Raw genomic sequence first — 144179 nt, forward strand, 5'->3', positions numbered from 1 at the left:
GAGTTTCAGTTTTGTAAGATGAAAAAGTTCTGGAGTGTGGTTGCACAACAATATAAATACACTTAACACTACTGAACTGTACACACTTGCAAATGTTTAAGATGGGAAATTTTATGTGTATTTCACACAATTTAAAAAATGATTTCTGGCATTGAACACAAATTCAAAAACTTTCCCCCTTAGTTACTCTGTATCATTTTTTTACATAGCAGTTAACACTAGATGAAATTATTTATTTATACATGTATTGTTAGTCTCTTGCCACTAGAGTATAAGCTCCACAAGGCCAGGTGTCTGGCTTGGTTACTGCTGTATCTCTGGCACCTATTACAGAGTTTGACATATACTAGCTGCTCAATTAAATAACTGCTGACTGAAGGAGTATGGCCAATCCTGCCACCTATGCCTTGGATTCTCTCCTGTAACTTGGAAAATTGATGACTGCTCTTCTCTTGTATATTCAATGTCTTTCTCAACTGGATTTCCCCCATCAATTTCCCCACACCACTCTTTAGCGACTATCCTGCCCTGTTCCCCTTCTGAGCAAAATAAAAGCCTAAGAAACTGATTAGATTCACTGTCTTCATATTCTGCCCTTTCCTCAGTCCTGCCTACTCTAGTTTCCACCCTCATTACTGCAGTGATAACAGCTCTCACTAAGGGGACCAGTGACCTCCGCATCACTAACCAAAGGACATTTCCTGTCCTTACCTTACTTGACCTCTCAACAGCATCACTGGGCACTGAAATCTCTTTTCCCTCAGTTTTCTGAGAAAACACACAGCTTTTCTTCCCCCCTTCCTAACCATACCTTCTGTTTGCTTTGCAAGCTCATCCTCCTCTACATGCCCCTTGAATGCTGGAACTTCAGTCCTAAGCCCTGTTCTCACTCCAAATGCTGAACCCAGGCAGTCTCACCCTCACTTCCTGCTTTACTAATCACCAAAATAGGGGAGTCAAATCTCTAGCCCGGCCCCCTCCTCTGAGCCCCAGACCAGTATTTCCAGTTGCCCTCCTTGACCGTCATTTGGATGTCTCCACTCAACACAATCCAAACTGAATTCATCACCCTCTACTCCCTATGTCTGAGTCTCTCTCAGTGTTGCTTATCTTTTTCCTTTTTCTTTTTGTATTTTGGCTTCACCTCAAGGCTTGCAGTGTCTTAGTTCCCCGACCAGGGATTGAACCCAGGCCATGGCAGTGAAAGCACCAAGTCCTAACCACTGGACCACCAGGGAACTCCCCCTCAGTGTTGCTTATCTTACTCTATTTACATTCATCAGTTACAGCAACCCAGAAACACAGAAATCATCCTTGATACTTCCCTCTCCCCAAACTCCGGATCTAAGAATCACCTACTCCTGTCTGTTTTAGCTGCCAAGTATCTCTTGATCCACCCACTGTTCACCATCTCTTACTTCAGGGCTTCACACTACTTCGACCTGACACATCACTAAACCCAAAGTATATTTCCTGTCCTTACCTTACCAGCCAATGATTGTTACTGAACACAATTCTCCTGTCATCACTCTTGCCTAATAATGATTTACCATTGCTCTTAGAACACCAAAGTTTCTTTCCATGACTTACAGGCGTGTGGTCTAGCACCTGCCTCTCTCTTCAGCCCCTCCCCTGCCCTGGTAGTCCTCCTCCCCACTATCATCTTGGCTCCAGCTGTACTTTCTTTCCCTCCCTGGACTCCCATGCTGCTTCCTACTTTGTATGTACTGTTTCTTCTGCCAGAAAAGTTTCCAGTGAATCTGCTCTATTAACTCTGCTTTTCCTTCACCACTATAAGCTATGTAATTTTTGGGAAACTTAACTTTCCTCTGCCTGATAATAGAACCTTCATCACAGAGTTGTTGAGGGCCGAGTTGGTACTTCTCAAGCACTCAAGCCAGTGGCTGGCACGTAGTAAGAACTCACTGCCAGCCTGATTATCACCTTCCTAACGAGGCTGATTCCCTCTATTATGGATCATTGTGTATCTCTTTTTTCTAACATTTGTCATAACTTTTTTACTATTATTCATGTGTGCGGACCCTGCGCCCTAGCACAGTACCTGGCTGGAGATAGGATGCTCAAGAAATATTTGAATGTTCCTAAAGGCTTAGTCAAAATTCTTACTTATAAAAGACTGAAGACATGGAAAGGATACATATAGATATGGAATCTTTTCTTATTATGAAAAAAACTGGGCTGAAATCAATAAAATGAAATGTATAAATTCTTCTATTTAGGTTTGAAAAATGTAAATGCCTAACTACTGGGAAGAAGAGAGCTGAAGACAAAGGGAACTGAGGCTGTTACTTGATCACAAATCTAATTGTGATGAAGCTTGTAAAATAATTGAAACAATCTCCTCCACATTAACAATATTAAATGGCCAGATAATGGAATGTTCCCGTTCCATTGTACCCAGAAACTAGCCACACCACACTCTATTCGTGGGGTCCTTGGAAGTCGCGAAGCCGACAGGAACCAGGTCCAGGAAGGACTTTATAAGCAGGTTGGCTAAAATGCATGGAGTGTTCAGGTTGAGGAAGGAAGCTGATAAAAACAGATCTGTGTCTTCTGCTATTTGGGAATAACTAGAAGTCTACTCAGAATCGAGAACAGTTCATTTATAATGATGGTCATTTAAGAGTGGTTGGGCTTCCCTGGTGGCGCAGTGGTTGAGAGTCCACCTGCCGATGCAGGGGACACGGGTTCGTGCCCTGGTCCGGGAAGATCCCACATGCCGCGGAGCGGCTGGGCCCATGAGCCATGGCCGCCGAGCCTGTGCGTCCGGAGCCTGTGCTCCGCAACGGGAGAGGCCACAGCAGTGAGAGGCCTGCGTACCGCAAAAAAAAAAAAAAAAAAAGAGTGGTGACTTCTATTCAATATTAAGAAAAGACCTGGTCACAACTGAAGCTATTCCACAAGTAGAACTGGCCCACTTGGAGTGAGTGCCTCACCATTTACTTCTCAAACTCTTCTGACTCCTAGTCCTGTAGGAATGTGTCCATAAAAATGGCCTGCCTCAAAAAAAATCTGATTTTATCTTTAAGACATTATGCAAAATGTGTCCTTTACTCTCTAACACTTAGGCTTACAGTATCATAAAACTGTCTTCCTTACCATCAAGTAAAATGGCTGTCCTGTGAAGATGGCCGGTTTCTCTTGCGGCTTCACACATTACTTGGCACAAGGTCCCATTTTTCTTCCAGGGACCACAGTTTTAAAAAAGGGAATTACTCAAGAAGGTGGATGGCAGGCAGTTCTTCAGAGTTGGGAAGAGGGATGTTGTAGAAGAAATTCCCTGCAGGGAACACATCCTTTATAGCTCTGCTCAGCCATTGATCCCCTGCTTTTAATCATTTTTTATAAACTTGTAAGTCTCCTGATGAGGCCATTCTCTCATAATGCTTCAAAGAGGTGTTTTTCAAACTATGCTGTGATTTTTCTGCTCCAACCCCAGCTTTCTCAGAGAACTTCAAGATCTTCAACTAAAAATGTTTGAAAAACACTGCTACAGGGCAGTGCTGAGAAGACAAAGGGCAATCAACACATTTGGTTGTTTCACACTTCTTTTAGCCACAGGATACATTTAAGAGGGTAACTTGTCCACATTCCCATTCCCATCCAAGTCCTTTGCAAAAGATGGGCTCAGCACTGCCCACAGGGGATTTGGGAAATGTGGTTAGGTATAGCTCTGCTTTCTCCTAAAACTGAGAATGAAGAAAAGGCACATTTTTGTCTCATTTTTTAATCTTATGTATCTGAAAAAAAGCCTGGCACTATTCATAGAACAAAAAGGCATGATTTAGGCTCTCTCCTTTGGAGAAGTTTTCTACCTGAATTGATTTAGGCCAACGGTTCACACCTTGGGGCAGTTCTGGCCCCCAGGAAACATCTGGCAGTGTCTTGAGACATTTTTGGTTGTCCTGCCTTGGAGAGTGGAGACGTACTACCCACAGCTAGTGGGCAGAGCCTAAGGATGCCACTAAACACCCTACAATACACAGGACAGCCTCCCACAACAAAGAATTATCCAGCCTAAAATGTCAATTTTTTTTTTTGGCTGCACTGTGCAACTGCGGTATCTCAGTTCACTGACCAGGGATCAAACCTGGGCCCACAGCAGTGAAAATGCGGAGTCCTAACCACTGGACTTCCAGGGAATTCCCTAAAATGTCAATATTGAAGGGTTTGAAAAACCCCAACTTACGTTAAAGTTAGTTGAGGAATTTCATGGGCAAATGAAGAGGCTAAGGATGTGAACAGGCTGCATTCCCACATCCCTTTTCCTAAACACTTTCTCTTTATAGAGTACTGAGCCCACCTATACAGTTGACCTTTGAACATCGCAGGGGTTAGAGGTGCTGACCCTCTACATATTCGAAAATCCCGCCTGTAAGTTATAGTCAGCGCTCCATATACGCAGTTTCTCCATACAGCAGTTCCTTTGTGTAAGTGGTTCCACATCCGAGGATTCAACCAACTGCCGATCGTGTAGTACTACAGTATTTACTATTGAAAAAAATCCACACATATGTGGACCCATGCAGTTCAAACCCATGTTGTTCCAGGGTCAACTGTATATAGGTATGTACAGATAGAACCTCATCTATATACTGTGCTTTTGAGAAGCATTCTACCACTGTTTTTCAGTTATTTAACTAAGTACAACATTTATATGAAGAGTTCCTTTTACACTTTAGACAAATGACTGGTGGGTAAAAGAGAGAACTCCTTGGCCTATATGCCTTAAGACTTACAGCTTAATGTACAGAAATTATACTCCCTTTCTCCAAACAGATTTAATTAAAACCCCCAGTTCAACTAGGGCTAAGAAAATTCATAACCATCACTGTAAGACAACTGACATTCACAAATTTTTACTTGCAATAATTAATTAATCTCCTCAGAAGGACAACGCTTCTGAAGTAAATTATGGCAAGATTAAATAGGAGTATTGTAACTTATTTACTTATATACTGAGTTCTTTCAAAAATACTTTGAAGTGTCATTATATGAAAGTAAAAATACCTGTATACTAAAAAGTTTGGCTGCTCCTTTGTTCTTTCAATTAATCCAAGATTTCATTTAGAGCCTCAACCTTACTTCAATAACTATCTTCCAAAGTTCTTGTTTTCAAGGATTAGACAGGCCTTAAATAAAGCTTGAATTTTTGTTTTATGAAAGTCATAATTACACTATCATCTCAAATGGCCTTTCTATGAGTTGTGGTATTTAAACCTGAGATACATAGAGAGAACACCATGTGATGAATGAAGGCAGAAGGAAATTAAGATACTTTCAAAGATAAGTTCTTCAATGTTTTACCATATTTGATAGCAGCTTTTTTATTGGTTACAAAACCTAAGCCCATATACAAAATTAGGAACACATTTAGATGCCTCTTTTGAAAGAATGTTTTAGTCTTTTTTAACCGAGTTAAAAAAAAATAAAAACAATGCAATTTTTCAACACTGTTTTGAAAACTTAAAAGTGCAGCAATATACTTAGTTTCCTTTACCTACGAAATTTTGCATTTCCATTTCCAAACTGATAAGGTCACAACAAATTGGATCAAGCCAATGCATACGTAAGTCTGCACTACTTGATGCTAATGTTCACTTATGTTAGTTTGCACTTAAAACACAAGAGGAAATAGGAATCGGCACAGTAGAGGCCCAATTTAATCTTAATGTGTGCAAAATTTAAAAGGTAACTGTCAGTAAGTATGGAGAGTCCAGAAGAAAGTAAACTGGAAGGGGTACAATTCACAATATTGAGAAGATTTGGACTTCAAGGGTTTCACCGAAGTTTGTGACCTTAATTAGCTTTGACTTTGTTATTCCTACTTTTAGTGAACACCACACAGTTTCAAAAATTTAGACTACTGAACAGGATGCAGTTACCATATGAAGCTTTAACTCAAAATTTGGATAAAGAAAAAAAGGCACAATGAACTTCAACTCAATTTTATGTGCACAAGAGTTGAAAAATCTGAGCCACCTTAAAGAGAAATTGATTCTAAAATTTATAAAACCTATAAATAATCAGAGGCCAAACCACTATATTAAAACAGATTCTCTAGCAAGTAAAAATCTTGCAGTTTAAACATACTCTTGTATCCACTTTAGATACAAGACAAAACTCACTCTTTAAAGTGGCTCCACCTTGGCAGATACATATATTTGTAATGAATGCACACCTGCTATGTGTTGTTTATCAGTGAAAACACCCCCGCTGATTCACAAAGCTCTGATGGCATCTGTCTCATCTTCATCACAGTAAATACACACCCCCCCCATCGGATAACTAAATTAGTTTAGATTTTCTATCCCTTCACATCAATTCATTGGGAAATTATACCCAGTAAACAATAGCAATAAAACCATTCCTGTGACAGCACAAATTATTCAGTTTAAAAAATTTCAAATTCTTTCATGAATAGCTGGGTCAGACAATTTACCAAAAGCAATGACTTTACACAGTAATACCAGATTTTGCAGAATTACTTAAAGATCACTGCAAATCAGGTTTATGTTAAATAACTGCAGATTATTCCTCTATGCAGATCCTTGTCTGAATCTTTTTATATGTGAATATGCTTTTAGAGTAGGATCTGAATGAACTTTCCAATAATCAACGAATGAAGTTTTATGATACTTCTAAATAGTTGTTGTTTTGTTGCCAACCACATTATCAAAAGCACTGGTTACTAAGAAAAAATATTTTAAGACTAAATTACAGTAAACATGAAAGCTCCACAGTTTAAACCCAATATAAATCAACCATACCCAATTATCAATTTAAAACGAAAAATATTAACTCCTGAAAGCTGAAAGCAAGATTTTCTTTTTTAATATCACCAATGGGTACTTTAGAATTTTGTGTTTTTGTTTTTATTTATTTTTTTCTTTATAGTCAGGGACTCTTGCTTTCAACTTAAACAGAAGTTCAAGTCCGTAACAGGTTGCAGCTCAGGTAAAATACCATGCACAGCATTTGATTACTTCAAAACAGCAGGAACACACAGGCTGAAGTGAGTGGTCAAATAGGGCTTGCTGTTCTCAAAAATTAGGTATAATGGCGAAAGCATTACCATCCATAGCTAAAGTTCTTCCTCCAACCCTGGCTTCTGAGGCAGATAATAAACACATCAATTACTGGTAGATGAAGTACAGTTTTTTAAAACTTATCTGTTTAATCAATAACCAAGTTTCTTTTTTTTAAGTTACTTTTTGTTTGTGTCAGTTCCACCAATGAAAATCATTTGGCTTGTACTTTAAAATCTATTCTTCCACATAAAGAGTATGAAAATATGTTTGTGGAGGACAATGATGGAGGCTCAGATCAGACTGCACCTCTTTAAAGTCTTCCAACATGTGTATGTGTCATACCAAAGTGTCTTGATCCATAGCGCACCATTTTCCAAAGGAATATCAAGTGGGCAGCTGACATGCCACCACTACAGAATATTCTAAACTGGAGACTGCGGTTGTCAGCGTGTGGCACCAGGGAACAGGGAAAAATAGGGTAGTTGAGATTGTTAAGGAGAATTCTAAAACAGTTTAGGAAATCATGCATATGCATTTACAGTCCATGTGGATAGTGACTTTTGGCAACTGCAAAGTGACTGAGACACGGCTTGCTTTAGAAGCATCAAAACAAAGAGGCATGTATGTTTTGGAGCCTTTTGTACTTGTTGTTCTTGTCATTTGGCAGCCATCTGGTGGTGCTTCATATTGAATGTGGGAAAGATGCTGCACTCAATTGAACTTAAAAATTAAATTCTTTTGTTTGAAGGTTGGCTGTTGGGTCAAAGTTGTAAGTACCTCCTTGTGTTGCTTCAGGAATGAGGCTAGGATCTTCATCAATCTATAATAAACAAGAAAAAAAATCTTTATTATGTTAAGATACTACACATTACAGTGTAAGCGGAATTGATTTACTTCTTAGGAGAGAATTCCATATGAATGTTTTTGTCACCTAAAAAATATTTTAAGTAAATCAACAATGTTATTAAGAAATCTAACAATTAAAAATTGAACACACATTTAAAAATTGCCCCATGCTTTAGTTCCTGTATCTGTAGATTTACTCTACCTATCTGAACATACATCATTTCTATAATTACCATTTCTTCCCATTTAACAAACCACAAAAGCAACAAGGTGACAGAAATACAGTATAAATTTAGTCATGGAAAACTCTTAGAAAACTTACTTTATGTATAGATTTTAATGTACACGTAGACATATCATACTTTAATACATACTTACATCATCACCAGAGAAATACTGATCTATGATTTCAAATGCTAATTTATATATGTCTTCATTTTCATGCTGCTGTAAAACTTCAATTTTCTCCAAACCTGATAAAAATAAAAGTCAAAATAATTAGGTACATACTAATAAAAACTGTGCTCATTGTAATCATGGAAAATCCTAAAGAACTCAGAACACCCTCCCACCACCCTCCAAAGATGACAGTTCATCTAAAATACAGATAAAACCCTGAGCTGCTCTGGTTAGAGGGCCAGCATCCCACTAATTTCTTCCTCTTTCGAAGCCCTAGAGGTATCCTGGTCCCTGAGGCAGGCAGCTTAAAAAACACCTAAATACCCCATTTGACAGATGAGGAAGCTGTGGCACAGAGATGTAAAGGGATTTATTTCAGGTTACATGGCAAGTTAGTGACAGAACTAGAATCAAGATCTCTGCCACCACCCTGCCCCAGGACTCCTTTAATATAAACATACTGTTGCATACAGTAATTTTTATCCTTCTCTTTGTTTTCCAAATGTTACTTAATGATTGATATAAATATAAGATAAAGCTTTAAATTTTGAAGTAAAATTTTTTTTTTTTTGGCTGCATCATGGGGCATGTGGAACTTCCCCAACCAGGGATCGAACCCATGACCCTTGCAGTGGAAGCACAGTGTCTTAACCACTGGACCACCAGGGAAGTCCCTGAAATAATTTCTTAAAAAAAAAAAAAAGAATGAACAGGGTGCTTACGTCCTATAGCTACAGTGAATCTGGGAAATATTTTTTCAGAAAAGTAACTATAGAATGCCTTTATTTATTTTCCCAATATATTTACTCCATGTATCATGTACATGTCTATTAAATCCTTAGTAATAAATATTCTTCCTTGAAATGTCTTTTTAGCTAAGTTATTTTGAAATAGTTTCAGTTTTTATATAGTAATATTCAAACCAGAAAAATGGGAAAATAGGTGTCAAAGATAATGGATGTGGAGTACCTTATAAAATCATAAAATGCTAAGTAAATACGTATCCTAATTATAAGTATTTATCTCATAGACAGAAGCAACTATCTTGATAAAAAGCTGGAGTAACAAGCTCAAACTCTCTGGGTTAAGTTGTTCTGAACCAGACTACAATGTTCATTTCAAATTATTTAAAAAGTAAAACATCTTAAAACAAAATAAACAGTGAATTAACAGTAGTACAGTAAGAAAATCTGGCTTTTAATTATGCTCCTATCACTAACTACTTCCCTGACCACGGACAAAACTCCTTAACATCTCCAGAATATTTTCTTCTTGTTATTAAGAAAATACTTCCAGTCTGAACATTCTATGATGCTATCACATTTGTTTTCTCTTAAAAAAATAAACTCGGTAGTATAATCGAACAAATTAGTCAACGAAACGTATAAAATAAAACATGACATTAAGATAAGTTAATTTAAGGTTTGAGCAATTTAGTACACATTGAACAGGCACCTTTAAAAACAGAATTTTAAAATATATGCTTCATATGTCATTACCAGAGAAAATAATTATATAGTATTTCAAATCACAGTTCTTTCTTATTAAAATTTCAAAGTAATTTCTGTAGTAATAACCCTAGCATGGAGTTCTAGCAATCATAAGACTGAAACAAAATATCTAGATGACTGTGAAATCACTGACCTTTTCCATAACCTATTCCAATATATGGAACAGTATTTCACAAAGTGAGGTCCACAGAATCACATGATAATAGGTGTAACATGAAAACAAGTGTTTTACTGTCAAGGAGTTTGAGAAATGCCAAATTAAACAAAGCCTGTAAGTTTCTCTATTATAGCGGTTTTCAGAGCTTTTAATTTGCTCTTATGCAATATGACTTCAGGAGGAGTATTTGTGTTTCCTGAAAAGCATTGTCAATCTCTAGGAATGTTATGGCGTAACTTTCACAACCGGTTGTTTTCTGGAAAATCTTCTTGGACTACTAATATAGCAAACAAAGAATAGCAACATCCTCGGATGATGTTAATATTAATAGCAATATATCCTAAGTTTTCTTTCTAATTAGCTGTCTGTAAAGGAACTAATGTTTCAGAGTTCCAGTGCTCAACTATTTTTCTTTAATCAACCCTCTTACCTCCGCATTCTTCTATTATTTCAGCTATTGTGCTTGCTTCATCACCAGCCATTATCAGAATGTTTTTCAGACCATCTAGAACCACCTGAACAACTTGAGAATCTTTTACTGACAGTAAATTACAGAATGGTGGTATTACATTCTGCTGTACAAGGTACTCAACCTAGACAACAGAAGAGAAGAGATACTCTTATTTATATAATTATCTTTTCCCCCAAAAGAACACAGTACGGGGCTAATAAACAATCAACAACTCCTAAACCTAAGAGAGTAGTATGCTTTCCAGTATTAACAACTAGTAACAGTTTTTTTCCAAACTCACTTGATCTTTTCTGCCACTTATCGTTAAGTTGCTAATTGCCCAAGCAGCTTCTTTTTGTGTTCCAAAGTCCCCCTGAAGGTTAAAAAAGAAATGTTAAAATGAATTTTTTGGTCAAACAGTCTTGGTTATAATATATTAACAGACACGATGAACTCATAACAATGACTGACCTTGGCAAGTTGATGAATAATCATAGGGATCAATCCAGCATCTATTACAGCTTGAACTTGTTGCTGGTTGCCTGCTGTAATGTTGGAAAGGAACCACACTGCTTCCTATAATTGAACAAAATAAAGGGCAACTTTATTTGAAAAACTGTATCTTTAATGTGTTTATATTTTTATTTTAATATAGTTTATATACACAGTAACAAGTCACCTCAGCTGCATTAAGGGAAACACACCTAAGAGTGATTAGGTTATATAGAATCTCCCATTTTTAAACATATAAGGAAACTTCTATCCATAATATCTGGACCCATTAACCTAGCATAACCTTCAATAATATAGATACCTAGGACTATACAGGAGGCACTATTTTAGACAATGGTGATACGGCGGTGAAAAAAAACAGACAAAAGACTTTACTCGTGGATCTTGTATTTTTTGTGCATGAGCTCCCTCTAAAAGACGGATGATAGAAATAAATAGAAGACGGACTTTCCTAATAGTTTGTGTTAAAACTACTTCTAAGAAAGGTGAATTGTTTTATTGTAAAAAATATTTACTTGCAGGGACTTCCCTGGTGGTCCAGTGGTAAAGAATCTGCCTTCCAATGCAGGGGACGTGGGTCCGATCCCTGGTCTGGGAAGATCCCAAATGCCATGGGGCAGTAACTAAGCCCACACACCACAACTACTGAGCTTGCGCGCCTCAACAAGAGAGCACGCGTGCCACAAAACTATAGAGCCCACATGCTCTGGAGTCCGCACGCCACAACTAGACAGAGAAAACCCGCACGCCACAACTAGAGAGAAGCCAGAGCGCCCCAACGGAAGATCCCGCATGCCTCAACAAAGATCTCACGTGCCACAACTAACACCCAGTGCAGCCAAAAATATAAAGAAAATAATTTAAAAAAATTTTACTTGCAAGATATATTTACAACTTAAGCTTCTAACTAGTCTAGGATGGTCTATATAACAAATTTTATTGTAACCTTAAATGATTTATGTCACGAACAAATAGGTTTATTATAAGTTTAGTGTCAAATGTGTATCTTCTTCCTCCTCTACAATGAAAAGATTGTAGGAGAGTACCCTGGTGGCCTAGTGATTAGGATTCAGTGCTTTCACTGCCGTGGCCTGGGTTCAATCCCTGGTCAGGAAACTCAGATTCCACATACCACAACTGGGACCCGGAGCAGACAAAATGAATGAATGAATGAATGAATAAATAAATAAATAAATATTAAAAAAGAATCCAACTGTCAAATTATAGTCATGCAACTATATAAATATAATTATGACAAAGAAAAAATCAGTTTTGTTAGTTTGAGGGATAGTGGCATTTCAGGCAGATAAAACTGTATTAAATTAAATGCAAATCAAAATCACGAGACCCCACTTCACAGTACTGGGTGGCTATAATAATAATTAAAAAAAGGAACTGGATCTCTTATAACATTTTTTGTAGGAATGTAAAATGGTGCAGCTCCTATGGAAAAGAGCGTGGTGGTTCCTCAAAAACTTGAACATGCAATTACCCTATGACTTGACAATTCTACTCATAGATATATACCCAAAGGAACTAAAAGCAGGGACTCAAACCAATGTTCCTAGCAGCATTACTATTCATAGTAGCCAAAAGGTAGAAACAATCCAAGTATCCATCAACAAATGGACGAATAAACAAAATATGGTATATAGGCACAATGGAGTATTTATTCAGCCATAAAAAGGAATGAAGTTTTGATACATGCTCCAACATGGATGAACCTTGAAAACATGCAATATGAAATAAGCCAGACATGAAGACTGAAGTACTTAAGCACATATTTATCAGTAAGATTGTATCTTAAGCTTAAAATCTTTTTTTAAAAAAAACCAATTTTAATGATCCTTTAATTTAGGCACTGCAGTTTTTCGTTCAATCTCATTTCATAGGGAGATTAAACTATGATCTATTTGTTTATAAAACGCACCAGCAAAAAAAAAAAAAAAAAAAAAAAATACCGGCCACCCAATGGAAAATTTCATATGTACTCTCACCTAGTGGCTACTAATTTGCTACTGCTCAATCTACTGAAATAAAAACATTGGTTAATATACAAATAATTTTATTCTGTGATGATCATGACAGCACTTAATAGCAAGCAATTAACAACGGAAACAAAATAACTGCAGAGGTGTTTTGAAATAATTCTCATCTTTAACTAGAGTGGTTTTGAAGAGAATCACAAGCAAACAGGAATAGAAACAGAAACAAGAAGGCAGTCAAAATTGAGATATACAAAAAGAAAGAAATGCACTTACAAGGCTGTTATACGCCTTACCTTATTTATCTTCTCTTTTGGGTGTGATAAGAGATTTGGGAAGTGTGACAGGACATCACAGTTGAGAACAACCTGGGTCTGCTCGTCGGTACCTGTCACTATGTTGCCAACCGCTCTGAGTGCTGCTGTCTGGGGTGGGGATAAAATGTTTTCTATAAATTTGTTTATGATGAAACTGATAATATGCTTTTTATAATCCTGAGAAAATGTAAAAATGCGAAGGGTGAATGATTAAAATTTACTGCATTCTTACACAAATCATTTCACTGAACTGGAAAGTAGTTTTGAACTTTAAACAATAGTTTTATGAAAACTGGAACTATATAGAAAAATTGTGTGGAAAATAGTTGGAAAAATATTAAAATAAAAATTATAAAGGTCCTTCTTTAACAGCTATTTTTACCTATTAGTAAATTGGTACCACAGATTTTAATAAAGGCCTCTAACGGGCACACATTTGTATCTAGAAAGTCACTTTGGCAGAAGTGGGATGAATAGATCTATCAGCCATGTACCCCTAATTAGAGTGAGGAGAAACGAGAGGGAGAGGAGAAAATGCAGTTTGGAAGCTTTTGCAATTATCCAGAGGAAAGAAAATAAATCTTGAACTAAATCAGTGGCTCTAGATACAAGGAGAAAACAGATTTGAAAGCTATATAATAAGGATTGACAGGGTTTTGTAATGGAGGGGAGACAAGAGGAGGAATATCAAGGTTTCTAGCTTGGACTATGCTGTCCACTGAAAGGGGATATAGAAAGAGGAACAGGTTTGTGGGAGAAGATGGTATGTTCACTTCTGTCTGGTTGAAATGACAATGGAGTTCTTAGAGGATATGTCTAAGGACGCAAGGACAATTGGCTACATGAGTCTGCAACTCAGCAAAGAATCCGGTTGAGATGAAGATTTAGAAATCAACAAAAGCAGATTCAGTAAAATAGCACGAGAAATACTGAAGAAATGTGCATATAGACAGAACTGAAGCCTGGTTGTACAAGTTAACTGGTTATAGCAAATACAAACTTTACACAAGTAAGAAAAAATGTTTAAGTACTTACTTGAACTTTCACTTCCTGGTGGCTCAGAAGGGGCACAAGAAATGGCACAACCCCTGAATCAATAACCATCTGTATCTGCTCATTACCTCCATCTGTCAGGTATGACAGTGCCCAAACAGTATCCACAAGAATCTTCAGGAAATAAAAAAGAATTACCATTTAATGTATTTGTTTGAATGTTTGAGATACATAATACACTTATGGAATGGTGACATAAAAAGTAACTGAATTTTTTTAGCTTGGTAGCAAAAATATCTGCTAAGCTGATACATCTACTACGTAGTAGATAAAACTCTCTCAATGGCTATCTCAGGCCACTCTTCACAAAAGTGAGACAAAGAAGTCTGGGACAACTTCTACCCCAACTTCCATATCTATCTATTAGGTAGATAAATTTAAAAATAGGCAGAAAAGTAATTCTCCCTGCCCCCACAAACTAAATACCCAATAATCACAAGGAAACACTTTATACATAGAATGAGACCAATATATCACGCTGCTTCCAGTTTAGAAGAGCCCAAAGAGATCATTTATCCATATTAGTAGTTTTTGAACATGTTTAGCAACGTAATTTTTCAGACTATTAAAGTAAACATAAAAGAAATGACTTGGCATTTTAACTTTGGGGAAAAAAATAATTATTTGTAAATCTCTTGAAAAATGTCCCAATTGAAGAGCATACAGTATCAACCTTGCCTTACACCCATCTAATTTTGCAAATAATAAAAAAACAAAAATCAGGCTCAGGTTTGTTGACTCATTCAAAGTCAAAGAGCTTATATGTAGTTTTCCTTGGTGTCTTCACAGAGGAATGTAAGCACAGGCCTGATCTCATGTGAAATCCAGAGATGTTTCCTATTAGAATATTCAAATTAAAGACATTTGTTGCTCTAAAATAACAGCAGCCACCTGAATTCAAATCTCTCCATGTAACCTTCAGAAAAGTATATGGATTAACAAGAGCAAATAAAACCACACATAGCCTGCACCTTCAACATTACTAGGAGTCTGAGAATGCTACAAATTTCAAATTACCTGTAAGAAGAGAAAAAACTAAATTCTACCTTTTGTCTGGACCTCCTGCCCTAAGGCTATGTGAGACTTCAGAGAAGAGCAGTGAAGAGCTTAAAGGTAACATATCCTAGTAAAACGACTCCACTTTAGTGGGGCAGAGACCATGTGGCTCAAAAAGCCTACAAGATTTACTATCTGTCTTCTACAGAAAAATCTGCTGACACCTTTACCAGAAGATGAGCTTCATTCAACTAAGAGATAACCGAAGAAATATTTCACTGTAGATCAAAAACTAACACAAATGTGAGGATAAGAGTGGAAGAATAATTTAAATGTTATATGTTCCAGAAAAATTGAAATATTGCACTTGACAAATGGGAGGACAGAAGGTATGCCTGAGAACTCCATCCATGTACCATCCTACCCCCACAAGGAAAGCCTCCTTGCTGGAAGGTGTCTACAGATGCTGTGTGTGTGAGTGAAGCTTGTCTACTACCAAGTCTGGCAGTAACAGGTAGCGAGATTTAAACAGAAATCAGAGTCTCATAACATAACACTCAAAATGCAGGCTACAGCTGAAAATAACTCATAATATCAAGAACCAGGATCACCTCAACTGAGAAACGAAAAGAAAGTCAACAGATGCCAACACTGAGATGACGCAGATATTGGAATTATCTGACAGGATTTTAAAGTAACTGTCATTAAAATACTTCAGCACACAATTATGAACACATTTGAAACAAATGAAATATAGTAAGTCTCAGCAAAGAAATAGGAAAAATAAAGAAGAACCAAATGGATTTTAAAACTAATAAACTCAGTAACCAAAATTTAAAACTCACTGGAAGGACTCAATAGTAGAAGGGAAAGAAAAAACAAAATCAACTAACTCAAAGACAGATCAATACAAATCATCCAATTGGGTGAGAAAAAAAAAGACTGCAAAGAATGAACAGAGCTTTAGGGAATTGTAGGATGATAACAAAAGATATAATAACATTTATGTCAGTAGAGTCCCAGAAAGAGAGGTGAAGCTGAAAAAAATATCTGAAGAAATAATGATGGAAAACTTCCCAAAATGGGCAAAAGACACAAACCTAGATTCAAAAATGGGAGAATGAGGTGAGAGAAAAGAGAAAATAGAAATAAGCTCATCACTTGCTGTATGGGTAAAGATAGGAGTCAAAAAATACCATTTAAACCTATCAAAACAGACAATAAAAAAACAAAAGGCATTATAAAAGGTATAAGTATAAAGGTAACATTAGAACAAAAACAAACATTCCTAAATACCAAAAGAAATTTTTAAAAGAGAGAAGAAAGAACACTAAGTAGAAAATAAAACACACAGAAATTATAACACAAAATAACAGGACAGAATTGAAACCAAACATATCAAACAATATGAAACAGGCTTAACTCACCTGTAACAATAAAAAGATTTTCAAATTGGCTCCTAAAACAAAACCCAATTCTATGTTGTATACAAGAGACACACCTAAAACAGTCATTTAAAAAGGCTAAAAGTAAAAGGACAAGCAAAGGTACACCAAGTAAATGATAACAAAGCAGAGACTACAATCCTGTTAGCAGACCAGTAGAATTCATTCTACAAAGTATTACAAAGAATAAAGAAGGCTACTTTGTAAAGCTATATCTCACAATTTATAATGAATATGTAACTGTTAAAAACATCTATTCACCAAGTAACCCTGTAAATACCACTACAAAGGAGAAAATAAAAAGACGCAAGAAAAAAATAAAAATATACTGAAAAAAGATTTTTCATACACTGTTGTCAGTATGAGAAGTCAAGTAGATAAAAAGTGAGGATACAGATTTTATAAATATACATCAAAATTTAAACCTGATAACAGATAATAAACTTGCAAATGGAGCACAAAAATATTATTAGGTCCAAAGAAAACATCAATTACATAAAGCAGAAATATTATAAAACTATTACAAGGCAATAAAATTAGATATTAATAAATACCAAAATACCACATGGAAATTTAAGAGCCTTATATTAAACAACTCTTGGATTAAAAAAAAAAAAACAAAACAGAAAAAAAATTTCTAGAAAATTATAATGAAAACACCACGTATCAGAATCTATGGGATTTACCTAAAGCAGTGTTCAAAGGCAAGTTCATAGCCTTAAAAATGTATACAACAGAACTTAAAAGAATGAAAATAGATCACAAATAAAAAGCTAGAGAAAGAACAGAGCAGGGACTTCCCTGGTGGCACAGTGCAGGGGACATGGGTTCAAGCCCTGGGCTGGAAAGATCCCACATGCCACAGAACAACTAAGCCCGTGCACCACAACAACTGAGACTGAGCCCTAGAGCCCCCGAGCCACAGCTACTGAGCCTGCAAGCCACAACTACTGAGGCCCGTGTGCCTAGAGACCGTGCTCCACAACAAGAGAATTCACTGCAATGAGAAGCCCACGCACCACAAGGAAGAGTAGCCCCCCTCACTGCAACTAGAGAAAGCCCATGCGCAGCAATGAAGACCCAACGCAGCCAAAAATAAATAAATTAAAAAAAAAGAACAGAGCAAACCAAAAGAAAGCAAAAAGAAACAGTAAGTACAAAAGTAGAAAGTAATGAAGTAAAGAACAGAAAAACCACAGATCTAATTAAAAATCAGAATCCTAGTTCTTTGAAAAAATTGAAAAAAAGTCCTAGTTAATTTAATTAGAGAAGTGGTAGGAGGAGCACAAGTGTACAAAATAAGAAATAATGAAGAAAATAACTCTTGAAACAGTAAATTAAAACAAAAAAATCATAAAGAGATTACTTTGCATACTTAAATGCCAGCAAAATTGAAAACCTAGATGAAATGAATAATTTCCTAGGACAGTAGTTTACAAAAAACTAACCTCACTAGAAATTGAGAGCTTAAACAAGCCAATTTCAATAGCAAAAATAGAGAAAATTATCAGGGAACTAATCACACAAGTATCAAGACCCAAAAGGTTTCAAGAGGGAAACTACCAAATCTTCAAAGATCAGATAGACCTCAGGCTATATAAATTGTTCCAGAGCATAGAAAACGAATGAAGCATAATGTTAATACCTAAACTTTTAAAATGCAATGAAAATACAATATTAATACCGAATAAAGATAGCATAAAAAAACTGTAGACCAGTATCTCTTATGTGAATAGAGATGTAAAAATTCTGAATAAAATATTAGTGAAAAGGATCCCATACTACATTAAGAAAATAATATATGATAATCAAGTGAGATTTCTCAAGGAATGCAAGGATGTTTCAATTTTAGGAATATCAATGTATGTCATATTAATAGACTTACGGAGAAAATCATATAATCCTCTCCATAGACACTGAAAAATTCCAACACGCATTCTTGATGTCAACACTCAAAATGGGATTTTACGGATATTTCCTTAACATAATAAAACATCTATAGGGCTTCCCTGGTGGCGCAGTGGTTGAGAGTTTGCCTGCCAATGCAGGGGACGCGGGTTCATGCCCCAGTCCAGGAGGATCCCACATGCCGCAGAGTGGCTGGGCCCGTGAGCCATGGCCGCTGAGCCTGCACATCCGGAGCCTGTGCTCCGCAACGGGAGAGGCCACAACAGTGAGAGAGGCCCACGTACCGCAAAAAAAAAAGAGATACAGTTTCTCATAGAGTGGCAAAAATTTTAAAATGACAACACATGGACAAGGCCATGAAGAAAGTCACTTTTGTATGTTGCTGCTGGGAATGCAAATGGCACAGCCCCTAAGGCAGGGAATTTGGCAGTGTATAACAAAAATTATAATGCATTCACTCTTTGACCTAGCAATCTGCTTCTAGGAATTTACCCTGAAATATTATCTCCAGTAATATGAAAACACACAGGATTACTACCTGCTACATTATTCATATTTGCAAAATTCAAGAAATGGTCTAAATGCCTACCCAAAATAGTGTGTTTGAATAAACCATAGCCACAAAATGGAATACTGTGCAGAACAATACTTGGTTGCCTTGGCCTGTGATGTTTTAGGAAGCTGCTAAATGAAAGGTAACATTTTTCCATTATAGCTCCCTACTATTAGCAGAAAACCATTCTTTTCTAATATACAGTAGCCTAGAAAAATGAAATATTTAAGATTTCTAAGCTCAGATCAATTAATGGTTTTTGGTTAGATCTTCATGACACCACCTCAAAGGCTGGGGGAAAGTAAGCTATAGCTAGGTCTCAGGCCCCCCTGAAGCTGTAAAGACTCTTCTAGTCTCTCTTTAATTTTGTTTTATAATATATTGGGCCTTCACCGAAAATCTCGTTTTAAAAATGCTTTAAAACTTTGAAATTCACAGCACAAGATTATCAGGCTATTCTAGTTTTTTCTATTTTCATCAGTTTGCTTTCCTCATCTCCATAATCAGGCTAACAGCTGCTCAATGTCTCTGACATTTGTAATTTTACCTTTTGCTGCCTTTTCCCATCTGAGCTGCTTCTGCTATTTTACACCTCCTCCAATATTCTTTTTTCTTGGTTTTTCCCTTTTTCTGGATTTCTATGGTAAAATGCCTGGCTTTTACAGTCACTAATAGTCAATGAGTGTACTCTTTTCCTTCCAGCTAATAGTCAGATTAATCATGTGCCAATGAAGTCTTTGGCAATCCTGAGCTACTTTATTTTTCACTATGTCTGTTTTTCTGGGCTAGAAACATTTAAAATTTTTTTACTTCAGCAATATTTCATGTACTTGAAGACTGCTAGAAAGCTGATCTCTAGACACACAGTATGAGACACATATATACACGGAAAAGATAGGCAACTCAAAGGATCAATGTATTGAACAAACTTCTTGAAAACTGGTATCTTATGAACCAAAGGAAAATCTCTAGCAATCCAAAGTCTCCAAAGAATAATATAGTCAGCTCAAAGAGCTTTACCAATTTTTACCACCTCCAGTAAATATGCTAACAAATAATGTCCTGTTAGGCAGGCACCCTTACCGAAAACTGCTATTAACATGTACACCATTTCCTAGTAGGTGTCTGTAGAATGTCTATGGAATGTTAACATCACACATGCTTTAGAGACAACTAGAGCTGAACCAAGTTAAAACTGTATACTTATCCTTATATGCAGTAAAGGGTAACTGAGTAAAGCTCAGGGTGCTCAAATCCTATACATTCCAAAGAAAGGACTGGTCCTTGATCAGCTCCTTCAAGATAACCTCTGAGCCCTGGGATTATCCTGCTTAATAACATTGCATTCCTGAGACCCTGGGCCACACTGTATCAGTCTGACTCCTGGGAGGGGATAGAGACTGAGTAGTTAAGGTCAGTCAGCCTATGTGACTGACTCCCCAGTAAAAACCCTGGACACATCAAAGTTCAGGAGCTTCCTGGTTGGTAATACTTGATATGTGTCGCCACACATGGTTGATGGGAGAATAAAGCATTGTCCTTACCAATCTACTGGGAAAGGACAACTGGAAACTTGCACCTGGGTCCTCCTAAACTCTGCCCTATGTACCTTTTTAGCCTTTGTTGATTTTAATCTTGTGAAATGGTAAGAAATATACTAGTCTCTGCCCCCAGTTTCTAGCACAGGGCTCTAAAACCTTATAAATTCCTAAGTGATAAGAACATTAAGAGCATCTCTTGTTCCAATATCTGGTCTTTGACCCCATCCTTGACACCCCTGTAATGTCCTAAGCAATATGAGCACTAGGAGCATCTCTTGCTCTAATGAGGTAACTCTGGACGGCCTCCTGGAGGGCTCCTGGACGAAGGCTGGTCACCGGAAAGACCGAGCCATGATTAGAAGCCTGGAAATTTCAGCCCTGCTCCTCACTCTCCAGAGAGTGGAGAGGGGCTAGAAGCAGAGTTAACAACCGATCATGCCTACCTTTGGAAACCTCCATAAAATCCCAACAGTAGGGGGTTTGGAAAGCTTCCTGGCTGGCGAACACACCCACACCAGGAGGCTGACATACCCCAACTTCACGGGGATAGGACCCTCCCAGATCCCGCCCTATGTATCTCTTCATCTGGCTGTTCATCTGTATCTTTTATCATATCCTTTAACGAACTAGTAAATGTAACTGTTTCCCTGAGTTCTTTAAGCTGCTCTAGCAAATTAATAGAACCCAAGGAGGGGGTCTTTGAAACCTCTAATCTATAGCTGGGTGGTCAGAAGCACAGGGCTTGTGACTTTGTGATTGGCATCTGAAGTGTGCCTGTGGGCTGGGGGAAGAGGTGGCCATCACATGGGACTGAGTCCTTAACCTGTGGGATCTGACACTATTTCTGGGTAGTGTTGGAACTGAATTAAATTGTAGGACACCTAGTGGGTCACAGAGACTTGCTTGTTGTTGTGGGGAACCCTCCCGCCCAGCCCTGCTCAACACATTTGGTGACAAGAAGTATGAGCAGTGAAGTGTTCTGTACAAGTAGTGAAGGAGACACATAGGAGAGATATGCACCGTAGGGAAGAACTGGGTTTTTCCCTACACAGGAAGGAAAAGACTGAGTTTTCCCTAGACAAATCAGTACCCTTTTGCTATAAATTACAAGCATGAGTGTAAAAGCTTCTCAGTGATTCCTTCTAGCCAATCACTGAGCCTGAAGGTGGTCTCGGGGACCCCTGACATATCATCAAGCGTCACTAGCCATCAAGTCTCAGCACATAACCAATCTGCTACAACTGATTAACTTCATTTGTAACAGCAGTAGATTTGTATCAAAAGTTAGATAATACTCAAAATTATCTGTGCATGTCAAGCCATGGATGAACAACTTCAAAAAGGACAGGAAAACCAAATGCTACAGAATCACTGCAATTGCACCTTAACTTTTCTAAGAAGCACAATAACTAGAAAGCAAATGAACACAGACTGACCTGAATCAGTCCAGATTTCTTCTCTAGTCCTCGGGGGTCAATATTTAGTGATTCTTCTAATGTCACAAAGGCATACGAATGTCCATAAACCACCTAATTCTCTCCACACCCTAACGCAGCTTCTCCAGCAGTCTCACTAGTGACTGTCTCATAAATGAAGTCTGTCCTGTTTTTTTTTTTTTTGCGGTACACGGGCCTCTCACTGCCGTGGCCTCTTCCGTTGCAGAGCACAGGCTCCGGACGCACAGGCTCAGCGGCCATGGCTCACGGGCCCAGCTGCTCCGTGGCATGTGGGATCTTCCCGAACCGGGCCACGAACCCATGTCCCCTGCATCGGCAGGCGGACTCTCAACCACTGCGCCACCAGGGAAGCCCATGTCCTGCTGTTTTATACCTCTCCTTGCTGCTATTCTTCTTTTCTGTTGTGTCCTACCCTAAGACCCAAGTTAGATATTTGGGTACTATCCCTGACTCCTCTCTTCTCTCACCACCCATATCAAAACCAGCAAATTTATCATCTAAACATTTCTACAGTCCTCCCTTGTCTTTTTATTGCTAATGTCTAAGCTCTGGTTCTGGTCCTCATTTTCTCTCATTCACACCACAAAATCAACACCGATCTGTCTTTTCAACTCCACTTTCCTCTAAAATCTACACTCCACTCATAATTGGTATAAATTATCAATCCATAATGTAGCTCCCTCTCAGCTACATAAAGAGGATACATGAATCCTAAGGTGGTACACAAGACTCTGTATGATCTAGAACCTGCTGAATCTCTGCCTTATTTTTTTCCCCACTCTTTGCTTCACAATTTATATTTCCATCTCTCTACTTTAAAAAACTCCTTGGCTGGTTCCTTTTCCCTTCTTACCACTGCTCAAATGCAGAGAATTCCTCAGAATTCAATTTTTAGCCCTTTTTCTAAATCTTACTCCATGTCCATATTTTCATGAATTTCTTAAGTACTGATAAATCTCAAAGATGTATGGCCTTTTCCTTCCTGGAAACATTACTACAGAGGAACAATAAATAAATCAGAATGAATGTGTCTGTCCTACAATAAACCCATCATCTCCCTCTACCAGTCTCATCCGTTTGCTTGACTCCTGATGGTCCATGGCATTATTATCCATTTAGATTGCCAAATTAGAAACCAAAGTAATTTTTACTTCTCCTTCTCTTTGATCCTTTCCTCTTGAAGTTCTAACTCACTTTCTCTCTCCTAACCATCAGCTTCGGGCTCATACCTTCATCAACTTCCTTAAACGTATTATGATAGTAAAATAGGACAGGCTACACTCAAACTTTCCCCATTCCAGACCCTCCTTGCCTCTTCCAAGTTATCTGACTATAACGGACATGAGCATATCACTCCTCTATTTGAAAATCTTCAATGACTCTGCACTGATTACAAGATAAGCCCAAATTCCTTAAAACAGCATTCAAAACCCTGAAACTTAACGCCCCAGCAACCGTGTTGGTTTATTAACCACCTGTATTCTCCACACCCTCCATGTGTTCTCTTGATTCCTTATTATTGCTCCTCATGTACCTGAAATGACCTTTTCAACTTGACAAAATCCTTCTTATCCTAGTTGTATGACTTTAGACAAATTACTTATCTGTTTTCTTTTTACCTTGTTTGTAAGATGGAGATAATTATAGTAACCAATCACATAGGATTTTTTATAAGGAATAAATGAGTAAACATATGAAAAGAACTTAAAACAGTGCCTGGCACACTTTAAAACCCTTAATAAATGCCAACTATTAACATAATCATCTTCTTCACTTCTATCACCACTTCCACCACCATCTCCTTATAATGCTTATTTCAAATGTTACTTCCTCAATGAAGCTTTCTGGTTGCCAGAGAGAATATGTGCTTTCATAATTCTAGCATTTTGGTCATGCCTCTATTTTACTTTTCTTTTCTTGTTTGTTTGCACACATATTGTGTGCTTATGTGATCATGGTATGAAAGAGCATAGGCTTTGGACTTGCCTTCAATTCTCAGCCATGGCTTTTATTCACTGTATGACCTTAGTTAGGTTATTTTACTTGACTAAGTTTCAGTCTCCTTACTTGTAAAATAAGAGAACAAAACTTATCTCATAAGGGTGCTGGTAAGATAAAAGGAGATTATAGAAACAGATTTAGTATAGCAAGTAACTGACAAAAGTTCATTCCATTCACTCTTTTTACCTGCTACTAATGTTGAGGTCTTAGAGAGCAGGGCCTCTATGTCTTCTTCATCTCTGTGCCTATAATTCTCTGTGCAATTCTGGCTTAAGTGGAACAACCTGTGTTTGTTAAACTCAATAAATATACTTATAACTACAGTACTTCATCACTTTAATACCTCTAGCTTTCAAATAAATAAGACCAATAGGTGATGGAAGCTTTTATTTGCCTATAATCAATTCCATAATGTCCTAGGGTAAATGTCTTGATGGAAATATCAGATATTTTGCTTATTTGCCTTTTAATTTTGGCTTTCAGAAAGCTTAGGACTAAATTTAGCATTCGTAACAACAAATACATTTATAAAAAGAATTTTACCTCCTCCCCCTTTCTTTTAAGATATTTATTATCTTATGTCTGTTGCTAAGTCACTTTTACATCCATTTTGAAAACAGGACAGTATATAACTGAACAGTTTTCACTTAATTTTTATGACAGTTCAGGCTAACACTTCACAAATAAAAAGTTACTTTAGTTGCCTTTAAAAGATACCCTCCTAAGAACTTAAAGTCCTAAAATTAACTAGCAAAACGTGTAGTTCAATATTTATACAGGAACTATACATTGCCTCTTGAGAAATGTTAGCAAAGATGCATTTTCTTCATCCCAATGATAAATCACACATAATTCTGACACCCACATACATACATATTATGTGTGTGTGTATAAACAAAGATAGGATTATAAAAACAAACATACAACAAATCAGAAAGAGATCTTAGTTGGAACATCAGAAGCCAAATTAATGCTAGATCAACGCTAGAATCAGTTCTAAATTCACTGAAATTTAGCCTTTTTTTTTTTTTTTTGCGGTACGCGGGCCTCACACTGTTGTGGCCTCTCCCGTTGCGGAGCACAGGCTCCGGACGCACAGGCTCAGCGGCCATGGCTCACGGGCCCAGCGGCTCCGCAGCATGTGGAATCTTCCCGGACCGGGGCACGAACCCGTGTCCCCTGCATTGGCAGGCGGACCCTCAACCACTGTGCCACCAGGGAAGCCCTATCCATTGTTTTACTCTGTGGAAGAATTTAACTTTTAGCCTTGCTACATTCAGGAGAATTTTCAGACTACCTGATAAAAAATTTGCCAGCATATATATAGTAATTGCTTAACTAAATCTCATGTAATGGACAAATCATGTAAAGATGCCTTTGCATTTAAAACTATACTTGAGTCCTCACTTCAGCAGCACATATACTAAAATTGGAATGATACAGAGAAGATTAGCATGGCCCCTGCACAAGGGTGACATGCAAATTCATGAAGCATTCCATATTTTTACGAAGTGAGAGAGTGGCATAGACATATATACAATACCAAATGTAAAACAGATAGTGAGTGGAAAGCAGCCACAAAGCACAGGGAGATCAGCTTGGTGCTTTGTGACCACCTAGAGGGGTGGGATAGGGAGGGGTGGGAGGGAGACGCAAGAGGGAGGAGATATGGGGACATATGTATAGGTATAGCTGATTCACTTTGTTATAAAGCAGAAATTAACACACCACTGTAAAGCAATTATACTCCAATAAAGATGTTAAAAAAATAAAAATAAAAGTATACTTGATATCCTTCAATACTGTATCTCAAAAGGTTGTAGCATGGGCGTTCGTGTGGTTTCATAGAAAGTAAACACGATCTGTCATCAGAAGATCTCAGTTTTAAATACCGACTGTGACCCTTACAAGCTCTGCAACTTTGGATAAGTCACTTAATGTTTCCCTGAGGCCCAGTTTCTTACTCTGTAAAATGGGGACAACAGCATCTAGCCTACTTATTTTAAGAATCAAATGAGATTTTAAAAAAATATGAAGAAGCTTTATAAAGCTTTTACCACTTTATAAATATTAATACTTTAAAACACTATTATGATACAAATAACTAAATTAACTATATATGTGATCATTTGTCTAAAGTTAGCATTTTTGCTATCTGAATGATGTAAGATACAAACTTAATTTAACTTTAATCCTGTTTCTGAAAACCACATACATTGTGAAAGCTTGACAAGTTAATAAGATATATGCTGACACTTATTAAAAGCATAAGAATAAATAACCCTTTAAAAAATAATAATAAAAACGCTTCCAGTCCCATCCAGAGCAAAATCCCAAATCTAAGCTTCTGCTTTACTTACGTTTATGTCCGTATGGTATATGAGGACACATAATGCTGGCAAAATCTGAGGAAAGAAGACAAACAATAAATAATACTAGACTTGATGAAGACGTCTTTGTAAAAATGAATAACTGTGATTTAAAAAAGCAGTAAATACTATTTGCAGGGCAAGAAAAACAACATTAAGTTTGTTTGAATCTCTGTTAGGAAAATAAAAATATGATAAATTCAATCTGAAAAACCAAAAAAGTATTTCAGATGTCTAATTGAAATATTCAATTAAGTCTGGCAGAGATTAATGTACCTTAAAGGAAAAACATTTGTTTTCAATAACCTTCTTCATGACATATGTCAACTGGAAAGAATGGAGATGCAAGTATGTAGTATAGCTATTTTAAGAATCCACCTTCCAATGCAGGGGACGTGGGTTCAATCCTCGGTCAAGGAACTAAGATCCCACATGCCACAGGGCAACTAAGCCCGCACGCTGCAACTACTGAGCCCGTGTGCCACAACTACAGAGCCCACGTGCTGCAACGAAGAGCCCGCATGCCACAACTAAGACCTGACACAGCCATAAATAAATAAAATATTAAAAAGAAAAACTAGTGCATTATTTAAAAAAATTAAAAAGCTATTCTTAAAACTGCTGTCATTGTCTCACTTACCTGCTTAAAGTAAAAATAAGATTTTATTTAGCTACTTGAGTCAAATTAAAGTTTTCAACCTCAGATTTAGTCAAGAAAATTATGACCAGTATAAAGTATAAAGTTTGTTGAATTCAGGCATTACAGATCTTCTTTTAAACCTGGGCGGGAGGGGGCAGTAGCAGGGAGAATCACTAAGTACCCCTTCCATAAGGGCAAGAGGTGGCAGAAGATTGTGAAGGATATCAATTATGAAGATTAAAGATTCACAGTCAACATTTCTCTGCACAGTCAAGTGATTAAAGGTTACATAGGATTTTTTAAAACTTAAAATACTCAGATTCATTTACAAATTATATGTAAATAGCAAAGATTTTACTCTGCTTTAATCAGCAGATTTAACACAAAGCATGCCACATATTAAGAGTATTATTTTGTCAGGAATCAAGGGAAATTTCAATTGGACTTAATACAAATTCACTCAAGAACATTTGCATATAAGTAGACCAGTTTTATCTGTAGCAATCCCTTATTTTTTTAGTGTTAACCAACAATGCAATGTAGTAATAAAAGTGAGACTTTTTCTTCTTTTGTATTTTTCTGCTTGAATTAGGGAGGACTGACATTCACTCAGCTGCCATAGAGTCTCAACTTTTATTTCACAGGAGTCAAAATTAAGTATGATACGTTACTTAAATATCTCATACCTGCCATGAAATCAGTATATACATTATTTCATTCCCTGTGCATGAAAATCTAAGGCATAAACATAGGGAAAATATACCATCTGGCCTTTGCATTTCTTCATTTACCTCCTGAACTGTCTCCATAGGCGGTGGGGGATCCTTATTCCTGCAGAGATTGACAATGACCCATGTGACGTTCCGAAGGAAGGTGATGGGAATGGAGGGATTGATGAAGGACAGAAGAGGTTTGACAACTCCCAGTGATATGACATAATCTCTACATTGAGGACCATCACCTACAGAAATGAAAATTGTATTTAAAAAAAAAAATTACATTCAGGATGAGAAAGTCTGAAATGTATGCAATGGCTTATGTTGGGACACTGATGTTCTATGTTTCCTCACCATTAGTCAAGGGCATCAAGTGTTGCTATCTCTCCAGATTTTGATTGGGGAACACAAATTTAACCTACCAATCCTCATAGCAAATTGCATATCCATTTCAAAGAGGTACAATCTTAAGTTAGTATTTATGAAACAAGAAGGTAGTCAACCCACATTAAAATTAGAGGAAACATAGTGTGTAATGGCTATGCCAATGTAGGAGAAAAGTTAATTAAGATACTTAATTGGAGTCTTTTCAAACCTAAATTCAACTTACCTATAATGTTTCCCAAAGCCCATACTGCTTGTTCACAAACATTCTGATGTGGTGAATGGAGAAGTCTTAGAAAAAGAGGTACGGCATCTATAATAAAGAAAAACTAATATTTACACTGCAAAATGTTGAAGAGTCATAGATTTCAGCCTGTATACAGAGTCTGGCACACTGTAGTTGCCCAGTGATAATTCACTGAATGAATAAATGTGGCAAATACCTTTACCCTAAATATAATAAATTTTAGTGTTTTCCCCTAGTAGTATTCAAGTAACAGACCTATTGACAGTGTCTAGAAGTTGCTATTATATTATTAATTAAAAGAAAACAACAGCATAAAATTTTTCCTATAATTCATTAAAAAAAATTTCTACCCTGAACATGTAACCTTAGAATATAATATTTTAGTCAATATGATCCAATTGCTGACATGGGATTAACTAAAGAAATGATTATCCCCATATCAGGCCTACCCTATATTTCAAGATAATTTATCATTATAATCCTTACTCTTTACATAACTTATGTGTTAACTCACATTCCAAAACACTGGTATCATATTCATTACCTGTAGAAACTAAGCATAAGCTAGATCACTTTTTCTTAAATTTCAGTCAATTGTGCACTACCTCTAGGATTTTTAGCTGTATCTCTGTACTACCTGTATTATTTATTTAACATTTAAATTAAAACTGACTCACACTTTTAATAGCTTTATTGAGATATAATTTATATGCAATATAATTTATCTGTTTAAGTGTACAATTCAATGGTTTTAGTATTTATACAGAGTTGTGTTGTCATCACCACAATCTAATTTTACAACATTTCTATCACCCCCAAATCCCATACCCAGAGAAGTCCTACTACCCTCTCCCCAAGTCCTAAGCAACCATTTACTGTTTTCTGTCTCTACAGACTTTCCTTTTCTGGACACGTCACATAAATGAACTTGTATAATATGTAGTTTTTTTGTTTGGATTCTTTCATTTAGAATAATGTTTTTGAGGTTTGTCCATCTTATAGCATGTATAAGTACTTCATTTTTTCTTATTGCTGAATAGTATTCAATGGTATATCACATTTTGTTTATCTACTCATCAGCTAATGGATACTGGGGTTATTTCCATTTGGGGGCTATTATGAATAATATGAGTAATGCTGCTGCAAACATTTCTGTACAAGTCTTTCTGTGCACATGGTTTCATATCTCTTGGTTCCATGTAGTAGGGGAACTGCTGGGCCATATGGTAACTCTATGATTAACCTTTTAATAAACTGTTTTCCAAAGAGGCTGCACTATTTTACATTCTCACCAGCAATGTATGAGGGTTTGAACTGACTCACATTTGTATTTTAACTAATTTTATTCATCACTTCTGTAAATAGAATACCAGTATCAATCACCACACATAGAAGATAACCAAAAAATTAAAAATGAAAACAAAACACTGTTATTTAATTGTACCTACTCGTCTCTATTGAAAGCCCTAGTCTAAAATCTGCTGTTCCCTTTGTGTTACATCTAGCATCTACCTAGAAATCTTCTTTGACATTACTGAAATATCTAAAACAAAAGTGAAAGAAAATAGTATTCTCACTACTTGATTCAATGTAACTTATTGCTGTATCATTTACTACTTAGAATCACCTTAAGTACCACCTGAAGTCAGTTAAGTGTGCCACACTTTAAGACTACCTGGTGACATCCAGTTTTTTTCAAAGAGCTTTTGACAGTTTGGGTCAACATGCTAATAACAGTTAGCCCATCTTGAGGTAAGCAAAATTTAAAAAATATATGTTACAAGCTAAAAGATATAAGTTACTCAGCACCTTGGAGACATTAGGAATAGAAAATTTAAACCCTATTACTAGGAGATGGTCTTGACCCAAAAAGATAAAACTCTTATTCACTTTTTAGTAACCACAATTAAAATTATTCAATGATAGATTAATGACAGCTATAGTAAAGATATCAACTATCATAAGTAACTTATAATATTCATAATTTTTAAATAAAACTGTCTTTACAATAAAACACCACTTCCTTCCCTTTAAAAAAAAAAAGGGTCCAGCAAGTAAGGAATTAAATTAACTAATTTACTTACTAGACTGTACAACAGCTTGAGTCTGTGCAGAAGTTCCTGATGCTATATTGGTTAATGCCCACGCAGCTTCAAACTGTAATGAAGGACTGTAAAAAACAATAAAAAATCTTTAGACACATAACTACTATTTACATTTATGACCTGCAGATTATATGGTTATCCTTTACCTTGTCCTTGAATTTTGTCTTATTATGTCCAACTGCCTGTTGGCTATCTCCACCTGAATGTCTCATTTGCTCTCAAAGTCAGTCAATATAAACTTACTTCTTTACGTCCATTGGTAGTTGCAACATTTTTTTTTTAATTTATTTATTTTTGGCTGCGTTGGGTCTTCGTTGTTGTGCAGTGCATGGGCTCTCTCTAGTTGCAGTGAGCGGGGGCTGCTCTTTGCTGTGGTGCGCAGGCTTCTCATTGCTGTGGCTTCTCTTGTTATGGAGCACAGGCTCTAGGTGCTCGGGCTTCAGCTGTTGTGGCACTCAGGCTCAGTAGTTGTGGCTCGCGGGCTCTAGAGCGCAGGCTCAGTAGTTGTGGTGCATGGGCTTAGTTGCTCCGCAGCATGTGGGATCTTCCAGGGCTCGAACCCGTGTCCCCTGCATTGGCAGGCGGATTCTTAACCACTGCACCACCAGGGAAGTCCGACAGTTGCAACTTTTAGCCAGTCATTATTTTCCTTGACTCCTTCCTCTCCCACAGACATCTAATCAATAGGGTCATGTCAATTTTACCTCTTAAATATTTCTTATATTTATAGCACCATCCCTAATATCACTGTGTTAGCTGAAGCCCTCATCATCTCAGATGAATCACTGCCACAACCTCTAGACAGGTCTTAAAGCTCTTATTCCACTACACCATCTGCTTTACATACCAGAGATATTACAAGGCTACATAATTTTGCTGAAAGGATGAGATCATTATAATTTGGAATGGTGATGGAAGACCTCACAAAGAAAGGGAAAACTGAACTAGATTTTCAAAGAGGGATAAAGAAAGAAAGGCAATGACAGCTGGAAATACAAATAAAAGTATCATGGGTGGGATGATCATGATGTGTACAGATGACTATGAAGGGATCAAGAGAGCTAAAGCCAAGAAGGTATGAAAAAATATAACATGGGATGAAACTGGAAGGGTAGGTTACCTAAGTTTGTGTGTGTGGTATGGGGAGTAGGACTCAAATCTCAGGCTTCAGAACTTGAAATTTATTCTACAGACATACTAAGTATAGAGTGTTACTGAAAAGTGAAGTAAAAAAAACACTGTTGGAGTCCATGCAGAATAGATAAAAAAGGTTCAAGGCCAATGTAGGAAAAATCTGGTAAGAAATTATCTACATTAAGTTAGGATAGATAGCTGAAAAACACACATTCTTTTAAACAGAATACCAAGGTAGGAGGGGGTGGTAGTGAGCAAAAGCCAAGGGGAGCCAAAGGTTAGGGACTTAGGAGAAACTCTGTAAATATCAAAGAAAGAGAGTGAGGTTGTTAATATCAAAAGGGTAGAGAGATCCGAGAAGGAAAAGGTTTTAAGGAGAATAAATGTCAGCGATATAGAAAGTGGTGAGGTTAAAAAGATGGAACAGATGAGAAAATGAAGGAGCAGACAAGAACTACATGACGAACTTTGGCAAAAGGCAAGAAATAAGACGGTATCGAGGCTGAGGAGAAATAAAGGGATGATAAGATCAAAGATGATGAGACAGTTTATGTTGTCTCAGACTAGAAAAAGAAAGGGTTATTAAACTAGGCTAGGTTGTTTGGCAAAATACTGACAATGAGGGCCTTAAATGAGAAAACATAAAGACGTAAAAAATACAATTACAAAGCTACAGAAAGTCTTCTAAGATGTCATTTGAAAAAAAGAGAAGACAGAGAAAAAATAAATAATGAGTGCAATAAGTAAATAATAAATGAAAACGTATTATATGCTTGATATTGTATAGTGTTTTGTTTATATTATTTTCATTCCTCACAACCACCTAAATTTTATTGATGAGGTATCTGAGGCTCAAATGCTACTTGGGTTTTGGTTAGCAACAAACTCTGGATTTAAACCAAGGTCTGTTTGGCTCCAAAGTCTATGGGGCTTTTAGATTATGACACAATTTCCCATGACAAATTCATCAAGTCAGATCGAGACCACCGACTAGTGGTAGTTTTCTATTTTTACTTTGGGTGGTAGTTACACAGGTCTGCATACATTTTAGCATATTCTTCTGTATATATGCTGTATTTCACAGATACACCCACACAAATGAGCCCATGCCAAAGACCAAAAAGTAAAAAAAAAGGAGAGGAAGGAGAAGGAGAAGAAGAAGAAAGAAAAGCAAATCAAGAACAAAAAGAGGGCCTTAAAAGTAGAGGTAAATAGAATTTTTGTTTAACAATTGAAATAAAACTTATTTTTACTTAAATAAATCTTGTTATAGAAAATATATATGATAGTATTAAAAAAGTGTTAAGGGCTTTTGGAGGGATGGTTGTGGCACATAATCAAAGCAGAAGGAAGTATTTTTAAATAATGCAAACCCTTAGTAGAAACATTTATATATCACCATTTTATCTAGTCACCTGAAAATCTCACAGACAACACTTAACAAAATATCTGAAGTCTAAACGCCCCTTAAATGCAAAATTAGCCTTTGTTTTAATGTATTTTGGAGTTGAAACTTACATTCTCCCCACTTACCTCAAACTGATGAAGTTTAAGATATAGCACACCGAGATCTCTCTAAACACTAACAGAAATGGGACCAGTACCTCAAAAGATACCAAGTGGTGTTTTTCCCTTTCTATTCTGGAAAATTATAATCTGCCCTCTTATTTTTAATTTACCACAAATAAAAACCATGATGATAGACAACTACTCATGGTTGGAGTTCTGTTAAAGACTTCTCAGAGTATCAGCAGATCAGCTGGAATATTCCCAGGGTAAGAAAGAGCTACTCAGTTCTGGAAGCCATTCATGTTGACTCAAGTCATGAGGTTAATCTATATATAGACTCATAAGGAAAGAGTGACTCAAACACTATTTGGGTTGTTTTAAAATATTACTTAAAAAAAACCAACTAACAAATAAAGACTAAATATTTGAGATAAGTTAGAATAGACAATAAACAGACGCTAAAATTTTCCTAGAAAATATACACACACTTCATAAACTAAAAAGAGAAGAACTTTAGGTCTACTGAGTATGATCACAGAATAAGAAAATTACATTAAAATACATGACAAATGACAAATATGATAAATGCAAAACCAAATGGAACCACTGGTTAAATAATAATCACAAATTTTCAGTTAGCTGAAAAAAGTGAACAGGGAGTTAAATCCATACTTACTTATCATCCCTTTCTAGACATTTCACTAGAATTGGTAAAATTCCAGATTTTATTAGGTCATCAATTGGTGGATTTCTGTCACTGGATAATAGTTTTCTAGAAAAAGAAATATAAGAAATTAACTGCTATAATTTTCAAACTATGAACAGAAATATAACAATGTACTACTTCTAGACTATGAGCTAAGACACCCTAGGCATGACACCTAATTCTCTCTCTGGACAAATCAGTACTTACCTTGCAGCCTGGACAGCACTCAACTGGACCACTGGGTTATCACTTGTGGCATTCTACAACACCAAATGTAAATTTCAGAAATTAAAAAAAAATCAATTTCAAAATACTTCAAAATGAAAATATTAAATTAATAACATACCTGCAATATAGCTTCTAGTGTTACATTTTGCTTAAAAAGAAAAAAAGATAGTTCAGCAAAGAGTTTAATAGCAAAATTACATTTATTGAATAATCTACTTACTAAAGATAAGAGTTAATATACCTTAATTATCATTGTAAAACTGGTCTTAGATTGAGAATGAAGTTCTCTGGTTATTATAAAAATTATTTTTAAAACACCTTATAAGAACAAGGTAACTTACTGCTTTAAAATCAGCATCAACATCTGAATCTTCTAAACTTTCTTCTTGGGGAACATTTCTTTTTTTCAGTAAGTGTTCATCTCTTTTGTTCTGAAAGACAACCAATAAATAGCTAAGAAGTCGTGAAGGCTGCTGTTAATGAAAAATCCACTAAAATTATTTCAACTTTATCAGGCAACTATGAAACAAACACAAAATCTCTACATAAGGATAATATGAATTAAATGTGTATACTGCAAACCCATGACAGGCCACATTCTGGATTTGATAACAAAATTAACTGCTTTAAAGGCCAGCATTCATACACAGACACCAAATTTATTAAGCACCAACTCTTTTGACCAATACTGTGCCTCCTAATCTGGAATGAAGATTTAAATTTTTAAATTTAAATTATTATTATAAAAGTCTAGCAAATATATTTCAACGAAGTATGCAAGCTTTCTTCAACTTCCTGCTAATGGTTGCCTGAAGCAATTTATTCAGAAGTCAGCTTAATGAAAAAGTTTACTTCTCAAATGTTAAGGTTTGTATGTTTGTTGGGAGTGGGGGGAATGGGAATTCATTAGCATAAATGCTATCTATTTGCTATAATCTCAGATTTTAACTCTTGTTATCTGGCTTTTCTTTTTTGTTTTTTTAATCATCTTAACCTTTTCTTTTTTTTTTCTGGCTGCACAGCACAGCATGTGGGATCTTAGTTCCCCAGTCAGGGATTGAACCTGTGCCCCCTGCCGTGGAAGCGCAGTGTTAACCATTGGACCGCCAGGGAAGTCCCCTATCTGGCTTTTTCAACAGCATGATACTTCTACATTTTATGGGATTTCAACTGTTTGTAATGGCAACCTGTGCCATTTTACATAATATATAGATTAAACCAAAATTTCCTCTAAGATTTTAGTTTGTCTACAGGATTAAGTCAAAATAAATTAGATAAAAGACTAAATGATATCTAAGATTCTTTTCAATTTAAAATTTCAAGACCTTCTAGTCTTCAAAACAATATTTACAGAAGTGTTTGATTACAATAGAAAGCTACTGATGAGATACTGAGGTTAAAATTCAGATCAAATAGGAAAATTAAAACTAGAAATAGACATCTGAAGCTTACTGGCTTATCTGCATGACATCTACTTGTGTGCTATGTACAAGTAAGCATGTTTAAACAGATGCTTATGTATATGTTAATCCTTAAGAGATTACCAACTTCAAATTATATCACAGCATACTTATTTAGTAACTACTCAAATAATTCTACATTATTTAAAAATTAATGCAACTCACAAATATGAAAATCCATGAATTCACATTTTATAGTCCCAAGTGGCTCCCCACAAAATACTTATTAATTTATAGAGGAAAAACTTGGCAGACAGCATCTTGACCAAGTGGCAAAGGTTATCATCAAGAGAAAAGGAAGAGGTCTTCCCTGGTGGTGCAGTGGTTAAGAATCCGCCTGCCAATGCAGGGGACACGCGTTCAAGCCCTGGTCCGGGAAGATCCCACATGCCGCGGAGCAACTAAGCCCATGTGCCACAACTACTGAGCCTGCGAGCTACAACTGCTAAGCCCGCGTTCTACAACTACTGAAGCCCATGCACCTAGAGCCCGTGTTCCACAACAAGAGAAGCCACTGCAACGAGAAGCCCGCGCACCGCAACAAAGACCCAATGCAGCCAAACAATAAATAAAATAAATAAATATATTTTTTAAAGGTGACAAAAAAAAAAGAGTAAAGGAAGAATCTGTATAACACAGGGAACTCTACTCAATACCCTGTAATGGCCTATGGGAAAGAATCTAAAAGAGTGGATATATGTGTATGTTTATGTATAGCTGATTCACTCTGCTGTACAACTGAAACTAACACAACATTGTAAATCAACGACACTCCAATAAAAATTAAAAAGAAAAAAATTTTCAAATACATTAAAAAAAAAAGAGTAAAGGAAAAATCAACATGGTATGCCTTCTGGTCTGATATACCAAGAAAACAATATCATCTTGGTGGTACTCCTGACCAAAATAATAACAATAATAGTAGTGATAGTAGTAGTAATAACAACCACCTGAGAAAAGTCGAACAAACCCAAATCTGCCATTCTATTAAAAAGCCAGTCTGTACTCTTCAAATACACAGTCATAAAAGATAAAGACTGGGGCTTCCCTGGTGGCGCAGTGGTTGAGAGTCCGCGTGCTGATGCAGGGGACACGGGTTCATGCCCCAGTCCGGGATGATCCCACATGCCGCGGAGCGGCTGGGCCTGTGAGCCATGGCCGTTGAGCCTGCGCTCCGCAACGGGAGCGGCCACAACAGTGAGAGGCCCGCGTACCGCAAAAAAAAAAAAAAAAAAAAAAAGAGATAAAGACTGAAGAACTGGATCAAACAAGACTTAAGAAACATGACAACTAACTGCAATGTCTAATCCTGGACTGGATCTTTTTATAAAGGACATTATTGGGAAAAAACTAGCAAACTATGAGTGGGGGCCTAAGGACTGGATAGTAGAAATTTATCTACGTGACCTTGACAAACACACTGTGGTTACGTTGAAAGGTGTATGAACTGATGTATTAATGATGTATTAAGGGTGTAAGGGAGCACCACACCACTATATATATATATACATATATATACATACACACACACACACACACACACACACACACAGATCAGAGAGAAAGTGAGAATAAGGCAAATATCGGAAAATGCTAAGAATCAAGGAAGCTGGGTGCTGAGTGATGGGTGTACTTTTTTTAAAAAATTATTTATTTATTTTTGGCTGCGTTGGGTCTTTGTTGCTGTGTGTGGGCTTTCTCTAGTTGTGTCAAGCGGAGGCTACTCTTCATTGCAGTGGGTGGGCTTCTCATTGCAGTGGCTTCTCTTGTTGCGGAGCACAGGCTCTAGGCGCACGGGCTTCAGCAGCTGTAGCACACAGGCTCAATAGCTGTGGCACATGGGCTTAGTTGCTCTGTGGCATGTGGGATCTTCCCAGACCAGGGCTCGAACCTGTATCCCCTGCACTGGCAGGCAGATTCTTAACCACTGCACCACCAGGGAAGTCCCTTAAATTCCGATTTTTTTATTCTCTACTTGCTATAAACTTCTCTTGTAAAGTTAACACTTCAACTGTATTGCACAGGTTCTGACATGTAGCATCTTCCTATTGTTCCTATCTTGGTATTAACTAATTTCCATTAGGATTTCTTGATGCCCAAGGTATTTAGAAGTGCTTACTTTTTTCCCACAATTATGAGGTTTTTGTAACTATCTCATTCACTGATTTCTCATTTAATTGTTTTGTGATCAGAGAACGAAGTCTGAACAACACTGAAATTAGCTGACATTTACTTTATACCAGAGTTTCCTGAAGTTTCTCAGTCTATAGGCCTAAGTGTAGGCCAAAGGAAGTACCCCCCAGTTTCCTTTATCAGGTGGTTAGGTCCAAACAACTTAATAGTAATTTGGGGGGAAAAACACAGAAGTTAAAAGAAAATAATTTTATTTCACTCAGACAAAATATGTGATTGAAAAAAACTGTGCAATCTAATGTTTAAATTGTGAACTATTTCAAGATCTAATGATTCTGTGGTATCTGAAATGTTAAGTGTCACTGTGTTTCTCACAAAAATTTAGAATATCCCAAGGTATTCCTTTGATTCACTATGGAGCCCCATGGTACCTCACTGCACAGGGTAGCAACTATGGCTTTATACTATCACAAAACCAATTTTCAAATATGCATGGGGTTTATATGTGTTTATTAGATAATATTCACATATTAAGCTATTTACACCTTTCTATCTCCTGTTAACTAGTGTGTTTACTGTTGACAAAAGTTCTCCCACAATGATTATGTCTTTTGACAAATTTCTCCTTGTAATTTTGTCGATTTTGGCTTACATATATTTGGGCATACACAAGTTTAGTATTATTATACCTTCTTAGTAAGTTGTTTCTTTTATCAAAAATTAAGTAACAACCTTCATATTTGAACTGAAAACATCCTAACATAGTCCATTTGGGGCACCCTAGGGCACGAAAATCATACTTCACTCTCAGCAAAAAAATATGTACAACCCAAGTTAAGATAATCAGTCTCTGGGCAGGTTTCTGGTGATGTGATTTAACCATTAAAGGAGGCGTCACCAAAACCAGGAACTTAAACTGTCCTTCTGCTTGTCACCTAGAGATTTTTACCCTCTTAGAGATTGTACTATAAATTCAGCACCTATAAAAGGTATCTTTTTCTTTTGTCAAGTGGGAGGGGAGCTCAGAGGATATGGAAACTGGCTTAGTTTCAACACCTACCTTATCTCCAAACACATACACACACATTACATCCATTTTAAAGTTCCTTTAGAAATCCATTATTAATCTATTATCCCATGTATGTATTTAATACTTTTTAGATCTTCTGTTTTCTGACATTTGGTTGAACCACATGGAATTGCCACTTCGTAGATCAAAAAGCTTAATTACAGGCAATTTCTTATGACTTGATCTAATATTTTTTGACTTAACAAATTCTGTTATTAATCTCTATATAAAGTTCTTCTTTTTCATTCCATCTTGAAAAAGTGGCTTGCAATCCCATACCTAAATATGTGGAACAAGTCAGCAGTCACTTCTTACATATGTGATGAAGGACAGATAATTATTTACCAGCCACACTTCAAACTTAAATAAGTAATTAAATTTGTTTTTATCCAGCAATACCCTCATTGTTTTAAATCTTTATCTAGTGCTAGTCCTGTAAAACTTAAATCTTTATTTTACAGATGAATAAATGGGGACACAGAGAACCTGGCTAAACTAAATTATATACCTGGGAAATATCAGTTAAGATTTGAACCCAGAGACTGCAGAGCTGAGACTGTGGTGGCTACAGAGACTGTTTCTTAAATATATTCTACTGCTTGCTTTTTTAAAGATGTAGTCCAACTCTGGTTGCATCTAAAGAGGTAGAAAAAAAATGCTCACAAGACAGATTTTCCCCTCAATATAAACATTTATGAAGTGACACTACTGCTGGGTGGTTACATGAATATTCACCCAGGAGTTTTATATATTATCTTTACATTTTGGGCACTCTGCTCAATGTGTTATACCTCAACTGAAAATTGGAGGGAAAAAAATATTACTTGTTCATCAATCAGGTAAAAATCTGACAACCTAACACAAATTATTGTTCCTGAAGAATCACTTAACTGATCTTAACAAATGGCTGCTTTTCTTCTTTTCAAATGGATTCTAATTTACTAATTCAGGGTTTTTTAATTAAAACTTCTATTGAGATAATTGTAAATCTGCATGCAGTTGTAAGAAATAATGCAGAAATCCCTCGTACACTTTGCCCAGGTTTCCACAATAGTAACACTTTGCAAAACTATAGTAAAACGTCACAACCAGGACACTGACATTGATACAATCCACTGATTTTATTCAGATTTTCTGTCTTACTTGCATTCACTGTTATGTGTGTTTATGTGTATTTAGTTCTATACAACTTTATCACCTGTATATGTTCTTGTATCCACCATTATAGTCAAGATACTGAACAGTTCCAAAACCAGAAAATGCCCTCTCACCTCCCAGCCCCTACCAACCCCCAGTAACCACTAATCTGTCCTCCATTTCCAAAATTTTATCATTTGAAAAATATTCTATGACTGTAATCGTACAGTATATAATCTTTTTGTGATGGGCTTTTTTTGCCCAGCATAATTCTCTGGAAATTCATGCAAGCTGCTGCTTCTATCAGTAGTTTGCGTGTTTTCCAGAGTGTCTGTACCATTTTACATTCCCACCAGCAATGTATGAGTGATCCAGCTTCTCTGTATCCCCACCAGCATCTGTTATTACCACTGTTTTGTTATTTTGGCCACTCTGATACATGCTTTTAGCTTGTCTTAGTCCGTATTTCCCTGATGGCTAATGATGCATTAATCAGCAGCAGCAGCAGCAGCATGACTGCTGTTGGTATATCTCCTTTAATGAAATGTCTCTTAATATCTTTTACCCATTTTCTAATTGGATTGTTTGGGTTTTTTTTTTTTTTACTACTGAGCTTTAAGAGTTCATTACATATGCTAGATGCCAGTCCTGTAATGGATATGTGGTTTTCTTCCAGTCTCTAGCTTGTATTTTCATCCTATTCACATGGGCTTTCACAGAGCAAAATTTTTAAATTTGTTAACATCTGATTTTCCTTTTATGGATTATGATTTTGTGGTGAAGTATAAGAACTCTTTGCCTGGTTCTAGATCCTGATGATTTTCCTCCAATTTTTTGTTTCTAAAAGCCTTATGCTTTACTTTTACATCTAGGATCCATTTTGTGTTTTTGTATAAGGTGTGAGATTTAGGTTGAGGTTCTTTTTCTTTTCTTTTTGCCTATGGATGTCCAATTGTTCTAGTACTGTACCATTTGTTTAAAACGCTATCCTTCGTCCATTAAATTAGTTGGGTGTTTTTGTATGGGCTGATCTCTGGGTTCTATCTCTGTTCCACTGATGTCTATCCTTCTGCCAGTACCACACAGTGTTCATCACTGTAGCTATTCTAGCAGCCTTAATATTGCGTAGAGCAACTTCTCCTATTTTACTCTTTATCAGGATTATTTTAGCTCTTCTAGAGCTTGTGTCTTTCCATGTACTTTTTAGGATAAGCTTGTCTATGTCTACAAAAAAACCCTGGAGAGAGTCTGAAAACAGATAAACTTGAGAACAGGCATCTTTACTAAGTCAATGACCACAGTATACGCCTCTCCATTTACTTAAGTCTTATTTGATTTCTTTCCTCAGCATTTTATAATATTCAGCATACAGATCCTATACATGTTTTCTTAATGTATATCAAGGTATTTTATGTTCTTTGGAGTGCTTATAAATGGCGCTGTGCTTTTAATTTTGGTTTCTGCAAGCTCATTGTTAGCATATATAAGTGATTAACTTTTATGTGTGATCTTGTTTTCTGTGACCTTGCCAAACTCACTTATTAGTTCTAGAAACTTTTTTCTAGATTCTTCAGCATTTTTTTTAACATCTTTATTGGGGTATAATTGCTTTACAATGGTGTGTTAGTTTCTGCTCTATAACAAAGTGAATCAGTTATACATATATATATGTTCCCATATCTCTTCCCTCTTGCGTCTCCTTCCCTCCCACCCTCCCTATCCCACCCCTCCAGGCGGTCACAAAGCACCAAGCTTCTTCAGCATTTTTTACATAGATAATCATGTCATCTAGAAATAGGGAGAGTTTTATTTCTTCTGTTCCAAATTACGTCTTTTTATTTCTTTTTCTTGACTTACAGCACTGGCTAGAACTTCCAGCACTACAATAAATAAGAGTGGTGAGAATGGACATCCATGTCTTGTTCCCAGATCTTAGGGGGAAAGCATTTAGTCTTTCACCATTAAGTATGATGTTAGCTATGAGGTTTTTTGTAGATGCTGTTTATCAAGTCCAGGTAATCCCCTTCTATGTCTTATTTGTTGAGTTTTATCAGGAATGGGGTGTCAAGTGCTTTTTCAGCATCAATTGATATGATCATATGACGCTTCCTCTTTAGCTTGTTAATATGGGGAATTTAGGCTTTTTTTGTTTTTAGGCTATTTTTAAAAAGAGATATTTTATTTAAGTCAGACAGCTAAAACAAGTACTGGATCTGATCAGTCCAATGGGCATTTTAGTGGTGTTTTTCTTTATGTAAGAACTCAACCTGCCCCAATCCCAGATCTAATGACAGTAAAGTACTATGGCATATCTGACTGATCAATCACCAAGAGAAGATGATATCAAGTTTAATACAATGTGCCAAAGTTATGAATGCCAGTGACAGGTTTTGGATCAATTTTCAATTTATAAGGCATTATTCACTTAAACATTTACACTGAGAGGCATTATAGCATAACGGTTAAAAGCTCAGCTCTGCCATTTTTCAGCTGTGTGACTTTATGCAAGTTATTTAATTCCTATGTAATTCTGTTTTCAAAATGATATAAAACAGAAATACAGACTTCTGTGTAAGTGTTGATGCATAAGGGCCTAATTAAATAAGAAAGCAAGAGATCAAGGAGACAAAAGAAAAGAGTTCAAACAAAAAGAGTCTGAGGCCAGTAAAGCACTACATATTAATAACTAGATTTCACCCTCAATTTTTATAGATCAGTATCAGTGTTATTCAAAGTATGGTCACTGGCTAAATGTCCTCGAACAAATTATTTGTTGTAGGTTTGCTACAAGATAAGGAACTTGTGTTAGTAATCAACTGTGAAAATAAACACACCATTTAGTTCCATTATTCATTTATTTAGGCAGAAAGACTTTGGTGGTAAAGGAAGCAGTGTCTTGTTTAACATTTTGACACAAGCTCCCTGACTTGTCACAGATCAGTGCTTCTGAGCACTGTTCTATATCTAAAGTGTTTTTCTTAAAGCTTCAATAAATGATTTAAATTTAAGTAAAAATTTAAGATATCATAATTCAATTAAATTCTTGAACATGAGCATGTAATGAGTACCAACTACATGTCCAGAATTTGACTGGGCATTTTGGGATGGGCTAGGAGAGAGACCTGGGAGTACTGGGGTTGAGGGTCAGGGCTGGGTCAGGGAGTGTGGTTACTACCTTCACTTTAGAAGCTTACCATCTAACAGAAGTGTGTAGAGCTCATCTAAGAAACTGGGAACTAGTTCTCTTTCTTGTATTTTCAAGAATCTCAATGTCAGTAATAACAATGCTGTGACTGTCTCCTCAATGGAGCAATAGAGACAGCAAGGCTGAAATCAGAGGCAGACACTCTGACCATAAAGAGTGGAGGAATCTTCTTTTGAAGGGCTCTACACACCTCCAGAGAATTATATCAAAATCAATTAAGCTTTGAAGTATAGGCTTTGTTTCAGGAAAGGGTCACTTTCTGCTGCTTACTTAGGGAATTCTGAAATGTGAAATAAGGAACTGCTTGAGATTTCTTCAGTTAATTTTATTTTGATCCTCCTACAAGGATTTTTCAGGAATTAATCATAGTAATTGAAAAGGAAATAATGTTATCCAGAAGGAAAAAAAAGAGGAGATAAGAAAGCGGTCTCTAAAGAAACCAAGGTGAATATTTAAAAAGATGTATGTACTCTTGGGGCTTCCCTGGTGGCGCAGTGGTTGAGAGTCCGCCTGCTGATGCAGGGGACACGGGTTCGTGCCCCGGTCCGGGAAGATCCCACATGCCGCGGAGCGGCTGGGCCCGTGAGCCGTGGCCGCTGAGTCTGCGCGTCAGCGGGAGAGGCCACAACGGTGAGAGGCCCGCGTACCGCAAAAAAAAAAAGATGTACTCTGATAAGCAAGAAATTTTAATTCTATTAATTAAATACAGAGGGCAGCACAAGTATAAAAGGAACAAATCACCAAATATAAATATAAGTGAATAGCTTAGATTTATAAGCATATCAGAAGGGCGAAAAAGCTTAAAACAGGAGAGGATTCTGAGTAATACTAAGACCAATACAAAAGTTTCAGAATTGTATTCCAAGCATGAAAAGTTAAGGGAAAGTGAAGGTTCACATCTGGGGAGAGCTGGTGTAATGTGAAGAGATAACAACAAATGAATAATTACTTAATTCCAATTTTATTCCTATCAGCTCTATTACAGAGAATGATCTTTACATGATGAATGAAAAACCAGATACAAAAAGATACACACCATTCTATTTATATAAAGTTCAAAATATGCAAAATATGTAAAATAATCTATAATGTTAGAAATCAGGATAATGGTTGCCTTTGGGGGAAAGCAGAAACTGTGAAGGGGCCTTGGGATACAGGTAGTGTTTCTTTCTTGATCTAGGAGCTGGTTACACAAATGTGTTCACTTTGTGAAAATTCATCAAGCTGTACACTTAAGTTGTGTTGACTTTTCTGTAGGTGTGTTATATGTTAATAAAAAGTTAAAAAGAAAAGAAAAAGAAGCTAAGTCCAAAGTGTTACGACTGGCAAGGAGCTCACCTTACTTTATTAAGCTAAGGTTTAGTTCACTTCTCTGGTCCAAATGACCCAAGGAGCTGAAAAAACTTGCACTGATGTTAATCTGTAAGTATCCATGAAGTTAAGGAGTTGAAAGAACATGGGATTAGCAAGTATTTTTCGAATTTAATAAAAAATGGAGCAGAGGGGGTACAGGAGAATGGATCTCAGGAACTATATACTATACCAAGGAGCATAACATCGATGCTGAGTAAAAATTAATAACACAAAGTGGGTATGATAATACTTATTGAGTAAATAAATGCACAGGTCCATTTGATTCTAGTGACTCACTGAGAGAGTGTGTACTCTCAGAATCAAGACCTTCTTTCTCTCTAAAACTGAAAAGTTTCAAGATGATAATTTAATATATGAGTTTTAGGAGTGAATTAGATCAAGAAAATCTAATCTAAGACAAACACAAAGATTTAGAAATAAGTTTCAAATCTATTTTTTTAAATGTACATGTATATAGACAGAATTTATTATGTGTACTTTGTTAACTGGTAATTAAAATTTGCTTAAAATAAAATCTGATTGCATGAAAATACAATCTAATGAAGGTAATTCAAAAATAATGGAAGAAAAGAAATTTTAACAGTAGTTGCATTCAATTGGTAAGATATAAGATTATTCTACTTTATTTTTCTAAAGTGTCTTTAACAAGCACATTTAACTTTTTTTTTTTTTTTTCCACATTTAACTTTTACATGAGGAAGGTGGAGGAATTCTGTCTAGCACATAGCCCACACAGAAAGAGGTTATTAAGAAAAAACAATGGTAACTTCATCAGATGTTGTGAGAATTTCAATGACAGTGGTAAAGTACTTCACACAGTGCCTGGTAACTCAATAAATGGAAGTTTCTATAAATGTATACCATTATAAATTATTTAATGATATATTTTTATGCTGTGTAGTTTTAGGGATGCCTACTAATTTGCCATAGTATTTTCATTATTCAAGTTATAAAAAATTTTAGCATCAGAAAAAGTCTAATTATTTTTTATTAAACACAAATCACTCTTACCTTTCGCAGTTCAACTGTCACTTCATTTCTGTGTCTTCGCATTGTCTAAAAAGAAAAACAAAAATTTCATAAGTATCTAAATATTGATACTGCTAGTACATAAATTAAGGTCTCTGGCATTTAAGATTTAAATTTGTTTAAGATTCTATTTTTAAGGATTAATCAGTTTAGACTTTAAATGATGAACTACAGGAGGTTAAAAAGCCAAAACTCCTGTCTATTTTACTGGATGTCTGTTGGTTAGTTTTGTGGGGAGTGGGAGGTAGAGCTTGGCTGCCTAGGATCCATCCCCGTTTCCTAACTGCACCCAGGTTTCTATGGGGAATTATATACTCTCCATTGTGTACAGTCTTGATGGAACCATCTATTAAAGCATCTCACTTTCTCCTAGCAAAAACAGGGCATGAGCTTAAACTCAGCCAGCAGAACTCTCCCCTATAACTCTAAACCTAGAGCAAAATGGAAAGAAAAAAAAAAGCACATTAATTTCCAAAGGAAGCATTTGGACAAGGTAGTGAACCACGCCTATATCCTGAACTTGCTGTGTTCCTAGTTACCTGGTTTCCGTAACTCATTCTTTGAACCACCTCATATTCTTTTATTTTACTTTTCTACTTTTTTCATCTTTTTATTATGGAAATAGAAAAGTTGAAGAGTAGTGGGCACAGAGAACACCCAGAGAGTAATTCAAACAATGGGACCCCAAGTGGTGAGTGCACAGGGGCAGGGCCCCAGGACAGAGCCAGAGGAGGTGGAAGAGGCAGCCGGGCTGGGGGTGGAGCACAGGAGACCCGAAGAAGGCGTGTCCCAGAGGCCAGGTGCCGACGGGCGGACGAGCCACAAGGAAGCCTCCAGAAACCCTGACAAGTGCTTGGGTGGAACGCTGGTGGGAAGGCCGCCATAGTTTCTAAAAAGCACCCAGCAAAGGTAACAGACGCTGAGTACTGGCAATCCTTGATTTCAAGGAGTCTTGCTCCAGGCCAGCAGTTTGGGAACCTCAGAGTCCACACTGGTGAGGAAGCAGGGTTCTCGGGGGCACAGCAGTCCAGGACACCTTTTGAGCACTTCTCAAGCATCATGGCAGGCCCTTCTCACAGCAGCCCTGCTGGGTCGTCCTCATCGTCCCTGGTCCTCAGGTAAGAAAGCCTGTAGGGGTCCCCCGACTTTAAGGAGCGGCTCCTGGCCTCTCCTGGGGATGGAGCCCCAGGGCCCTGTGGGCAGGCACCACCTTGCTCCATCTGCAGGTGCACCGTCTCTAGAGGCTTCTTCTTTCTCTGAGTCGGCAGGGTCTGCCCGGAACCCCCACCTCATATTCTTCTAATAAATTATGGTTTTGCTCTTAAGTCAGCCAGAGCTGATTTTTGATGCTTGCAACTAATGTATTCTATTGCAAACGATTCATGTTTAAAAAAAGTAAATGCCTCATTGTCATGGCCTTAAAATCACATAAAAATGAAAATAAATTTGGGATAGATATTTTGTATCAAAAGATAAAGAAGTATCCTTCTACAATTTACTAAGAGGCTCTATCAGGAATGTCTTAACAGGAATTAGTGAAATGACTAGATATCCCTTCTCCCCTTGACATAGTGATATAATGCATTACTTTATTACACATACAAATATGATAAATGGTTACATTTTCAGAATAAAGGCTACATGTTATGGTATATTATTATTTTAATATACTGCTAGATTCAGTATGTTATTATTTTATTTAATGATTCTTTTGTTATGGTACCTCTGTCAAGTTTTCTTAAACTGCAGTGATAAATTAATCTCTTTGCAGGGAAAAAATATCCCATGGAACCCAAATTACAAACTTTGTTAAATATATTGAAATATTAACCTAGATATAAACTCGTGCTTAAATATAGATATATATTAAATATAAACAAAACTACCAAACAAAATTCAACTTAGTAACATTTATTTAATGTGATGGAATGATGCACTGATAAAACTATTATCACTAATAGGGTTCAAAAGTACAAAGAAAGAGCCCTGAATCTAATTCTATATTTAATATGTTTCTGCATTTAGGCTTCAACACTATCAATACAGAGAATGCTTTATGTATAAATCAATCATACAAACTGTAATAAATATTGAGCAATCAAATACCAATATTAATGAAGTGTTATTTGATCACTCTGTAAAGAAAGCTGTCTTTATTCACTTGAAGATTAGAATTGCACCAATTGTCAAAATTTGCCTGTATAAACATCTAATCCAATTGTTACTAGAGCTGAGAAGAAAAAGTATTTTCATTGCAATAACTATTACATTTAATTGTTTACAAATTGTTATAAGATAGTACACAACAAAAAGACCCAGGCAGCCTATCTCCTCCAAAATATGATCAAGTTACTGCTACACTGTAATTTCCATTAAAGTGCTACTTCAGCTTGGATAGAAGTGATGAGTTAACTTCTGAAGTACTCTAAATTAGGAATCCACACTTCACAGGGGGTTAGTTAGCATGTGAAGTGCCCAAATCAGAGGTTAGCTCCCAATTAGTAAGTGTTTTGAATATCAACATCTGAATTTAGACATGTGTTTGTTAATTAGCATAAAAGATGTTGGAAATAATTTTATATTGCTGAACTGGAATTCTTCAAGATATACGGATTAACTAGAAACACTGTACAAGTGTCTTGATTCTTACCTGTTTGCGGTTTAAGAATCTGACAAGCCCTGCAATTTGTCTTCAGAGAAGTTTCTGAGTCTAAGTTTCCTTTTGATCCTGTGTCCCACCCCATCTTCGAGGATTCTGTCTGCTAATCCTAGTCAGATCTTTCTGGTATCTGCTGAGGGTTGAAGTTTTATTACAAGGTAGTAGAGTCTAAAAGAGCTAAACCCATAAAACAAGCTATATGACTTTTTGTGACTGCTTGCTAATACATGTTTGTATGGGTAGCAAATTCTGTCTAAGGCTTGTTTTATTATTTTATTATATATAACTCACTGGGAATTCCCTGGCGGTCCAGTGGTTAGGACTCAGCACTTTCACTACCAAGGGCCTGGATTCAATCCCTAGTTGGGGAATTGAGATCCCACAAGCCGCACAGAGTGGCCAAAAAGAAAGAAAAAAAAGAAAAAAGAAGAAAAATAACGTAACTCACTGATAGTAAAATTTCTAAGGAAAACCACCTATTGCCCTCACCTATCTATATAAAGGCCTCCTATTCATCTAAAAGAACCTATGAGTGTAAATGGCCAAATGGCTTAGGTCAGTTAACAACAGGTACTGACTACTATCTATGATACAAGTACCTTTGAGTTAGTCATCACTCATTCTCCTCTCTGTTTAAGTTACAGAAAAAGGCTTCTTCTTAGGGCCTCTCCTCCCTTACATTCTTCCCAAGTGAGCTCATCTACTCTTAAGTCTTCGATTACTGTTTGAAGACCACTCCCAAATATCTATCTTTATTCAGCTCTCTTGCCTGGGCTTCAAATCTGTAAGTATAATATTCATTCATTTGATAAAAATTTACTAAATTCAACCAAAATGCTCCAGGGCAATATGCCTGCAACTAGGAGGCAAGTATAGCAATTACAGTCTAGTACAGTGGTGAGCAAACTGCAGCCTATGGGCCAATTCTGGCAAGCTGTCTATTTTTGCAGGACCCCACAGGAATAGTTCGTATATTTTTAAGTGGTTACATTATAAATGATATTGTGTCTACATTAACTTAATTTTTGTCTCTTGGCCCACAAAGCCTACAATATTTACTATCTCTCCTTTTAAGAAAAAGTTTGCCAGCAGCTGTTCTAGGGAAAAAGATGGTAGTAATAAGCAGTAACACGAGTCTGTTAAATGTTAAGATAGGAAAGTAAATAATAAAGTTCTATACCAGAAGGAGACATGATCAGAGGGTCAGGAAAAGGCTCGCTGAAGAATTAAAATATGTGTGCATGTGTATATGTTTAGGATTAGAGGACAGATAATTTTAAGGCCTCAAACTCAGCTGCTTAAATATCACACCTGCTCCCCCATCTTCCCCTCCCAAAAAAACACCCCCTACGATTCCATGAATATTCCCAATATTAGGAAACAGTGCAATCATCCAAACCGTTGCACGAACCCCCATCCTGGGAGATCATCCATGTCTACTCACTCTCTCATTCTCTGACATCCAATGGAGTCACCAAAATAGGATTCAAACCTTCTAGCTTTATTGCCACTATCCTAGACTAAGCCACCATCATGTCACATGTCACCCGGATCACTACTAGTCTCCTAGTCTCCTTCTACGCACTGAATCAGTTTTCCACAATGCAGCCAGATCATTCTTTTTTTTAATGCAAACCTGTGTTGCCATTCTCTTGAATAAAACCTCTCGATGGGACTTCCCTGGCGGTCTAGCGGTTAAGACTCTGTGCTTCCAATGCAGGGAGTGCAGGTTCAATCCCTGGTAGGGGAAATAAGATCCCACATGCCACACGGCCGAAAAAAAAGTTACCAAGACAGCCAAACCAAAACCCCATGGATAAAATCTACAAGATTGGGTGACAAGGTAACCCCACGAATTCTCAAATACAAGAAGGATCTGGTTAAATCACCAACTATAGGACTCACATGGGCTCAGCATATCTGCAGAAGGAAACACAAGAGCAGAAGTTACTGGGTAACTGAAGGACTTGAGGGGAGGAGAACCCCAAATCATGAATCGTTAGAGTTTAGAAAGGCAATTTGAGAATAGCTGCAAATGGAAGGGATCTTCTGCACATGCTAACGTTGTAAAATATGACGAGAGTAGACTCAAAAACAAGGGGCTGAAGTCCCCCTACCTGGAAAAAGCCCTATAACTGAAAATAAATTTCCGGGAAAAGAATTCCAAGTGATCTGGGCTTCCCTGGTGGTGCAGGGGTAAAGAATCTGCCTGCCAATGCAGGGCACATGGGTTCGAGCCCTGGTCCTGGAAGATCCCACATGCCGCGGAGCAAGTAAGCCCGTGCACCACAACTACTGAGCCTGCGCTGTAGCACCCACGAGCCACAACTACTGAAGCCTGCGCACCTAGAGCCCGTGCTCCGCAACAAGAGAAGCCGCCGCAAAGAAAAGCCCGCTCACCGCAACAAAGAGTAGCCCCCGCTCTCAGCAACTAGAGAAAACCCGCGTGCAGCAGCGAAGACCCAATGCAGCCAAAAATTAAATAAATGAATAAATAAATTTATAAACAAACAAACAAAGAATTCCAAGTGATCAAGACATGCTCAATTGGGGCAAAGTAAAGAGAGGATCCAGATCAAAGTGGGTTAGTGAAACAAGAGCCAGATCTCAGAAAATAGGAAGATATATAAATAAATATATATATATATATTTTATTTAATCACTTAAAAAAAACAGAAGGGGGTCTAGAGTGGTAAAGCTAGAAAAGCTATTCTGACCCCCCACTCACTCCGAAGAGTTCAGGAAAACCTATTATAAAGTATACAATATAAAAGGGTTGGGGTCAAATTCTATGCCATAAGACACAAGGAGCAGAATGATGCAATAAAAGACTACCAAAAAGCTGTACCAACAAAACATGTAAAAATTATATCCTAGAGAATGATAGAAGATGTGAAAGAACATTATAATCAGAATTAGAAACACTCAGTAATGAGGTACTAGAAATCAGGAAAGAATCTGAAATAAAAGAAAAAAATATTTCAGAAAGGAAACCTAACCAAGAACAATAACACAACAGGTAATGCTTAAGAGATATAGAATGTGCAAAGAACTAAAATTTTAATAAAAAAGAAATGAAGGTGAAAATTATTAGAATTAAAGTGACAATAAAGATAATAATTAAAGGGAAAAATATCCTGAAACTAAAAGACTTGAAATAAAATGCTGAAAAAGCACACAATGTACCTGGGAAATCAACCCAGAAAAACCAATACCATAATATATTAGAAAGACTAATGGATTTTAAAAAAAAGAAAAAGAAAAAAAGAAAGAAAAGAGAAGAGAAAAGACAAGACAGATGCCTCTGGATTTCAGATATGTATACACACACACATATGGCAGATCTGATAAGTGAGTCCAACAAGGTCACAGGATACAAGATAAAAATATAAAAATCTATTTGTATGTCTATATACTAGCAATGAACACATGGGCATCAAAATTAAAAATACAGAGAATATTCTAATTTCATTCTTTTATATGTAGCTGTCCAGTTTTCCCAGCACCACTTTTTTTTTTAAATATTTATTTATTTATTTTGGCTGTGCTGAGTCTTAGCTGCAGCACACAGCATCTTCGTTGTGGCGTGCAGAATCTTTAGTTGTGGCATGCGGACTTCTTAGTTGCGGCATGCAGACTCTTAGTTGCGGCATGCATGAGGGATCTAGTTCCTGACCAGGGATCAAAACCGGGCCCTCTGCATTGGGAGAGCGGAGACTTACCCACAGGACCACCAGGGAAGTCCTAGCATCACTTATTGAAGAGACTGTCTTTACTCCATTGTATATTTTTGCCTCCTTTGTCATAGATTAATTGACCATAGGTGTGTGGGTTCATTTCTGGGCTTTCTATCCTGTTCATTGATCTATATTTCTATTTTTGTGCCAGTACCATACCATTTTGATTACTTTAGCTTTGTAGTATAGTCTGAAGGCAGAGAGTCTGATTCCTCCAGCAATATACTAGCAATGAACACATGGGCATCAAAATTAAAAATACAAACAATATCATTAATAATCTCTCAAAAAAATAAATACTTAGGTACGAACCTAACAATACATGTACAAGATATAGATGTTGAAAATGATACAACACTGATGAAGGAATTCAAGAATCTAAAAAAAAATAGAGAGACACACTGTGTTCATGGACTGGTAGACTCAATTTGATGTCAATTCTCCTCACAATGATATATAGACTTAGCATAACTGCTTTCAAATCCCAGTAATACTGAAGTTTATACAGAAAGCCAAAGTAATTAGAATAGCTAAAATAATTTTGAGGAAAAAAAAAGTGGGAGGAATCAGTCTATCTAACTTCAAGATTTATTATATAGCTATAGTAATAAACACTTGTGTGATATTGGTGAAGACATACATACACTGATCAATGGAATAGAATAGAGAACACAAAACAGACCTACATAAGTATGCTCAGCTGACTTTTGACAAAGGTATGAAAGCAATTCAATGGAGGAAAGTTAGACTCTTCAACAAATGATGCTGTTCAGGTAGATATTGATAGACAAATATATGAACCTCAACTTAAGACTCATACCTTACACAGAAAATAAAACAAAATGAATCATGCTTAAAAGTAAAACTATAAACTAATTTTTTAGAAGAAAATTAAGAAAGAAACTTTAGGATCTAGAACTAGGCAAAGAGTTCTCAGACTTGACCCTAAAAGCATGATCCACAAAAGGAATAACTGGTAAACTGGACCTCATCAAAATGTTAACATTTTGCTCTGAGAAAGCTTCCCTGTGGCGAGGATGAAAACACAAGCTAGAGACAGAAAAAAAAATCTGCAAACCACATATATATGATAAAGGACTGGTATCTGGAATATACAGAGAACTCTTACTCAAAATTAGAATACACAATCAATTAAATTAGAAAACAGGCCAAAGAAATGAAGAGACATTTCATCAGAGGATATACAGATGGCAAATAAGTATATGAAAAGATGTTCAATGTTATTAGCCATTAGGGAAATGCAAATTAAAACCAAAATGAGTTATTACTACACACCTATCAGAACAGCTAAATTAAATAACTGAGACAACACAAATGCTGGGAAAGATGTGGAGAAACTCCTACATTGCTGGTGGGAATGTAAAACGATACCTGGAAAATCATTTTTTTTTTTTGCGGTACGCGGGTCTCTCACACCTGTGGCCTCTCCCGTTGCGGAGCACAGGCTCCAGACGCGCAGGCTCAGCGGCCATGGCTCACGGGCCCAGCTGCTCCGCGGCATGTGGGATCCTCCCAGACTGGGGCACGAACCCGTGTCCCCTGCATCGGCAGGCGGACTCCCAACCACTGCACCACCAGGGAAGCCCCCGGAAAATCATTTCTTAAAAAACTAAACATGCAAAAAAAAGAAAAAAAAAAAACTAAACATGCAAATACATTGGACTTAGCAACTACTGAACATTTATTCCAGAGAAATGAAAACTTAGGTTCACAAGAAACCTGTACACAAGTGTTTATAGAAGCTTTATTCATAATAACCCAAACCTGGAACCCAGACATTCTTCGCAGTTTAAAGAAACTGTGGTACATCCATACCACGGAATGCTATCCAACAATAAAAAGGAATAAACTATTGATACAAGCGACAGCTTGGATGAATCTCCAGGGAATTATGCTAAGAGAAAACAAACCAATGCCAAAAGGTTATATACTATATGATTACATTTATATAACATTCTTCGAGTAACAAAATTATAGAAATGAAGAAGAGATTAGTGGTCGCCAGGGGCTGAGGAGGGGGCAGGATGGGAGGAAGTGAGCATGGCTACAAAATGGCAACATGAGAGATCCCTGTGGTGATGGAAATGTTTTATATCTTGACTGTGTAAATATCAATATTTTACTATAAAGCTGCAAGACGTTACCATTGGGGGAACTGAGTAAAGGGTCTCTCTGTATTGTGTTCTACAATTGCAGGTGATTCTACAATTATCTCAAAATAAAGGTCAATTTTTAGAAACTTTTAAAGGGAACTCCCTGGTGGTCCAGTGGTTTAGGACTCAGTGCTTTCACTGCCGAGGGCACGGTTCAATCCCTGGTCCCACAAGCTGCACAGCACAGCCACAAAAATAAATAAATAAACAAGCAAACCTTTTTTTAAAAAAAACCTTTCTAAAAAAAGGGTATATTTTACATCAGATGCTGAGGAGGGGAAGAAGAGGTCACTACCAATTTCCAAAATGCACAAAATAGGGAAGCAGTAGATAATAACTAAAAGAGAAGGGACTAAATAAAGCTAACTAACCACCATAACAAAAATATAAACCTTCTAAAATATCAAAAAACATACTGAAAGGGCTTCCCTGGTGGCGGAGAGGTTTAGAATCCGCCTGCCAATGCAGGGGACACGGGTTCAAGCCCTAGCCTGGGAAGATCCCACATGTGGTAGAGCAACTAAGCCCATGTGCCACAACTACTGAGCCTGTGCTCTAGAGCCCACGAGCCACAACTACTGAGCCCACGTGCCACAAGTACTGAAGCCCACGCGCCTAGAGCCCACGCGCCTAGAGCGCATGCTCCACAACAAGAGAAGCCACCGCAATGAGAAGGCCATGTGCCACAACGAAGAGTAGCCTCCGCTTGCCACAACTAGAGAAAGCCCGCGTGGGGCAACAAAGACCCAATGCAGCCAAAAATAAATTAAGGGAAAAAAAAAAAGACTCAAAGCCTTCTCAAAAAAAAAAAAAAAAAAAAAACTGAAAGAAATACATAAAATAGATTGCATAGAACTATTTTACACATAAATATATGGGAATAGGGAGGAAATAAGGTAGAGAGCTCAAGGAAACTAGGCTACATTTGACTTTAGAACTGTACGAAAATGAATTATATATGTGTATGACAAAATTAAACTTTAAGAAAAAGCAATCCATAAAAATTTTTAAAAATTTATGAACCTAAATGTGCATCCAGTTGGTAGCATAGTCATACTATCCTATGTAACTTTTCAACACAGTAATCTGTATATCCCCAGTCAACCCTAAAGACAAGAGAAGCCTGCATTTGTATAATTGACACTTTATTAAAATTTTGCCCTTTTCAAAACACAGGTCCTGGGTTTCCCTGGTGGCGCAGTGGTTGAGAGTCCGCCTGCCGATGCAGGGGAAGTGGGTTCATGCCCCGGTCCAGGAAGATCCCACATGCCACGGAGCGGCTGGGCCCGTGAGCCATGGCCGCTGAGCCTGCGCGTCCGGAGCCTGTGCTCCGCAACGGGAGAGGCCACAACAGTGAGAGGCCCGCGTACCGCAAAAAAAAACACAACAAAAAACACAGGCCCTATAGAACATATTGTTTACATATAATTTCATGTGGTTTTAGAGCCATCAGAAAGCCTCTATCAACTCCAGGTTAAGACTCTCTATAACAAAAATAAATAAATAATTTCACAAAAGGACAGGAAGGAACTTTTTGGGGTGATGGAAGTATTCTACAACTGGATTTTGGTGATGGTTGCACAACTGAAAAATTTACTAAAATTCAAACTTTTTTTTTTTTTTTAAACATCTTTATTGGAGCATAATTGCTTTACAATGGTATGTTAGTTTCAGCTTCACAACAAAATGAATCAGTTATATATATACATATGTTCCCATATCTCTTCCCGCTTGTGTCACCCTCCCTCCCACCCTCCCTATCCCACCCCTCCAGGCGGTCACAAAGCACCGAGCTGATCTCCCTGTGCTATGCGGCTGCTTCCCACTAGCTATCTACCTTACGTTTGGTAGTGTATACATGTCCATGCCTCTTTATTGCTTTGTCACCGTTTACCCTTCCCCCTCCCCATAGCCTCAAGTCCATTCTCTAGTAAGTCTGTGTCTTTATTCCTGTTTCACCCCTAGGTTTTTCATGACATTTTTTTTTTCTTAAATTCCATATATATGTGTTAGCATACGGGTCTCTTGTAGACAGCAAATATATGGGTCTTGTTTTTGTATCCATTCAGCCAATCTGTGTCTTTTGGTGGGAGCATTTAGTCCATTTACATTTAAGGTAATTATCGATATGTGTGTTCCCATTCCCATTTTCTTAATTGTTTTGGGTTTGTTATTGTAGGTCTTTTCCTTTTGTGTTTCTTGCCTAGAGAAGTTCCTTTAGCAGTTGTTGTAGAGCTGGTTTGGTGGTGCTGAACTCTCTCAGCTTTTGCTTGTCTCTAAAGGTTTTAATTTCTCCATCAAATCTGAATGAGATCCTTGCTGGGTAGAGTAATCTTGGTTGCAGGTTTTTCTCCTTCAACACTTTCAATATGTCCTGCCACTCCCTTCTGGCTTGCAGAGTTTCTGCTGAAAGATCAGCTGTTAACCTTATGGGGATTCCCTTGTGTGTTATTTGTTGTTTTTCCCTTGCTGCTTTTAATATGTTTTCTTTGTATTTAATTTTTGACAGTTTGATTAATATGTGTCTTGGCGTATTTCTCCTTGGATTTATCCTGTATGGGACTCTCTGTGCTTCCTGGACTTGATTAACTATTTCCTTTCCCATATTAGGGAAGTTTTCAACTATAATCTCTTCAAATATTTTCTCAGTCCCTTTCTTTTTCTCTTCTTCTTCTGGAACCCCTATAATTCGAATGTTGGTACGTTTAATGTTGTCCCAGAGGTCTCTGAGACTGTCCTCAGTTCTTTTCATTCTTTTTTCTTTATTCTGCTCTGCAGTAGTTATTTCCACTATTTTATCTTCCAGATCACTTATCCGTTCTTCTCCCTCAGTTATTCTGCTATTGATCCCATCTAGAGTACTTTTAATTTCATTTATTGTGTTGTTCATCGTTGCTTGTTTCATCTTTAGTTCTTCTAGGTCCTTGTTAACTGATTCTTGCATTTTGTCCATTCTATTGTCCATTCTATCTCCAAGATTTATACTAACAATGAGCAAATTATACTATATATAAACTATACCTAAATAACCCTGTTTTTAAAATTCTCTACAATACAGATATTTATATACTTGTTCCTTGGGCTACCCAGTCTGTTTTTCTAAATACACTAATTGAAGCAAATGTAAAAATTTTACTTGCGGAGAAGGAGGTAGAAGGCTATATAAGGATATAAAATTGGCCTGTCAAGTGGTGATACTGTTAGAAAACAATAGCTCTGGGACAATAAAAACTAAATTTGCCACCAACTGGTTCATTCATGTTTCAAGGTATTTATGCCAAAGCTGACTTCTGAAAAGCAATGGAAGCCCCAGGGCAGTGAAATGATAGTCTTCAATGTGCTGAAGGAACATTAACTTTAAACTCAGAATTCTTATAAAGAAGGAGTTGTAGAATTTAAATACCACCACTTTACAACAGTTAACAAATTAATGGATCTAGGCAATGTTCATCAATGGTTGCTAATACCACAAAAAGAAAGAACCCAACATTATGTACCACCTAATAAAAATTATATGTTACCCATGAAAGTGAAAAGCCAACCCATGGAATGAGAAAAGATTTGCAAATCATATATCTGATAAGGGACTTGTATCTAGACGACATAAATGGACCCTTACCATTCAATAATAAGACAATACAATTTTAAAATGAGCAAAGGATCTGAATAGACAGTTCTCCAAAGAAGATAAACAAATGGTCAATAAGCACATGAAAAGATGTTCAACATAATTAGCAATCAGAGAAACAGAAATCAAAATCACGAGACACACATTAAAATGGATAAAATAAAGAAGACAGCTAAGTACTGGTGAGAATGTGAAGAAACTGGAAACTCTCATACACTGCTGGTGGGATTGCAAAATGGTGTAGCCACTGAAAAACAGTCTGGGTGTTCCTCAAAAGGTTAAAAACATTGAGTCATGACATGATTTAGCAACTCTACTCCTAGTATATACCCAAGAGACATGAAAACATGCCTGTACAAAAACTTGTACATGAATGCTCATAGCAACTCTATCCACAATAGCCAAAAAGTGGAAATAAATGTCCATCAACTAATGAATACATACATATAATGTGGTATATCCATACAATGGAAACTCATTCGGCAATACAAAGGAATGAAGTACTAACGTATACTAATAACATGCAAGAACCTTGAAAACATTATGCTAAATGAAAGAAGTCAGTCACAAAAGGCTACATATTATATGATTCCATTTATATAAATGTCCTGAATAGACAAATCTATAGAGATAGAAAGTAGATTAAGGAATTCCCTGGTGGTCCAGTGGTTAGGGGGCTCCACGCTTCCACTGCAGGGGGCACAGGTATTGATCCCTGATTCCACATGCCTAGCTGCACGGAAAGGAAGGGAGTGAGGAAGGAAGGGAGGAAGATTAGTTGGGGGGGGAGGAGGGAATGGGGAATGAATCCTAAAGGACGCAACATTCCTTTTTGTGGTAATGAAAATATTCTAAAATTGGATATGGTGATGGTTGCACAACTCATATTTAGTATGAATATGCTAAAAATAAGCATACTGAGCAGATATGAAAATGTATGTGAATTATATCTCAAAATGTTTGTTTTTTTTTTTTTATAGTATATAATACCACATACAAATCAGACTTGGGGAAGGGAGGGAGCGAGGAAGAAAGGAAGGAAGGAAGGAAGGGAGGGAAGGAGGGAGGGAGGGAGGAAGGAAGGAAAGAAAAAGAAAGAAAGAAAGAAAGAAAGAAGGAAGGAAGGGTACAAAGCCTTTAAATTTAACAACCAATGTACCGGAAATAAAAAGAACAGGACATACTAAACATCAAGAGGTTGCAATCAGCAAAATTCAGGATAAACAACCCCATTTCTCTAACAACAACAAGCAACAAGGCAAAAGGGGAAGGGCGAGTGGCTTGGGAAATGGAGTAGGAACCTATAGATTGACAGAGATTTAAAAGACATATCAACCAATCACAATACACAATACATGGACCTTTGGATACTGATCCAAACAAACTATAATGTGATTTATACATACATTAGCACGTGTTCATGTGTGTTATATATAAAAGACAGCTGGGGAAATCTGAACACTGGATATTTAATACTAAGTTACTACTATTAATTATGTTTAGCTGTAATTTTAAAAATTACTAACTTTTAAAGATATGTTATAAAGTATATACAGATTAGAGTAGAAAATAAATTCACCAATAGAAGATATCCCTCAAATAAACCCAAACATACATGGACACTCGATATGATAGAGATGGCATTGCAGACAACTGGGAAAAAGACAGGCCATTCAATAAATGGTCCTGAGCCAAATAATTATCCATGTGGGGGAAAAAAAGAAACTAGATACCTACTATACCACCATACAGAAAAGTCAACTCCAGATGGTTTGAAAATTTATAAAAGCAACAGTGAGTTTTTAAAGAAAAATATCTTTACGATCCCTAAGTGGAGAAAGATTTCTTAAAAGCAGAATACAAAAATGCTAAAACCAGAAGAATAACTTCATTAAAATTTAGAATTTCTGTTCTTTGAAAGATGCCACACAGAAAGTGAAAAAAGAAACCAAACCAGAAGAATACTTGAAGCATGAACAATAATTAATAAATATCCAGAATATACAAAGTACTCATACATCACTGGGAAGACAGGAGAAAGACAAGAAAAGGCATTTCAAAGAAGATAAAACAATAATGCCAACATGAAAAGGTGGTCAACCTCATTACTCAGGAAGATACAAATTAAGACCACAGTGAGACACCATTTTGCACTCAAGATCGCCAAAACATTAGTAGGTATAACATCACCGAGTGTTCATGAAGATGTAGAGCAACTGGTGAGATGTCAGTTGGTACAACCATTTTGGGGAGAAAATTTGGCAAAATATAGTAAAGATGAAAAATACCCAAGTACACAACAATTCTACTCCAAGGTATATAAATCCTACAGAAATTCTTACATATACCCATCATGAGATATATATAAGTGGTTTCTGGCATCATTGGTTTGTAATGGCAAAAAATTTTGAAAACAACTCAAATGTTCATTAAAAAGAAAACAAATGGAATTGTGAGACAATAATTACTCAGCAATGAGGATGAATGAACTACAGCTACACAAATGAATCCAGAAATGTTAAAAAAAATTTTTTATCTTTTCCTGTTACAAATACAGTATGAATATTTCATATAAAAAAACAAGCAAGCAAAATTAAATGCTATGTTATTTCAGGATACAGACATATATGGTAAATCTGGAAAAGCAAAGTAATGATTTACACATATTTATGACAGTGGCTTACTTTTTTTTTTTCTTTTATATGTGGAATTAAATCACACATGCTCTGGCTCTGGAGTCACACATGCAATTTCACTACAACACAGAGGCCCAACCCCCAGGGTACAAGTCCCCCAGCCCTGCCATGGCCAGTACAGCGACAGGAGAATTGAACAAGAATGTCACTACTTAGGCGTGGATTACTTCTGGTAGGAAGCTAGGGATGGGAATCAGAGAAATAGCTTTTGTTCTAGTTCTTAAATTGAGTACTGGATTCATGGATATCTCTTTTATTATTGCTTCAAAACTTATATCTACATTATCTATTTTTGTATATCAAATGTTACAAAATTTTTTTAATGTTTAAAGGAAAGAAAATAGCACTACTGATATACAACCATGCGTTTGAGTTGTCAATAGTTGTGATCCATTGACATTTTGCCTCCCATCTCACTTGTGACCAGTAGCATCAACACACCAAACTGGAGTCATGCAGAGTGTAAACTAATACTAGTAATTCCCCATCAGATTTCAGTCCTAAGAATGTGATCCAGAAAACACTGACAATCTCAGTATCACTCCAGTCTAATTCAAACTCTCATTCACCTTCTCATGCTACACTTTGCTCTGGGTTAGTACTTCTCAAATTTTTAGCCTGCATCAGAATAAACTGGCTTTGTTAAAACACACACTGCTGGGCTCCATTCCCAGATTTCTCAGCAACAGGTCTGGGGTAAGGGTTCAGAATTTGTTTCAAACAAGATCCCAGATGAGGACTTCCCTGGTGGTGCAGTGGTTAAGAATCCACCTGCCAATGCAGGGGATTCGGGCTCGAGCCCTGGTCTGGGAAGATCCCACATGCTGTGGAGCAACTAAGCTCGTGCACCACAACTACTGAGCCCGTGTGCCACAACTACTGAAGCCCACGTGACTAGAGCCCGTGTTTCGCAACAAGAGAAGCCACCACAATGAGAAGCCCGCGTACCGCAACGAAGAGTAGTCCCCGCTCGCCTCAACTAGAGAAAGCCCGCGCATAGCAATGAAGACCCAACGCAGCCAAAAATCAATCAATCAATCAATAAATAAAAATGATCCCAGACGATGCTGATGTTGATGCTGCTGGTCCAAGGAACCACACTCTTAATCACTGCTCTAGGTTTTATTTTCTTCCATAAAATATCCAACAAAATTATCATTAAATTAGAAAGTACCCAAAATTATACTGAACAATTTTCCTCTAAGGTTTAATGTAAATTATTCAACACACACTGAATACATATTGTACAAATTACATGAGTGCACTATCCTACAATGGCACAATACAGTGGTTAGAAACGTTTGCTCTGGAGTCAACGGTCTAGGGTTAAATTCTGGCTCTCCCACACGCAAAGCTGATGACACTCTGGGAATGTTACTGGTCTCTCTACCTCAGCTTCTTTCTCTATGAAATAGTAACAGTGCCTCATAGGATTATTGCAACAAATGAGTCAAATTCATGTTAAATGTTTATAATGGGAACAGTGCGTGGCATAGAAAGCCTCAAAGAATATTAGCTATCTTCATCATCATTAATGATGCTTCCATATTCCTCATGTGTCAGCATCAATGTTGCATCTATCTCCATACCACTTCAAGACCACTGCTTCTACCCAGCTGTGGAAAAGGTTTATACCATTTAACCATATCACCTTGTGCCCATTCTCATTTCTGTCACCAGTGCCCTTATAATCACTAACGACTAGCAGCTGGCTTAGTTTTCCTCTCCAAACCAAGTTCTGACCACATCCCTGGTGTCTTCAGCAACACTTCAAACAGCCCAGTTCAACAGGCTGGCCAGGTACAGGTTCTTCTTTTTTTCTAAGTTTCCAGCAATCCTTTCATCAAGAACCAGCCAGAGATCTGCCAGGCCAATCAGGATAAATTCTGGATGTTTTACATTTCATTCAAAAACTCTGGAACGGTCAACATTTTAATATGAAATGGGTAGACTTTCCCTTAAACACTATGTACAATGTTCTCTAATTTGAAGAATCTCTGACCCTAGTGGCAAAACTCTCCCTACATCCAATTAAGGCATTAAACAATTCACCATTAATTAGCCATTTGACAGACTGATCTAGATCCACAAAGATTACTTTAGTCTCTTAGCTCCTTGACTTTCTCCCAATTTATTAACCCCTTCCTGTTTTTGCTTCATTCTCACATAGTCCTCATACTTCAACACCTTTGCCCCTTGTATTTCAACCTTGTTGCCCTGGCAAAAAGCTAACCTTGGGTCACTTCAAGTCTCACTGCAAAAGCTGGGCTGCTAAATGTTGCAAGAGAAAACAAAAACAAACCTCAACCTCCAATATGGGTATTATCAACTATAGGTCTCCAATCTCTAGTAAACTCTCAATGCTTGCTGTTTGGAAATCTTTCCAGCCTTCCCTAGGTAGGTTTTCTACAAAAAGCTACTGCTCTCAAGCCCCCTTTTCCATACCCTCCTTCCTCTCTGCAGAAAACCAGGCCTTCTGTTTATTTATTTTTATTGGAGTATAACTGCTTTACAATGTTGTGTTAGTTTCTGCTGTACAATTAAGTGAATCAGCTATATGTACACACATACCCCCCTCCCTCCCACCCACCCCCCAATCCCACCCATCTAGGTCATCACAGAGCACCAAGCTGAGCTCCCGATACTATACAGCAGGTTCTAACTAGCTATTTTACACTTGGCAGTGTATATATGTCAATCCTAATCTCCCAATTCGTTCCCTCCCCCACCACCCCTGGCATCCACATGTCTGTTTTCTATGTCTGCGTCTCTATTCCTGCCCTAGAAATAGGTTCATCTTTACCATTTTTCTAGATTCCACATATATATGCGTTAATATACGATATTTGTTTTTCTCTTTCTGACTTACTTCACTCTGTATAACAGACTCTAGGTCTATCCACAGCTCTACAAATGACCCATTTTTGTTCCTTTTTATGGCTGAGTGATATTCCCCAATTTCGTTCCTTTTTATGGCTGAGTGATATTCCACTGTATATATGTACCACATCTTTATCCATTCACCTGTTGTTGGACATTTAGGTTGTTTCCATGTCCTGGCTATTGTAAATAGTGCTGCAAATGAACACTGGGGTACATGTGCCATTTTGAACTATAGTTTTCTCAGGGTATATGCCCAGTGGTGGGATTGCTGGGTCATACACAGTAGTTCTATTAGTTTGTTAAGGAACCTCCATACTGTTCTCTATAGTGGCTGTATCAGTTTACATTCCCACCAACAGTGTAAGAGGGTTCCCTTTTCTCCACACCTTCTCCAGAATTTATTGTTTGTAGATTTTATGATGATGGCCATTCTGACCGGTGTGAGGTGATACCTCACTGTAGTTTTCATTTGCATTTCTCCGATAATTAGTGATGTTGAGCAGCTTTTCATGTGCCTCTTGGCCATCTGTATGTCCTCTTTGGATAAATGTCCATTTAGGTCTTCTGCCTATTTTTTGATTGGATTGTTTGTTTTTTTAATATTGAGCTGTATGAGCTGCTTATATATTTTGGATATTAATCCTTTGTCCATTGATTCGTTTGCAAATATTTTCTCCCATTCTGACAGTTGTCTTTTGGCTTTGTTTATAGTTTCCTTTGCTGTGCAAAAGCTTTTAAGTTTCATTAGGTCCCAGTTGTTTACTTATTATTTTATTTATTTCCATTACTCTAGGAGGTTGGTCAAAAAAGATCTTGCTGTGATTTATGTGGAAGTGCGTTCTTCCTGTTTTCCTCTAAGAGTTTTATAGTGTCTGGTCTTACATTTAGGTCTTTAATCCATTTTGAGTTTATTTTCATGTATGGTGTTAGGGACTGTTCTAATTTCATTCTTTTACGTGTAGCTGTCCAGTTTTCCCAGCACCACTTATTGAACAGACTGTCTTTTCTCCATTGTATATCCTTGCCTCCTAGTTGACCAAAGGTGTGTGGGTTTATCTCTGGGCTTTCCATCCTATTCTATTAATCCATATTTCTGTTTTTGTCAGGCCTTCTATTTATTAAGAAAAAAGAAACCATTAGATAGTAGCAATTCCCTCAACTTCATTTCATGCACTGCACCTCCACATTTCCTCCTCAATCCCATCCCCAATAAACTGCATCTTCAAACATCCTTCTTTCCTTTCATTCTAACACAGTGACAGGGTCTATCTTTCTTTTTTTTTTTTGCGGTACACGGGGCCTCTCACTGTTGTGGCCTCTCTCGTTGCGGAGTACAGGCTCCGGACGCGCAGGCTCAGTGGCCATGGCTCACGAGCCCAGGCGCTCCGCGGCACGTGGGATCTTCCCGGACCGGGGCGCGAACCCGTGTCCCCTGCATCAGCAGGCGGACTCTCAACCACTGCGCCACCAGGGAAGCCCCTGTTTGTAGATTTTTTGATGACGGCCATTCTGACCACTGTGAGGTGATACCTCATTGTAGTTTTGATTTGCATTTCTCTAATGATTAGTGATGTTGAGCATCCTTTCATGTGTTTGTTGGCAGTCTGTATATCTTCTTTGGAGAAATGTCTATTTAGGTCTTCTGCCCATTTTCGGATTGGGTTGTTTGTTTTTTTGATATTGAGCTGCATGAGCTGCTTGTAAATTTTGGAGATTAATCCTTTGTCAGTTGCTTTGTTTGAAAATATTTTCTCCCATTCTGAGTGTTGTCTTTCTGTCTTGTTTATGGCTTCCTTTGCTGTGCAAAAGCTTTTAATTTTCATTAGGTCCCATTTGTTTATTTTTGTTTTTATTTCCATTTCTCTAGGAGGTGGGTCAAAAAGGATCTTGCTGTGATTTATGTCATAGAGTATTCTATGTTTTCCTCTAAGAGTTTTATAGTGTCTATCTTTACATTTAGGTCTTTAATCCATTTTGAGTTTATTTTTGTGTATGGTGTTAGGGAGTGTTCTAATTTCATTCTTTTACATGTAGCTGTGCACCACTTATTGAAGAGGCTGTCTTTTCTCCATTGTATATTCTTGCCTCCTTTATCAAAGTATAAGGTGACCATATATGCGTGGGTTTATCTCTGGACTTTCTATCTTGTTCCACTGATCTACATTTCTGTTTTTGTGCCAGTACTCAGTTAGCATTTTAAAAAACTGAGCAAATTTTTCACTTTACAGATAACTTTGCAATGGGATTCCTTTAAAACGTAAGTTCTCCTGATTAACACAAGAGGGCTGGAAAGATAGGACTAGACAATAGGTCTTTATGTTTCAAAGAGTTTTATATTTTAGAGCAATACCAGGAAATAATTTAATGCAAGAATGCTACCCAAAATAGAGAAAGGAGGATTGTTACACATTATGAATATATTCAATATCTTAACTGTGGTGATGGGTTCATGAGAATATACATGTCAAAGCTTATCAAACGTGTACTTTAAATATGTGCGGTTTATTGTATGTTAATTATACCTCAAAGAGCTGCTTTTAAAAAAATAAGCCTTAGTGAATATGACTCAAACTATTAAAAAACCATATTTCTATGTACCTTTTTAAGGTATTAAAGCTACAAGAGTGATGCAATGGAAAGAGTACCTGAATGGTTATGCCACTAGTTATGTGATCTTGAGCACATTACTTAACCTCTCTGAACTCCAGATTCCTTATTTAAGAAATGAAGATACCATGATCTATCTCCCTGGGACAGTACAGTGAAAGTATTTGCAGTAAATGGTCCTTCATGATGTCTACGAAATACGATTTGTTATGTACTCTACAAAGTAGGTGTACATATATAAGCCATTCATTCAAACTTATGCTTTAGTAACTCATCAAATATCAATGTGAGTACTAAAAGCAAACCTATTTACCTTATATATAACCTAAATCAAAGTCCAAAATGTACATACCTCTATTATCATTTTTCATCTTTCTACTTTCAAGCTACTTGTATCTTTATATTTAAAATGCAGCTATTGGGACTTCCCTGGTGGCACAGTGGTTAAGAATCCACCTGCCAATGCAGGGGACATGAGGTCGAGCCCTGGTCCGGGAAGATCCCACACGCCACAGAGCAACTAAGCCCGCAAGCCACAATTACTGAGCCTGTGCTCTAGAGCCCACAAGCCACAACTACTGAAGCCCGCGCGCCTAGAGCCCTGCTCCACAACAAGAGAAGCCACCACAATGAGAAGCCTGTGCACGCAACAAATAGTAGCCCTCGCTCACTGCAACTAAAGAAAGCCCACACACAGCAACGAAGACTTAACACAGCCAAAAAATAAATAAAAATAAAATGCAGCTATTGTGGGCAGTATATAGTTGGGTCTTGCTTCTTAATCCAGTCTGACAATTTCTGCCTTTTAATTAGAGTACTTTAGTTCATTTATATTTAATGTAATTATTGATGGGGCTGAAATTAGGCATTTGTTGTCCTATTTTTGTTTTCTATTGTCTCATCTATTTTTTGTCTGTTTCTCTATTCCCACTTGCCTGCCTTCTTTTAGGTTAATCAATTTTTTTTAGTATTCTGTTTGATTGCTCTACTAGCCTTTTAGGTTTGCCTTTTTATTTTTTTATTAGTTTTCTCACTAGGGATTACAATTTGAATCTTTAACTTTAAACAATCTATATAGAATTAATGTTCTACTACTCAACTTAAACTAAATGGCCCAGCATTTGTGCATGTGTGTGTGCGTGCGTGCACGTGTGCACACCACACGTGCATGCATAATACAGCAGATTGCCAAGCATTTGGGCAGATCTTACAATCAAATTTTAGGACTCACTCTCTTTATAGCTCCTGATCTTCCAGGATTTCTGGCTGTTTTGTCAGCCTGGAACTCTGTACTCTTATACTTTGAGCCAATAAGGCTGTAGTATTCTGCACCAAGAAGTGGGACGATTATAGAGTGACCCTCTTACTAAAACCCACTAACTCACAAATTTCATCAGATGGTTATGTTTTAAGAATCGGCTCGCCTCCAGTTTCTGCCTGCTTTTGATCACTCTCCAGTACCTTTAAGTGAAAATTTTAATATATTTTGTCCAGGGGGCTTCCCTGGTGGCACAGTGGTTGAGAGTCCGCCTGCCGATGCAGGGGACGTGGGTTCGTACCCCAGTCTGGAAAGATCCCACATGCCGCGGAGCGGCTGGGCCCGTGAGCCATGGCCGCTGAGCCTGTGCATCCAGAGCCTGTGCTCCGCAATGGGAGAGGCCACAACAGTGAGAGAACTGTGTACCGCAAAAAAAAAAATATATATATATATATATATATATATATATTTTGTCCAGAGTTTATAGTTGTTCAATAACTCTAAGGTACTGCAGCATTACTGGAAGACAGAACGCCATGTTACTCTTATTACATGCAGTTTTCCATTCTGAATGCCTTCATTAAGCAAGGTAATTTGTGCTAGTATTAGGCATAATTTGCTTTTTTCTTTAGTAATAGCTTTATTCAGATATAATTCACATATCATAAAATTCACCTTTGAAATGTAAGTTCAGTGGGTTTCAATATATTTAGAGTTGTGCAACCATCAACATTTTCCTCCCACAAAAAAACCCACATACCCTTTATCATTCATTCCCCATACACCTACTCTATATCCCTTGGCAATCACAAATCTACTTTCTGTATCTATGAATCTGACTGCCTGGCCATTTCATATAAATGGAATCATAATATGTGGGCCTTCTGTTGGTTTGGCTTCTTTACTTAGCATAATGATTTTGAGATTCATCCATGTTGTAGCATATGTCAGTACTTGTTTTTGCTGCTGAATAATATTCCATTGAATGGCTATACCACATTTAGTAGAATTCACCAGTGAAGCCTTCTGGTCTTGGGCTTTTCTTTGTGGGAAGTTTTATGATTATGAATGGAATCTCTTTACTTGCTACAAAGTCTATTCCAATTTTCTATTTCCTCGAGTCAGTTTGGTAGTACGTGTCTTTCTAGATATTTTTCCATTTCATCTAGGTTATGTAATTTGCTGGCTTATAATTGTTCACAGTATTCTCTTAGTATCTGTTTTATTTCTGTAAGGTAATTTTTTCATCAGTCTAGCTAAAGGTTTGTGAATTTTGTTGATACTTTCAAAGAAACAACTTTTGGTTTCACTGATTTTCTCTATTGTTTTTCTCTTCTATTTCATTTCAGTTATACTTTTTTATTTATTATTTTTATTTATTCATTTATTATTTATGTTTGGCTGCGTTGGGTCTGCGTCTCTGTGCACGGGCTTTCTCTAGTTGCGGCGAGTGGGGGCTACTCTTCGCTGCTGTGTGTGGGCTTCTCATTGCAGTGGCTTGTTGCGGAGCACAGGCTCTAGGCGCACAGGCTCAGTAGTTGTGGCACACGGGTTTAGTTGCTCCGCGGCATGTATGGGATCTTCCCAAACCAGGGATCGAACCTGTGGTCCCCTGCATTGGCAGGCAGATTCTTAACCACTGTGCCACGAGGAAAGTCCCTATACTTTTTATTTTAAGTATTTACAGCTATAAATTTTCCTGAGTACTGTTTTAGCTTCATCCAGTAAATTTTGATATGTTGTGTTTTCATTTTCATTCATCTCAAAGTGTTTTCTAATTCCCTTGCGATTTATTTGACCCACTGGTTATTCAGAATGTGTTATTCAATTTCCACATTATTTGTGAACTTTCCAAGTTTCTTTGTTATTGATTTCTAATTGTATTCCACTGTGGTCAGAGAACATATTTAGTATGATTTTAATATATTTTTTTAATTTATTGAGACTTCTTTTATGGCCTAATGTAACATGATCTATCCTGTAGAATATTCCATGTGAACTTGAGAAGAATGTGTATTCTGCTGCTGTTGCATGAATGATATACAGATGTCTGTTATGTAGCCAAAACAATCCTGAAAGGAGGAACAAAGTTAGAAGATTTACATCAGCTGATTTCAAGACTTACTATAAAGTTCCAGTAATAGACAGTGAGGTAATGGCATAAGGATAGACACACAGATCAATAAAACTGAATGGAGTTCAGAAATAGATCCATACCTATACGATCAACTGATTTTCAACAAAAGTACCAAAGTTATTCAATGAGTGCTGGAAAAACATCAACCCCTATCTAAGAGTATATCAAATATTAATTCAAAATGAATTATAAACCTAAATGTAACAGGTGAAACTAACAAATTTCAGAAGGAAACACAGGAGAAAAATGTAAATTAAAACCATAACAAGACACCACTATACACTCACTAAAATGACAACAATTTAAAGGACTGCCAATACTGGTGAGGATGTGGAGCAACTGGAACTCATATACTGCTGATATGAATGTAAAATACTACAACCACTTTGGAAATGAGTTTCAAAGTTTCCTATAAATTTAAAGACATACTTACCATATAACCAAGCCATTTTACTCCCAGGTCTTTATCCAAAGAAAACACACACACACAGGCTTGTAAACAAATATCATAGCAGTTTTACTCATAAGTGTGCAAAACTGGAAAGAACCCAAATATCCAATAACAAGTGAATGGATAAACAAATTGTGATATATTCATACAATGGAATATGGGTCGGCAATTTAAAAGAATTAACTCCAAGTAAACAAACCAATATTTTTTTGTTTGTTTGTTAGTTCTGGGGTTTTTTTGTTTTTTTTAAATTAACCGCTTGATTTATTTTTATTTTTTAAAGATGCTTTTGGAATTGCCTTGTAGATATTAAAACCGATTCATGATGTGAAAATCCAGAGTACAGTATTTGGAAATGCCAGGAGGAAGTTGTGGGGAAGGAATTTTATGTCAAATAGACTGTGTATCAGTTTTATCCATAAAGGGACTATAAATCATTTGGAACTGTCAAAATGAGTGCCTCTTGTGGTTGTGAGACCCTCATTGATGGGAGAAACTTGATGATCATCTGGCAGAGACGTTAAGAGAAGAATTGGGGAGTGTTGTGTGAAATGAAGGAAAACCATCCTTTAGCATTTTGGAATATAAATATGTTGGGTTGGCCAAAAAGTTCGTTCAGGTTTTTCTGTAACAGTGGACAGGAAAAAACGAACGAACTTTTTGGCCAGCCCAATATCTCAGTATTAAGTCACACTTGAGAAGAAGTTTGATTTACAAAATGATATTAATGTTATATTAAACAAACAAAAAAGCCAGACACAAAGGAGTATGTATTGTGATTACATTATATGAAACTGTTGCAAAGGCAAACTAGTCTATAATGTCAGAAAGCACACTAGTATTTGCCTGCAGCTAGGGGAAAAGGACTGACTGCAAAGGGACATGGGGGGGGGCTTCCCTGGTGGCACAGTGGTTTAGGAATCCACCTGCCAATGCAGGAGACACGGGTTCAAGCCCTGGTCTGGGAAGATCCCACATGCCGCAGGGCAACTGAGCTCGTGCGCCACAACTACTGAAGCCCGCACGCCTACAGCCCATGCTCTGCAACAAGCTACCGCGATGAGAAGCCTGAGCACCAGAACGAAGGATGGCCCCTGCTCGACGCAACTAGAGAAAGCCGGCGTGCAGCAATGAAGACCCAAAACAGCCAAAAATTAATTAACTGATTTTTTTTAAAAAAGGGACATGGGGGGTTTCCCTGGTGGCGCAGTGGTTGAGAGGCCACCTGCCGATACAGGGGACACGGGTTCGTGCCCCGGTCCGGGAAGATCCCACATGCCGAGGAGCGGCTGCGCCCGTGAGCCATGGTCGCTGAGCCTGCGCGTCCGGAGCCATTGCTCCGCAATGGGAGAGGCCACAACAGTGAGAGGCCCGTGTACCGCAAAAAAAAAAAAAAAAAAAAAAATTAAAAAAAAAAAAAAGGGACATGGGGGAACTTTTGAGGGGGACAGAAATATTATGCATCTTGATTGTGATGGTGCTTACAAGGGAGTAATTATTTGTCAAAACTCATCAAGCTAAACACTTAAAATGGATAAATATACCTAAGCAAAGTTTATTAAAAGCAGTTGTTACTTGCAGGAAGAGAGGTGGCAGGTGTGGGTGACGTGTCATTTTCTCCTTTGAATTTATATTATCAATATGTGTATTACCCCTGTAATTTAAAATCAGTTCATTACTGAGAAGTACTCAAATTATTTAAAACCCTTCCTAAATTAAATTGCCTCAAAGATTTACTTTTCTATAATATATAATTACCAATAACAGTCTAATTTTTTTCTCCTAGTAATACTATATTGTGCACTGGATCTGTTTCTTATCACCACTGTAGCAGTTGATAAATATTCCCTGTAATTCAAAAAATTTATAAGCCGTCAATAACTAACCCACAACAGTGTTATAAATAAATAAAACATATACTAATGTTTATATGACACTTAATGCTATGCTTATTTATTTTATATAAAGTGATTTTATTTACAGTACTGTTGTACAGCCAAAATGACATTATTGAAGTTTACTAGGCAGAGGAACTGAAAAAGAAGTGTAGGAAGGTGCTGAGTCCTTCTTCAGATCCTATAATACCAAGACACCAGATATCTTCTACTTCACTAACAAAAACCACAACAAACAAACAAAAAGTAACCATATTCCGAAAGTCTGTAGCACCAAAACTATCCCTTTGCTACCACCATCTTAGTCCCCTTCACTAAGAAGAAAGCTGGGATTCCTATTTCTCCTCTTCAGTACAACGGGGGTGGGGGGGAGGTGGGAGGAGGGTATTTCAAGCCATACTAGCCCCCCAAATCTACAGCTATATCCTGAATTCAACAGTTGGCAGCATTCACAACTAGGGCACTCCTGTAACACCTAGGCCTGGGTGTCCAGATGCCTGGTTTCTTCTGCGTTATAAACTCAGAACTTATAAACTAAGTTTGTCTTCTGCTTCTCCCTTTTCTGCCTCTTGCTGGGGCCTTTGGACTTCCTTTCAAGACTGTTCCTACTGTAAGCAAATTTGCCCAACTTCCCTTCCTCCCAAGTACCTGTTCTGCTGAGAGGAGTATAGTTTTCTCAGAAATAGGTCCAGTACCTACTATGTTTACCAGAAGAAAAGCATACAGAGGAATATTTTGGTCACATTATATTTAAAGTGTAGTCATGACCACAAACATCATAATCCTCACTTAATGCCATCATGTTCACAAATACAAATCTGAGAATTAAAAAACCTGGTAGGGCCCCCTAATCACTGCATGGAGCTAATGTCTAGTTTACTAGAAGATTCTGTCTGCACTGGTACCTAATACAATTTATCCAGAATGTGTTCTTATTATGAAAATATTCTAGCTGTTTTTCACAAAAGCTAAACAATATACTAAAGAACTTATTACCAGAAGAGAAGTGTGAAGTAATCTGAAATAGCGCTTCCCAGCCTCTTTCACATCATAGCGCATGCACACACACACACACACACACACACACACACACACACACACACACACAAATATTTGTACAGCAGACTGAGATTAAGGGACAAGACCGCAAGGGCTCCACCACTCAGATCCCTGGCTGGCCACCCCTAGGGCAACACATGAGATGAGAAACACTGATCTAACAGACCCTCGTGCTAATGCTCTGGGTCACTGCAGCAAACCAGAGGGAAGGTCATCGATACACTGTCATCAAGAAATGAGCTTAATAAAAAAATTGTTTCTGCTATACATATATCAAACCTACAATTCTTGTTCAAACCATGAAACATTCCCAGTTCATGTAATCTCCACTATAAAGCTCTGTCAAATCTTTAAGGCCAGTCCCTCCTCTATGTTCCCAAACCACCTTTACTTTTATTAAACAATCACAATCTCTCTTATAGTTACCTATAGCTGTATTTATTTGTTAGATTAAATACCCCTTGAAGGCAGAGATCTTGTTTCATTCATTTTTATTTCCCTCTACTCCACAATAACAAAAAAATGGTAGTTTGAACAGCTAATGTTAAATCTAAAGTTGCGTTGTCATGTTCACCGACAATGCTGTTTGAACTTTACCATAATCATTGTACAGACCATGTACTTTCTCCCTCTCTATTCCAAAATTTGATTTAGCTCAACACTCTCAAATATTCCACTTTCCCAATGTTTCAAAGGATACACAAAAATGTTAGTTTGCATTAGCCCCACGTTCACAAAACTTAGAAAACAAAAGAAAATGTCCAGCCATTATAGAACTCTAACATCCAAGTATCAATTCCTTTATTCCAATCAAAAACAATGTTCCCAGAATTCAGCACAAAACTGAAAACACTGCTGCTACCAGCCACAGTCCATAACAGTAACTTTAAATTGTCCAAGGGGATTAAGGAAGCATTTTAAATCACTGTCACCCCTACCGAAGGATTTTAGGCAACGAGAATTTATTCTCATACAAGAATAAATCTGCATTTTATCATTAAACAGTATGAGGGCCTTAACTGGAATTACCAGTTTATAATCTTTCTCCCCCAAATTTGTGAATATATCTGAATGTTAAAATTTTCTTATTTAGAATCATGATTTGTATTTTCATCTTCTCTTCCCCTTTAAAATATTTAATTTTTAATAGTAAGTAGAATAAATAGAAGTATAACTAAGAAGTGAATAATTAACTAATATGAATTAGTATACAAATTAATGTCATGCAGCACCATTCCCCAAATATTCTATCTACTGCCTATGTTTTTGTTTAAAACACCAGTTGCTAAAGTTATGAAAAATTTTTACAAAGTTTAAAAAGAAAAAAAGCCTCAATAAATGTCCCTAATTATACATTATTCCAAAACCAAGATACATATATATGATATTCATGGAACTAGATTCAAATTAACAAAATTAGTTCAAATTTACAAAGATACTCTGCTACACAGATTAATATCGTGTAACATCTAGCTGCTAGGTTGTTTATCATCTATGTATGCATCTCTATCGTCTATATATATAGCCCAATACTTAGTTAACATGATCATCCTTTCCATGCTACCTACTTTTTTCTTGCACATTTGAATTTTGAGAGGAACATGTAGATGTACTACACAATGTAATTATTTCCATGTCTGTCCAGCTACCTTCCTCCATACTCTCTCTGTTCAGCTTTCTACCTCTGTCTCTCTACTGTTATCTTAAATAAAGAAAAATGACTACAGTGTCTACCTGAATACCCTCTGAAAACATCACAAAGATGTTTGGAAAACTGGATATTTACCTTCGCAATTCTAAGATAGGGAATGCAAAGAAAGAGTATACACTATTTCAACAAAGGAAGCGTCTATAACACAAATTCACTGGTGTCCCACTTTGTCTCTCTGTAATTTAACGCTTCTACATTTAATAAGAAAACTTTTTGTTGTGTGTTTTTTTAGTCAAGGTATAATAAACTGGAATAAATCAAGCTGTTTCAGAGACACAAAGTGTTTTAACATCTTTCTTACAAAGTATAGCATTTATTAGAGTCATCTTCATTTCAAAAAGGCTTTAGTTGCATAAAGTCTCCTCATTCTATAATAATTTGTATACCATCTTTGGAAGTTACAAATTAACTACCTGTTATCATCAACTATTTTGAGAGAGACAGGATTATTCTTTTACTTCTCTTCTTAGTTGGAGAGAGGAAAAAATTATTTAAAATATTAATTTCCTATGTCACATCCCAACCCCAAACAACTGACCGAGAAGGTTCCTTTTGGTCTATAAATGTGCAGTATAATAGTGGGTATTTTTACTTTGAAATTTCATATCAAAAGTGTGTTTTTAACTGGGTATTTAATGACATGACAATTACTGGTCTCGGTTTTTGTTTAAGTATAATAATATCATATGTCTGACCTCAATATTGTGATTTATAATATGAAATATACAGTTGGTGTTTGTCCACTGTTCCTGGTACAGAGCTCCTAAAACTCTTGGGATTTCCTAAGTGTAGAGCACAGTGAAGGTGTCTTTTGTTATGTTAATGAGGCAACTTTGGGATCACCTCAGGTAACCTAAGGTTGGGGGCTGGATGCCAGACCTGTGATGAGAGGGTTGGAACTTTTAGCCCCACCTCCCAAACTCGGGGGAGGGTAGAGAGGCTAGAGATTGAGTTCCACCACCAATGGCCCACGATTTAATCAATCATGCCTCCATAAAAACTCGGAAGGTGAGGGTCTGGACAGCTTCCAGGTTGGTGAACACGCTGAGATGCTGGAGACTGGTGCACTCTGAGAGAACATGAAAGGTCTGCTCCTTTCCCCCATACCTTGCCCTATGCACCTCTTCCATTTGGCTGTTTCTGAGTTGTATCTTTTCATAATAAACTGACAATCTAGTAAGCAAAATGTTTCCCCGGGGTCTGTGAGCCAAAGTAACCCAACACAAGGAGGTTTATGGCCAGTTGATCAAAGGCAAGCAGGGGTGGGGGTGGGGAGCAGTCTTGTAGGACTGAACCCTTAACCCATGGAATCTGACGCTATCTCCAGGTAGGTGGCATCAGAATTTAGCTGAACTGTAGGAAACCCAGCTGGTGTCGGAGAACTGCTTGGTATGGGGAAAAAAATCCACACACTGGAATTGTTGTCAGAATCAGACTTACCTTTTAGACATACATGTTAAAATATTGATATATAAAACAGGATATCTGGAATTTGCTTCAAATATTCCAGGGAAGGGTAATAGTGGGTAGGAAAAGAAATGAAACAAGACTGGCCAAAAATTATAACTATTTTAAAATGGTATACAGAAGTTCCATGTATTATTCTACCACTGTATGTTTCAAAGTTTTCTAAAATATTGCTTTTCTTTTTAAGTGTGCTGTGTTACCCAAGTACTAGAATCAGAAAACCTGGTTATCAACTAGGTGAGTGGACAATATTCATTATTTCTCTACGCCTTCAGTTTCCACCATCTGTGAGAAAAAGGGTTTGGACTAAAGTTCTGCATCTTGCTAGCTCAATCTTTTAATGATTCAAGTGAGTATGATTTCTACACTTTATATTTGGCTTAACAATTCTAACTATAATCCATGATGCTTTCATAGCTAAATTTGATGCAATGAACTGAAAACTGTTCAAAGCCATTACCAAAATAACACTATAGTACTGTCAGTCTGCTTGGATTCTAAGGGCCAACTGTATTCACTCTATTACATACACCTTTTTTTTTTTTTTTTTGCGGTACGTGGGCCTCTCACTGTTGTGGCCTTTCCCGTTGCGGAGCACAGGCTCCAGACACACAGGCTCAGTGGCCATGGCTCACGGGCCCAGCCGCTCCGCGGCATGTGGGATCTTCCCGGACCGGGGCACGAACCCGTGTCCCCTGCATCGGCAGGCGGACTTTCAACCACTGCGCCACCAGGGAAGCCCCGTACACCATTTTTAAAGGGACTTCAGCATCCACAGATTTTGGTATCCAAGGGGGCTCCTGGAACCAATTCCCAACCAATACCAAGGGATGACTGTACTTATCTCAGCTTGGCCTTCATTCCTAGATATTTTGCATTCCCCCAAACACCTTTTCTTCAAGTATTACCTCTCTTAGACTCTTTATTCTCTGGAGATAACTTTGTCAGAGAAAACAGAAGCCATCAGGCATAATCTGTTCCAGTTTCCATACCCTACTGCAGCCCATCCTTACTTCTATCTCTATTTCTTCCAAGTCCTTTCCAACTGAGGCCCCTTCAAAACCTAACCACAACATATATCTCTTACTTCACATCTGTAACAGCTCCCCAGTATTCCAGGCTCAATCATTTATTCCTTTTCTAGCCAGGTCCGTAAGTCTGTTTTGCTCCAGTTTCTTCACAAACAGCAGTCAATCCCATACTTCTCAACGACCGAGAAACAACAAAAATAATTCTTTTAAGCATACTTCCTCCTCAAGCTAACCTGTGGTCCCTCCTTCCCATGAGTACCAAATTTTTAAACTGAGTTTCTACTGATTGGTTCCATCTACTACCTCAACTCTGACTCACTCCTCACCCTATTATAACCTAGCTCCCAGCCTCCACCACTCTCTGAGTTTTCCATTTAATCACCAGCCCCCAACCACAATGAACGGCTTATTTCAGGTCCTCATCATACCTCTCACCTCTCCCCTGCAGCATTTAATGCTGCAACTGTTAACCCTTTTTCAGGAAACTCTTCTCCCCTAAAGTTCTTTTTTTAATTTAATTTAATTATTATTATTATTTTTTGGCTGCATTGGGTCTTCATTGCTGCACGCGGGCTTTCTCTAGTTGCCGCGAGTGGGGGGCTACTCTTCGTTGTGGTGCGGAGGCTTCTCACTGTGATGGCTTCTCTTGTTGCGGAGCACAGGCTCTAGGCGCGCTGGCTCAGTTGTCGTGGTGCCGGGCTTAGATGCTCCACAGCATGTGGGATCTTCCCGGACCAGGGATCGAACCCGTGTCCACTGCATTGGCAGGCGGACTCCCAACCACGGCACCACCAGGGAAGTTCCTCCCCTAAAGTTCTGATGCGACTCTTTGCTGTAAGCTTCCTACAGACTCATTCTTCAGTGGCACTCACTAGTCCTCTAAAATGATGTGGTTCCTGGGGTTCTTTCCTCCTAGTCCTCTTTTCTTCTTACCCCTACGAGCCCTTATCTATATTCTCTTAAACGCTCTAATCTCTGTTTAAACTATTTTCCAAACCTTCACCATTGGTCACATCATCCTAGAACAGGGGTAGGCAAAATAGGGCCTGTGAGCCAAATCCAGCCCTCCACCTGATTTTTTAAATAAGCTTTGTTTCCCTATTGTGTTTGTTGCTTTCATGCTCACAGCAGAGTTGAACAGTTGTAACATAAACTGTACAGTCCTCAAGGCCTAAAATATTATGTCTCTTTACAGAGGAAGTTTGCTAACCTCTGTTCTAGAAGGTAAAACATACCAAGTAAATAGTTCTGATAACTTCCTGCCTTTGGCTCCCAATGTCAGTGCTATTAGTCAGACCATCCATCTCTAAGACCCCTGAGAGTTTTCTAACTGTTCCTCCCAAGCTCTCTTCCCACCCTCACCAGTCTATCTCCTACAGTACAACCAAAGCAATAGTTCTCAATGCACAAAACCCACTTACCAATTTAAAATTTTCCCCACAGTAAAGCTTGTTCACAATCTGGCCCCAGCCTATCTTTTCCAACTTTCTAATCACTCAACCTGTAAGAAATACTGAATGAATTTAGTTCCCCAGAGCATATGATGCTGTCTCTTACTTCCAGGCCCACCCAAGATTTACTACCAAAGAAATAACTACACATTTTTCTAGCTTCAGCTTAGGCACAATCATCTCCATGAAGCCTTTTCTGACTCACCCACGCTCTTTCCCTATGTGCCCACTGTACTCTCTACGTAATTCCATTATAGTAATTGTTTCCTTTTACATCATTTCCAGACTAGTCTTCCTTGAGCAGGGACCCTGAGGCAAAGTAGGAGAATGGTTATTCAGGGCACAGGATTTTAAAGTACGAAATCTAGGACTGAATGCCAGTTTCGCCTATACGTTCTTAACAAATTATTGACCAGGGTATTTTTGCAGAAACTAACTCCTGCGCCCAGCGATTTGTTCTGTAAGTGAATACTGAAACACCCATGTTTGAGTAAATATCAACAACTTTTTCTGCAACTCTGCAAACAACTTTTTGCAACAACTTTGTCCATGTCTTACTAAAGCATTCTAATACTTCGTTAGAGTGTGATAGGCAGGCACCTAATACTTCGTTAGAGTGTGATAGCAGGCACCTCTGTGCAGGGGAACAGAACATCTATTACAACATACCATGTTTCACTGCACTTTCCCCTGGAATAACAGACTCTACACTTTCTGACAGCACTTTTTTTTTAGTCCTGTGGATATTATTTCCTCTAAAATATGTTCTTTTATTTTACCTGATAGTCGACAAGGTGGATCTTTGTAGGGGGCTCTTTTGTATTTATTTCTTTATTTATTTTTAAATATTTACTTATGTATTTATTTGGTTGCGCTGGCTCCTTAGTCGCAGCACGTGGGCTCCTTAGTTGTGGCTCCAGGGCTCCTTAGTTGTGGCATGCGAACTTAGTTGCACCATGCATGTGGGATCTAGTTCCCTGACCAGAGATCGAACCCAGGTCCCCTGCATTGGGAGCAGGAGTCCCATCCACTGCACCATCAGGGAAGTCCCAGTGGGGGGTTCTTTTAGAAATGCCACAAGAAGAACCAGGTGCGGGACTACCACTACATTCACCAGAACAGTCAGTTACCCATTCTCTAGCTACTGCTAACAAAAATTGCTTGTAAGTCACTTTATTCTGTGCATTAAGGCTACAATAAATTTTAAACGCATTGAATAAACCACAATTGCTCAGATAGAAACCCACTTTCTTATACCATTTTCGAGTTTTCTGGAGGATATTGAAGTTTGCCAGATACTGATCAGATTGATCAACTCCTTTCATACATTTATTATACCCTAATACAGAAGTGGGCTTAGTTATCTGATGGCCAGTCCTCCTGTCTTCCTTTCCTGTAGAGGCTACGGAGGCTTCAGGAATAGTTGTCACCATGCGGACTAGCCTCATCTTTCCATATAAGAAGAATCACTTCTCCCTTCCGTAAGAATGTCATCTCTCCCCTCTGTAGATTTTTAGACTTCTCCTTTAACTGGTTTAGTAGACCACAATTCTCTTTTATAGTCTACAAACACTGATTTTATTTTTCAACAATATTTCAGATGTGGACATACTATTGTAATAACTGCCTTGGTAAATATGGTGCCACGAACCAAGATAAGATTGTAGGACCGATAATACTGTTTCTTGCAGTTTCTTTCCTTCAATTGTGTAAATCTCAAGGTTGCATATATATCCAGTTTCACTTTTGCTAACCATCCTGACCAAAATTCCACATTTTGTAAGTTATTCCGTATTACAGGCTTTGAATCTGAGTCATCCTCTCCACTTTATCATTGCCTCCTCAAGTGATAGCTCTTGTTTGGGTATATAAATCGATTGAAATTTTGGTAGAAAATAATCCAGAAGAGGCTTAACTTTTGAAATTCTGCCTGCAGAAGTGGAGTTTCCGAGTTATCATTAAAGTGAAGAAATGTCATTATTTGTTTGAACCTTCTTCTTGTCATAATCTTTGGAAAGATAGGTGTTTCAAGTAAGGGATCAGTCGGGATATTCTTTCCAGTGTGACTTTATCTGTCCCATCAAAATTATTAATCCAAGAAACTTCTTCATTTCACTATTGGTTACATCAGTTCATTGTAAAGCCTTATCATACTTTTTATATGATTTTTCATTCTGTTGGTGATACACGTTTGTTTGGGAAGTGACCAACTCAACGAAGTCATTACCAAAAATTAATTCTGCTATTTCACTAACACTTTGAGGGTTATCACATTCAATAGCTATACCTAGGGGCTTCCCAGGTGGCGCAGTGGTTGAGAGTCCGCCTGCCGATGCAGGGGACACAGGTTCGTGCCCCGGTCCGGGAAGATCCCACATGCCGCGGAGCGCCTGGGCCCGTGAGCCATGGCCACTGAGCCTGCGTGTCCGGAGCCTGTGCTCCGCAACGGGAGAGGCCACAACAGTGAGAGGCCCACGTACCGCAAAAAAAAAAAAAAAAAAGCTATACCTGACACACCTATTAAAGTCTTCTAATTTTTGTGTAATGTCATCTTCAATCCACTCTTCTGTAGAAACAAAGGAGCATTCTCCAGCACCATGAGTTTCATTTTCACTTTCCGTATCAGAATCAATCACTAAGGTTTTTTTGTCTTTTTTTCATCTAATATTCACATTGTCTGAATCAGAACTATATTCTGAAGAACTATCATCTTCTGAGACACCAGTATATATGTTGCTCAGACAATCAGAGAAAGCACCTGCATAAAATTCACCTGAAAAATTCTTCTTCACTCAAAATTTCGCGATGCATCATTTTTGAAAATTGCATTTATAATATACACAAGGTTGGAACAAAAACCTAACGGAGCAAAATGTGAATAACAACAATCATTAAGTTGTATAATGAACGCCTTGATCAATTTTAAGTTCTAAAAACTTTGCATGGTGATGTTAATTGTATCACTCTCTAAAAAGGTATTGGTATATCTCCAGTTGATAAAGTTAGGATAACAAAAGACGTGTTAATACATCTCCAGTCAATAAATTGTTAAGCAAATTACTTAACTCATTTTCTTCATCTGTGTAATGACAATTTTGTAAGGATTATTTAAGATTATTCTTATAAGCACAGTACCTTGTACATAGTAAGTGCTCAACAGTCATTGATTATTGATATCGATAATCATTGATTATCATTATTTTCATTGTTTTATCCCCCACACTTAGTTCAGAATTCAGATAACTTCTGAGTAAAATAACTGGAGCAAGCTATTTCTGCACACATTATTTTCAGCTGCATACTGAATATTTCCATTTGAACAACGTTTGGCTCCCAAAACTTGTTATCCTTACTCCGAACTGTTTCAGTTAGAGTACCCAATCTGTTAAGGTTTGCCCAGGACTTTCCTGGTCTGAACACTGAAAAGTCCTGTGTCCTGAGAATTCCCTCAGTCCTAACCAAACCAGGACAGTCTTCACCTTAAATTAGAGAGATGTTGCAAACAATAAAAAACAGATTTGAGTTAATTTAAGATACAAGGGGAAGCAGGGAGACAGGAGAATTACTGGAAAAATACAGCACAATTCAAAGAACCAAAGGAAAAGCTAAAGAATCAGATCTATGAAAAAATCAGGACGAAAGCAACTCCAAAGATCTAGGTGGCAGAAATTAATGGAAGATTTCTTCACAGTACTTCTGCCAGGATGAATCACTTAGGTCCCAGTATCAGCTCACTCAAGATTTAAATGCCAGGGGACAGCATCTGATGGGCCTATTTTGTACTATCCAGAAAAAGTGAAGCACTTTAATTAACCGAAAAAAGCAGGAGCATTTAGATGAAAAATTCCATCAAGAGGTATCCAATGGAAGAAGAGTAGCTTCCAAAGGCGAAATGAGAATGCTGTTTCCAAAAGAAAGGGGAACAGATAAAAGATCACCATATCAACTGTTGCTTGAACATGCTATGCTTTCAACACTCCATGACTTGGTCACCGTTATTCATGTTATTTTTCTTTCTGTCTTGGCAAACTCCTCCTTCAAGACCTAGCTCAAGGGTGATCTTCTGCGTAACCTTACTCAATTCCCCCAGATATAGTCACTCCCTTTCTACATGCTCTCATAGTACTTTGCAAATTATGTACCTATATCACAGAACGATCATACTGCACATTAAGCATATGTTTAGATATCGGTCTCTCCCACCAAACTGAACTTCCCTAGAGCAAGGACAGCATTATTCGTATTTACAGTCTTCGGAATTAACAATGCCTCCCTGGCACATAGCAAATGCTACATAAGTGTTTAATAAATCTGTTATCTAAGTCACTAGGATAAAAACTATATGAAGCAACAAACTAAAAGGAAAGAAAGGAGCTACTACAGGTAAACATGCTGACAATATCAAAGAAAAAGCTGACAGACTAAGAGCAGGGGAATGACAGGCAAAAAAAATTATGAAGAGCAAAAACTCCATAAGCACAGAAATCAAGGCCAAAATTCTGACAAATCTAAGAACTCGAAGGCATCACTTACATAAGAGCAAAAAGTAATAGCCATATGCATAACGATGATTCTCAAGAACCAAGAAAATAACTAAATTATATTCTACTTAAGAAGGCAGAGACATGCATAGGACATTTTTAGAAACACTGGCATTTCAAAATAAAAGAAAATTTGGTATGTAAACAAATAAACTTATAACCCAGAAAACTCAACAGTTCAGAATGATTAATTCCAAGTTAATATAGTCATGATTCATTTTACCATGTTTTAATTGTTAATGTTCGTATCCTAAGCTGTGGCAAATTTTTTCTTAATGGCAAAATGACGAAGTATAGCTACATCCTCCTTACATATTTAATACTGCTCTACTTTGAAGGTAAAGGAATAGAGACTTGGAAATGAGAATATAGCCAAACCTTATGCTAAGAAAACAAAGTCAACTTAGGAATGCTATCAGTCATGGAAAGAGAATATCACTGACTTTGAAGTTAAAGATTTTCTAGATACACTTTCTAACTCCTTTACTGGATCCCAAGAAGTCAGGTGACTTTTTCACTTCAAATGTTATTCAAGTCTTTATCATATTTCACCCAAACAACTAAAATTCATTTCACCAAACATGGTAACTCTGACATCATGACATTAAACTACTCTTTATCATCTGAACCGCCTGATCAGTCAAACATCAATATTGGGATATATTCTGAAGCACACAGCATCACCAATTGAAGGTTTATTTAAATCAAAAATACTTAAACTAAAGATAATTAAGCCTTTCAAACTAACCTCCAGTTTACAGAAAATTCAGAGAGTCGTAAGAAATAGGAGGAACAAGTTAAGCAACACCACAAAGAGAAAGACATATCCAGTAATTAGGACAGTCTGATAGGTTGAACCATATGAAACTGCTGATATTTGGCTGTTTTGAACCTCAAAAATGGCAATTTCATGTGGCTTGACTTAATATAAGGAAACTGGGGCTTCCCTGGTGGCGCAGTGGTTGAGAGTGCACCTGCCAATGCAGGGGACATGGGTTCGTGCCCCGGTCCGGGAAGATCCCACATGCCGCGGAGCAGCTGGGCCCGTGAGCCATGGCCGCTGAGCCTGCGTGTCCGGAGCCTCTGCTCCGCAAAGGGAGAGGCCACAACAGTGAGAGGCCAGCGTACAGAAAAATAAATAAATAAATAAATAAATACACACACACACACACACACACACACACACACACACACACACACACGAAACTGACCTGATTTCTTCTTCACCAAATTAACAGCATTTTTTAAATGGTGGGGAAAAAACAGCAGAAAGGTGGAAGCAACCCAAGGATCCATCAGTGGATAAATGGATAAGCAAAATGTGGTATATCCATACAATGGAATATTATTCAGTCATAAAAAGGAAGGAAAATTTGACACACACTGCAACATGGATGAACCTTGAAGATATTATGCTAAGTGAAATAAGTCAGTCACAAAAGGAGAAACATTGTATGATTCTACTTACGTGATGTTCCTAGAAGAGTCAAATTCATAAGGACAGAAAGAAAAGAGGTTGCCAGGGGCTGGGGAGAGTGGAAATGTAGTTAGTTTAATGGGGACAGAGTTTCAGTTGGGGAAGATGAAAAAGTTCTGGAGACAGATAGTGGGAATGGTTACACAATGATGTGCATGTATTTAATGCCACAGAATGGTACACTTAAAAGGTTAAAATGGTACATTTTATATTATGTATACTTTACCACAATAAAAAACATGGTGGTCCTAGAGAAATGGAGATAAAAACAAAAATAAACAAATGGAACCTAATGAAACTTAAAAGCTTTTGTACAGCAAAGGAAACCATAAACAAGATGAAAAGACAACCCTCAGAATGGGAGAAAATATTTGCAAACAAAGCAACCGACAAAGGATTAATCTGCAAAACATACAAGCAGCTCATGCAGCTCAATATCAAAAAAACAAACAACCCAATACAAAAATGGGCAGAAAATCTAAATAGACATTTCTCCAAAGAAGATATACAGATGGCCAACAAACACATGAAAGGATGCTCAACATCACTTATCATCAGAGAAATGCAAATCAAAACTACAATCACCCCACACCGGTCAGAATGGCGATCATCAAAAAATCTACAAACAACCTAGAAAATGGTACAGATGAACCAGTTTGCAGGGCAGAAATAGAGACAAAGATGTAGAGAACAAACGTATGGACACCAAGGGGGGAAAGTGGCAGGGATTGGGGTGGTGGTGGTGGTGGGATGAACTGGGAGATTGGGATTGCCATGTATGCACTAATATGTATAAAACAGATAACTAATAAGAACCTGCTGTATAAAAAAATAAATAAAATAAAATTCAAAAAAAAAATCTACAAACAATAAATGCTGAAGAGGGTGTGGAAAAAAGGGAACCCTGTTGCACTTTTGGTGGGAATGTAAACTGATACAGCCACTATGGAGAACAGTAGGGAGGTTCCTTAAAAAACTAAAAACAACTACCATATGACCCAGCAATCCCACTACTGGGCATGTATCCTGAGAAAACCATAATTCAAAAAGAGTCATGTACCACAATGTTCACTGCAGCACTATTTACAATAGCTAGGACATGGAAGCAACCTAGGTGCCCATCGACAGATGAATGGATAAAGAAGATGTGGCACATATATACAATGGAATATTACTCAGCCTTAAAAAGAAACGAAATTGAGTTACTTGTAGTGAGGTGGATGGACCTAGAGTCTGTCATACAGAGTGAAGAAAGTCAGAAAAGAGAAAAATACTGTATGCTAACACATATATATGGAATCTAAAAAAAAAAAAAAAAAAAAAAAGGTTCTCATGAACCTAGGGGCAGGACAGGAATAAAGACACCGACATAGAAAATGGACTTGAGGACACAGGGAGGGGCAAGGGTAAGCTGGGACGAAGTGAGAGAGTGGCATGGACTTATAAATACTACCAAAGGTAAAATAGATAGCTAGTGGGAAGCAGCTGCATAGCACACAGAGATCAGCTCAGTGCTTTGTGACCACCTAGAGGGGTGTGATAGAGAGGGTGGGAGGGAGACGCAAGAGGGAGGGGATATGGGGATATATGTATACATACAGCTGATTCACTTTGTTATACAGCAGAAACTAACACAACAATGTAAAGCAATTATTCTCCAATAAAGATGTTAAAAAAAAAACCATGGTGGGAGGAGTCTCTTAAAGGAGATTTAAGAAACATAACCAAATGTGATCAGATCTTGTGTAATCATGGTTCTAACAACCAAAAGTTAAAAAAAAAAAAAAGTTAAAGGACAACTGGGGAAATTTAAATGTAGATTACATTAGCTGTTATTAGGAAATGATTAATTGTGTCAGGGTGATGTGGTATTTATTTAAGAATGCACTCTTATTTTTTAGAGAAGTATGTAAGTCTTCAGGAGTAAATTGTCATGACTGACATATAAGAAAATTTTAAAAATTATTTCTCTATAAATGTGTCTTAATCTCCCAATATTTTACCTATCATAATAAAAAGTTTGGACTTCATTTGGGAAGCAGTTAAAAAAAAAAAGGCACTGAAAGAGTAGAAGTTTCAGTTAAAAAGCATATTTTAGGAAAATTATTGTGCTGGTGGCACTTACAATGAAGGTACTTATTTAAGAAATATTTTAGTGCTTAGTTTGCTCTGCCACTGTACTAAGAACTAGGTAATGGAGGTACATATAGGAGAAACAGATAAAACATAATAAAAATGTATTATCTAACCACAGTGAGGGAAGAAAGTTTCCTAACAACCTGGGGGGGTGAAGGGAGATTCAGAAAGATTTCTCAGAAGAGCTAAATCCAGAGGTGAGTATTTAAGAGGGGTAGGAATTAACCAGGCAACAGGAGGGAGGGAAGGATATTCCAGTCAGCAGGATAACCCTGAGAATAGAAACAGAATTGGCAAGCAGGGGAGGGCCGGATTCCAGATTATGTATAAGCATATAAGAAGTTCAGTGTTGCTAGAGCTTAAAGGTGTGGGGATGGGGGCTGGGGGACGGACACAGAACCTTGAAAAATAACCAGGTATCAGGCTCACTAAAACATCTCATGAACTGGAGGAAGAACACCACTTTGGAGGCAACTTTTAAACTGCCAGATGATAAGTAATAAGGCTGAAAGTAGGCTGGAGGCAGTGGAATAGAGAGGCAGGGCCCAAATCCAGAGACAGCACAGAGATTCAAGCTACATGACTGGCATCTGACTGAATGCGGAAGATGAGGAAGGAGTCCAAGAAACCTCTCAAATTTCAAGTTCAGGTCACAGTGAGAGTGATGATGCCATAAACAGAAAAAAGAAAAAACAAAGGCTTTAAACACTTTGAGCTTGAGAAGCTGATGTGATGCTCATGTGATTAATTTCCAGCAGATGATTAAAACAGATTTATGTTCCCCACACTGAAGTGACCGTTAAAACTAAGGGAACTGCTAATGTGGGTAAGAAAAAGCCAATAGAGAAGTGAGTTGTGGACAGAATCCCAAGGCATGCCTATCATCAATGGGAAGAAAGAAGAACCAGCAAAGCCAACCAAAGAAGAGTAATCAATGAGGCAGAAGGACCAGGAAAGATTATATGTCCAGATAGTGAATTTGAGAAAAGATAATTATAAGTGTACCTGCTATATGACGTATAGATTCCTGAAAAACTTCATGTTCTGCAAAATTAGGAAGAAAGAGGAAAACATATCAAGACGGTTGGAGCAATCAGCACCTTTAAGACAGAACATATGGTTAATTGGAGCCAAGAGGCATACTCCTGGGCTTGCTATTTTCAACTGTTTCTGTACTTCAACTACTTGTGTTCAACTACTGCTAGTTGGGAGGGCTAAATAGTTAATGTGCTGGTAAAAATCAAATATCAACCAACATGAATTCTGCATGAACTAACATCATTCCTCTTTATCATTCAAACAAGAATTAGTTTATGTTACATAAATACATTATAGCAGAAGAGATTGTCAAAGGAGGGTTGTAGGCAACGGTATCAATGCCATAAAGTCAATAACAAAAGAAATTATTAATATTTTAGAATAATACTGTACCTTTCACTCCAAGTACATTATCTAGTCTCTTTTAAAGAGTATTTATTAAATTTTATATACTGGTCTAAATGACCCAACGTCCCTACCATGAGTGGGCTTCTTGACAGACCACATACTTTAACAGCTGCAATACACACACAGAATTTGTTGTACATCACAGCAACCTATCCCAAAGAGGTAAAGGAAAACTCACTTAGAAAAAAACAGAGAGAAGGGAAAAAATAGGGACTGATTGTAGTATGTTATTCGTCAGGAAAGGCCCTGTGGAGAATTTCTGAAGGTTTTTTTTTTTTTTTTTTGCGGTACGCGGGCCTCTCACTGCTGTGGCCCCTCCCGTTGCAGAGCACAGGCTCCGGGTGCACAGGCTCAGCGGCCATGGCTCAGGGCACAGCCGCTCCGCGGCATGTGGGATCTTCCCAGACCGGGGCACGAACCCGTGTCCCCTGCATCGGCAGGCGGACTCTCAACCACTGCGCCACCAGGGAAGCCTCTGAAGGTTTTTTTGAACTATAATGACATGGTATGGCAGAACTGCAATCTTGGTGTTCCAGAGATATATGAAGGAGTATGAGTGAAGAAAGAGTTTGCCAGAGTGAGCCCCACCAAACAGATAGCAAAAGAAGGCATTCAGGAGAACAGCATATATAAAGGCATGGGAAGGAAACGTATTGGTTACAGCCCCATCTCAAGTACTTTATCATGGATAGCAATACAAAATATATAGGAAATATAAGAAAAGCAGTAGGTGAGGTAGAAAAGGCAGACCTTTTTTTTCCTTTTTTTTTTTTTGGCTGTACGTGGGCCTCTCACTGTTGTGGCCTCTCCCGTTGCGGAGCACAGGCTCCGGACATGCAGGCTCAGCGGCCATGACGCACGGGTCCACCCGCTCCACGACATGTGGGATCCTCCCGGACCGGGGCACGAACCCATGTCTCCTGCATCAGCAGGCGGACTCTCAACCACTGCGCCACAAGGAAGCCCAAGGCAGACCTTTTTATGAAATTATGTGAGGCATGCTAAGGACCTTTAATTTTATCCTGAATGCAATGGGATGATTTGCCAGGGAAGTAACACAAAAAGGTTTCAGAAAGATCAATCCATAAGTTCACTGGGGAGGGAAGATACAGGGAAACCAGGTGCACTATCACACCTGTATAGGAGACAGTGATAGGGGCCTAAACTAGGGCAGGGTGGTAAGGTTGGTAACAAAGGTAAAAATATGAGGGCTCATCAGATGACTAACACAGAAAAGTGAACGAAGGGAGGAAGGGAGTCAAAGTCAAGGATAAGGTTTGAAGCTTGAACAGTTAGGTAGTATTTCTTACCAACAAAGGTTCCAAAGAGAGAAGCAAGTTTGGTAGTGCTAGATGAATTTACAAATGAGAAGATATTTATTTATCCCTAGTATTAGAAATTGAAGCCTAAAGTTTAAGTGTTAAGGCCAAAGATATGGGTTCTTATTTTTCAGTGAAACCAATGAACTGGCTTCTTACTAATAAGGAAACTTTGCAAAAGTGAAAAAGTAGAAGGTAAATAAATCAAATGATAAATAGGATGACAAAAGTTTTTATTTGCAAGGTTTTAAAATATCAAAATAGGAATTTCCCTGATATAGTCAAGATTTATTAAATATTTTCCCCATTAATTAACCTTCAGATGTGCATCCATACAAGCCAAGTCTTAGGCTCCACTCAGTGAAGAGACAGTAAAGCACAGTGAGCACGAGTTCTGGCTTCAGTGTCATGCTGCTGCACTTTAAGTCTCGGCTCTGCCACTTAAACCACCTAGGACTTGGGGCTAGTAAGTTCAGAACCGCAGGCTTCAAGTTTCCTTGGAAGTAAATGTGGATAATAATACATACATACTTTATAGGACTGTGAAGACTAGATAAATAATCCATATAAAGTACTTGGTACAGGTTGACTGTAAACATTCAGTAAGTGTTAAGAATTTTCAAATAATTATTAGTTGTCACTGATGAAAATGTCATATCTTTCAAGTGTACAGGAGCAAGAAAAACTTGACCTGGATGGCAGTTACCTGCATGTTTGATTTTTAAGTATTTACTAAATGGAACTATGTATTTCCTAGTTGTAGCTACAAAATCCATTCACCCTACCCAAGCCTTGAACTGCTGTCCATGATAATTACTCCCTCCCCTACCTCCATCTATAAACCTCAGGATAAGCGTTATCCCTTTTCTCTCCTGTGAGCTTCACACAGAAGAGGAAGAGAACAAGGGAAGAGGAGGAGGTTCAAATCCTCATTCCATGTTAGGACCATCCCCGATCTCAAATTTTTGGGAAAATTCCTCCTACATATGGGATAACAGTACCATTCCTCCAGAATTAATTCTACATATTACTGCCAGTCACCTTTTTTCCATTCCTGTAATCATGCTACACCTCCTAACTCTACTCTAGAATAAATTCCTTCAGATCTCTATATCAAGAAGTTTCCAAGCAACTCTTTGCCACAAAAATATTCTCAGACCACCACAAGCCACCTGGAAGTCTCATCTCTTCACTCCTTAATCTAATCTCTTCTTTTTCACCTGGATCTTTATTCACTAATTTCTCAGGTGCCCTGTTCAAGTTTAGTCCATACTTTCTATAAAATTCACCAACCTTTCTTCTATGAAGCTATTCCCAACTGAATGACTATGAAACTACTTTCTTCCTGAACCCTCTCCCTACTCACAATTCCCTAGCATAACCCCACACTTTTATTTTTAGAAAATATGTATTTTATTCTTGCGCCTAGCATCTTATTTGTGTATCAGCTGGCTGTATAATTTATATCTTTTATCTATCCTATGTGTGAAAAAGTAGGAATGCTATCTCATCAAAGTACATCTCACTGTTTTTGAAATAGCCTGATAATCACTGCTATTTAGTCACAGAGCTAAGCTGCAACATAAGTTTCTAGTGTAATATAGTTTCTAAAATGGCTAAGACTAAACTAGATATGGTGTCTAGTCTCAGTTATACCAAATTCTACAATAAAGTCACTTGATCAGATTTGACCCCAGTTCATCCTTTAGTCACATTTCTAGCATCCCTCTCTCTCAGCAGTCCTACTACAGCAGTAACTGAAGAGTCCTACATTCTCAGGACTCTTCAATTACCACTCCCTGTCTGGAATGCCCCTTCCTTGCTCTCTCCCTCTCCCAGGCCAACTTTCTTTCATCCAGGATCAGCTCACTCCCATTCATCCACTAGGAATCAACCAGAACATCTCCCCTGACTGCTCAGCTCCAAGTCAGGATTTTCTCACACATTCTCAGAATACACTTACTGATGTATTGCATTGTAATTATCAGTTTACTCTCCTACACTCCTACAGAACTGTAAAGGTAAACTCCTTGAGGTACAGACTGAACAATGTTAGATACCCAATAGACAATTAATGAATGAATGCTCATACCCACTCCATGACCTTGTGCACGCTGTACACACAGTCTTGAGTTTCCTCATCTAAAGTACTTTCCTCCTGTAAAGTGTGGATAATGCTACACCTAGCTCATAAAGTTGTCACAGGATTAAAAGAGGTATCATGAAGCTCTTAGTATAGTGTCTGACACATGGAACTACCATTTGAATGTCTGCTATTTCATGCCTTAGTTACCCTCCTGAATCCTGGGAATTGTAATGTCACCAATATTTTCAGGCTGAAAGGCTTAGCAAGCATGCATCCAGAAGTCACTGGTTACATTCTGATTATCAGCAGATATTTACTGTGTGCCTATTATGTGCAGAAGTCCTTACTATGTATCACTGAGCTGCCAGAAACAATAGGGGCAAAAAATAAGACAAAAACTTGTACCAGTATCCAAGAGAGGAAAGACTGTTAATTAGTTTTTCTGTACAAACAATACACGTATTTTTTTCAAACTACATTAACTTTTGTTTTATAATAGGAGTTAGCTTCAAGAACAAATACTGATGGGCAAAATTCAAACTTAACTCCTATCATCAAGTGGACCAAAAACAAGAGGCAGTTACAAAATTTCTTGTTGCTATTCCTAGGTTTCACTTTTGCTTGTAAGTATCAATATTTCTCACAAAAGAAATTTAGCCATGACCAGGACAGAGATAGATGAACTTTATTTGTCTCAATCAAATGGGAATTCCATAGTATTTCCTAATTGGTATGTAATTTTATAGCTCCAAAAAATGGCCTGTGTTTTCTCTATTTTTCTACAAAACAGAACGCTGACTGGCATTATTTTCCCTCACCACCTTCTCTCTTTAGGACAGGATAAAATGCACACTTCTTAGTCACAATGGCCCCTTAGCAAGAATGACAAAACTGCAAATCATGTCACCTAGTATTAGAAAAGGAGGCTGTGGACTTGAAACACTTTCCCCCTAACATATCCAGAGGTGAGAGTCCCAGTGAAGTTTGTGCATTAAACTACACTGCTTTTGGTAGCTGCAGAGACCTCTAGCGCTGCCTGGATAAGCCGAGTTTGCAAATAGTACCTGCTAATGTCACCTTAATGAGACAATGGCAACATGCTGAGTAGCAACAGAGTGACCACGATGAATGTTTACAGTTTTGCAATCATTTGGAAATTCTACCAGTTTGGAGCAAGAAATATATACAAGGCCGTATGAACGTACGTATCCAATTTATTTCAGTAAAACGTGTCAAAGAAATGATCACCCTATGCACACCCCCACTACAAGAAAAGGCTCAGAAAACAGGTCCTGTGCGCGGAGGTCGGAACAACGTCTCTTCCAAAGCCTCCACACAATAGATGGTAAACTATTGTCCACCTTCAGCTTGCTCCAAATGCCAGCAGTAAGGAGAGTATGAGCTGGAAAAGCTCAGCACGACTGCTCCAGAGAACCGCACCGGAATATTAGAAAACGGTCCTGGCGCATCCTACCCTCCCCCATCCACCACCCTCCGACAAGTCAGTTACCCGGCTGGTCCCCACCCCCCTCTGCGGGCCGCCACCGCCCGCCTGGGCCCGGCTCGCAGAAGGTAGGCGCGGGGACCGGCAGAGTCGAGGCTCCATGTGCGGCAGCGCGGGAGGCACTGAGGGGGCTGCGCCAGGCGGAAGGCTGCATGGGGAGCGGGCGTGAGCCGCGGCCGCCCCCTCGGTGGGGCGGTCGACAGATCCGGGCGGCAGCATCCCCGGCCCGCGAGGCCCCGGCCCGCGGACCCCGCCTCAGCTCCACACCTCTTCCTCGCCGACAGCAGGCCGCGCCCGCGTGACGGGGCCGAAAACCCCGGTATTTCCAGGTCTCTGCGCCGGCAGCTCCGGGGGGCGGCTGCAGCCCGGCCCGCGTCCCGCCGCCCGCTCCGCCCAGCCCCTAGCCGCGATGACGAGAGGCGGCGGCCAACTCCGACCCACCGCGAGCCGGCAAGAACCAGCCCGGCGCCGGCCCCCCGCCCCTCCCTGCCGCCTCGGGGCCGGCGCGGCCAGGCGGGCGAGCCGGGCGGGCCCCAGCCGCGGAAGCACACTCACCTCTACATCTCGGCCCTTATTCTTAAAGCTCTTGATGCGGTGGTTCTCTAAGCCGGGGTTCTCGGCCATGGCTACGCGCTGCTCCGGCGGCGGCTACTCCGGCGGCTGCGGCGGCGAGTCTCGGCGCGGGAGGGGGAGGTGGGGGAGGGCCGGAGGGAAGGGAGGGGGAGGGGGAGAGGAGAGCACGTTCCGTGACGCCTCCGAGCGCGAGGTGGCAGCAGCGCCGGGGGAGGCTCAGGCGGACAGACGGGAGGGGCGGGGCGGGAACAGCGCTGAGGAACCGCGGGCGCCTGCAGAGCCTTGAGTCACGTGACGCAGGCGGCCTCCGGCCTGGATGCTAGCCGGCTGGATGTGCCCGATGGTTCTCGGGATGACCCCCGCCAACGCCCGCCCCCCCAGCAAGGACTCCCCACAACCCCTCGGAGCTGCAAGTCATGTGCTAGCAATGGAGCCAGACTTACCCGCTTTTACTGCCCCCGAGACGCGGAGCTGCGGCAGGAAACTACAGTTCCCAGCATGCCATTCTTCGGCGGGGATAACTCTCCCGAACCAGGAGAATGTCGGGAACCCTAAGCGCGCGGCTTTCTGCGCGCTGCGCTTTGAGCGCCTGGGCGCGAGACTCCGCCCCCAAGGCCGCCTCTGGGCGGGGTGGGGTGGGAGGAGCTTCCCCGGAGTTGGTACTTTGCGCCCCATTGACAGGGAGGGGGCGGGGCTTCCTGGGAGGCGCACCTCTCTCCCCGTAGCCTAGAAAATTAGAAACGAATCCATGGTTCGTGCTTTGTTCCCTTGCTTCTTTGGGTCGAGGTGGGGGTGGGGGTGGTGGGGTGGGCGGAGTCTCCTGAAATAGCATCCACCCTCATTCGCTGTTCCCTTGCTCTGCTTTGGTTTTATAATTAGCATTTATTTCCACCTGACATGTACATATGCATGTATGTGATATATGTGTTTATGTGTGTGTGTTACCTGGCTTACTGCATCGGAATTAGCTCAAAGTAGGGACATTGGTAGGTCTATTGCTGAAACCCTCTGTTAATACAGTGCCTGGCACGTCGTGAATAATCAATAACTACCTGAACAGATTAGCGCTCTAGGGTCTGTTTCTTCATCATCCTCCCAAGCCCCGTTCTGCAGCCTCCACTCTGGCAGTTCCTGCATTTATGTACCCTCAATACCTCCGTTCTGCCACCACACATAATCTTCTCAGCCTTCAGGAAGTAGTCAAGCCCTGATCCGCAGACTCCCCAGTCTAGCATCTCCTTTTAGGGTCATCGTAGGAATGATCACGGGAAATTTGGATCCATAACGCTAATAGTTGCTTTCTGGAGCAGGTGGGCTTCTCTGAATGTATGTGAAATAATTTAGTTTCAGAATCTCTGGCAGATACAAGTGATCTTATAGTACAGTTCAAATGACACTGAGGTCATTCAAAGGTTGGGAGAAATATAACCATGAAGAGATTGAAGAAGATATTCTTTCAAAGCAAAGGGGACTTAGAGAGCCCGAGGTCCAGGGGTCATGAATTAAGAGGCCTTTCCTGGCCTGGCTATGTCTGGGCCACTTTTGTGAGTGATGGGTGGTGGCTTGTTGATAAACACAGGCTCATTTAAAGGCTTCAGACCATTGTTGCCATATTGGACCGTGGGCCGGTCTTGACAAAGGTCCCATTTTTCAAGGGAAACCAAAAAGCTGGGTTCTTTTTTCTTCATTTAAAAATGTCGATTTATATTTTTTAGTGGACTTTAGGGAATCAGTCACTTAAGAACTCCAGGCCCTCACATTGTGTGATCCTGGTCCAAACACTCAGTTGATGGGGAGAAAAAACACCTAAAGGTTAGAATGAATAAATAGATTACTTCAACTCTAGTTCTTAAGGCGATAGAAGTTGCATGTTTGCCATTCCTCCTGATTGACTGAAGAGAAACTTCCAGACTGTTGCTCAATCTCCATTACAATTTAACAAGAACTTCTCTTTTCAGATTATTTTACCCCTTTGTACCTCTTCTCTTCACCCACTTGCTATCACCAATCATGTAAGTTACCATTTTAGAATTTTAGACATATTCAGTGAGCACTTACCATGGGCTAGTCGTACTAACACTGGGATATATTTGTAAACAAGGCAGCCTGGTATCCTGCCTCCACACAACTTCATATCTATCAGAGTAGACAGACAATAAAACAAGTTATCACCCCAAACGTGTTATGGGTGTCAAGGCTCACAGCATGAAGATCCTTATAACCTGCTGATTCCTAATGTGTGAGGGCAAGATTCCAAATAGAGTTCTACATGTCACATATCTAAAATTTAAAAGTTATAAATCAAGCTTACAAACTCAAAATATCTTCTAACCTTTGATATTGACAAATGCGCTTCCTTTACAACCTGGAAGTCTGGGTTTGAATTTAAATTTCTTGACTTCTTGGACTTCTGCTTCAGAATGTGACCATGCAAAGAAGGATTGAAGCCAGCCCCCAGCCCACTTTTTGTTCCCCTTCTCTTCCCTGTCCTGGCACCAACCCACTCACCTCCAAAGCTCTATTCACATCCCCCTACCCTCCGCAAGAGATGCCCTTTGGCCATTGCTCAGGCCTAAAGTGTGCAAAACTGTGGCGTCATGTGCCCCCAGGAAAACAGACCCAGAAAAGAAGCCTGGGAAGAAGCCCTGGAAGCAGGCTTGGCCATTTGAACAGGGAATCCCAGAGCCCTGGTACCCAGAGCTGGGCCTAGGAGCACAGGTTCCAGTGAGCATGACCCCTTGGCTCCATGGACTTCCCATGGGGAGGAGTGCAGCAGAAGAGAGCCAGAGTCAGGTCCTCTAAAGGGCAGGGTCGTGAATTCCTTGGCGGTCCAATGGTTAGGACTCCAAGCTTTCATTGCCAAGGGCCTGCGTTCAATCCCTGGTTGGGGAACTAGATCCCACAAGCTGTGCAGCACAGGAAAAAAAAAGAAAGGGCAGGGTCCAGAGCAGGGTCCCTTCTTGCCCAAGTCTAACTTAGTCAATTTTACTCTTTGCCATTATTCCTGGTGACTTCAACATCCACACATTTAGTACCCTGACCCCAGAGTCCCTCCACATTCTTAACTAGACCAGGTTTCTACCACTTGAAACCCCACCAGGCCTTCCAAAGTCCTTCATCTCTTGGAAATGACTGTCTCCAGTGACTCAAATTTGGGGCTTGTCACCGTTAGCCACCATCTCCTCTTTTCCCTCACTCTAGTCTTTGCCTTTGTCCCAAAACTTCTGACAACTCTTCTTTCAAATGGATTTCTTTTCCAAACATACTTTGAGTGTCCACCATCTACCAAACATTGTATTCATCAGGCACTTACATTAAAGAGCAGGGGGGTGGGGAGCAGAGCAGAGACAGGAAGGAAGGCCCCTCTGCCTGGGTAGTCAGTCAAACTTTTCTTCTTCCTCTGACTCACTACCCACCTTCCCAGTGGACAGTCAGGTGACAATCCACAGAAGGCAACACAAACACAACAGATCCAAGAAGGAGCTCAAGATTCTCCCCCTAGGGCAACTCCTTCTGCAAATCCACCAACTCTGCTCATGGCATAAACATTCTTTCAGGGACTCCACTCAAAGCTAACCGTCTTTACTCCCTGCCTTTTTCAACTCCCTCACCTAGTCACCATGTCAGTTCACCATTCAATACTTCTTGAATCCAGCTCTTCCTCCCCCAATACCTCCTAACAGGTTCCCCTGCCTCCCCCATCCTCTCCACAACAGTCTGACTCACTTCCCGGATCTTCCTGATTTTACCTCTTCTCCCAGTATTCAGTACAGTCCACTCCCTCTGTGACTGTCAAATCATTGCTCAACTCCTCAGTCTAGTGGTTAAGACCACGTGTGATGCAGTCATACTGCAGTATACTTTTCTCTCTTCTGACTCCCGTACACGTAGCTTATGCTTCAGCTAACATGTTCTACTCACCCTTTCCCAAGTATGTCTTAATCTTTCAAGCTTTCACATTTTTGCTTTTTCACTTACCTAGAAGGCCCTGGCCTATCTCTGCCTGTCAAATTTGGTCCCTCTTTAAAGACTCAGCCTAAGAGGTCACTTCTCCCTGAAGCTTTCCCAGCATGGTACAGTGGAGAGAACTTCAGAATCTGAAAAATCAGACCGTAGGGCGGACTACCTACCAGAGCAAGCCAGGCAAGTCACTTTACCTTCCCTGAATCATCTTCTCATCTACAAATGAGGATTCTGAATCGTCGGTTTTCGTAAGAAGTTCTCAAATGCATGCAGAAGTGCTTTGAAATTGCTATGTTCATCCTAGTTATTTCTCTTTCCAGCCAGGACCCATATCTTTCTCTGATCCTCAGAAGAGCTTACCTACTGTTCCATATTGCTGCAACTTGTGTTGAGTCTTGTCTCTCTCACTCACCTGGAAACCCTTAAAATGGCTTGTACATATTTGTGTTCCCCAGCCGAGAATAACTGGATCTCATGCATTTTCTGAATGAATAAATGAATTAACAAGTGAATGAATGGACTCCTTCCCCATGGTCAGATCAAAAAATGTCAAGTAACTCTTTCATGGTCACGAGGAAACAGGGTCTAGGCAATTTGATTCCAGGGCCCATATTGGTAATTTGTTTCTCTGAGTGTAGATGCACAGAGAGATGGGGACAGGAGTAGTTCCACAGCCTGGAGCTGGGGCATCTGCAGGGTCTGGCCAGCTTACCCGTCTCCTGCAGGACCCTTGCCTCTGAGAGCCATGTGCCTTGTTCTGGCCCACAACACATGGAGACACTGCCTTCATCGAGTATAAATGAAAGGGTTTCCACAGGACACTGAAGTTATAGTCAATTGTTAGAAAAAAAAAAAAAGTCTAGGTAGACTGGTTACCAAGGAAAGAATTAAAGAAGTGTGAAAAGTTAGTATCTAGTGAAAAGAGATTTTACAATCAAGTCAGCAGAGCTGGAACCTATCCAGACAAACCGTAAATCCAGAGGTCAGACAAAAAAGGGGCTATCATGTAGACTTCTATTAAGTAGGCACCTATGTTTCATTTGCATATCACCCTTCGTAGGAGACCTAGTCTGTTTATTAATATTGAGCAGTAAAGGCTCCAGTTTGTAAATATTCAGCTCTAAACCATTCACGGAAAACAGGATAACTGGGGGCAGGAGACTCCTGAAAATAGAAATCAAAAAAGCTTGGTTAATTAGTTTGATTGTAAACACACTCCTCTGTCCTTACTACTTGGGTTATTCGTGATTTCCTAGATTGGAAAACGCCTAAAGAACTGAATCTTGCAGTAAGACTACAGTTCTAGGCACAACTTTTTTCCTGTTTTCAAGTTGCTATGTCCCTTATAATCAACATTGTCGATATATTAATAATCCCTAAGTAAAATATACAATAGAAGCTTGCCAAAAGAAGTTCTCCCTACCTAAATTTTGTGAGCCTTTTGAGGTTTACCTTCCTTTAAAATCTGTAATTTAAATGACTTTGATTCGGATAAAAGGTTATCTTTTTCTCCCAACTACTTGTTCACATTTGCTCTCTTCGATATCCAGATCCACTATGCATGAAATCACGATAGCCTGAGTGTTTATAGACCAGGCAATGTGATGTCCTACAGCTGTGCAACCATTAGCCACATGCGGCTATTAAATTTACTTAAAATTAAATAAAATTTAAAACTGATTTCCTCAGTCACACAAGTGTCATTTCAAGTGTTCATTAGCCACCAATACTGCGTGTACCATATTGGACCACAGAGATATAGAACATTATCACGGAAAGTTCCATGAGACAGCACTGCCTTAGAAAGAACACAGATTTAGCAACTGACAGGCCTGTGTTTAATTCCCATCTTTTACTAGATTTGTGACCACAGGAAGTTCTTAAACTTTCAAAGCTTCAGTTATTTACATTATAAAGTACAGCTAGAAATACCTACACCTGTAAAGTAGTCAGTTAATGCCCAGCACATTTTAATTGCTTAATAAAGCTATTATTATTATTAATGCTTAGGGATCAAAAATTCAAGCTTTTGAGACTCAAATATTCGACACCAATATTTTCTTCATACCATGAGTACTCAATAAATCTTGCTGGCCACTCAAAAAGATTTAAAAAATTAAAAACATCATAGGATACTTTTGTTTATTTGCCTGTTTTTTTTTTTAAATTTTTGGCTGTGCCACACGGCATGCCAGATCTTAGTTCCCAGACCAGGAATGGAACCTGCGGTGTCCCCTACACTGGAAGCGTGGAGTCTTAACCACTGGACTGCCATGGAAGTCCCCGGATACACGTATGTTTGTTTCTTCATTTATGACATCAAACTTCTATAGGAAAACAACAAGTTGAATTGCCCTGGAGAAACCTAAGGTGTGGGTAGCTGTTTAAACCCATAAATTGACCCAGGAGATTTCTGATTCCCAAACCATCCCTAAAATTTAATTCAGGAACATGTCCAGCAAATGTCTGCATTTGAACAGGATGTCTGTTGGTGATCTAAGTCTGGCTTGCAGAGCAGTGAGGCAAAATTCACACTCCCCCCTCCCCACCACCCTTTAGCTTGGAGATAAAACCCATGCTACTTGCACACTCCAGGACTTTTTGTGTGTGTGTGTGATACGTGGGCCTCTCACTGTTGTGGCCTCTCCCGTTGCGAAGCACAGGCTCCGGACGCGCAGGCTCAGCGGCCATGGCTCATGTGCCCAGCCGCTCCGCGGGATGTGGGATCTTCCCAGACCAGGGCACGAACCCGTGTTCCCTGCATCGGCAGGCGGACTCTCAACCACTGGGCCACAAAGGAAGCCCCACTTCAGGACTTTTGAAAGTACTTCAACTTATCTAAGCATCTCTCCAGCCCCTCCCACTCTCCCCACTTTCAGATCAATCTGGAGCCTTGTATAACAGCATCCCAAACTGAAAGAGTGAGCTGTGGATAATGTGCCCACAGAGCTTAATCCCCGCCACTCTCACAGAGGGACACATTACAGCTAGGAATACAATCAGCCAGATTCCAGACTCATAGGACAATTGTTCAATGAATCACAAAACAACCCAAACAAAAATAACCAGGAGAAGCTATGGGTAACTTACAACTCATCACGATATGAACTGCTAACGTCACACTCATTTGGAAATTTTGGTTTTTCTAAGCTTCTCAAAGAAAAATAAAATGGAGAAGCAAGATTATGCAATGAGATGATAAAAAGATAGAGGACAATACTCTGTCCTTACTATTCAAAGCTGGATTGCAAAATATTCTAATTAAAGAAAACTTTAGTTTGTTTCTCCTTAGAATTTAGTTGAGCTTTGCTCAGGTTTTCTTTCATATCAAAGAAGCCCAATAAAGGGAGTCATCTCTCTTAGAAGATTATAGCCCAGTGACTGATGGGAACATGGCTGGGACAAATGAATACATTGAAAATACATAGAAAAATACCATAAGAATGTTTTCTGACCCACAGTATGAGCAAATACAGTTCCAGTCACTAACTGCCAAAGCAAAACCTGAACCAAGCCACACCCTGCCATTTGAAATAGCCATAATTCTGAAAATCTGTCTTCATTAGTAGCCATTTGTTTACTGTAGAAATGAGAATAATTAATTACTTAACATGTTCTAAGCACTGTTCTAAGTGATTCACACTTATTAACAACAACCCTACAAGGTAGGTAGATAATACCATTTCCTATTTTACAGATGGATCCACTGAGTAGTTAAAATGACTTGCCCTAGGTCACACAGTTAATCAGTATGAGAGCCAGGATCTAAGCTTGGGTGATCTGGATTCATTTCACACTCTTACCTCTGTGGGCAGCTGGAACAATAATGAACTTAAACAAGGAACAATTCCTTACTACTCACAAACCTATGATCATACATCAAGACTGATATCTTGGGGCTTCCCTGGTGGCGCAGTGGTTGAGAGTCCACCTGCCGACGCAGAGGACACGGGTTCGTGTCCCCGTCTGGGAAGATCCCACATGCCGCGGAGCGGCTAGGCCCATGAGCCATGGCCGCTGAGGCTGCGCGTCCGGAGACTGTGCTCCACAACGGGAGAGGCCACAACAGTGAGAGGCCCGCGTACCGCAAAAACAAACAAACAAACAAACAAAAAACTGATATCTTATAGCTATGGATGTTTGCAGAAACCAATTAAAAAGAAGAACCCAAAACTTTTTTTTTTTTTTGGCTGCGTTGGGTCTTTGTTGCTGCACATGGGCTTTCTCTAGTTGCGGCGAGCAGGGGCTACTACTTCATTGCAGTGTGTGGGCTTCTCATTGCCGTGGCTTCTCTTGTTGCAGGGCACGGGCCCTAGAGCACACGGACTTCAGTAGTTGTGGCACGTGGGCTCAGTAGTTGTGGCTTGCGGGCTCTAGAGCACAGGCTCGGTAGTTGTGGTGCACTGGGCTTAGTTATTCCACAGCATGTGGGATCTTCCCAGACCAGGGCTCGAACCTGTGCCCCCTGCACTGGCAGGCAGATTCTTAACCACTGTGCCACCAGGGAAGCCCCAAACCCCAAACGCTTGATTGTAGTCTATTCACCAAACGCAATTCTCCTTGGTTTTCAAAATCTTCAGTAGGAAGAGTATCTCAGCTGGCAGTAATTTTTAAAAGTCAAGAGGTGAATCCTAGTCACATTGTTTTGGCTCTAAATCAAACTGCACCTGAAGTTGGAATAGTTCATGAAATTTTCTATTTTTTTTAAAGTTATATAACTGAATAAATTTTCCTTTCAAAAAACCTGGTTGAGTTTCAACAGAAAGACCCATAACGGGGAATTCCCTGGTGGTCCAGTGGTTAGGACTCTGTGCTCTCACTGCTGAGAGCCCGGGTTCAATCCCTGGTCGGGAAACTAAGATCCCACAAGCCTTGCAATGCGGCCAAAAGAAGAAAAAAAAGAAAGACCCAATAACCAATACATATCCTCTTCTGCAGCCACTGCCATCTCCCCCCCGCCGTAGGGGTTGTCTCAGGGGTGGGCTATGACCTCAGCCAGTCTATTCAGTGGATCTCAGGCTTTTGTGGGCAGGACCAGAAAAGAAGCTCAGTAGAAAACTGAACTTGAACCTTGAAAGACATGAGCCTGGAGATGCTGTACTCAAGGTTGCTGGAATCCACTGTTCTGAGTCCAGGGTACCAACCCAACCAAGGGAAGGTAGAGTCAAGAGATGGAGAGAAACAACAAGGACATCATTTGAGTCCTCAATCATTTTCAATGCCTTTAGCCAATAGATTCCATTTTTTGCTTGAATTCTATCATTAGTGATTGAAAGAGTTCAAACACACCCTTTTAATATTTCTCAAATTTATCTTCTCTCTTTCTACCCTGCCTGGGATTAAGCTGGCATCACTTCTTTACAGGATGCTCCAGTTATCTATTTTTGCCTTACAAGGATCCTAAAATGCAGTGGCTGAAAACGATTTATTATTTTTCCTGCTTCTGTGTGTTGGCAATAGCTGATTCTCCAGATGTATTAGCTTTAGCAAACTAACAAATGACTCCCTGACTCCCAGGGGCTCGCAACAACCAGTGCTCCTTATTCTGCTATCATGTCTGCCGCCATATTGGTGAAGGCTGTGCTTCTGCTCCGTGTGTTTTCACATTCTGGGACCAAAGTTGCAGGAGTAGCTCTTATTTGAGACATGCCATTCCTGTGCCAGAACAGCAAAGAGCAAGAAAATAGGTGGAAACATACACAATAGCCTTTAAAGCCTCAGTTCAAATGGTGTCTGTGCTATGTCCTTTCACACCCCATTGACCAAAGCAAGTGCCTTGCTTTGAAGGCTCCTCATAGCCGTCAGGATAAATTAGGTTGACACCCAAGGCCCTTCTGAGAGGTTAAGTAAGGTAAGGAGATACATACTTGCACACATACAAGCACAGAGAGGAGGAAATTTTATATGTATACATACCCCCCCACACACACACACAGTATTATACCACTCTTTCTTTTTTATTTTTTTGGCCTCATCACGCAGCACGCGGGAACTTAGCTCCTCGACCAGAAATGGAACCCACATCCCCTACAGTGGAAGCACGGAATCTTAAAGTATTATACCACTCTTGAAGCAACTTGACTTCTACATGGCAGGTTGAGGGTAAGCCTCAACTTGAGCTCTGGAACCAGTAATTTTCTTTATTTTTTTTTTGAATTTTATTTATTTTTTATACATCAGGTTCTTATTAGTTATCTATTTTATACATATCAGTGTATATATGTCAATCCCAATCTCCCAATTCATCACACCACCACCACCCCTGCCCTGCCACTTTCCCCCCTTGGTGTCCATACGTTTGTTCTCTACATCTGTGTCTCTATTTCTGCCCTGCAAACTGGTTCATCTATACCATTTTTCTAGGTTCCACATATATGTGTTAATATATGACATTTGTTTTTCTCTTTCTGACTTACTTCACACTCTATGACAGTCTCTAGATCCATCCACATCTCTACAAATGACCCAATTTCGTTCCTTTTTATGGCTGAGTAATATTCCACTGTATGTATGTACCACATCTTTATCCATTCATCTGTCGATGGGCATTTAGGTTGCTTCCATGACGTGGCTATTGTAAATAGTGCTGCAATGAACATTGGGGTGCATATGTCTTTCTGAATTATGGTTTTCTCTGGGTATATGCCCAATAGTGGGATTGCTGGGTCATATGGTAATTCTATTTTTAGTTTTTTAAGGAACCTCCATACTGTTCTCCATAGTGGCTGTATCAATTGACATTCCCACCAACAGTGCAAGAGGGTTCCCTTTTCTCCACACCCTCTCCAGCATTTGTTATTTGTAGATTTTCTGATGATGCCCATTCTAACCAGTGTGAGGTGATACCTCACTGTAGTTTTTTTTTTTTTTTATTTTTTTTTTTCGTTACGCGGGCCTCTCACTGCTGTGACCTCTCCCGTTGCGGAGCACAAGCTCCAGACGCGCAGGCTCAGCGGCCATGGCTCACGGGCCCAGCCGCTCCGTGGCATGTGGGATCCTCCCAGACCGGGGCACGAACCCACGTCCCCTGCATCGGCAGGCGGACTCTCAACCACTGCGCCACCAGGGAAGCCCCTCACTGTAGTTTTGATTTGCATATTTCTAATAATTAGTGATGTTGAGCAGCTTTTCATGTGCTTCCTGGCCATCCGTATGTCTTCTTTGGAGAAATGTCTATTTATGTCTTCTACCCATTTTTGGATTGGGTTGTTTGTTTTTTTAATATTGAGCTGCATGAGTTGTTTATATATTTTGGAGATTAATCCTTTGTCTGCTGATTCGTCTGCAAATATTTTCTCCCATTTGAGGGTTGTCTTTTCGTCTTGTTTGTAGTTTCCTTTGCTGTGCAAAAGCTTTTAATTTTCATTAGGTCCCATTTGTTTATTTTTGTTTTTATTTCCATTACTCTAGGAGGTGGATCAAAAAAGATCTTGCTGTGATTTATGTCAAAGAGTGTTCTTCCTATGTTTTCCTCTAAGAGTTTTATAGTGTCTGGTCTTACATTTAGGTCTCTAATCCTTCTTGAGTTTATTTTTGTGTGTGGTGTTAGGGAGTCTTCTAATTTCATTCTTTTACATGTAGCTGTCCAGTTTTCCCAGCACCACTTATTGAAGAGACTGTGTTTTCTCCATTGTATATCCTTGCCTCCTTTGTCATAGATTAACTGACCATAGGTGTGTGGGTTTATCTCTGGGCTTTCTATCCTGTTCCATTGATCTATATTTCTCCTTTTGTGGCAGTACCATACTATCTTGATTACTGTAGCTTTGTAGCATAATCTGAAGTCAGGGAGTCTGATTCCTCCAGCTCCTTTTTTTCCCCTCAGGACTGCTTTGGCTATTCGGAGTCTTTTGTGTCTCCACACAAATTGTAAGATTTTTTTGTTCTAGTTCTGTAAAAAATGCCACTGGTAATTTGATAGGGATTACACTGAATCTGTAGATTGCTTTGGGTAGTATAGTCATTTTCACAATATTGGTTCTTCCAATCCACAAACACTGTATATCTCTCCATCTGTTTTTGTCATCTTTGATTTCTTTCATCAGTGTCTTATAGTTTTCTGCATACAGGTCTTTTACCTCCTTAGGTAGGTTTATTGCTAGGTATTTTATTCTTTTTGTTGCAATGGTGAATGGGTTTGTTTCCTTAATTTCTCTTTCTGACCTTTCGTTGTTAGTGTATAGGAATGCAAGAGATTTCTGTGCATTAATTTTGTATCCTGCTACTTTACCAAATTCATTGATTAGCTCTAGTAGTTTTCTGGTGGCATCTTTAGGATTATTTATGTATAGTATCATGTCATCTGCAAACAGTGACAGTTTTACTTCTTCTTTTCCTATTTGTATTCCTTTTGTTTCCTTTTCTTCTCTGATTGCCTTGGCTAGGACTTCCAATACTATGTTGAATAATAGTGGCGAGAGTGGACATCCTTGTCTTGTCCCTGATCTTAGAGGAAATGCTTTCAGTTTTTCACCATTGAGAATGATGTTTGCTGTGGGTTTGTCAGATATGGCCTTTACTGTGTTGAGGTAGGTTCCCTCTATGCCCACTTTCTGGAGAGTTTTTATCCTAAATGGGTGTTGAATTTTGTCAAAAGCTTTTTCTGCATCTATTGAGATGATCATATGGTTTTTATTCTTCAGTTTGTTTATATGGTGCATCACATTGATTGATTTGCATATACTGAAGAATTCTTACATCCCTGGGATAAATCCCACTTGATCATGGTGTATGATCCTTTTAATGTGTTGCTGGATTCTGTTTGATAGTATTTTGTTGAGAATTTTTGCAACTATATTCATCAGTGATACTGGTCTGTAATTTTCTATTTTTGTAGTATCTTTGTCTGGTTTTGGTATCAGGGTGATGGTGGCCTCATAGAATAAGTTTGGGAGTGCTCCTTCCTCTGCAATTTTTTGGAAGAGTTTGAGAAGGATAGGTGTTAGCTCTTCTTTAAATGTTTGATAGAATTCACCTGTGAAGCCATCTGGTCCTGGACTTTTGTTTGTTGGAAGATTTTTAATCACCGTTTCGATTTCATTACTTGTGATTGGTCTGTTCATATTTTCTATTTCTTCCTGGTTCAGTCTTGGAAGGTTATACCTTTCTAAGAATTTGTCCATTTCTTCCAGGTTGTCCATTTTATTGGCATAGAGTTGCTTGTAGTAGTCTCTAATGATGCTTTGTATTTCTGTGGTGTCCGTTGTAACTTCTCCTTTTTCATTTCTAATTTTATTAATTTGAGTCCTCTCCCTCTTTTTCTTGATGAGTCTGGTTAATGGTTTATCAATTTTGTTCATCTTCTCAAAGAACGAGCTTTTAGTTTTATTGATCTTTGCTACTGTTTTCTTTGTTTCTATTTCATTTATTTCTGCTCTGATCTTTATGACTTCTTCCTTCTACTAACTTTGGGTTTTGTTTGTTCTTCTTTCTCTAGTTCTTTTAGGTGTAAGTTTAGATTGTTTCAGATTTTTCTTGTTTCCTGAGGTAGGCTTGTATTGCTATAAACTCCCTCTTAGAACTGCTTTTGCTGCATCCGATAGCTTTTGGATCATCGTGTTTTCATTGTAATTTGTCTCTAGGTATTTTTTTATTTCCACTTTGATTTCTTCAGTGATCTCTTGGTTATTTAGTAACATATTGTTTAGCCTCCATGTGTTTGTGTTTTTTACATTTTTTTCCCTGTAATTGATATCTAATCTCACAGCATTGTGGTCGGAAAAGATCCTTGATAGGCTTTCAATTTTCTTAAATTTACTGAGGCTTGATTTGTGACCCAAGATGTGATCTATCCTGGAGAATGTTCCATGTGCACTTGAGAGGAAAGTGTAATCTGCTGTTTTGGGTTGGAATGTCCTATAAATATCAATTAAATCTATCTGGTCTGTGCTGTCATTTAAAGCTTGTGTTGCCTTATTAATTTTCTGTCTGGATGATCTGTCCATTGGTGTAAGTGAGGTGTTAAAGTCCCCCACTATTATTGTGTTACTGTCGATTTCCTCTTTTACAATTGTTAGCAGTTGCCTTATGTATTGAGGTGCTCCTATGTTGGGTGCATATATATTTATAATTGTTATATCTTCTTCTTGGATTGATCCCTTGAACATTATGTAGTGTCCTTCCTTGTCTCTTGTAACATTCTTTATTTTAAAGTCTATTTTATCTGATATGAGTATTGCTACTCCAGCTTTCTTTTGATTTCTATTTGCATGGAATATCTTTTTCCATCCCCTCACTTTCAGTCTGTATGTGTCCCTAGGTCTGAAGTGGGTCTCTTGTAGATAGCATAGAGATGGGTCTTGTTTTTGTATCCATTCAGCAAGCCTGTGTCTTTTGGTTGGAGCATTTAATCCATTCACGTTTAAGGTAATTATTGATATGCATGTTCCTATCACCATTTTCTTAATTGTTATGGGTTTGTTTTTGTAGGCCCTTTTCTTCTTTTGTGTTTCTCACTTAGAGAAGTTCCTTTAGCATTTGTTGTAGAGCTGGTTTGGTGGTGCTGAATTCTCCTAGTTTTTGCTTGTCTGTAAAGCTTTTGATTTCTCCGTCGAATCTGAATGAGATCCTTGCCGGGTAGAGTAATCTTGGTTGCAGGTTCTTCCCTTTCATCACTTTAAATATATCATGCCACTCCCTTCTGGCTTGTAGAGTTTCTGCTGAGAAGTCAGCTGTTAACCTTATGGGAGTTCCCTTGTATGTTATTTGTCTTTTTTCCCTTGCTGCTTTCAATAATTTTTCTTTGTCTTTAACTTTTGTCGGTTTGATTACCATTTGTCTTGGCGTGTTTCTCCTTGGGTTTATCCTGCCTGGGACTCTCCGCACTTCCTGGACTTGGGTGGCTATTTCCTTTCCCATGTTAGGGAAGTTTTTGACTATAATCTCTTCAAATATTTTCTTGGGTCCTTTCTCTCTCTCTTCTCCTTATGGGACCCCTATAATGTGAATGTTGGTGTGTTTAATGTTGTCCCAGAGGTCTCTTAGGCTGTCTTCATTTCTTTTCATTTTTTAAAAATTCTGTTCCATGGCAGTGAATTCCACCATTCTGTCTTCCAGGTCACTTATCCATTCTTCTGCCTCAGTTATTCTGCTATTGATTCCTTCTAGCATATTTTTCATTTCAGTTATTGTATTGTTCATCTCTGTTTGTTCTTTTATTCTTCTAGGTCTCTGTTAAACATTTCTTGCATCTTCTCGATCTTTACCTCCATTCTTTTTCTGAGGTCCTGGATCATCTTCACTATCATTATTCTGAATCCTTTTTCTGGAAGGTTGCCTATCTCCATTTCATTTAGTTGTTTTTCCTGGGGTTTTATCTTGTTCCTTCATCTGGTACAAAGTTCTCTGCCTTTTCATTTTGTCTCTCTTTTTGTGAATGTGGTTTTCCTTCCACAGGCTGCAGAATTGTAGTTCTTCTTCCTTCTGCTGTCTGCCCTCTGGTGGATGAGGCTATCTCCAGTAATTTTCTAATCAGGGGAAATTCAGGAAGCCTCTGTCCAAACAATTCTCAGGCTTCTGTTGAGCCTGTTCTGACTGTAGGCCTTAGTTCTAGTAACTGGGATCCTCCCTATTTTTTTAACTGTAGTAAGAAACACGTAACATGAAATTTATCATCTTAACCATTTTTAAGTTTACAGTACGGTAGTGTTATATGCCCTTGCTGTGAACAGGTCTCCCAAACTTCTTCATCTTGCATAACTGAAACTTTATACCCTTTGAGCAATAACTCCCCATTTCCCTCTCCCTCCATCCTCTGGATCCAGCCTTTTGCCCCATCTGTAGGGTCACAGTAGCTCAGCTGGACTTCCCTGCCCACCTGCCAGGGCTCCTGCCAGCAATGCTTGGCTCCTTTTTGTCTTCATACAGTCTTTGTCACAGAGCTTCTTCTCAAAGCCTACTACTGGGTCTGCCCCCAAGTACAGCCCCACCCATGAGAATCTAATTTCTTCCTCCTTTCTGGATGCAAATCAGGAGCTGAGATAATAATACTGGTGGGAATTCCCTGGTGGTCCAGTGGTTAGGACTCCCGCTTTCACTGTCAAGGGCCTGGGTTCAATCCCTGGTCAGGGAACTAAGATCCCACAAGCCGCAAGGCGAGACCAAAAAAAAAAAAATTACTGGTAATACAAGGTAATAATAGCATCTATAACTTATTGCATATGTCCTAAATTCTAGGCATCATTCTAGATGTCTGACAGATAGGATCTGTAATCCTTACATAACCTAGAAGTATTGCTATTTCCAGGTGTGTCTCTGTTTTCATCAGGCACATTTTTTTTTTTTTTTTTTTGGCTGTGCCGCTGGGCCTGCAGGATCCTAGTTCCCTCAAACCCAGGGCCCCGGCAATGCAAGTGCCAAGTCTTAACCCCTGGACTTTCAGGGAATTCCCCATCAAGCACCATTCTTGATGTAGATTTCAACCCTTCTTCAAGTCCCTCATACAATCCATTAGCACCAAAAGTATTCGCAAGCAATGTGAAATTTACTGATGCGTCCCTAAAGGAGTGGAACAGAGTTCTACACTGCACATCCAATAGAAGTCAAAATCCTCAATAGAACTGGCTTTCCTCTGACCACCTCTTCTGCTGTGTTACCAGCAGGTCTCCTTTTTCTCCCACTTCTAAGGCTCAGCCGCCTCAATTTTATGCTGAATGTATAATAAAGTAACAGGTAACAGAATATGTAATATAAATATAGCTTAAATATCGCTTAAACAATAAGGTTTATTATTGCTGGAGGTATCATTTCCAGGTTTGGTTAATTCAGAGGTACAACAATGTCATCAACCACCCAACCCAGGTGCTTTCTGCCTTTTCCCTTTGCCATCCACAGCAGGTAGATTTTTAATCCTCAGAGTTGTCCCTCATGGTCACAAGATGGCTGCCATAGCTCCAGGAATTATATCTGCAGATAACTACATCTAAAGATAGAAAGAGGAGCATTTCTCTTCGTGTCCCCTACCTCCCACCCTAAATCAGAAAGGAAAGTGTTTCCCAGAAATATCTCAGAAGATTTATCTTTAAACTCATCCACTATGGTGGGGTTACAGGCTTGTAGTAACTAATTGGTGTTTTTAGCCTCCAGAGTTGGAAAGTGGGTTCTGGCAACAAGGACAAAGTGTGGGGAGAGAATGGTTGTTGAGAAGTGATCCACTAGTCTTGGCCATACAAAGCAGCTTGGTATCCTGCTCACTTCTGTGCTCTGCAAAGTAAAATGCCTCACTGTTAACAGGCCATGCTCCCTGGAAGTCTAGGTCATAGCCATCTAGTATTACTCAGGGAGGACCTTTAGAGACCCACCCCTACCCTTAACCCTAGTGGGATTATCAAAGCAGAGGATGTTAAAATGCCTCCCCAAGAGGACTTCTGGAAATACCTTTACTACCATCTCCATATACACAGCAATTCTGCAGACTGTTATTACCCCGTTGTACAGATTTAGAAACTGAGCAGCAGAGTCTTGAAGTGACTTGCCCAGAGTCAAACAACTATCACATTGTAGATTCATGTTTGAATGCAGGGCTGCCTGGCTTCAATGACCTTACTGCCAGTGAAAGAAGAACAAAGAACAAAAAAAGAATGGGTTTAAAATTTACCAGAAGGATAAATAACTTCTTGGCCCTGCAATAATTAAAAACCATTACAAGATTCTAAGGAGGAATGTAATTTCTGTCTTTGGCTATCTTTTAAAGATAAAATAGAGCAGTGCTTTTAGCACTTTGCTGAGAACATGGAGGCGTTTTAAAGTGTCTGAATGAATGAACACAAGCCGTGCTTCTGAGTTCCTGACACCCAACCCTTTAAGTGGAGACTGGGGAGATCTTCATTCAATAGCATTTACTGAGGACCTGGCCTCTGCCCCAAGAAAGGGGGTCTGAGGCCAAAAAACTGGGTAAACATAATTTTGGCCTCTGTGTGGTAAGAGCTATTGTGGAAGTATGAACAGAGGGCTGAGGGAGTGCTAGTCGGGGAAGGGGCAGGAGGGTGGATGTTAGAAAGACCAAGATCATCATCGCCCTGACTGAGGTCATGCCTGTGTTCCAGGACAGTGCAGTCACTCATGTCCACAACAAGGACCCTGAGTCATGAGGAAAGAGCTATATTAGATTCAGAATACACTGTACACAAGGTAGGGGGTGAGAAATGTTTTGGAAAGATTTCCTTCCAAAATGGTTTACAAGAAAACATTTTAGCAATTCTAAATGTAAATTTCAGGGTTTTGTTTGTTTTGAAGCTCAGTTTATGGAACACTTCACGTGGCTTATGTACTTACTTCATGTAATGTAGTAAGTAATTTGAGTATATTATCTTGTTTTAAAGCTTACAATAATCCTGTGAGGTAGATAGTCCCATTTTCCCACTTAAAAAATGTTCTTTTTAATTTTTTAATTCCCCTCCTCACTTATTCTTTTAGGTGCAGAAACTAAGGATCAGAGAGGTTAAGCAATTTGTCCAAAGTCTCTCAGTTCCTAATTGGCAGAGCCAGATTCTGACCTTTCCTGTCACACGACCAAGATGCCATCTAGGAAATTCATTCTCAAAAAACACATTATTTCGTGGGAAAGTTAGTTTTAGGTTAGTAAACTGTATCCAAATAGAGAATAGGTATCCCGTGCTTACACTTCAGTAGAAAATCAACAAAAGTGACGATCAAGGTTGAATTCATCAGTAGATCCATCAGTAGATCCATCTTTCTACTTTCTACTGATCCATCAGTAGAAAGGGGAGGAGAACCATTTTTAAAAAAATGGATACTGTATGATGCTCTATTCTCATATGTATTTCTGTAACAAAGTATTTATTAAGGAATTCAATTTTTTAAAAATTTTATTTATTTATTTATGGCTGTGCTGGGTCTTCGTTGCTGCGCGGGGCTTTCTCTAGTTGTGGTGAGCGGGGGCTACTCTTCATTGTGGTGTGCGGGCTTCTCATTGTGGTGGCTTCTCTTGTTGTGGCACACAGGCTCTAGGCACGCAGGCTTCAGTAGTCGTGGCACACAGGCTCAGCAGTTGTGGTGCACGGGCTTAGTTGCTCCGTGGACATGTGGGATCTTCCCGGACCAGGGATCGAACCCGTGTCCCCTGCATTGGGAGGCTGATTCTTAACCATTGCGCCACCAGGGAAGTCCCAGGAATTTAGTTTTAAGGAGAACAATTTTGCCACCTTGATCATCTGTTTGGGTTGTATTTTCTAAATCTTGGGCAAGATGTGCTGCAAAATGTGAATGGGAAAAACACTGAATCAAGACCTTTGCCATTCAGAGCTGTCCATCCCCTGACTGCTTTTCAGAAATGTAGATTCTCAGGTCCCTCTCCAGACCTACTGAATCAGAATCTGCATTTTCACAGGATGGCCACTTACTTCATGTGCACATGAAGTTTGAGGAGTGCGCTGCTCCAGATAGATCCCTTTCCCTGGCATCCTCCCTCCCATCTTGGATGATGTTCTATGAGTGTATGAAAATCAAACACACAGTAGGTCATATCATGGGCTCTAAAAGACAAAGTTTATGTCAAAACAACATTTACTATCTCCTTAACTGGATTTGTTTTTACTTTATCTAGTAACTCCTCTCAAACAGATTTTTAGGGAGATCTATGGTCATACAAGAAAAAGGGGAAAATAATGGGGAAAAAGAAGCCAGTGGGAAGGAAAGGGAGGGTGCTGTGGTTTCCCAATGGCACAGACCCATCATGCAAAACCCTTGATGTATTACTGAATTTCTGCACCAGTCAGGCACAAAGCCCATTACCTGACGTGCCCACTGGGTTGTCTGGATTTTGAACAATGGCCGCTCCCATCTGGAACCCTTTGCTATTTTGCAACTGTTTCAGTGGCTCTGCTGAAAGCAGTGAAACAACAGCTGGTGAATAATCTCATTTTATATTAATAGAGCAGTGTTGACCCATCTAGGTCCCTCAGTACTTTACAAAACAGAACATCCTTTCTTTCCCAGGTCAAGGAACAGAGGTCTCAGCCATACTGCATTACAGCACAAGTAGGGGCCATTGCAGAAGCAGGGGTAGAAAGAGCCCTTTTCCTGCAGACAGAACCTACTGGACTCTTTCAGATGAAATTTAAGTTAGGTTGAGAAGGATGGGAGAAAATACCTGCATTAAATCACCAGACTTTACCTATGGTAAGAAATAGCCACAAAGTAAGATGATTCTTCTCCCAAACCTGCCTCAGTTTTCTTTATGTGAAGCTCTTTCTGTGGAAGCATGGTAGAGATGTCAAAGTTGGGTGATAATCCTGGAAGATAAATCCTGGGCTATTTTTATTACCAGGGCTAGCTGGTGGTTTAACATGAGTGGAGTCAAATAAAACAGAACGTGACGACACCACCCGTTAATCGGTGTTCCTGCCTGTGCCAGTAGCATTTTCAACACTGTAGAGAATTGCAAAGGAATAAAAAATAATCTGGGGCTTCCCTGGAGGCGCAGTGGTTGACAGTTCACCTGCCGATGCAGGGGACGTGGGTTCGTGCCCCGGTCTGGGAAGATCCCACATGCTGCGGAGCAGCTGGGCCCGTGAGCCATGGCCGCTGAGCCTGCGGGTCCAGAGCCTGTGCTCCGAAATGGGAGAGGCCACAACAGTGAGAGGCCCGCGTACCACAAAAAAAAAAAAAATAATAATAATAATCTGTGATTTTGAGGTACTTCATTTTGCTGGAGGATTTATTCAAACAATGACTAACTAGAAGCAGGGATGTAAGATATAAGCATTAAAGATATATACCGTAGCCATTGACATACTATCATTGACATATACAGGGTGGGAAAGCTAAAGTGTTTTCCTTAAGCAACATTTCTGGAGGTTTTGTCAAAACTTTTTTTTTTTCCAGGAGAAAAGTAACGTTTTCTTTTCTTTTTTTTATTTTATTTTTTGGCTGGGCTACGTGGCATGTGGGATCTTTGTTCCCCATCCAGGGATGGAACCTGTGCCCCCTGCAGTGGAAGCACAGAGGCTTAACCACTGGACTGCCAGGGAAATCCCAAGTAATGCTTTCTTTAACATTATTTAACATTTTCTAAAGCTTAATTGGGAATTCCTGAGCCAATTCTTTCAATGTGGAATAGGAGGAAGCCGCTAGAAGGGAATTGTTAGGTGGATTTTCTACATGCCGCCAAAATAAGTAACCTATTCTAGGGCTAGGCACAGAACCTGAGGTGAGCACTGAAGCCTGACCAGAGGGAAGGAAGGAGAATGGTGGAAATTTCTTAGAACCGTAGTTCCTGACCTCTACCCTTTGTTTGGTTCAAGGACCCTGTGATGGTTAATTTTATGCCTAAACTTGGCTGAGTCATAGCGCCCAGATATGTGGTCAAACATTATTCTGGATGTTTCTATGAAGGTGTTTTTGGATGAGATTAATATTTAAATAAGTGGACTTTGAGTAAAGCAGATTGCCTCTGTAATGTGGGTGGGTCTCATCCAATCAGCTGAAGGCATGAATAGAACAAAAGTGACCTCCCCTGAGCATGAAGGAATTCTCCAGCCCAATAGCCTTTGGACTTGAACTATGGTATCAACTCTTCCTGGGTCTCTAGCCTGCCAGCTCACCCTGAAGGTTCTGGACTTGTGTAAGCCAGTTCCTTAAAATAAATTTCTATATCTATACATCCTAATGGTTCTGTTTCTCTGGAGAACACTGAGTAATACAGAGTCCTCTGAGTTTTTAGAAGGAATATTTAACGAATGCCTTCTATGTGCCAAACTATGGTCCTTCCCCCCAACCCCCCCCCCAAAACCCTGCAAACACAGGCTTTACTTATGGTCTACAGGGAATCACCAAATCTTTGAAGCACATCATGGATTCCCTCTCTCAAATTAAAACCTCCTGGGCCTCCAGCTAGTAAAAGGGATATGACTGAATAATTCCTCTTCCAAATTTTCCTGTCCTGAAAGCAATTACCACCTGGCAGGTGGCTTAAGGAATGTAGCTACATGAAGTTTTAAAAGCATCAGGAAGGTGTCCCACCAGAAATCTCCCTCTCCCTCGCCTCTCTGAGGGGCCAGGGACTATACAGTATTCTGTAGTACAGGCTTCTTAATTTAACTGCAGTAAGGCATTGCTACCTCACATAGTGTGGCTGAGACTAGCTGGTTATTCCCAAACATCAGCACTGCCTCCTTGGCACTCTGCTCCTCAACTTGTTCTCACTGATGGAATGTGAGTGAAGGTTGTATGTGTGGCCTCCGGTCAGAGGACATTCACATGGAGAAGCCTTTTCATGCTGTTTCTTCCCTTGCAGCAGACCCAGTGAAGGACTTTTTGGAGATGATGACAGAGGCCCTGGATGGATGGAGCTTGAAAGAGCAAGAGGCCAGATCCCCTTTCTCTCCTACCACTATATTGGACTGTGATAGAAGCAAGAAATAAACCTTAACTTTGTTAAATTACTGAGATCTGGGAGTTGTTTGTCAGCTTATCCTGATGAATACACATGGGGATTTTGTCACTGGAAAAAAGATCTTCGTAGAAATACCAATTTTAAAGAGCTAATATGATTTACTCCATTATTACCCATTGACCTTAGCAGAGACTAAAGGAAGGGTCCTGAGGAAATAGCCCTAGTTAGGACTAAGGAGTCTAAACTCAGAGATGACATGAGGTGACCAGGCTCCTGTCAGAAGCTGCCATGCTGCAGAAGCGCAGAGGGCATCATTTATACAGGCTCTGTAGTTCCCTGGAGTTGTGCGGTGCACAGCCTGCCCAGCCTTACAAAGTAGCCCTGCTCCTGGGAGTGGCAGACCAATATAAAAGCAGCAGGAAGAATTGAGAGGGGCAGTAGGAGGGCGGTGCAGAGCACTCCATGCCTCTTTCCTGGTTTCATCCTCCAGCCAAGCGTTGGCCCTGTTATTGCTGAGGTACCTGAAAATTCTACCCACACTGCAACTAATCACATTCCAAAACAAAAGGACTGACTTTTAAAGCCCTTTCCTCCACAAAAGGAAGCGTATCTTCTTTGAAATAGTTCTTTAGGGTCTACTCTAAGTTACTGGTTACTAAAGGAGAAACTATACTGGAAAATGACTTATTTTTTGGCCCTGCAGTTAGAAAATAGGGATTATTATTCCCATTTGTCATGGAAAGTCTTTCTTTATGACTCCTCTGTACATGGTCCCCCACCCCGTCCCCTTTCAATATACTTTATATTATGGAACATTTCAAACAGTACAAAACAGAGAAAATAGTGTAATGGACAATTGCCAAGCCTCAACAATTATTAACGTGTGGAAATCCTATTTCCCTCCACCTAACTGGATTATTTTGAAATTAGTCCCAGATTTCATATAATTTCATCGATACATATTTTAGTATTGTGTCTCTAAAAGATAAGGACTCTTAAAAAAAACATAACCATAATGTCATTATCATACCTTAAAAAGTCTTAATATTATCAAATAGTCAGTGTTCAAACTTTCCAAATTTCTCATTATTTATTAAGTTTTTTAAAATTAGTATTTTATGGTCCATACATTGCAGTTAATATATCTTCTTCATCTTTTTTAACTTACAGGGTCCCCTGCTTTTTTTTCTTTTTCCTTTTATGTGTTGGAGAAACTGGATTATCTGTTCTGTAGTTTCCCACATTCTGCATTTTCCTGACTGCATCCCTGTGGCATCATTCAACATGTTTCCTCAAGCCCTGTATTTTCTGAAAGGTATTGGTTAGATCTTGATTAGTTCAGGTTCCATTTTTTGACAAGGATACTTCCTAGCTGGTGCTGTGAACCTCCTACTGCATCACATCAGCATCACATGATGTCTGATTGTCTCCTCTTCTGTGATGCTAGGATTGATTAGTGAATTCAGGCATTTCCAGCCTGATCCATTCATTTAAAAGTACCCCATAAGCTTTTCCCCGATAGTTTTTAATAGCCATTGATGGGACCTCCCTGGTGGCACAGTGGTTAAGACTCTGTGCTCCCAATGCAGGGGGCCTGGGTTCGATCCCTGGTCAGGGAACTAGATCCCACATGCATGCCACAACTAAGGAGCCCATAAGCTGCAACTAAGGAGCATGCCTGCTGCAACTAAGACCTGGTGCAACTAACTAACTAAATAAATAAATCTACATTTAAAAAATAGCCATTGATGATCATTGTTTAGATCTATTATTTCATTAGGGATTAGAAAAGTATGGTATCCTAATTCTGCAATTCTTCCTTCATCTGCAAGCTGGAAAGCTTCTGAAACAAGAACTTTTCCTTAACAACAATTCAGCTATCCTGAGATACAGTTCATATAGAAAAGACAAGACAAATGCTCAATTCTTTCCCTTTTTAAACCAGTTTTTAGAGTGATGAGTTGGTTCCCTAGCAACCTGTAAAGGTGACCTATGAGGAGGTTTTTTTTTCTGGTATAATTATAAACTCATGGATTTTAATATATTTGATGAATTTCAATCCATTGGAGATGCTCAAATTATTCCATCTTTGAACATTGAGAGTCTCTTTACATTGGCTCCTGACTTGAGTCTTTGGGACATAACACAGTCATCTCTGAAAGCTTCCTTGCTTTCTAGTATGACAAAATGCTCATTTCTTGCCCTAGCTCTGGAATCAGTGATTATCCACAGAAGCCCTGGTTCCCTTTAGTGACCACAATTGAATTGAGGGACCACATTCTGGGTGCCAGGGGTATTTCTTGCTCCTGGCATTGCCATGTGAGTAGGCCTTTTCAGTGGCCAGAGCCAGACTGGCCCCACTTCTGCTTCATCTCCTCCTACTGCCCTCATTGACTTCACTCCGAGCACGCTCTCGTCCTTGCTCACTGTGCCACTAAAAGGAAGAGAGCAGGCAACTCCTGCTGAGGGTCACGTCATTGCTCTTGTTGTTCCCCATGCCTGTCATGCACTCCTCCAAACACCGCTGCTCACTCCTTGTGTCCTTCAGGCCTTTATTCAAATGTTGCCTGCTCAGTGAGACCATCCTGAACACCTCATCCAACACAGAACACAGATCCCCTGCCCTCTCCAATATTCTTCACCCCTCTCCCCTGCTTGAGCTTTCTCCCAGCACAATACTATGTAACTTACTTGTTGCTATTTTGTCTGCCATCCATTTACTCACTAGAATGTACAGTCCAAAAGGGCAGAGACTTTTGTCTGTTTTGTTCAGAGCTGTATCCCTGGCATCTAGAACAGGGTCTGGCACAGAGTAGCTGCTTATTAAATAGCTGTTGAAGAAATGAATTGCAGGACTTCCCTGGCGGTGCAGTGGATAAAGAATCTGCCTGCCAATGCAGAGGGCACGGGTTCAAGCCCTGGTCCGGGAAGATTCCACATGCAACGGAGCAACTAAGCCCATGTGTCACAACTACTGAGCCCGTGTGCCACAACTAAGACCAGTGTAACCAAATTAATTAATTAATTAATTTTAAAAAGAAAGAAAGAAATGAATTGCAGGACATCCCTGGTGGTGCAGTGGTTAAAAATTCACCTACCAATTTAGGGGACATGAGTTCTATCCTTGGTCCGGGAAGATCCCACATGCCAAGGAGCAACTAAGCCCTAGTGCCACAACTACTGAGCCTGTGCTTTAGAGCCTGCGAGCCACAACTACTGAGCCCACGTGCCACAACTACTGAAGCCTGCGTGCCTGGAGCCCGTGCTCCACAACAAGAGAAGCCACCACTTGCCACAACTAGAGAAAGCCTGCGTGCAGCAATGAAGACCCAACGCAGCCAAAATAAATAAATAATAAATAAATTTCTTAAAACAATTTTTTTTTAAAAAAAGAAATTAATTGCAAGGAAATAAGGCTATTGTGACTGATCTTAGCCCATCCAGTCTTTCAGTTATTAGACACTTTTGGCAAACATTTGTAGCCTCCAAAAATGAGAGGTCTGTGGGGAATGTAAGCTCACCCTGCCCCATTATCTCACCAAGTCTGGCAACGGGACTAAATTCAGTCACACCCACAATTGTTAGCCTCATGGGCCATTGTAAGGACTGTGGTTTTTAAGCTGAGTAAGACAGGAGGTGTGAAAGACAGGAGTCAAGGACAACTCTCCAGGGTTGTGTTATTTTGTTTTTATTTGTCTGGGGGGTTTGGGGCCAAAACCAAAACTTTTAGAGTGGTGTTGCCATTTACCAAAATGGGGAAGAAAATGAGAGAAGCAGGTTTTGAGGGACAAATCCTGTTGGTTTTGACAGACCAGTGAGATATTGGAGCTGTCAATTGGGCAATTAGAAGGGTTTCCAGTTCAGAGGCGAGGTCCTGCCTGGGTAGATAAATTTGGGAGTCATCAGTGCAGAGATGGCACTTAAACCCTTGAGGCAACAAGAAAAGAGGAGATAGAATGGAGACAAAGTTTCAGGATTGATCCTTGGGTACTTTAAGGTCCGGGGTAAGAGGAGGAACCAGCAAAGGAGGCTGAGAAAGATTGTCCTGGAAGGCGGCCAGAAACTGTGGAGAACATATTGTTCTGAAAGTGTTCCAAGGAGGATGGAGTGAGCAACTGCCTTAAATGCTGCTGATGGGGCAAGTAAAATGACCACTGGATTAAAGATAGTAACTGGGGCTTCCCTGGTGGCGCAGTGGTTAAGAATCCGCCTGCCAACGTAGGGGACACGGGTTTGATCCCTGCTCCAGGAAGATCCCACATGCTATGGAGCAACTAAGCCCGTGCACCACAACTACTGAGCCTGCACTCCAGAGCCCACGAGCCACAACTACTGAAGCCAGCGCACTTAGAGCCCATGCTCTGCAACACTAGAAGCCACAATGAGAAGACCGTGCACCGCAACGAAGAGTAGCCCCTGCTTGTTGCAACTAGAGAAAGCCCGCGCACAGCAACGAAGACCCAACACAGCCAAAAAAATAAAAAATAAAAAAATAAAGATAGTAACTAACCATCCCTAGGGGATAAATCAAAACCAGCACACAAATACATACCCCACTCCCCACGCTGATTTATCTTAAAGTAAATCATAAACAATATGACAAGGTTTTTCCAGGTACATTTTATGGGATGGAGGGCAACGATATGGCCCAATCTTACCTAGACCGGAGTGGGGAGCATGCAGCCTGGTGTTTCTCATCTTCACGGTAACACTCAGGCCATCTCAGACATTGGAAAACCAGAGCATCCCCTTAGGCAGGGTTAGAGAAGTGTCTTTCGTTCCTGGGAAACACCACTCCAGGGGAGATGCCCCCCTCACCTGGGTGTTAAGGGGAGGTAGGGCAGCTTCAGAGCGGACAGGTGAGGTCGAACGGGCTGCCTTAAAAGTGGAGGCGTGGCAGTACCTGCGGGGTGGGGGGGGAGGGGGGGGGAGGGGGGCCTAGCCACCCTACCTGGAATCTGCCTGCACCTAATATCCGCTTCTCCCCACTTTCCCATCCTATTTCAAGTCAGAACTAGCAGCCTTCCTATCAGCCTTTACCAGGGAGCCCTCCGCCTCACATCTTCATTCCACCCCACTTTTCCCCAACCTTTGACTGCCTCAGCCTCTCCACAGGGAACACAAAGGTCAATAGCTTAAAGAAAATTCATGATAATTGAAAACAATGATGGGGACTTCCCTGGTGGTCCAGTGGTTAAGACATTGAGCTTCCACAGCAGGGGGCGTGGGTTTAACCCCTAATGGGGGTGGGGAACTAAGGTCCCACACGCCCTGCACAGCCAAAAAAATAAAAAATAAAAATAAATAAAATTGAAAACCATGATCACTTTGATACAGGTAAGACTGAGACAAATCTCTCCTTTAGTGGAACACATTTAATTCCCCACCTGGCCCTTTCCCTTGGGCATAAGTACCTATAGCCTCCAAAACTATAAGGAGGTAGGGAAGGGGGATGAGGGGACCCTGACACTTAGCCTAATGTTTCATGTCAAATACAAGGAGAGCATATTCCTTCACCAGAGCTATCTCCTTGAGCCTCTTATAATCAAAAAGTTGATTATATGGTTTCTAATCAAACATTTTTGCCCTTAAGGTATCACCCACAAATCTACTGCAAGACAGTGCAATATATGAAGTCAGGTTTGGGAAGAGTCCCTGACCTCAGTTTCCTAGTCTGAAACCAAGCAGGACCCTGTTGGGCTCCCAGGTACAAATCCTATCTGTGCCTGAGTTCCAAAGGGCAGGTTCAAACAGTTGCTAATCAGAGAAGGGAGGGGATGCACAAACAAGGGAGGAACAGTCAAGAAACAATAGTGCAGCCTTGGGGCAGAGTCCTGGTTCCTCCTCAAGGAACTTACATAACAATATCTTTGAGTTCACCTGCAGGAACTAAGGCCCCATCCCGGTGGAGGATGTAACTTGGTGCTGAGCACAATTCCTGGAGCACAGCCCTGTTGCCTCACCACTAGCCAATCATTAGAAAATCATACAGGGACTTCCTTGGTAGTCCAGTGTTTAAGAATCCACCTTCCAATGCAGGGAATGCGGGTTTGATTACTGGTTGGGGAACTAAGATCCCACATGCTGCGGGGCAACTAAGCCCGCGTGCTCTAGAGCCCGTGTTCAGCAACTACTGAGCCCATCTGCTCTAGAGCCTGTGCACCACAACTAGAGAGAAATCCATGTGCTGCAATGAAGATCCATCCCGTGTGCCACAACTGAGATCCAATGCAGCCAAATAAATAAATACAAAAAAATAAATACAAAAAAAAAGAAGAAAGTCATACACCCTGTAGCTCTCACCCCAAACTCTGCCTATAAAAACTTTTCCCCCAAAACCATCAGGAGGTTCTGGGTTTTTGAGCATGAGCCACCTGTTCTCCTTGCTTGGCCCTGAAATAAACCTTTCTCTGCTCCAAACTCAGATGTTTTGGTTTATTTGGCCTCACTGTGCCCTGGGGACACAAACTTTGTTTGGTAACAAGTCGATCCATAAAATGCAATGATTTCCAGCCACAAAAACCTTTACACAAATCTATCTGAATGGATGTGGAGCCATCCCCTAGTCATATTAGGTGAAAAGCAGAGTATTTATTATGTTACCATTTGTGTAAAAGAAACAAAGAAAAAAAAAGAGGGCACAGAACTTTTCTGAATCTGTGACAGATTGGTATATAGAGAGAAAGGAGACTTGTATTTCACTATACACCTTTTTGTTGTTTTGCAATTATTAGAATGTACATAAATCATCTATTCAAAAACTAATTTAAAAAAAACTAAAGAAAGCACTTAGGAAATCAATACTATTCATGTGATTGATTGATCTTGGCCTTCCAAGGCGGACTTGTAGTTAAGAATTGAATAAGGGAGTGCTTTTAGAGGGATACATTGATCTCCTAGGGAAAGGTTTTAAAGCTGGGGGCAGGCTTGGGATAAGGAGAGTGGAAAAGGTGTCAACACACACCCAGAGACAATTGCACTTGAAAGAACTTGTGAAGTACTTAAGCTCTCGGACACTTAGGAAACTACACCCTAGCTGTGATACCATTATAGAGGTGAGAATGAGCTGATTTAGAAAGCCTAGGGCAGTCACCTTCAGTTCTGAAGATTGTCCAAGGAGTCTCCTCTGCAGTCTTGAAGGGTTGTGTCAACTTCATGCACATCTTCAACAGAGGCTGTTTGTCTTTTCCTGAAGGGGAATGGGGAGAATGCACAGAGGTTCAGAGCCCAGGCAAAGAGAGGAGGAGTTGGCGGCTTTGGATCCTCAAGTCTGTGACATTTCATCTCCAGTACTTGCCATCTTGGTGAGGAGTGGGAAATAGAGAGGAACTTGGTTTATTCTTTGGGAACTATCCTGGGGCTGACCCACAGCGTCAGGTCAGACTGAATTTGGGATTTAATCCAAATAAAATCTTATTCTGGGAAGCAACCTCAATCTAGTTGTTACTTTCTGGTTGTTCGTTCTAGAATTGCTTTAATCATGTTAAAACCAAGCTGTCCATTAGCTTTGAGTGGAGAAAGAGAGGTAAAGAGAAAAGGAGGGAAAGATATTAGTTAAAACCAAATCACTGATGGTTTATGGATTGCCCTTCAATTTACCCCTCCTATCAATAGCATTTCTAGTGACCTGGATGGAGTTACTGAGTGGGAAAGACCGAGGTTAGCATCCCAACTCTATTATTAGTCCAACAACCCTGGGCAAATTGAACCAGTGTCCTCCTTGGTAAAGGAAGACACTAATGGCTACTTCAGTGTTATAATCAAATGAGAGCCTTTGTGCAACTTTTTTTTTAATATACATTTATTTATTTATGGCTGCGTTGGGTCTTCGTTGCTGCGTGCGGGCTTTCTCTAGTTGTGGTGAGCGAGGCCTACTCTTCGTTGCAGTGCAAGGGCTTCTCATTGCAGTGGCTTCTTGTGTTGTGGAGCACAGGTTCTAGGCTCACAGGCTCAGTAGTTGTGGCACCCGGGCTTAGTTGCTCTGCGGCATGTGGAATCTTCCTGGACCAGGGCTCGAACCCGTGACCCCTGCATTGGCAGGCGGATTTTTAATCACTGTGCCACCAGGGAAGCCCCCTTTGTGCAACTTAATCAGCATCTTTTTTTAGCAACTATCATGTGATGGGAAGAGGGATAAACCAGTCCTTTTGCTAAAGTGTAGGCAGATCGGTTAGGGGGGCTCCCCAGAAAAAGAGTAGCGGGAATGGTTTTCTTGACATGAGAGAGCCCATTTTGGCCTAAGCCATTTTGTGATCTAAGCCTGGCCACAATGCTTGCCCTTTAACAGGTCTCAGTAATTAATGATCTTAAGGGAGGGGATGAACAAACAAGAAAACAATAGTGCAGCCTTGGGGCAGGGTTCTGGTTCTTCAAGGAATATACAAAACAATAAATCTTTAAGTTCTGAAAGAATTAAGGCCCCCACTCAGGTGGAGGATGGAATGATGTTGACCCTTCCGAATCAGTCAACTAAAGCTTGGACTCTGTCAACCTTTGCCCCAATTCTATGCTGAATTCTCCTCTGCTCAAGCTCCCTCGTGAATATGCATGTACCCTTAGCTTAAAACTTCTGCAATTTTGCGGTTGGGGAAGCAGTGTTGGGAAAGTGTTCTCCTTCCTCGCTGCAAGTAATAAATCCTTCCCTCTCCTGCTCTTTGGCTTGGTTGTGTCTATTGGCTCAACACCCACCAAGAGGTAAACCCAGTTTTCCGATAACAAAAGGGCCTCAGTGACAATTTGAGAGGTAAGTGCTAAGCTGTGGATTGATCAAGGGAAAGAGAGAAGGGTGTAGATTTGCAGAAAAAAAAAGAAGGTCTGTTACAGCAGTTAAAGCAGATTTCCCCCACCCCTGGAACTCTCCACCACATTGCTCTACTTTATCTTCTTAGCATTTGTCAGTGTTTTGTTTCCATGTTACAGCCAATCCCCCTCCTCTAGAGTGCGATCTGCTACAGAGCTCGACCTCTGCCTTGTTTCCTACTAGGTCTCCCGCGCCTAGAGGTCTTCTCTTCCTTCCCTGCTTCTTTTATTCAGGGGTGGGGGGGGTTAGTATATTGATTGGATTTTAAGATTATGGTAACCTCATACATGTTTTAGAGATTTTTAGGGGTTTTTTTCCCCTATGGCCTGAAATAAGGATACCTTATCCCTGGGAATCTTCGGAAGAATTGGTTCCAGGACCTACCATGGTTACTGAAATCCGTGGTTGCTCAAGTCCCACATCAGTTGTTTGAAATCCGCGGTTCCGCAGCCTTAGATTCAAGCAACCTTGAATCATGTAATACAGTATGAATTTATTTTTAAAAATCCACCTATAACTGCACCCCGCACTTAGTTACAGTTCAAACCTGTGTTGTTCAAGGGTTAACTGTAGTTTAAACAACACATCAATTATCTTTTTGTTAAAGCAGTGCTACTCAAAACGTGATCTGCAGGCACGAAAATGCAAATCAACTTTGTCACTAAATGTACAGTTTGTAGTTCAGCCTATTTTTTGTGTGCCAGACAAAATGATATTATTTATGAAGCCATTGCAACAGTTCTAGAAGAGTTAATGAGGAGGGGGGTACTGGAATGGTCATAATGGATGTTCTCCATTATGCTATTTACAATATATAAAAGTTTAAGGGACTTCCCTGGTGGTCCAGTGGTTAAGACTCTGTGCTTCCACTGCACGGGGCACAGATTCGATCCCTGGTTGCAGGGAAGTAGATCCTGCATGCCGAGCTGTGTGTTCCAAAAAAAATAAAATAAAATAACCAAGACATTCAAATTATTGACATGGAACTGATTTTTAAATTATGATACATCCAACCAATAGAATATAATTCAATTATTATAAATAATGTATATCTATAATTGATATGGGAGGTCTTTCACATTTTTAAGTGAAAAAAACAGATTGCAAAATAGTTTGTGTAGTATTTAATTTGGGGGAGAATAACCCTGCCTCGTGTCGGCTCATGTACATTTACATGTGAAAATTTTCTCAAAGTATATATCCCAAAATACTAATAGTGCTTTATTCTGAGTGGCTAGATGAAAATTGTTCTTAAAAACTACCTTTACCCCCCAACCTATAACAAGATCAATACAAAGTATAAAACTGCTATATACACCAATCTCATCAGCTTAGAATATAACAAGGCCTTAACACATTTAATATTCAAATGAATATGCCTATATTCATTTGAAAATATATATCCCAATATACGAAACGTTCATTTTGCTCCAGAGGTTCTCTTCTCTGATATTTCCTGGGACCCCCAGGTTGACTTGCTCAATTCAAAGGTGTCATTTCAGGACACCATTAATAAAATCAGTTGTTTGTTTTTAGCAAGACTTTCTTGACGAGTAGTATGTTGATGTATGCTCTGGCATAAGCTCCTTATCTCTTTGCAGGACAGTAACAGTTTCATCACTGGCTACTTGCAGTAACACTGCATCAAACCGTAGATAGAACCCAGATCTACTGGCCCACTGCTTTTTCAAAGGTTAGATTGAAATCACTCCTCTAATCTCTTCCATGAGTTTTGATTGGTGTAGATTTTCTTACTTTTTTGGGGATCAATTTTGGTAAGTTATATTTTACTAGGAAAATATTTTACTAGGAAATATTTATATTCCTAGAAAATATTTTACTAGGAAAATTGATTTTTCTCTATATTTTCAAATATATTGCTGGAGTGTTACACAGATTTTCTTATAGTTCTCTGTATCTCTTCCATATCACTTTTGATTCCTAATTGAGCAGATGGAAGAGCAGGCAGTAAAAGAGATTAAAGAGAAAAATGAGAGTAAAAGAGAAGAAAGGGTAAAAGAGTAAAAGAGAAGAAAGGGTCAAAAAGATTAGGGTTGAACCAGGAGAGTTGAATATTATGCTAGGCACTGCAGGTACAAAGATATGCCAAAAAAAAACACCCCAAAACAAAAACAAAACAAAAGATATGCCAAGCCTCATGCGGCTTCATATGTTGTCTCTTTACATTATTCTGAATTACTTCATTACTAATTGCTATTTGGAGAAATAGCTACTGCTCTTCTTCTTCTGCTTATGGAAAATCTAGATAGAGGCTTGTCCAAGGGTTTTTTACATTTTTATTTTTAAATAAAAAAAAATTTTAAGAAAGAACACAAACAAGGAACTTCTCTTTGCATTCAAAGCCTGACCTTAAGATTTATAAAGTCAGTACTTATATATTACTCACTAGTATTAATAATATTAAAGTTTATTTACTTTACTTACTTTTGGACTTAAAGGACAATTCATCAGTTAATCAAGATATTACAATTACTCATAAAATAAATTGGTTCAATTTATATTTGTAAACATCTTGTCTTTTTTTTTTTTTAAGAATACATCTATCATTTTATTACAAAACCATTCTTTTGGCATTAGTTGGTAAAAGCAAGATACTGTGAGTGGGGCAGAGCAGCTCTAATGTAACAACTGCACTCCCTGCTTTTGGAACGGAAATGTAAGTTACTCATATCCTTTACATACAAGTTACTTGCAATTATTAATGCTGCAAATCCCGACACATATACCATTTAGGGAGGAGTTGATGCTAAGGGGTTAGAGTAAATATTGAAAGGCTTCAAAAGTTCCTTTATGGGACGTTCTGTTTCTCCTCCCTCCCCCTAATTACTCTGCTTAAAAAGAATCAAATTACTTAAAACTAGTCTGAATAGCAGAAGCTTGTCAGTCTTTTACCCACTGTTTCCATAACATATTCCTTGGCAAGTCTAGCCTGAAGTGATCTCTCTCCCTCCACTGAACTTTCAGAACTATAATCCCTATAATTTGTCAATTGTATATTGTACTGGGACATCTCTTTCTTTTTGACTTGTTCTCCTTTCTTTTTTAAAAATTTTATTTATTATTTATTTTTGGCTCCATTGGGTCTTCGTTGCTACACGCGGGCTTTCTCTAGCCGTGGTGAGCAGGGGATACTCTTCCTTGCGGTGCGTGGGCTTCTCATTGCAGTGGCTTCTCTTGTTGCGGAGCATGGGCTCTAGGCACACAGGCTCCAGTAGTTGTGGCACATGGGCTCAGTAGGTGTGGCTTGCAGGCTCTAGAGCGCAGGCTCAGTAGTTGTAGCATGCGGGCTCAGTAGTTGTGGCACATGGGCTTAGTTGCTCCGTGCCATGTGGGATCTTCCCGGACCAGGGCTCGAACCCATGTCCCCTGCATTGGCAGGTGGATTCTTAACCACTGTGCCAGCAGGGAAGTCCCTGTGTTAAAACTTTTAAAATAACCTTTATTTTTTAGGCAGTTTTAGATTTATAGAAAAACTACAAACATAGTGCAGACTTCCCACGTAACTCCCGTCTGGTTTGCCCTGTGATTAACATCTCACATAATATAGCACATTTGTTACATTTAATGAACCAGTATTGGTATATTATTATTAACTAACATCTATACTTTATTCATATTTCCTTAGTTTTTGCTTAATGTCCTTTTTCTGTTCCAGGATTCTGTCTAGAATACCACATTACATTTAGTCATCATGTCTCCTTAGGCTCCTCTTGGCTATAACAGTTTCTTAGACTTTCCTGATTTTTGATGACTTTGGAAAGTACTGAGAAATACTGGTCAGGTATTTTGTAGAATGGCCCTCTAATGGGATTTGTCTGATTTTTTTCTTGTAATTAGACTGGGGTTATGTGTTTGGGGGAATAAGATCACAGATGCAAAATGCTATTTTTATCACATCATATCAAGGGTACATACTATCTACATGATTTTTGACTACTGATGTTGTCCTTGGTCATCTGGCTGAGGTGCTGTTTGTCAGGTGTCTCCACAATAAAGTTACTCTCCCTATCACCCCTCCTTTCCATACTGTACTCTTTGGAAGAAAGTCCCTATGCATAGCCCACACTTAGGAGTGGGGAGTTATGTTCCACATTGTTTTTTGTTTTTGATGTGGACCATTTTAAATTCTTTATTGAATTTGTTACAATATTGCTTCTGTTTTATGTTTTTTTTGTTTGGCCACGAGGCATGTGGGATCTTAGCTCCCTGACCAGGCGTTGAACCCACACCCTCTGCATTGGAAGGCGAAGTCTTAACCACTGGACCACGAGGGAAGTCCGTGTTCCACATTCTTGAGGGTGGAGTATCTACATAGATTATTTGGATGGGAAGTTTGTCTCCTCTCCCCCATTTATTTACTCAATCACGCGTCCTTCTATTTTTTATCAGATAACATGAAAGCAGTGTCCAGTTATTGGCCACGTGCTTCTAGCCCTCTGCTGGAAGGTGGGCATCCTCAGTGGTCTGCATCATCCTGACCCACAGAGCCAGCCCTGCGGTTGGAACAAGTAGGAGTCCTACACAAACTTCAGCAAAGGGTATCCCAAGAAAAAGGACACTTCAAAGGAAAGTGAGTTTCCAATATCTAAACTGGAGACTGATGACGAGAAAAATTAGGATGGTGATTTGAATCCATGTAACCCAATAAGCTAAGTATTGTATCATCATCATCATCCTTATTTTAACTTGGTATTCAGGAGAATAAGTCCTTTACCTAAAATCCCCCAAGCCTCTGCCTCCAAATCTTGTGCTTTTTTGCAATTTGTCCAAATTATATCCACTAATCATTGATTTTTTGTTGTTTTTCCTCCTTGGCAACAGTTAGCAGAATTATCTATTGCTCCTGCTTTTGGCCTGTCACTGCCTTTCATGTGCCTTCCTGCTCCCTTCCTGTATTGTGGGGAGTTTCCTCATGCTTGGAAAGTCTACCTCTGAAGTTCCTTTTCCTTTTTCCTGGACATCTATAACATCTAGAAGAGCTGTACTGCAATAGAAAATTTTGCTATTGTCACTAGGAAAACATTTATAGAGTAACATTAATTTTCAGGCCCTCAGCTTACCCATCTTCACCTTTTCATTGATAGTACCTCCTTTTTTTTTTTTTTTTTGTGCTACATGGCCCTCTCACTGTTATGGCCTCTCCCGTTGCAGAGCACAGGCTCCGGACGCGCAGGCTCAGCGGCCATGGCTCACGGGCCTAGCCACTCCGCGGCATGTGGGATCTTCCTGGACTGGGGCACGACCCCGTGTCCCCTCCATCGGCAGGCGGACTCTCAACCACTGCGCCACCAGGGAAGCCCGATAGTACCTCGTAAATCTCCCTCAAACTCTATTTCTCAGTACTCTGGAGCCTCTTCATCTCTTATAAGCCATCCTCCATGGGACCATTATTATAGGACATATTCACCAGGGTATAAACAGGCACTCTTACAAATTTGTTAACTCAGTAATATTTATTCCATAAGACCTTTTATGTATAAATAGTTGTGCTAGATAACTATTAGATAAAAACTTCAATGTACCATTTTTTCTTATTAAACTTGCATAAACAGGAGTCAAGACCTTTTGGAAAAAAAAATACTGAAGGTAGAATTTTAGGTAGCAAACAATGAATGAGAAAAGATTCTAGAGGGTAACAACCTTCCCAGTTTCCCTGAAATTATACTGATCTCTTACTGAGCATGCCTGGATGAAGGGCTCTGGATGCTACACCTTGATGTGTCTGTTGTGCTCCTGTTGAGACAGTAGCCTAAGGTCAAGACCTGCTCATTAATATAAAGTCAATTAGTTGTTTAGTTTATAAACATTAATATTCAGCATTATGTTCTTGAGTTCACTCAGGTACACCACTTTAGGTTCTCACCCTAATTCTGCTTTTCATCACTGAGTGATTTGAGACAAGTTACTGAAGCTCTCTGATCCTCATAAGCCACAGCTGCAAAACTGAGGGCTTGCTCTAGATAACAATAGCTCAGATCTATCAAGTGCTTACCATATGCTAAATACTGACCTAAGTGCTTTTCGTGAATTATTTCATTTTATCCCTATGAGGTAGGTACTATTATTTCTTCCATTTTACAGATGAGGAAACTGAGGCCCAGAGAAACTATAACTTGCTGAAGTTTCCTATGAAAAACACAGAATCTAAGTCAAGGCCAAGAGCTAATGCTCTTGGGAGGTACAATTCCAGGGCAACGAGAGTGGGGGGAAAGAGAAGTGAGGCAGGGAAAGTCGGGAAGCAAATGCCAGGTGATGTGTTACCACACTGGCTACTACTTTACCATGAGCCATGAAGCAATTCAACTTGTCTTGCAGCAGGAGCAGCTGCTTGGGCCCGTGGAATGACCTCCACACTGGCTGCATGGAAAAACCACACGCAAAGGGTCCAGTGGAAGGACAAGAGGAGAGCGTTTGCTGTCAGCTCTCCCCTGTCTTTCTCCTACTGACTCAAATTTGCCCCATGGGGAGTCAATAACCTGACACTTCCGGGGTGTCACCGGGCCTCTTTAGCAGTCACTGGGGAAGCTAGATCCCAGCTTTGTGGGTTGGTACTTTATCAAAGCCTGGAAATGGTGGGAGAAACCATAACTCTAGTTACGTAGCAGGTGGTAGACTTGTGTGGGCCATGTATGGCAGCTGAGGCAAAACAAGAGGCTGAAGAGACAAGTGAGGCTGGGAGATGCATCTGATATACACAAACAGTATGAGATGGAGAGATGATCTCAATCCAGACACTTTGACTCTAGGACTAGAGCACCAGAGATCAGTATGCTACAGATCTCTGAGAGGACTTAAGTGTATTCATTTTTATGTTCAGGTATATATAGGTCGAATGCTTGTCCTCTCAGTGTTCAAGGTTCAAGTCTTAGATGACAATATCCCCTACCTTTCTTTTTTTGGCTGTACCATGCAGCAGGGACCAGGGATTGAACCCATGCCCCCTGCAGTGGAAGCACGAAGTCTTAACCACTGGACCCTCCAGGGAAGTCTCTCCTCTCTCTTATCTTTCAAGCAAAATCATATGCATTTCTCAAATCCTATTTGGGTTAACAATTTTTCTCCTTCTGATTCAATCACTCCCTCCTCTAAATTGCTGTGTGCCTTGTATATATTTCTATTATTGCATATTTGGTATTTATTGGTATATACCTGCATCATACCAGGCTGTGTGTTTACTGAGGGCAGGAATCTGTTGTGTTTTCAGATCCTATAGCCCAGGTCTGCCTAGACAGGGCATTCAATAAATGCCTGTAGAACTAACTGATACACAGTTTTACACTTGAGCAGCCCTTATATTTAATTTTTAAAATTTGGAACTGTTTCAGATTTACAGAAATATTCTAAAGATAGTACAAACAGCTCCCATATGACCTGTGTCTAGTGTCCTTTATTATTAATATCTAACATTAATATGGTACTTTTGGGGCTTCCCTGGTGGCGCAGTGGTTAAGAATCCACCTGCCAATGCGGGGACATGGGTTCGAGCCCTGGTCCGAAGATCCCACATGGCATGGAGCAACTAAGCCCATGTGCCACAACTACTGAGCCCACATGCCACAACTACTCAGCCTGCATGCTAGAGCCTGCAAGCCACACCTACTGAGCCCATGTGCCATAACTACTGAAGGCTGTGTGCCTAGAGGCTGTGCTCCGCAACAAGAGAAGCCATTGCCATGAGAAGCCCGTGTACCGCAACGAAGAGTAGCCCTCGCTCGCTACAACTAGAGAAAGCCCGCGCACAGCAACGAAGACCCAACGCAGCCAAAAATAAATAAATAAAATAAATTTTTTAACAAATGGTACTTTTGTCACAATTAATGAACAAATATTGATACATTATCATTAACTGAAGTCCATACTGCATTCCGATTTTTCTTTGTTTTTTACCTAATGTCCTTTTTTCTGTTCCAAGATCTGACATTACATGTAGCTGTTATCTCTCTAAGCTTCTCTTGTCTGTGACAGTTTCTCATACTTTCTTTGTACTGAATGACCTTGACTGTAAAGGAGTGCTGGTCAGCTGTTTTGTAGGATGACCCTCAATTGTTATTTGCCTGATGTTTTTTTTCTCATTAGACAGGAGTTATGGGTTTCGGGGAAGAAGACTGAGAGATAAAGTGCCATTCTCATCACACCATATCAAGGGTACAGACTATCATTGTGATTTATCAGTGTTGATGTTGACCTTGATCACCTGGCTAAGGTGGTGTTTGTCAGGTTTCTCCACTCTAAAGGTACTCATCCCCCCACCCCCCTACCTTCTCACACTGTACTCCTTGGAAGAAAGTCAGATGTGCAGCTCACTTTGAAGGAGTGGGAGTTATGTTCCACCTCCTGGAGGGCTGGGTGTCTACATAAATTGTTTGGAATTCTTTTGCATGGGAGATGTGTCTATCCACTCCCATGTAATTATTTATTCAATCATCTATAAGTATGGACTCCTGGATATTTATTTTATACTTTGGGTTATAATCCAGTACTACTTTATTTTGTTGATCGAGTGTTCCAAATTTGGCCATTGGGAGCTCTTTTATTTGACTCCTTTGTCCCTTTCACATACCTCCACCATTATGCAATTTGTTTTATTTTGTTGTGTTTAACACGTTACTTTCTAGCCCTACAAGATGCTCCAGGCTCATCTTATATGTCTCTTGCCTAGTCCTAGAATCAGCCATTTCTCTGAGGACCCCTTGCTCCTTTCATTGAAGAATGGTACTGTAAACCAAGGTCTGGGCACTCGATGTGCTCACTGCTACTGCAGTGTTGTTGCTTCCAGGCCCCCTCAGTTGACAGAGCAAGGAAACATGGGGATATCCTAACTGGGAATATTGTTTTAATCTTAAAAAGCACGTTTTAGAAAATCAGAACAATTTAGACTTCTGGCTGGCTCTTCACTCTCAGTCTCTTTTGATGTCTATCCCCTGCCAGTTCTTTTGTGCCAGTCCAGACCAGTTTGTCCTCCCTCCCTTCCTTGCCTGCCCCTGCTCTACTCCCTGCTGCAGTGAGCTAACCTCTGAAGGCTGCATTTCCTAGGCTCCCACGTCCGCTGGCTTCTGGCTGGGTTCTGCCAGAAGTGGGCAGAGGGCAGCACCTCCAGCAGTAAAGGTATCTCCTCTATGGCTCCAGCTCCTGCTGGACAGGCCCACTGTGCTGCTTCTGTCTTCTAGGCCCTGCTGACATCACCTCTGTCCTTTGTCCCTCCTACCTAGAGGTGTCAGTGACTTCAGGCTGTGGTCTGTCTCCCCACCCTGCACTGGTGGGCATCTCAACTTCTCTTATCACACATGCAACCATTTCTCTGAATAAATCTTTCTGTTTAAAATACACAGTGCTGGGACTTCTCTGGCAGTCCAGTGGTTAAGACTTCCACTGCAGGGGGGGATGGGTTTGATCCCTGGTCAGGGAACTAAGATCTCACATGCTATGTGGCATCGCCAAAATAAAAATAATATAAAATACACAGTGCTTTCTAATTCACTAGTTGGACCCTGAGACAGATATGTGTGTAGTTTTTTATAAAGTGGCTCCAAGGAATGGGAGTGGGGTTTGGGAGGGAGAATGAGTCCAAAGCTGTACTACGAAGCCAGTCACTGCTGTGGGCAGCTGGGACTTGAATCCACTGGGGATGCCGAGTTGCTAGGGAAAATGGACTTCAGAATTGTAAGGCTGCCTCCAACTGCTCAAAGGTTGCCTAAAGGTGGGTAACTCCTAGTACCTCCAAGTTTTCACACATATCTGAATGGCTCAGTAGGTCGACACAGGCATGGGTGGTGGCACAGAAGTCCCCACCTCCACCCCAACAGAAATCTAGAGATTCCATAGGCAGCTGAGGGGAGGGGCTGGTGGGATATATGTGCCTGTTTGCTGCAGGAATGATTAAACTTTAAAAAAAAAAAGGGTGGGCCAGGAGGATGTGAGGCAGGCACAGAGGCATCTGATACACTGATATCTTTTTTTTTAACATCTTCATTGGAGTATAATTGCTTTACAGTGTTGTGTTAGTTTCTGCTGTATAACAAAGTGAATCAGCTATTTGCATACGTATATCCCTATATCCCCTCCCTCTTGCGTCTTCCTCCCACCTTGCCTATCCCACCCACCTAGGTGGGCACAAAGCATCGAGCTGATCTCCTGTGCTGTGCAGCTGCTTCCCACTAGCTATCTATTTTACATTTGGTAGTGTATATATGTCAATGCTACTCTCTTACTTCATCCCAGCTTACCCTTCCCCCTCCCCCTGTCCTCAAGTCCATTCTCTAAGTCTGGATCTTTTTTTTTGGTTGTTTTTTGTTTAATGTAAAACTTTATTTTTATTATTTTTTTATTTAGCATCTTTATTGGAGTATAATTACTTTACAGTGTTGTGTTAGTTTCTGCTGTATAACAAAGAGAATCAACTATATGTATACATATATCACCATATCTCTGCCCTCTTGCATCTCCCTCCCACCCTCTCAATCCCACCCTTCTAGGTGGTCACAAAGCACTGAGATGATCTCCCTGTGCTATGCAGCTGCTTCCCACTAGCTATTTTACATTTGGTAGTGCATATATGTCACTTTGTCCCAGCTTTCCCTTCCCCCTCCCCATGTCCTCAAGTCCATTCTCTACGTCTGGATCTTTATTCCTGTCCTGCCCCTAGGTTCATCAGAACCATTTTTGTTTAGATTTCATATATATGAGTTAGCATATGGTATTTGTTTTTCTCTTTCTGACTTCCTTCGCTCTGTATGACAGACTCGAGGTCCATCCACCTCACTACAAACAACTCAATTTTGTTTCTTTTTATGGCTGAGTAATATTCCATTGTATATATGTGCCACATTTTCTTTATCCATTTATCTGTTGATGGACACTTAGGTTGCTTCCATGTCCTGGCTATTGTAAATAGTGCTGCAATGAACATTGTGGTACATGACTCGTTTTGAATTATGGTTTTCTCAGGGTATATGCCCAGGAGTGGGATTGCTGGGTTGTATGGTAGTTCTACATTTTAACAGCCAATGCTCCTCATGCTCTGCTCTAGGCCCTCTTTTGCTCTAATTTTCCACTCTTCCTGAACAATCTCACACAAACTATCTACACAGATGTAGAAGGATCAGAGTTTGATTTGTGCTTTAAAAATAATCTATTAGAACCACCGACTTACTTTACTTTTACCACTGCAAAATTCCCTTTGCAGATAAGAAAGATACTTTCAGATACTTCCCCTGTCTAATTAAGAAAATGGACAGTTTTCTGTTGATCTTACACTGGTTGAATTAATTGTAACTAGATCAGTAAGGACTACTCGCAGGTATTTATGATGAAGCTGGTGAGAAAATTCAACTTTCTGAAAAAATCATAGTGGTGATAATTTTAAGTAAACAAGCACATTCTTTACCACAAGGATTTTTTTTTTTTTTTTTTTTAGGCCCGCTCCCGGGCGAGGTTCACTGGTCCGAGAGAAAGGGGCCAGAGAAGTCGCCTACCACAAGGATTTTAACAAGTGCAATTTTCTCTAACAAATATGCACAGTTTCAAGATTACAAGTCAACAGTCCTTGGAGGAGAACTATTAAAATTAAACTCTGACTATGACATGAATGCTATTTTAAATAATCAGAAACCCAACTACATCATGGTTAGCTACAGAATGAATATATATTTAACTTAAATATTATGATAAGTAGTACTTGAATATTCACTAATGTTCTCCCTGTCACTCTGAACAGGGTAATCACTTTGCACTCTCTAAGCAATTGTGTTAATTTTTTTTTTTTTCACTCATAGATTCTCATTAAGGGTCAGTGAAACTTGTGGCATAAGATTCAAAATTGGGGAGAAGATTTGGGGAGATGGTGGAGTAGGAATCACCAGGAACCTGACTCCCCTCTTAGACAACAATTGCACTGGCAGAATCCATGTGATGTAACTCTGGAATCTATTGAAGGTTTGCAACTTCCAAGGGAAGGCTTGGACAGTAATTGTCATCAATTGCAATTAATTTTGGTCAATTTAAGCTCTTAGCACAGTAGCAGCTACCCATCTCCCACTGCTCAGCACCTTTGAAGGCAGCTGTGCACATGTTCTTGGAGCAACTTATACACAGCTTGTGGGAGCCAAGGTGGGCAAAAAGCACCCTGATCACCAAATACTGGGGATCTGTGCTCTGATCACTGGTTGCTGCTTCTCATCACAGAGATGCAGGTAAAGAGACGGGCTGTCACTGTTGCTGACCTCTCCCCACTGTTGTAAGCTCCCCCTACCCCGCTGAAGTGATTTCTGGGGAGTTAAAGGACTGGCACCATTTCTCACCCCCCTTCAGTTTTCTTTTTCCCTTTTGGGAGACAGACATTAAAGACTAGGACATTGAAAAGCAACTACATATACAGGGAAAATTAGAAAGTGACTCCACATGCTCAGGGAAAGGTGCAGGCTCACCAAAGACCTAAAAATACCTCAAGTTTACACCTCAAGCTGATTCTTGGCACTGAGACACCCTACAACAATAAAAAAATAAGCAAAAATAGTAACACAAAACAGCTAACCCTAAGGAAATGTAAAAATATTATTTCCAGAGTTACCACATTAGTAGATTCAAATGTCTAGTTTACAGAAAAAAAAAAAAGCACATGGCATACAAAGAAATAGGAAAGTATAACCCTTAAAACAACAACAACAACAACAACAGAAACGGTCCCTGAAAAAACTTTATGGCACTGATGGGCAGATCTCCTAGACAAAGACTTTAAACAGCTGTATTTAACATGCTCAAGGAACTAAAGGAAGATGTGGAGAAAGTTAGAAGATGATTTGTGAACAAAATGGAAATATTAGTAAAGAGAAAACCTATAAAACAAAAATTATGGAGTTGAAAAGTACAATAACTGAAATGGGAAATTCACTAGAGGGATACAAAGATAGATTTGAGCAGGTGGAAGAAAGAATCAGTGAACCTGAAAATAAGACAAGGGAAATTATTGAGATGAAGAACAGAAAGAAAATTGATAGAAGAAAAGTGAACAGAGCCTAAAGGACCTGTGGCTTACCATGAAGCAGACCAACATACACATCCTGGAAGTCCCAGAAAGAGAAGAGACAGAAAAAGGGGCAAAGAGAATATGTGAAGAAATAATGGCGGAAAACTTCCCAAATTTGCTGAATGATATGAATATAAGCATGGAAGAAGCTCAATGAACTCAAATTAAGATGAATTCAAAGAAACCAACACACATTATATTCAAACTTTCAAAAGACAGAGATAAAAATTTGAAAACAGTGAGAGGAGCAACTTGTCACGTACAGGGATCTTCATTAAGATTATGAGAATATTTCTCATCAGAAAATATGGAGGCTAGAACAGTGGGCCAACATATTCAAAGTGCTAAAATGGGTAAAAAAAGAAAAAAACACCCAAAACCTGTCAACCAACCAGGAATCCTATATCCAGCAAAACTATCCTTCAAAATAAGGGAGAAATTAAGACATTCCCAGATAAACAAAAAGCTGAGAGACTTTGTTACCAACAGATTTGCCCTACAAGAAATGCTCAAAGGGGTCCTGCAGGGTGAAATGAAAGGGCACTAGACAGTAACCTGAAGTCATATGAAGAAATAAAGACCTCAATACAGGTAAATACATGGACAGTTACACAAGCTAGTATTATTGTAATGACAGTTTGTAACTCTACTATTTGTATTCTATGTGATTTAAGAGACTGATTAATTTTTTATATTTTATTTATTCATTTATATATTTTTAAATTTTGGCTGTGTTGGGTCTTCGTTGCTGTGTGCAGACTTTCTCTAGTTGTGGCAAGCGGGGGCTACTCTTTGTTGTGGTGCATGGGCTGCTCATTGCGGTGGCTTCTCTTGTTGCAGAGCACAGGCTCTAGGTGCACAGGCTTCAGTAGTTGTGGCATGCAGCTCAGTAGTTGTGGCTCGCAGGTTCTAGAGCACAGGCTCAGTAGTTGTGGTGCACGGGCTTAGTTGCTTCATGGCACGTGGGATCTTCCTGGACCAGGGCTCGAAACCGTGTCCCCTGCATTGGCAGGAGGATTCTTAACCATTGCACCACCAGGGACCCTGAGACTGATGCATTTTAATGAAACAATTGTTAGTCTAAAAGCTAGTATTATTTTAACTTTGGTTTGTAACTCTACACTTTGTTTTCTATATAATTTAAGAGACTAAATCATTTAAAAGAAATATTAGTTTATGTTTTGGGGCACACAGTATATAAAGATGTAATTTTGTGACATCCAGAACCAAAAGGGTTTGGGATGAAACTGTAAAAGAGCAGAGTTTCTTTTTAATGTTATTGAAGTTAAGCTGGCATAAATTCAAATTAGAGTGTTATGACTTTAGGATGTTAAATGTAATCTCCATGGTAACTACAAAGAATATTGCTGAAGAATATACACAAAAGAAACGAGAAAGGAATTTAAATGTTTCAGTAAAAAAACCAAAAACACCTAAATACAAAAGAAGATAGTAATGCAGGAAATGAGGGATAAAAAGCTATAATGCATATAGAAAACAAATAGCAAATAACAGAAGTCAGTCCTCTTTTATCAGTAATTACTGTAAATGTAAATGTATTAAACTCTCAAATCAAAAGATTTGATTTGCAGATTTGCAAAATGGATAAAAAAGCATGATCCAGGGCTTCCCTGGTGGTGCAGTGGTTAAGAATCCGCCTGCCAATGCAGGGGACACGGGTTTGAGCCCTGGTCCGGGAAGATCCCACATGCCACGGAGCAACTAAGCCCGTGCGTCACAACTACTGAGCCTGTGCTCTAGAGCCCGCAAGCCACACCTACCGAGCTCACATGTCACAACCACTGAAGCCCGCACACCTAGAGCCCATGCTCCGCAACAAGAGAAGCCACCGCAATGAGAAGCCCGTGCACTGCAATGAAGAGTAGACCCCGTTCGCCGCAACTAGAGAAAGCCCGCGTGCAGCAACAAAGACCCAACACAGCCAAAACTAAATAAATAAATTAAAAAAAAAAAAAAAGCACGACTTCCCTCGTGGCGCAGTGGTTGAGAGTCTGCCTGCCGATGCAGGGGATGTGGGTTCGTGCCCCGGTCCGGAAGGATCCCACATGCCGCGGAGCGGCTGGGCCCGTGAGCCATGGCCGCTGAGCCTGCGCGTCCAGAGCCTGTGCTCCGCAACGGGAGGGGCCACAACAGTGAGAGGCACGCGTACGGCAAAAAAAAAAAAAAAAAGCATGATCCAACTATATGTTGTCTATAAGAGACTCACTTTAGATCCAAAGACAGAAATACATTGAAGGTGACAAAATGGAAAAAGATATTCCATGCAAATAACCAAAAGAAAGCAGGGGTGGCTATACTAATACCAGAAAAAATATACTTTAAATTTAAAAAGGTTAAAAGAGACAAAGAAGGACATTGCATATTAATAAAGCTTTCAATATATCAAGATAAAATAATATAAACATTTACATACTAATGACTGGCCATCAAAATATATGAAGCAAAAACTGATAGAAGTGAAAGGAGAAACAGACAGGTTCTATGACAATAGTTGAAGACTTCAGTACCTCACTCTCAATAATGGATAGAACAACTAGACAGAAGATAATTGAGGATATAGAAGAGTTAAAAAACAATAAGTGAAGTAGACCTAACAGACATACAATTCATCCAACAACAACAGAATACATATTCCTCTCAAGGGCACGTGGGACATTTTTCAGAATAGATCATATGTTAGACACCCACACATAGATTTTAAAAGACAAATATTATACAAAATGTCTTCTATGATCAGAATGGAGTACAGTTAAAAATCAATAGCAGGGCTTCCCTGGTGGCGCAGTGGTTGAGAGTCCGCCTGCCGATGCAGGGGACACGGGTTCGTGCCCCGGTCTGGGAAGATCCCACATGCCGTGGAGCGGTTGGGCCCGTGAGCCATGGCCACTGAGCCTGCGCGCCCGGAGCCTGTGCTCCGCAACGGGAGAGGCCACAGCAGTGAGAGGCCCGCATACCACAAGAAAAAAAAAAAAAAAAATCAATAGCAGAGAAGGAAAATTGGAAAATTCACAAATTTGTTGAAATTAAACAACATATTTTTAAACACTAATGGATCAATAAGAAATCACAAGGAAAATTATACTTAGAGACAAATGTAAACTAAACCACGATGTACCAAAACTTATGGGACACAGCACCAGCAGTGATATGGGGGAAATTTATAATTATAAGACCTTATATTAAAAACAAGAAGGCTCTCAAACCAACAACCTAACTTTAAAACTTAAGGGCCTAGAAAAAGGACAAACAACTCAATCATATGTTTAATAAGGGATTAATATCCAGAGTATACAGAGAACTGAAATTCAATGATAACAACAAAAACCTGATTTTAAAATGGGCAAAGGACATGAATAGACATTTCTCTATAGAAGGCATACAAATGGCCAAGAAGTACATGAACAGATGTTCAACATCACTAGTCATTAGGGAAATGCAAATCAAAACTACGAGGTACCACTTCACACCCATTAGGATGGCTATAGTGAAGAAAAAATTGCTGGAGATGTGGAGTAATTGAAACACGTGTGCAACATTGATAGGAATTTAAAATGGTACTGCTGCTGTGGAAAACAGTTTGGAGTATCCTCACAAAATTTAAAATAAATCCCTATGATCCAGCAATTTAATTTCTGAGTATATATCCAAAAGTACTGAAAGCAGGGTCTAATAGAGATATTTGTACCCTCATGTTCATAGCAGCATTATTCACAGTAGCTAACACACAGAAGCAACCCCAGAGTCCATTGATGAATCAGTGTATAAGAAAAATGTGGTATATACATACAATGGAATATTATTCAGTCTTAAAAAGGAAGGAAATTCTGTAAAATGCCACAACGTGCGTGAACCTTGAGGACACTATGCTAAGTGGAATAACAAATCAGAAAAATGCACACTGTAGGATTCCACTTACATGCACTACTTAGAGTTGTCAAAATCATAGAGACAGAAAGTAGAATGGCGGTTGCCAGGGGTTGGGGGGAGAGAGCAATGAGGAATTGTTTAATGGGTAAGAGTCTCAGTTTTACAAGATATAAAGAGTTCTGGAGATGGCTGGTGGTGATGGCTGCACAACAGTGTGAATGTACTTAACACCACTGAACTGTACACTTTAAAATGGTTAAGATGGTACATTTATGTTACATGTGATTTTGCCACAGTAAAAAAATTGGGAAAAAAATGAAAAGGAGAGAACAGGGGAAAAAAAAAAGAATCAACAGTGGTACCAATCCCAATTGAGTCAAAGCATTTGAAAAAGGTTGTTTTAGCCTTTTAAAGATTCCGTATCCAGTCTTGTCCCGCAATTCCAAATGCTGTCATTGAAGGACTGCCCCCACTGGAGACTGAGGAGGGAAAAGGGTGATGCCTCACAGAAGGGCATGAGGGTGCCAGCTCTCAGCCCAGGATCCCGACGGGCATAAACAGTGTTTGTTTGTAATCCTAGTTAATGGCCTACATTTATAAGTCAGGAGTTTTGCAAGCAAAATCAAATTTCTGGTTTCTTTAGATAACTGGAAACTCTTTCAACCCTGGGCCTGCAATCTCATGTGACAATGGCAGAAGCTGGCCAGTGGTGGCCACTTAAACTGAACACATGCTCTCCTCTTGGACACAGCCCATCTGTGGACACCTGGTCATTCATGTTCCGCTGGCTCCAGTAGTCACTGGAGATAAGGAGATGAGAGGGCATGTCCAAACACAGGGGCGGCCCCAAAAACAGACCAAAGGACCCAAGCACTCAGCACTCTCTCTCATACACATACCCTTGCATCCTAAACTCCAGCCATAATGAAATCCTTTAGTTCCTTTCACTTTTTCTCCTCCCAGCCTTTGCTCAAATTGTTTTCTTGCCTGAAATGCCCTCCCTCACCCTCTCCCATTCACTTGGCCAATTCCTACGCATCCTTCATGATGTCAGTTCCTTTAGGGAGCCTCCTGGGCCTCCAGTAACTGGGTTCAATTAGAAGACATACAGGTTCAGATGGATGCCAGCGAGGCCCCTAATAACTGTGATTTTTAAAAGGCAGATGTTTATTCTCTTTTCTGGGAGGGTCCTGTCTGGCGTGGCCCTCCCCAGTACCTTGGCTCTTCTCTCTAACTGCTCCACCATCCAGGGCTGACTTACCCATTGGGTGGCGCAGCAGGCAGTGCCCAAGTCCTGTGATATTTTTAGGGGTCCATGAAAATGTTTAATTTTAATTTGGTTTAGAATCAGAAGAAAAACATGAGTATTATAATAATGAATATATAAAAATGAATCCAGCCTGGATTATATGTGCCATTATATCGATGCAGTTGTAAAATATAACTTTTAATACTTTTTTATGGAGGAAGGGGTCCACAAAGGCAAAGATGTTTAAGGCTCCCCAAATTCATAGAGTGGCCCAGCCGCCATCCTGGGGGCAGTTACGATTGTATGTCTACTCTGTCTCAGCAGTGCGCTGAAGGGAGAGAAGGAAGGAGAGGATGTGACACTTCTCTTTAAAGGGCATAACCTGGGAGTTGCACATATTATTTTTGCAACCCCTGTCCAAATCTCAATCCCATGGCCACACCCAGCCATATAGGAGGCTGAAGATGCAGTCTTTATTTTGGGCTGCCCGGTGCCTAGATAAAAAGTCTCTTGTGAGACAGGAGAGGTGCTAGTGGGAGAACCAGCTCCCTCTGCTGCAGTGACCTTTCTAGGTGTTTCCCTGGTCCTCATCCAGCACATGCTGCCCACTGCCACAGCTCCCCACTTGTAGCCACCTCACTTGTGTACATACCTTACCAGGCCGTTGGCACTGAGTTTCCCACCTCTGGGCTAAAGAGATTACAGTGTGTCCAAGGGCAGACAAGAAGGTCGGGATGAGCTCTCTGTTACAACTCCAGTACTCAGCGTAGAGTCTGACTCACAGGTGACTGAAAAAGAGTTCGGAGCGATGCTTCTTTCCTAACATTTAATTTTAAAACTTGGTAGCCATGCACATTTATAGCACTCATTCAGCCTCTGATGGCTCAAGAACCAACAGCCTAAGTTTTCTGCCCTTTCTTTGCACCATATTTCCTCTTAGCCTGATTTCTTTCGTTTCGATTCTAATTTTTGTTTTATGAGACCAGACATGAAGTCTTCTAATATTCAACATTAAAGTTTAAGTTATACCATACTAGATGGGTAATTTTCCACTTGGTTCGCAATATTACAATACTGACTCGTTTAAAAAAAACTTTTTATCAGGAAATCTTCAAACATATCCAAAAATTTAAAAATTTTAAAGGGAGAGAGAATAGAGTAGTGAATTCCCCTACACATCTATCATCTAGCTTCAACAATTATTAACTGACAGCCAATCTTCTTCAAACATACCTCCACCAACGTTTCCCTACTATCAGATTGCTTTTAAGTCAATCCAAGACAATATATCATTTTATCCATAAATATTTCAGTATGTTTGCCTGTATC

At 39.4% G+C, this 144179-nt stretch overlaps 1 protein-coding gene across 2 annotated transcripts; it reads right to left on the reverse strand.

Annotated features, from left to right (window-relative positions):
- Positions 1-5318: 5318 nt before the first annotated feature.
- On the reverse strand, positions 5319-94089 carry KPNA3 (karyopherin subunit alpha 3). 2 transcript variants are annotated; one of them, XM_082675390.1, is made up of 18 exons: positions 94000-94089; positions 93539-93643; positions 45613-45657; positions 34565-34654; positions 34342-34371; positions 34203-34255; positions 33966-34061; positions 30626-30711; positions 28521-28607; positions 27986-28155; positions 26546-26590; positions 14267-14398; positions 13211-13339; positions 10888-10992; positions 10718-10789; positions 10396-10558; positions 8277-8371; positions 5319-7872 (listed from the first exon to the last, which is right to left on the reverse strand). In XM_082675390.1, exons 2-18 carry the CDS (start codon positions 93605-93607, stop codon positions 7774-7776), a joined length of 1566 nt encoding a protein of 521 aa, XP_082531516.1. In that variant the 5' UTR covers positions 93608-93643; positions 94000-94089; the 3' UTR covers positions 5319-7773. The 2 variants fall into 2 exon arrangements, with proteins under 2 accessions (XP_082531516.1, XP_082531515.1); XM_082675389.1 differs by lacking the exon at positions 94000-94089 and having other exon boundaries at positions 93539-93679.
- Between the last annotated feature and the right edge of the window lie 50090 nt (positions 94090-144179).

Source organism: Grampus griseus, assembly GCF_964374135.1.
Source record: "Grampus griseus genome assembly, chromosome: 18".
Taxonomy (NCBI): Eukaryota; Metazoa; Chordata; class Mammalia; order Artiodactyla; family Delphinidae; genus Grampus; species Grampus griseus.

Bases quoted from the DNA above. Each gene is read 5' to 3' on its own strand.
- KPNA3 (XM_082675390.1), bottom strand. From the start codon at position 93,607: ATGGCCGAGAACCCCGGCTTAGAGAACCACCGCATCAAGAGCTTTAAG. The intron at 34,372-34,564 runs GTAAGTTACCTT...TTTCTTTTTAAG, and splicing joins TTGATGCTGATTTTAAAGCA to CAAAATGTAACACTAGAAGC. The intron at 8,372-10,395 runs GTAAGAGGGTTG...TATTTTTATCAG, and splicing joins AATAATAGAAGAATGCGGAG to GTTTGGAGAAAATTGAAGTT.